We start from the raw sequence: 126471 nt of genomic DNA, 5'->3' as shown, positions 1-126471 counted from the left end.
TGCCTGCGCCCAGCCCTTCCTTCTTTTGTAATGTGGCCTGGAGAGAGTCCTCCCCGACCCCACTCATCTTTTTATTGATGGCATCTCTTATCACAGTAGTTTTTAAATCCTGATAAAAAAAACCAAATCAAGGTTTTTTTTTTAAAAAAAAAAAACAGACCCCCAAAAACTGCTTTCAGAAGAATGTATATCATCAGAAAAAATTCAGGGGAAATATCAGGCTTTATTTAAAAGAAAGGGTTGAAAACATGTACTTTTTCTACCCAATGCCCATTTCGCTACTTCTCTCTGAAGTAAACTGAGGTACGGGGCAGTTCTTGAAAGTTTTTTGTTTTTTAAAACTTGCCCCCCTCCCTGCTTTTCCCCACCTTGGGCCACTTATTAGTGAAACCTCATTTTAAATCCAGCATCGGTAGGTGGATGGATTTAGGCAAACACGATGCATTCGTGGTGAGTCCAGTGTTACAGCCGTCCTGTAGAACGTTGCCTTTTATCCAAATTAATTGGAAACTCTGAGCTTCCGTAAGTCAGCCAAGCTGTAAAGGTAAACGTTATGATTGAAGAAGTTAAGGCGCCTGACCACAAAACCTCTTGTAAAACCAGCCCTGAAGTAGGAATTCCAGGGCTCCACAAAGATGCCTGTGGGAATCCTGAGCTGCTTTTCAGCATCTCAAGACCTCATCTATTTAGCCAGGTAGACAAATTCAAAACATGGGTGGGTGGGAAACGGTTGAAAGAGGTCATGCATTTGTGGATTGTGGATACTGACGGGGTCGGGCCCCCTCAGAGGGACCTTAGGTACTGGGTTCCACTCCCTGCCCTATCACCGATGCTGGGTGACTTTGGCAAGTCACTTCCTCTCCCTAAACCTCTGTTGGCTAGTCACAGACATGGGGCACAACGGTCTCCAAGGGTCCTTCCAGCTCTGAGAGTCCAAGGCACGTAAACAACCCAGGACCCGTCTCTGTCCTGGATCAGTTTCTCAGAACCCGCCTTGGGCATCTCTAAAGCAAAGGCCTCACTTCAAGGACAGTTCAGGAGAAAGCACCTTCCGATTGAGTCATTGCTGAAAAAGTGAATAAGCTGAGTTTCCTGGGAAGTGGTGCTTTACTTAGCCCTGCGGACACTTTCTGTATGCATCTGTGTGAGCAGGTGATCATTCTATTACCTTTTATTGGTAGTAAGCTTGGAAAAATAATTTAAGTATACAATGGAGAAATGTAAATAAGTTTCTATGTAAATTTGTTTAAGATGAAATGAATGTATTTAAAGGCCCATTTATATGTTCTTTTATGTAACATGTAGTTTAATAAAGTTCCTGTTTAAGGGAGTTGTATTTTACATCGGCTTCTTCGATGGTTGTGTCTGTGTGGTCCTGCTGGGGGAGTGTTTAATTTCCTGTCCAGAGAGAAGCTGGGAAACAGGAAGGGAAGGAGTGTTGAGACACAGCAGTCTTGTCCTTGAGAGCCAAAAAGAGACAGCTGCCTGTGTGTCGTCTTGGTAGAACGGAACCTGCTCGTAATCGAGGGCTCAGGGAGTGGCCTTGCCCCAGACCTGCGGGGCTGCAGCACGCGTCTGGCACGCCGGCCGTTGATGGAGCGTTCGGCTCGCGTTATTCCGTGTTGGGCTGGGCTTTGTGTAATCTCCGTGGGGCCTGCGAGTCTGGATCTGCCCCTGTGTGTCCTGCGTGTTGGCTCAGGACACCATCAGGAAATCGCAGCTCACCTGTGACTGGCTCAGGAGCGAGCAGAGAGGGAGGGAGGCGTCGCTCTGTGTGATATGCAGCGTAGGTGCATATTTGAAAAGAAAAGGGGATTGAGCGTCAGATGCACCTTATACCTAGGGTTTTATATGACGTTTTAGTCCTAGCTACTCTCCTATTTTATGTGAAGTGGGTTAGAGGGATATCCCTGGGCCAGACGTCAACACGAGTCACTGATGTACTTGTTGTGAGCTGCTGCTTATATCCTGGACATTTAAAACCTGGTTTTGCCTGTGTGCCTGTGTTATAAATGATTTGGGACACCAGACAAGGGGTTATTAACATAATCCCTCCTCAAATGGTTTCATTTTCCTAGTGGGTCTCAAGTAATTTTCTTTTTATCCTTTTATTTTATGGCTTCCACAAGGAACCTATGTTCCAGTCCTCCTCCCAAAGATACTCATTGAACCAAAGGGGCCACCATTTCCTAATTGTTCATTCAAGATTCTGCATATTTAGGTGGCATGGTGAGAGGCCCCAGAATACTCTGGTAGAACTATTAATTCACCAGGTGTACAAACTCATGAACTTCTGCCTTTAAGGGTGCAGTATCCTTCTCCTACTTCCTCCCATCTGACAGTGATGATTTTTGCAATTTCTCAGAATTTTCCATTGAAATTTAAATTTTGTTCTTAGTTCTTCACTATACTTTTGCTTCATGCTGCAGCCCTGCCAAAAAAAATAGAAGAGGCTTTTTCTTTTGTATGTGTCCCCAAACATATAGAAGCATCAAATATATAAACCAAATGTGAATAAGGAAAATTGCATCTGGTCACTCAATAAGTTCTTCTTAAAATTATTTGGGCTATGAGCACAAACCAAACAAAATGGGGTGCAATGGATCTGTAGAATCACCCTATTCAGCACCTATGGCGTCAACAATGCACAGCTCAGTCTGAATCTGTGGCAGGGTTGAAAACATAGCCTAGGGCAACCTCTCCCTGGGAGCTTTTTCATCCACTAATATCATCCATTTAAAGTGTCCTGTGGTCACTGGGTCACCTAAGTGAAGATGATGAGGGTAACATTCCTGTAGTTGAAAAATATGCTTTTTCTGTCTTCTGGGCCACAGCTCTGTCCAGAAGGGGCCCCGATGGGGCTTTTGGCTTCCTGGTTGGTCAGTAGGACAACTGGACTCCACTGCAAGAGGGGTCACGGCCCCAAGCAGCATTGACAGTCTGCTCATTCATGGTCCCTTTGCCCAGGGCCCGCCAGAGCCTGGCATCCCTGACCGTTACCCTGTGGATTGGAGGCGCCTGAGTCTCTCGATGAGGGTGCCTGCTTGAAGTCCCCATTGATAGATTCATGCCAGGCTCTTGGAACCATTCAAGGGCAGTCAAGGGCTAAGTCATACAGGGAATCCCTAACTTGCAAGCAGCTGCTCCCCAAGTTTGCTTGCAATTAGACTTGAGGAGTTCGGAATGTACTTTCCCAAACAATGAACCTGTCAGTGCCCTGATCTTAAACTTAAGCTTCTAGACTGTGAGAAGTAAATGTCTGATGTTTGTAAGCCCCTATGCCTGGCATTCTGTTACAGCAGCCTGAATGGCTTAAGAGCCGTGTACAGAAGGACTGTGGCACTGATATGTCTGCAAAAGAGAACTTACTTATAGCAGAGTCTCTGGGAGAAAAGGGCAGGGTGCCAGGAACTTTTCTCTCTTAGCTTGTGGCATCAAGTCAAGGGTAAGACACTGCCACTTCAGGGCACTGGTAGCCAGTGAACTAATGGTCCCTCTCCACTGCAGGATAAGAAAAGACCTCTCCACTCTTGAGGTCAGTCCCTCAGGCTGCATGCAGAGGCAGACACAGGGGTTCCCTAGCTCCTAGGCCAACTCCAGGAAACATGAGCCATTTCTATGTCTGCAACTACCTTTTGCATATTCTTAATAGCACGCTGGCCCAATCAAAGTGAGCACACCTTCGGCTTTCAATTTTCCGATAGGAAGGCTGGGCTCAGCCCCTAGCCTCCTGGAGAATGAATGACAAGGCGGCAGAGGCTGTGAGGAGGCCACCTGTGTGGCCAGCGTCATGGCCCCATGAGCCAAGGCTAGCCGGGAGCAGGCAAACAGGCCACCTCAGTGAGAGCTGGGATTCTCACTGTGGGTGCTGAGCTCTCCTCGGTCCTCCTGACCTGGAGCACCTAGCGGCTCCCACGGTGTGGAGTGCTCCTGTGTGCAGCGGGAGCACCTGGGGCTGGTGATTCCCGGTCCCACCCTAGACTTACCAAGGCAGAATCTTTCCAATGGGCCCCAAAATTTGCACTTTAAACGACTTCCCAGTGATTCATTTTTCATCCTGCTGTGGAGAACCAGTGGGTTGGAGAGAGGCCAGAAGGCTGACTGGTAAGAATTCCAGGACTCGGATGCCAGCTAATGAGCTGTTCTCCGGGCTAGGTCCCTCTTGGAGCCAATACTGGGTCAATGTAGGTGTGTCTCGCCCTGAGCCAGGGATGGAGAGGCATTTACTCTGAGCTCAGCACCGAGGAGGAGGAGAGCTGCCTCGTAGGCGCCTGGGGAGTCGGTCTAACTAGGTCTGCTTTAAAGCAAATGCCCCCCAGGTCGTGTGCTGGCCCACCCCTGTGAGTCTGCACTATCAGACTGCAGTATGACAGCTTCCCTAACAGTGGCTCCAGGGGAACATCAGAGGTGACACTTCACTTGAATCTTGCAATGGCTGTCCTTTAGAAAGATTATAGCTTATTGTATGTGAAGCAATTTGCGTATTGAACAATGTCCCCCCACCCGCCCCCCTCCTGCCCCCTCAAATCTGGGTGACCACAGTAAGATTTTGTCAGCGAATCTGCTCTTTGGAATCCTGTTCCACGAGGATCACTTCAACCCCATTCTTGGGGGCTTTGGCTGGTGGCTGCAGCTCCTTCCCTCTCGCTGTGTTCTGGGGCCAGCAGGCCGGCATCTGTGCTGACCTCACCGCTTAGGAAGGGGGTGGGGCGCAGCTCTCCAGGGTGCTGACTCAGTGCAGACTGGGAGGCTCACAGGCAAGAAGGGACACGGGAAAACAGCTCCCCCCACCCCATTTTAGGATGTGGAAGCCCTCCCTGGAAGGACTGAGCCTGTTTCTTTCCAAAGCTGTCAGCGTAGAATAATTTACCTCTTCACCACTTCCGTGTTGGAAATGGCTCCCCACCAGTCTACGAATGTTGCTGAGACAGTCTGGACAGCCTTGCTACTTGCAGGAACAACCATTTTGCCAGTTTGGGCAAATGCAGAAAAAGGGTTTGAACTACATTTGGATGAAAATGATGGTTCAGCTTTGGAAGTTGCCCCCGCAGAAAGAACAGTACCTCCATTCAGCTATGGCTTCGCCAGTCAACTGTTGTCTCCTTTCCCAAGACACCAGCAGTTCCCACCAGCTGATTCATCCCCCGGGAGGAGAGGGAAGAGGTGAGCTGCCTGCAGGGCAGGCTTCTTCACCACTGCTGAGAGACTGGAGGCAGCAGAACAGCCTCCCCTCCCCCTTGGGACCTCCTACTCCCAAGTTCATGGTGGACTCCAATACAATAGAAGTGAGAGTCATGAGATAAGCAGCTGGATAAGATGCCTAATTGTTCGCAGCGCTTTCTCCAGCCCCTGCTTTTCTCAACCAGCTCATAGTGGGTTGAACTCTGGTTGGAGCTTGTCTCCCAAGAAGCGCATGGCTTTGCAGACAGTTACTCACCACACTCTCGCTATCCCAGCCACCAAGCAGGAGGTGAAATGTCATTCCCACCTGCCAGTGGAGAAATTCCTTCCGGAAGAGGCGAGGGGAGAACCTGTGACCCAATGGCTTCATGTGGCTTCCAAAAGCACCATCCTTGGTCATGTTCATGGAGTGACAGTACCGGAATGAGGCCGGCTGGTCAGTCCCCATCTGCACACTGTCCTGGGCCCTGGGACCTACCTTTCAGGAGGAACCTTGACGAGCTGAAGCAAGACAGAGAAGAATGACCAGGACAGCCAAGGGTCTGGGCCTCATGCTTGAGGATGAGCAACTGGGGCCACCAAGACCATTTAAACTGGAAAAAGGTAATGAGAACGTGGTGGTGGAATTCACCTCATTCTGTGTTGTTCCGGAGCACAATGGAGATAAATCCTCAGGGACAGGGTGAGCTTGCACCGAAGCTGCACGTCCAGCTCGCTGGGCTGGAGGCCTGCAAGTCCCTTTCACTGGACCACTTCAAACCTGTGAAATGACTGCCCCAGACTCTGTTGCTGAGTTGGTCAAGTAGCCCCTGCAGGCCACTTTTCCCTTGCAGGGATCGGTCACCTCCTGGGAGGGCCAGCTGTACTCTAATATGTCGTGGGAAGAAGCCTCAGGGCCACCATCAGCAGCAGCACACCAGAAAGCACTTCTTGAGCGGCCCCTGGGCCTAGAGCCCACTGTCGCCTTGGACAACATCCGTTTACTCCTCTTGGATTCTCCATATGGCAGACTCTGGAGCACAAGGACTGTCACCTTATGACAGATTATCAGTGGGAGTTCAGAAAAGTTTGTGATTCTGGTAAACTCTGGGTCTTGCAGGGAGTGTAGAATGTGCTGTTTAAAGGCTCCTCAGAATCTGGGCCTGCAAGTCCCGGATTGCAACCATCCTGCAAGTCCAGCTCCAAGACTTCGCCCCCTCTATCAACTCTCCTCTGACCCCTCAGCTTGGCATTAACCTGTCCCTCCCCTGAGCTCTCAGGGCACATGGGTCATCACACTTGGCCCCACCTGCCTTGTCCAGCATGGCTCCTGTTTGCTGGACTCCTGATGGGGGCTGGGACCTCCTCAGGGTGTGTGTGTTGGGAGGGGTGGGCATGTTTTTAATCTGTGGAGCTCTCCAGGACCCAGCCAGGGCCAGCACTAAGGGGGTACTCAGCCGTGTGGGCTGATGGAATTGAATTAAAGAGACAGGATTCACGGATCTCCCTTGCTTAGTGCATGATCAAGACCCCCTCCCCAGGGCCCTCCCACACTGTCAGGTCCCTGCCTCTGCCTGGGCTTCGCCCATGTGGGTAAAGGCAGCAGCACCCAGGGCTGCTGGCCAGAGGTCCTACAGAGGGAGCAAAGGGCTTGTGGGAGAGGAGGGCCCTGAGAGGCCAGAAAAGGAATGAGGGCAAAGATAGAGTAAGCGTGAGGGCTCCAGGCACCTGACCTGTACTTTGCGTGGAGGAATGGCAACCTTACGGAGGCCCCACAAACCCTCAGGCTTGTTGTGGCCACATCCCCATTGCAGGCTGCTGCCTTCACCTGTCCTGGACACCCCTAAGGCACACCCTCAGGCCCTGCGAGCAGGGAGAAGCAACCAGCAGGCATTTCAAGCATGATCCCCACAGCCCTGATTTGCAAAGGGCCTGACACATTCCAGGGGATGCTGGGAGATGGACAGGCTGGGTGCCTGCCCTCTACCAGCAGCTAGGGACTGCCCGCCTGGCCACTTATTAGCTGAGCGACCTCAGGCAAATTGCTGAACATCTCAGGTTGGGAATCATTGCTGTATGTAACTTCAGAGCAGTTGAGAGGGTTAAATGACTAAGTATGTCGAAACAGTGTGTTTGCCATCATCGCTTTTCTAGGTCGGAGCCCAGACACGCCAACTACTCAGCGGGAACATCGTCTCTGCAGGGGCGAGTGATGCGGGCTGGCTCCTGGGGTTCTGCCTGCGGAGGGAGGAGGCTCTAGAGACCCGTGTGCATCGGGCAGGGCATTCAGCAGGCCCCACAGCGGCCTGATCACCCAGGACAGTGGGCCCTCACCTTGGCGCTGCCCCTATCTGCTTCGTGATTTTGCGCAGGTCACTGAACCCAGCTAAGCCTTTATTTCTGCTTCCTCCTCCGATGGAGAAAGCCGTCACGGTTCCATGACACTGACAGTACATACATAGCTAGATCATGTCTAATGTATTGGATCTATAAAATACATTTGCTTCCAAAGCCCATGATCTCATCCTGGAGGCCAAAGTCTTCAGAGGAATCCCTCCCGCCCAGGACTCCTGGCGTCTCTCTCCGGGTGACGCTTGCCTGACACTTGCAAGGGGAGAAGGTGCCTTCTGCACAGCGACAGGCACCGTGTTCATTCAGGGAAAGGCCTGAGCTCTCCCTCAAGCTCAACAAAGCCCGGCAGAAGCATGAGCCTCGGGGAGGCTCTGGGGCTCAGCGCGTTCCTTCCTGCCCCCACCTCGGCATCCCCTGCTTCCCTGTGGCCACCTGCACTGGTGTGTCCTCCACCCGCATCACAGCTGCCACCCCAGCTTCAAGGAAGGCAAGACATAAAAAAAGGAAGACACATCCAGTGCCCCAGAGTCTGCAGGACGCTGGCAAAGGGGAGGCCGAAAGGTGTTGGGGAAAGATCAGAGGCCTGGAATTCGTGAGATCCCCTGGTCTCTTCCTGGGCGGACCTGGGCCAGTGACACAAATGGCTGTTGCCTCGTTCCTCAAAGGAAGGTGGGCTCGATGCCCTCCAGGTTCCCTTCAGGCTGACGTTCTTTCATTGTACTGGAACAGTTCTTGGTAAGAGTGTTAGGGATGCCGGCCACACCACGCCCACCCTCGTGCTCACATCTAAGCCGACACCTCCACCCCAAGCCCTCCCAGAAGGGGCTCAGAGAGCCCTCCCTTCACTGGTCTTCGTGTTGCCCCCTTGAGATCTCTGAGGACCTGTGAACACTGATGGGCGAGAGCCTGGACTTTGGGGCTTGACGGACCTGGTTCAAATCCCAACTCTGCATTTCCTAACTGGGTTACCTTGGGGAGTCTCAGTTTCTCATCTGTAAAATGGGAAGAGCCAAGCCCATCTTTTGGGGTGGCTGTTTAAATGGTGTATGGGAGGTGCTCAACCAATGGTAGACTGGATTGTTAGGGAATTCTGTTCCGTGAATATTTCCTGTACGCTACGTGACAATTGGCCAGGGCTCTCGTCTCTGACGGGGACACACGTGAGCAAACCAGAGGGCCGTCGAAACAGGCTTCATCACAAAGAGCGGAGGCTTATCACCTGGCTCTGAAAGAATTTCCAAAAGAGGAGTTCTAAGGGCAATTTGAACACACCAGACAATTGCTTCTCTCGTGAGGCCACAATGTTTGGCAGCTTCCAACAATCCAAACCATCTTTCAGGTGTGTCACCCCTGGGGCCTGTGGGGGAGACTGCAGGAGTCGCCCCAGGCACCTGCATCACATCTGTAGCCTGCGGGCCCCGCCGGCACGGCCCAGGGGTCAGCACCAAGCCGCAGCCTGTCGCATGAAGCCTTTGGATGTCAGACGGGGCAGGGCGTACTGGGCACCAGCCTTGGCCCCTGGCGGATCGGCCAGGGCCCTGCCAACTCCCTGGGACTTGGTGCTAAGCAAGCCACATCGTTCTCTTTGTGCCTCTGCAGCCCCAGGAAGGGAGCATGGCTCACCTGCCTATCTCACTGGGTACAGTAGAGTCAAGGGAGCTCATTTTAAAGGGGCTTTAATCTTGATTGGCAGGTAGTTTGTTGGAACTGAGTAGAAACTGAGTTTTTAACCGTATACTATTCTCTCCAGGAGCTAACTCTGAATGGTATTTTGCTGTAGATTCAACTGGAATGGAAACACAGCCTCCAGAAAAAAAACGTTGCATGCTTTGATTGATATATTGGCCTCCCTGAGAGATCGTCCAGACCCTCAACCGCATCTCAGTCTAGCAACAGATAGAACTGGTGGCATGGCCCACCCATGTGAAAAGGAGATTTCCAAGAGCTTCACACTCCAAGTCAGCTGGAACCCCAAACATCTGGAGCTCAGTAAACTAGCACAGGTTTTCTTGTCTGCTGACATCCACTGGCCCTGACGCTGGGGGAGTTCACGTGGGGGTGCAGAACTCATCTGTGCTGCCAGAAGGCAGGAGGCTGGGGAGGGAGCAGCCGGAAGGGACACAGAGTCGGAGACACAGGGCCCGGGGGGAGGAAGGAGGGATTCTGTGGTCTGGGAATGTTCTGTGTCATGATCAGGGTGCTGAGCACGTGGACATGTGCAATCTGTGAAAATTCATCCTTATGTGCCGTTTTCCCTGTGTGTATTTACTGTGCTTTAATAATTAAAAACAACTGGGCCATGCGGGATTTGGAGGTGTGAGTTGAAGGCTGCTACCCATTTTGAAGGCTGCTTCTTTGAGAGGCTCTCAGACACTTGTTGTTCTTACCCCCTCCCAGGAAAATTCCTGTTGTAAATGCTGAGCAGCCACCCACATTCATACCCTGTTCAATTTTTCTTGCCAGCAGTTTTATGGGTCTGTGGGTTCCAGCAAAACTGTTGACATCAAGACATCAACACATTATGCCCACACTGTGCAGGGACTTCTGGCCATGCCATGCTGAACAGGCTGTGGGAAAGATGGGTCCTTTAACGACTGGCTCCTCCTGCCCTCCGCACGATGACATCATTTCCTCCAACCAAGAGTCATTCCCATTACAGCCCCGTCCAGGTTCTGCGCTTACCTGCCCAGGTGAGTCAATGAGCTCATCTGAGGTTTGAGGCGGTTGTCCTGGAAAGAGAAGAAACACTAAACAACAAAGATAAAGCAGTATCTGAGCCTCTCTCCTATGAGTTCTTCACCTTGAACTCCACATAGGAAAGGCCAGTTAATGCCAGGGCATTACTTCACACTAGGCGCCCATGTGCTAAGATAAACATGGCCACGCCTTTTAAACAAACACTGTGGAATCTCGGGTTGAGCAGATGGAAAATGGAACCAGGCAGAGAGTGGAACACAGCCAGTGCCAGCTGGAGGCTAGAACCTTCCAGAATCGTCTCCTCTTGCCACCAAGGAGCTGTGCAACTGGGACAACTCATATGCCCTCTCTGGGCCTTGGGTTCCTTAACCCTTAAGTGGGAAATCGGGTTGGAACAATTCCGAAGGCCCCTGAAAACAATGGAATTAAATCGCCCTGCCCATGTAAGCCAGGATTTTTACAGGCCGGTTGGTTCTGCATCGCCTTGCTTTGTGTCAGACCACAGGAGCAGTGGAGGGCACTGACTGTGCTCTTCAGTGCTTGGTGCTCGATTATCATCCATCTGTGCAAAGCCCTTTCATTCCGGATATTATTTTATTCTCCCCCCTTTATCTCTAATCTCCACTCCCATTCTCATCTCCCCAGGAGGCACGGAGATGCGTGTGTGCGTGTGTGTGTATGTGGGGTGTGTGTATATCTGTATGTCTATATATAGATAGATCCTTGTAAAATACGTACTGCAGTTTTGGGTGTGTGTTTTTAACTTACATAAATGACACAAAATGACATCATGCCATGAATATCATTCTGTCTCTTCCCTCCGCACTCTGTTTTATGACCCCTCTACATTTCTGTGTGCGCATCTAGCTTGTTGATTCCCACTGATGCATAGAATTCCTTTGTATGTGGCCACCGCATTGTTCTTACCCCTCCCCTACTGCTGAGCACCTGCATTACTCACACACCACGTCACTGTGCCCGGCACCCCTATGGACATTGCCACAGTCAACCCTTAACAGTGTCTTGGGAACTGCTGCCTCATAAAGTGGACGTGTGTTCAGCGTCACTGGGTATTGCCAGATTGTTCTGGGGGTGGGGCAGCGGGAACAGCTGCACATGTCACGGAGGCAGAGGCCAGAGAAGGGCTTGCCGAGCAAGAGCTGTTGAATTTGGGCTGAGTTCTAGATTCTCTTCTCTGGCGCTGGTTCTAGACCCTCCCCTCTCTCTGGGGAAGGCACGTTTTTTCATTGATCGGCTCCTATGTTAAGAGCCGCATATGCCCTTCCTTTATAGCCCACATGATGGTCTGTAATTAAATGGGAATTGATTTACAATTGGCTTGTCTGTCTCTCCTAGACCACGAGTTCTCTAAGGGCAGACACAGTGTTTCTCTCATCCACATCCACAGTTGTATTGTGCCCAGTGCCTAAGACAGAACTAACAAAGCAGATGCTCAGCTAACAGACACCAAATTTACAAATCGGTGGGGTGAGCCTGGGCCTTGAGGAAGGCAAGGGACTAGGATGAGGGAAGGGGGTGCGTCGAGCACAAAGTTTAAGGAGGCCTTGCTCTCGGGTGCTTATCTGCACATGCAGGGCCTGAGAATGGGGGTCTCCCTGGCCTTATCCCAGACACAGTTCTGAGCCTCAGATACAAGTTTCACCTAAGAAAAGCTTCCGACTTCAAGTTCAGCAGCTAGCCCAGGACCTTCCTCTCCCTTCTCCCCCTTCCCTCTCATTTCTTTCCTTTTCAATGAACATCAGCTAGGTGCCAACCCTGTGCTAGCACCCGGCCTAGGTAAACTCTCAATAGCTCACTGTCCAGTAGGGGGGTGGGAGATGTAAAAAGATAAATCATTACAATGCATAGAGAAAAATTAAAAAAAAAAAAAAAGCTGTCATCCAAGACATTGGAGGCAGAGAAGGGGGCTGGCCACCTCTGGCAGCACTGGGGAGGGACGTGTGGGCTGAATTCTGTCCGGGGGTCAGTGGCGAGGGCCACCCTGAGCAGGGCCACGTGCTGAGGCCTGCGGAGGACATCGAGGCGAGCTTGGGGCTCTGTGGTCCTGGGTGTCTGGACTGGGAGGCTCAGGCCACAGGGAGCAGGGAGGTGAGGCTGTAGAGGGGATCGGTGTGGGCAGGAGGAAGGCCTAAGAGGGGCCTGTGGACTGCATCCCGGGGGCAGAGATTGATTCACCAGAGAGTATGAGTGCCCAACCAGGTTCATTGCTGGCTGCTCAAGAGGAAGCCAACACGCTGAGACAGCAGGGGTGACAGAGGAGAAAGGGTTTACTATTGCAGGCGCCATTCGGGGAGAGGAATTTCTAAAATCCATCTCCCTGAGATTTCGTGGGTCAGGGTTTTTAAAGGCAGTTTGGCAGGCAAAGGGCTGGGGAATTGCGCCTGCTGATTGGCTGGGGATGAACTCACAGGGTCGGGAAGCAGAAATTGTCTTCTTGCACTGAGTCAGTTCTAGGTGGCAAGACCAGTTGAGTTGGTTCCCTGGTATGGGACACTGGCCTGGGTGAGTTGGTTGGTCCACCGGAATACAGGGTCTGGAAGATATCTTGGACCAGCCTTAAGTTTCACAAGGGTGATGTTATCTGAGGGAGCAATGACGAAAGCTAAGAATCTTTATGACCATCAGCTATGTGATTCCTGAGCAGTAGGCAATTACAGGACAGCAAGCTGGGGAGCAATGGCTGGCTATGCCTATACCTCGGCAGAGTTCAGGCCCTACCACCGTTCCCACCTTATGGCCTTTTATTAACTTTACAAATGGCTGTTTCAAGAGCAGGAGCAAATTGGCACTTTCATAGGCCTTCTGGGGCTGTTTGGGGAGGGAAGAGACCGAGGGCAGGCAGGGGATGGGAGGCTGAGCCTTGGTGTCGGGGGCAGGCAGCCAGGGTGAGAAGGGAGATGGGCCTTGCAGGAGGGGCAGAGGCGGGAAGTGTGGCCCTGGTGTGGGTGATGGGTGTCTGGGGGCCCTCTGAGTGGACGTGGTGGCGGACATTGGCTCCGCGGGGCCAGCACATCACCCCCACACACCTGTGGAAAGGTGCAGACACGCCATGGCCCTGGGTGTCTGGAGAAGAGCCGAGGCATCCGAGGTGCTGGTGGGTGGCGCTCACAGAGGCAGAGAACCCCTTTGTGCCAGGGAGTCACCTCTGCTGTGGAATGGGGGTCCCCAGCGGCACAAAGCAAACGACCGTGAGCAGAATTGTTTTTCTGAAACGAGAGAAGGTTACTGGGCCGATGGTCAGCCTTGCCTGGAAGATGGCGGACACGTCTCCTCCCCACCTGAGCCCTGGGAGAGGTGATCCGGGCACCCTGGCTGTCTTCATCCTCAGGACAGAGGGACGAGGCGCAGCCCCAGGGTAGGGGAGGGACCCCACAGCCTTCTCCTTGTGCTCATGTTCACCGGCCATAGGTGGGAGTGTTCTTTTCCCTGCCCTGAAATGGAAACCTAAAAGGCAGCCTTTGAAATGAGTAGGGCCATCTTGACTGTGGCCTCATTACCCGAGGGAGAAATAATTAGCTTTCTGCTTACTCCAACGTGTGCTTTGCTGGAGAGAAATTCTCTTTTCCTCTCCACCCATTCTCCAAACTGGACTTTCAGGCTCTGCTGCTCTCAGGGAAAGTGTTTGGGGGTTACCAGCACCTCAGGTCTTTCTTCTCCTCCCACTGCCCCCACCCAACAGCTTGGTCTATTTGTTTGTTTCTTTTGAATCTCTCCTTTGTCCCCTGACCTCAGAGCCATTGCCAGGTGGCCAAGTTGAAAACCGGGGCGGCCTCAGCTGTCCTTCCCCACAGAGGGCCACGGCGTGAATCCCGCTCTTGGCACAGCCCCGTAGAGCAGGAAAACCCCAGGCTGCAGCCAGCTTCCTGCTCCCTACGTGAGACGCCTCTGATGCCGTTTCCACGCCGGTGACACTCGCTTCCCGCCTGCAGCGCCCCCAGAACCCCATGCCCTTCCTGAGAGGGGGCCAACAGGAGCTGGGGAGTCTTTTCAGCCCAGCTTGGTCAGGGGGACACATAGCTGCGGGGCTCTGCTTTAGGGAGATGTCAAAATCACCGGGAGCTCATGTTTCTGAATAAAAATAGAATAAATCCAGTTTGTGTTTTCAGAAAGCAGCCCAGCCTGCAGCACTCTGCCATTATCCATCTGGTAATGGGGCTCCCTCACTTCCTACACTACCTGGGAGGCGGGTAGACCTCTTGGAGTCTCAGTGGGGTGCAAGTCACTGCAGAACTTTCCAGGATGTGCAGATGCAGCCCCAAGTTTGGGAAGCTGCCTCCTTATCACATGCCATTAGTGCACTGTTTGCTGCTAAGAGAGGTCGTGTCATTTAGACGCTAAATCTAGGCATGTGTCCCTGAAGAGAAAAGGCCTGAGAAAGTGGATAGAAAAAAAGAGGGGTGGGTGTCTGGGATTGGAGGGACAATTTGTGTCCGTGGAACCCAGCGAGCCTGTTGGTCAGTGAAATCTTTGACCTGATTCCTCGGCTCTAAACATTTGGAGCCTAGACCTTCTGCTATATTCCACCATTTTACTTTGGTTTAAGCCAGAGTTTTGAGTTCTTGGGCCTAATGGCAGCCAGGTAAAATAGAAAGAAAGAAGAAGGAGGTGGAGAAAGTAAAAAAGGAGGTGGGCACAGCACCGCTATTTTGGATTCTCTGGGAGAATTTCTTTTGTTGTTTTTGGGAGGTTGTTTGTTTTTTGAAACGACATCTTGCTCTGTCACTCAGGTTGGAGTGCAGTGGCGTCATCACAGCTCACCGCAACCTCAAACTCCTGGGTTTAAGAGATCCCCCTGCCTCAGCCTTCTGAGGAGCTGGGACTACAGGTGTGCACCACCACTCCTGGCTAATTTTTCTATTTTTTGTAGAGATGGGATCTCTCTGTGTTGCTCAGGCTGGTCTCAAACTGCTGGCCTCAAGCAATCCTCCTACCTTAGCCTTCCAAAGTGCTGGTACAGGTGGGAGCCATCTCACCTTCCTGAGAATTTATTTTTAAAAACTATTCACAGTAACTGTAATTCAAGTACTTATGCATGAAAATGTACACTGTACAAAGTAAGAGTTGCCCTCCCTAAATATTATACCCCCAAACCAATTCCCCCCCTTGGGGCACCCACTGTTAATGGCATTCATTGGAATATAGGCATCGCCCAGGTCCTTCCCTGTGTGTCTACACAGACTACATGTGTGCTCCATGTTCCACGGTGGGATCACGCTCCACAGGTCATTCGGCCACTGCCCTTGGTTTCTCAACACCGCCTCATGGACACGCAGGGAGAACTTGCAGCTGGCAACGAGCTCCCGGGCAGGTGAGTAACCGGCAGTTCTTCCTGCCTCGAGGTGGGTGAGGTAACCTCCCTGGGTGTCAGAGGCAGGAGCAAAGAGTGATTCACGGCACTGTTCTCCTTACTTGTCTAATCGTGACTAGCCTGGTTCATTTAAGTAGGAGTCTAGTAAAGATAAGCCACTTTATCCGCCTGAGTGAGCCTCTGGTTTAGGGCTCCTTCTTAAACACCTGCTTCCTAGGGCCACCAAAGGCGGGCCAGAGTCAGGCACCGGGCACTGGGCAGGGGCCATCGGGAAGTCAACGATACACACTGAGCGGCGTGCTAGACTCCGCGCAGGCACAGGGACACCGGGGAGGTGAGAGAGACAAAGGCCCAAGGAGCTGACATGCTGGTGGGTGTGTGGGTGGAGCAAAGACAGAGAATAATCGTGTACGGATAACATATAAGCACTTCAGACCCTGGGCAATGCTGTACGGAAAATACAATGGGGTGAGTTGATGGTGCCTAGAAGGGGAGACTGAAGACCAGCAGACTTGGGTCGGGTTCTGGTCCCAGAAGAGCTAACCATGTGACACAGAACAGGACATTCTCCTCATCTGGCCTTCACTCTCCTCCACTGCAGGATGCAGATGTTGGGCCCAGTCCCCTCGTGCCTCCTTCTGTCCATAGGGAAAGCACAAAGGAGGTTCAGACATGATGTTCCGTGACGATTTCTTCCCAGCAGCCCTTTCCTGTGGTTGCAGCCTCTAGGAAGGGACAGCTTGGCTAAAAATCCTTCACCCAACAATGGCAAAACCTCTAGAGAACACAAAGCACCAGGAAGAGGAACCCAGCCTGGAAACCAATATATTCTGTACGAGCTCAACGTGGCTTCGTGCCTTCTGGGCCTTTGCTGGGAGCCCGGATGGGAAGAAGGGCAGGTGGTTCTCTGGATGCTGGTGGTTCTCCAGCACCTGCTGGTGTGGCCAGAGACAGCGAGGCAGAGCCCAGAGGCCTGGGCAGGGTGGTGGAGGAAGGCGGCTCTGCAGCAGAGGACGGCACGAGCTTCACCAGCCCTCGGGACCCAGTCTGCGGCGGTGCTCTGCAGCTGACGAGGCTCCCATCCACTTGTCACACCGCGGCTCCACCAGGCTAATCCCCCTTGGCATGGCTCTGCCGCAAGCAGGGCGAGCAGATCTGGTTTGCTGAATGCTCTCAGGACCAGCCCCAAAGGGAACCTGAGTCAGGCACCACCAAGAAAATCCTGCTTTGCAGAGACGACCAGTTTAGCCCTTGAGAACCAGGGGTGGGAGGGAGGAGTGGAGAGATCTCCGCCTGCCCCTCCCTCACAGCGCGGTGACTCATACTATCTCTTCTTTCTTCATTTTCAGGTTCGCATGTCACTTAGAAAGTGAGCACAGCGCCCAGGGGTCTGGGCTTAGTAGACCCCAACAGGTGCGGTATTTTAAAGTTCAATCAGTGACGAGGTTCTCGCACCTCAGCCTGCCGGGAATGACACACACCCGAGGAGATGGCGACCGTGGTGCTTTTTCCTTTAGGGGAGGAAGGGAGGCCTCCTCAGAACCTTCTCTCCTGTGTGATTCATGCTCATTCATAATGCAGCAGGCTTAGGCGCCGTGGATAACGCAGCAGTGCGAGGAAGCCAGCCAGCCAGCCAGGCTCATATGTCACCGCTGCCCGGATCTCGGAGGCACAGGGATTTGCGCTCTTGGGGCCTGTGGCTCTTCACAGGGAGCCGGGACGGCAAGAGACAGAGGCGTCTTGGGGGAGACACCATTTCAGGGTTCTGATGAAACTTAAGTGAAATAATGTTAAGTACAATAATGAGACTCGCACACTATGACCAGGTGCTGACCATGGGGACGGGCCCTGTGACCAGCCTGAGGAATCAAATATCAAATCACGTTAGAGGCTGGTGTGGATGGCCCTCAAGAACACGTTCACCTGGGATGGCCCCTGGCAGGGCTCGGGGCAGACTGTGCAATACATGCAAGGCAAAGGCCCGGGGTGCGGAGGCCAAGCTGCCCCAGGAGGTCCACGGGAATTAGGAGCCAGGGAGGGTTCTTGGCCAAAAGTCCGAACGTCTTGGTGGCAAACCAGCAGGGGACTGCCTCCTTTTTCTCCTCTCAGCGGCCCCAGGAAACTCTGTCTTGGAATTACAGAAAGGACTAGAGATGTCTCCATCTTACAGCTAACAGAAATTAAGCAATATTGAAGAAATACTTCCATGAACTTACAGAAAGGACTGGAGATGTGCTCATTTTGCAGCTAAACGAGATTAAGAGAGATTCTTGGGGCGTTTTGGCTTGAGGTCCTGAACCATCTGGCGATGCCCTAAGCCTCTGCTGGTGGCCAATGTGTTCCGAGTTCCCCTAAAAATTTCTAAGTCAGTGAAACACTGATGCAGTCACAAGGAGAGTGAGAAAAAAAAATTATTTAGTTTGGGGAACTGAGGCCTTTCCTCTGACATTTCAAGGCCCACCAGGATTTCTTATGGGCCTTGGGCCTTGGTTTATTTTCAAGGACGGCCACTGGAAGCTGCACAGCATCACATTTCTGAGAAGGTTACAAACGGCTGTCTTTGAAATGCGCCATGGAAGAGGTCTCTGAAGTGAGGAGTTGTGGCCCTGATTGTGCTAGAGACCCTCCCTGAGAGATTTACAGATCTAGAGGTTTATGTGCACCTGCAGGAGCTCCTTCCTGTCTGTGTCGGAAGCCCGACTCCTCCCCGTGGTCCTGGGGTGGAGGTGAGGGGATGGGAGGTGGAGGAGGGGTGGGGGGTGGAGGGTGGAGGGGAAGGCAGGCGATGTGCCAAAACAACCTGGAGCTTTTTCAGAGTAGATCTGCCACCTGCACCACCCCTGCTGGCTCTCTGGGTGGGGGGACAATGGGCAGCCAGGCATTTTGAAAAGCGCTCCTGTGGGGCCTTGTTGACTGGCCTCACCTTCCAACTCTCTGATGCATTCTGGGCCACCAACCCAGCCCCCACAAACCCTTCGTTATTTCTTATTTTTCAGAGAATGGGCTCTGGAGTTTGCCAGACCTGGAGTTTAACCACTTCGGGACCAGCGTCGACCGTACTCGACAGCCACGGAGGAACGCGCACAGCGACTTTAGCCGACAGCCGTGATATGACTTTTCTAATTTTTCAGTTATCAAAATAAAATTGTAAACATTTAAAAATAACATAATGAAAACATATATGTATATATTACCTATTCTGATATTTACATTACAAGTAAAGCTGCCTGTAAAGTAAAACAAGCTTTCAGTGCTTTCGAGCTTTCCTCATCACACAAGAGCAAAACGGATTCGTCGTCAATGCACAGCACAGACTACCGTGCAGACTGTGAGTGCCGCAGTGGGCAAGGTTTCGAGGCCGGGGAGCAAGGTCCTGAAGTGGTTAATCCCAGGGCCACCACCTGCCTGTCCTTTTCCTCATCTGCTCACTTTCCCAGGAGAGTTGGGAGGATCATATGAGATAATGCCATGTGCCCAGTATGTCACAGCCCTCCCCAGGCACGGAGCCAGACTTGTCTGGTGGGAGAGGGAGCCCGGCAGAATCAGTTAGGGTGGCCTCCCCCGGGGAGCTCTCTGCAGTGGCTGCGGAGCACTGGGGCAAAGTCCTCGAAGGTGAACCCAGTGTGAGAGGCTAGGACCCCATGGCTGCCTAAAGGAGCCCTCAGAAAAAAACCCCAAAGCTGGGTGGCCCTGAGGAGGCTTTGAGGTGACCTGGGACTGAATGGGTTCCAGGGACATGGAACTTCCAGCGCTTAAAATGGGGCAGTCCAAAGCAAACCTGACAAGTCAATCACCCTAGCACCTCCCATCTTGCAAGGGATGTGGGGGTGTTTGAGAGGGAGTGTGGCTTAAGGACATTACCCTCCTAGGATGGATAAACACAGTTGATGGCAGCATTTGCACTGGCAAGCCTGAAGACTGACCTGCTGCCCCCAGGCCTGGGGAGCCCCACTAGGTGGTTGGGGCTTTGGGGGGGGGCAGATGCTCTGGAGGACTTATTTTCTTTCCTTTCCCCCTTTGTCATTCAAATCTCCACCTTGCAGGGAGGGTGCATTGGACAAGTCTCCCTGAAAGGGAAGAATAGAACTTCCTGGACCCCCACCAGGCAGCAGAGGGTTAGGGGACCACACACCGCTTCCCTTGGGGGCTGGTGGGAACAGGACGCTCCTCTTGGGACTAGCTCAGCTTGTCCTCCTGTTCCCCCACGCAGCCTGCAGACTTGGGCTGAGCAGGTGAGGGGGTGCCCGTGTGGCCTAACCCAGGCTCCTGCCCGTCTCTGTGTCTGCTGTCTTGCCTGACTTCTCTCTTGTCCTGGCTCCTTTGCTTCCCCAACCCCCTGGTAAATAAACCCCTTTCTCCTCCACTCTGACCCCACTTTCGTTTTCCCTTTCCCTCTGGGGACCCCCTCTCCCCTGCTGCCCCACACCATGGCTGGGTCCAGGTCAGTGAAGGAGGGTCCCTTGCCCAGGCCTCCTCCCTGCCCCAGGTGCTCTAAAATGTGTAAGGGGAAGACGACTTTTTCCACAGGAAATATTAACTTGTATTCCTTCTCCCTGGGCTCTGAGTCCCATGAGGTCAGGGACTGGTCTTCCCTGTCCCCCACTGTCTCCCGGCGCTGGGCATGTAAATATGTGCGCAGAGAACCTACAAATAAGAAGGAAGGCGGCTTCTAGCAAAAGGAGCGTGTGATGATGCCAAGTGGGGTAGAGCCAGGAGAAGGAGACGCTCGCAGTTTTTATTTATTTGCAGTTTCCTTCTCTTAAAGTTGTTGAATTTGGTCAGGCCTTTTGGCCATGAGGAACGTAGCCTGAGGTCATTGTCAAGGTCTTCTCAAGAGAGGAAGGTGCCAGGAGGGGCTGCTTCACCCCCAGCTCCTGTCGAAAGTCCCCTGACCGCTGGGAGAGAACTCAGCGCTATGAGAAACCAGACAGCGGGATGGAGGCATAGATTTAGACGAACTTTCTCCGTCTATCCAGCGCCTGCTGTGTCTGTCCCAGCTCAGAAAAGCTCATTTCTACTCTAGAATCCTGCAGACGGGGGAAGGGGAGAGGACAAATTTTACTGAGCATCTACTGTGTGCCAAGCGTTTTACATAATTTATCCCACTGATTCCTAAGACTCTGGTTGGATTATTATCCTGATTGAACAGATGAAGTTCAATAATTCACCTAAAGTCATGCCCATGAGAGGCAAAACCAGGATTTAAACCGATCTTCCTGTGCTTACCGCTGTGACTTTTCTCCATGATATGCTACCTGCGGGTACTAGTATAAAGAAGGAGAAAAAAGTCATCCGAGTGGCAGAGAGGAAGGGGAAGCATCCTTTTAAAGGTTAGAATCATGTTTGTAAGTATTATAGATTTTCATCAGGCAATGGGCTCACAGCCAGTCTGTGACACTTTAGAGCGGTTCCCACTGTACGTTTGCAACCCCAGCTGTCCCTCACCTGGCTAGATTTACAGTCCATGATTGCGTCATCAGTTGTCTATTGATTTAAACTCTTTAACTTATTTCTAAGGTCATCAGCCTGCACTATATCCTGGGCTAATGACTTCTGTATCACCTGCTTGAAAAGGAGTACTTGCTCTTATTCACCCCACGACTGCTTTTTCCAAGTCTCAAAGAAACACTTGCTAGTGTTCCAGATGTATTCCGCATTGTTCCCCTTGCCTGTGATGCGTGTGGTCTCTTAAACTTCAAGCATATTCTCTCTTTGACCTTCATCTTCCAGCCCCGCAGTTCCCTCCTTCTTGTCTGGCCTCACTGATTCTCCCTGCTTATCTAAATGCCACCCCTGGTCCCCTTCAATGTGGCTCTTTGTGCCAATAATATCTCAGGACAGCCTCCCTACTGTGGTGTTTAAGGGAGCCGCTGGTCAGTAAGAAGCTCATGTCAAGTTCAGTGATTGGTTTTGGTTGAGGGCCAGCTGCGCATATAGTTTTAATAAAAAGCCTTCTATTCCCCCTCTGTTCCTTGATACACTCAGAAGACGGAAGTCTGACAGGGCCATTCTATCCTAGGACAACGTCCATCACTCCCCGGAGCGTGTGGGCAGGAGGGAGGAAGGCCACACCCAGAAGCTTACGCGAGGCCTTTCATGCCAGGGACTTCCATACACCAGCCCCAGCAGACGGTGACAAATTTGTGCCCCACCTGTCCCAGAGCTCCAGTTCCCCGTAAGTACTGGAAACTATGAGGGCTCAGGGGGTGCTGAACACCAAGAGAGAATCGATCTTTCTTCTGCTCAGTCTGGTGGCGGGTCCTGAGACAGAGCCTTCTTCTACGCCCGGCGCTGGGAGGAACAAGCAAGCGTGGGCTGATTCTGTTTCTCCTCTGGGCAGGGGCTTGGGCTGTCCCCTCAGGGAGCCTGTGGAGTCCCCTCTCATCTCAGCCAACCCCCGGTCTGCCCCTAGCAGGGGCTGGGCCTGATGCTCAGACTGGGCACCCTCAAGGGGGTGGCAGACTCTCCAGTGACACCTGAGTTTGGGGAAGGTGCACAGATAGGGGCTGGGCCTTCCGGCCTGGGAGTGTGTGCTCTGGCTCCCCTGAGCTGCATCATCAACCTCTTTCCAACCCCAGCAAGTCTAAATTAAAGGTGGGAATCCTGGCGTAGTTAGTCGAATTGTGTCCTCCCCAAATTCTCATGTTGAAGTCCTAACCCCAGAACCTCAGAATGTGACCTTATTTGGAAATAGGGTCATTGCAAATGCAATTAGTTAAGGTCATACTGGAGTAGAGTGGGCCCCTAATCAATATGACTGGTGTCTTTGTAAAAGGGGGAATTTGGACAAGGACGCACGTGGAGAGAATGCCGCGTGAAGCTGGAGCAGAGATGTGGATGATGTTTCTACAAGCCAAGGATCTCCAAAGACGGCAGCAAACCTCCAGGGCCAGGACAAAGGCCCAGGACAGATCCTTCCGCACAGCCCTTAGAGGGAACCAACCCTGCCAACACCTTGATCTTGGACTTCCAGCTTCCAGAACTAGAAGACAATTTCCATTGTGGGAGCCACCCAATGCACAAATTTGTCACTTTGTTACTGCAGCCCCAGCAAACATTAGCTTAAACCATTTTCTCAACTTCAGAACTTCTCAGAGCCTCTACTATGCATTAAATTTGTGTGCAGTGATTTCCAAATTTGGCCTTAGAACACTTTTTTTCATTTAGCATCTTGCAGAGATTGTATATATATGAATACACTGTTCTAGGTTCATCAAACCTATTAGAAAGAGAAGATGCTATTCCAAAACCACAGCCTGAGGCTTGTATCATGGGTCCTCACACCCAAGTCACTTGACTTCTCTGTGCCTCAGTTTCCATATCCGGGTAGCCAGAGTAGGTGGTTTTCTCAGAGCCTGGCCCAGGCCACGGTGCAGGGTGCTCTGCAGGTGTCTGGGGAACGCCTTAGAGTGTTGTTTTCAGGGATGGCACCAGAGATGACACTGGGTGGGGGTTGTGGTGGAGCAGGGGTCACCTGTCACTTCTGCCGTGAGGCCGGGAACACACAGGGGCCGTGGAGTGGGGGGAAGCAGACCCCACCAGTCTGCTTGAATCCAATGACAGCAGTGTGAGCCGGGCCCCTTTCTGAGAGGCCTCAGGGACAGCCCGAGACAGGGGTTCCCAGCAAGTGGATCCACATAGCAGGGAGGGCTGGCCGGGGCAAGTCAGCCCCCAGCACGGCCCCTCCTCGCTCCAGCAGCCAAGCAGCTGCCCGTCCACTGCCCGTGGTCGCGCCGCCCGAGGCTTCCAGACAGGAACCACGCTGCTGGCAACTCTAGGAAGGGGCCGGGGCAGGCCGCATGGAAAACGGTGGCTGTGAGCTGAAAATAAAACACACAGAGCCAGGGAGTGTCACTTCCTAATTCCTACCTCAGGATGGATCTGGCAGATAAGTGGGAGGAGTAGGAGATGAGGGCAAAGGGGTGAGGGACACTAATTGTTCTGCTGCGAAGACCGCGCCTCCAAAAGCACCCAACTGCACCCGGGCCCTGGGTCCACCTCGCCCGGCTGTGAAAGATTTACAGCAGCTCACGCCCAGGGGAGGAGGAGAGGCCGGGCCTGGCGGCTCCTGTCCCCAGGAGCTGAGTGCAGTGGCCTCAGGCCAGTAACCAGCCCCCAACCCCAAAGCCCTCTGAAGGGACTCAGGGAGAGCCAGTGCCACCTCTGCTAGGGCAGAGGTGGCACTTCTGGGGGCCACTGGGCCGGTGTGGGGACACCGAGGAAAATGAGGCCAGGAAGGCAGGCGTGGGCCGGGCTGGGAGGTCTTGGGAGTCCAGTGCAGGATCTCCAGTCTTGTTCTGAGGGTTCTGGGGAAGTGACATTTTCAGGGACCCAGAAAGTGATCAGGACAGGATGCTCTGAGGTGCCTGCCTGAAAAGCAGCCGGGGTAGCACAGACATCACCCCAAAAGACGGGAGGCAGAAGGGCTGGCAGGTGGAGATGTGGCCCTGTCCCTCCTCATGCCTGCCAGGACAGCCAGGTCTAAAAGGACTGACAGTAGCACGTGCTGTGGGGAATTCCGGGCACCCGGAACTGTCACACACGCTGGTAGGTGGCTCCCTTCACTGAAAGCGGATAAAGGGAAGGGGAGAGCCAGGCCCCGCTCTCGCTTCTCAAAGATGCAGACTCACAGCTCTGATCAACGTCTTGCCGAGAAGCTGCCAGACAGTGTGTCAACGTGGTTGGGAAGCCACTGTGGAAAGCCGGTTGACAGTTTCTTATGAAGTTTAACATCCACCTACTGTCCCATGCAGCAATCGCACTTCCGGGTATTTACCAGGAAAAATAAATGCACATGTCCTCAAAAAGATTCTGTGAAATGTTTACGGTAGCTTTATTCACAATGCCCCAAAACTGGACACAAGCCCAAATCTCCAGCAACGAGAGAATGGACAAACAAAATGGGCATATCCTTCGATGGAAACACTATGCAGCGATAAGAGGAACCAGCTACTGACGTGCACAAATGCCACGCTGACAGTCACACACACAGGCACAAAGCTGGACCCAAGTGAGCTTTGACCATATGATCCTATTGATGTGAAGTTCAAGAACAGGTCAAACTAATCTGGCGAGATAGACATCGGACAGTGATTATCTCTAAGGGTGGGAGTTGATTGGAAAAGGGCAGGAGAGACTTCACTGAGATAAGGGAATTCTTCCGTATGTTATTTGAGTGATGGCAGGAATAGCGTTGGCAGGAGCATTCATCACACCTACCGTACCTATCAGACAGAGGAGAGGAAGCTGTTTCCAACCCACCACCTTGGCCTTATGTTTTGGGTCCTGGCACCCAAATCACTTCTCCATGCCTCAGTTTCCACATCTGTACAGACAGAACAGATAGTCCACTCAGGGTCTAGCACAGGGTGTGATACATTACAATAAGAATTTTTCTCAGTAAAGAAAAGTTAGCTAAAAAATCAAGCCAGAGTAGCTTAGAGCCATTAGCTTTGTTCAGCATCATCCTCCATGGGACCTTCATAGGAGCTTTGAGTTTGCACCTTTTAGAGGGGAGTGGGAGATGGGTTGCCTTTCCCTGTCTCCTCTTCCAGTGGAGTGTCTGACTGCCTCCCACTTGCTTCCAAAATAGCCAAATGAGCCGAGAGAGAGAGAGAGAGAGAGAGAGAGACAGACAGACAGACAGACAGACAGAGACAGAGGATGTGAAAGACAAACAACACAAAGGCTCTATGTTTACCGGAGTTTTTAACCTGTTTCATCTCACTTAATCCTCAAAACAGACCCGTGTGGGTGCGGGATAAGCATTAACCCTGTCCTACAGATGGGTGACTTGCCCAGCTGGCCTCAGAACCCAGACCTCCTGGCTCCTCCCGAGTCCCTTCCACCTAGGAGGGCTACAACAGCAGTGGGAGTGATTGGCCTCGGGCCCTGAAAACAGTGAGGTGCTGGGACATCCATCAGCAGAAAGGGGATGTCGGCATGCAGACAAACAGGAAGTCCCCAAGGGAGGCAACTGCGAGGTCACCGTCCCTGGGCTGGTTTGAATTGCAGAAGGAAGGCTGCTGGCCGTATCCAGTTCGCCTTGGCGGAAGGTGGTGATCTGGGCAGGGACGTGCCCGGCCTGGCAGCGGCAGCTGGCCGTGATCCACATGGGTGAGGACCCCTTTTCTCTCTTTCTCCCTTGTCCCCAGGGCAATCATTGCGGTGGAGGCCCGCACATTCTAGAAGATGCAGTAACTTGGAGGAACAAGCTGAGAGGATTCTGGGGCGAGGGCTTGGCCAGAATCAACCCTGTTTCCAGACAGCCGATCAGTCAGCCCGGCGCCCTGCGTGGCACGAGATTCAGTGGGCCTGGAGTCCACGAATATTCACCCTCCTGCCTTCCTTCCCAGAACTCAATTTATTTTGTTTGTTGAGGTTTTTTGTTTTTGTTTTCTTCCTTTTAATTGCTCACATTGGGACTGAGGTCTGACAAAACATCAGAACCTTATGATTATGACTAGTTTAGAAGACAGATGAAGCCCAAGGGTTGAAAGTGTGTTTTGGAGGAAAATGGATGCAACCTGCTGATAGAATACTGTGTGGGGCTCGGGAAAGGAGTGACATGGGAAATACTTTACAACCCACGGGGCACAGGTCCTACCAGCCCTCACCGGGCACAGGAGGTTGGACAGCTCAGCAGCACTGGATGTTAACCCTTTAGCTGCAGATGGGGGGAACGTGGCGGGTAGGGCTAGGCTGCTGGGATCCCAACTGGGGCTCAAGGCATCAGTTATTCACAAGCTAGCACAGGACTATTTCATTTTAGCAGCCAGTTTGCCTTCACCCTTGCAGATGGCTGAATACTAGCCCTGCAGCTAGTGTTCCGTTTTAAGATGGAGAAACTAAAGCTAAAGAAGGTTGAAAGATCCAGCCAAGGTCACACACAATGTCGCAGCTCAGGCTATACCCTGGTCTTTAGATCCTCGGCCTAGCACTAGGAAAAGCATCTCTCCTACATGCTGGTATTTTGTATTTAGCCTGTCTACCCACGGGCTTTGTCAATACCGTAATCTTTTGAGTTATTTAAGATTACATAGAAAACAGGCTAAGATCCCATCAATATATGAAGTGTTAACTAGACCAGGGGTTACCTAGTAAATATTTTTGGGTTTGCAGGCCATGCCTTCTCTGTCACTCTGTCATTGTAGCACCCATACGAATAAGTGAATGGGTGTGGATGCATTCCAATAAAATTTTATCTATATGAAATTTATATTTCATATAATTTTCACATGTCAAAAAATAGTATTTAAAAAAATTTCTTTTCAGACATTAAAAATGTGAAAAACATTCTTACCCACAGGTCGTACAAACACAGGTGGCAGGCAGGATTCGGCTCCCAGGGCCATGACTTGCCAAACTCTGGGCCTGTCAAGATTCACCATTTCTCCAATATAGTGTTTATATCAAGTGGAAGCCCATGTGGGGCGTGGACCATTTCACTCAGTGGTCCCCAGCGTTTTTGGCACCAAGGACTGGTTTCATGGAAGATAATTTTTCCATAGACCCAAGTGTGAGGGAATGGTTTTAGGATGATTCAAGCACATTACATTTATTTGCACTTTATTTCTATTATTATTACACTGTAATATACAGTATAATGAACTAATTATACAACTCACCATAGTGCAGAATCAGTGGGAGCCCTGAGCTTGTTTTCCTGCAACTAGACGGTCTCAACAGGGGGTGATGGAAAACAGCGATTTATGATGGTCTCTGTGTAGTCAAACCTCTCTGCTAATGACCTCTCTGCATCACCACCTCAGCTCCACCTCAGATCATCAGGCATTGGAGTCTCCTAAGGAGCGTGCAACCTGGATCCCTCGCATGCGCGGTCTACGGTAGGGTTTGTGCTCCTGTGAGAATCTAATGCTACCGTGGATCTGACAGGAGGCGGAGCTCAGGCGGTGGTGCCCCCGATGGGGAGCAGCTGTAAACACAGGTGAAGCTTTGCTTGCCCACCCACCACTCACCTCCTGCTGTGCAGCCCGGTTCCTAACAGGCCACAGACAGGTCTGCAGCCTGGGGTTTGGGAACCGCAGATAACTTATCCATCTGTATAGGTAAGCCCCGGGGAAACCCTGAATTCCAGAAATGTGGAGGCTGCAGGCACACAGAAGAGCCTGCCCTGCTCTGGGGCTGTGTGTGTGGAATTGCCCTGTGGAACCAGGCACCACGGGCTCCCCATGCCAAGAACATCCTTTACGAAGCTCAGCCCCAGGCCCTTGCCTGCTAATTATCCTGTCCTGGTTCTCTCTGTACTTACTCAGGAAGCCAGCATTTAGGCTCCTTCTAAATCTTCGTCATGTTATTTAACACAACAATATAGTCGTGTGCATGGGCTGCAGACTGCCTGGGTTTGAATCCCAGCTCTGTCGCTGTGCCTGACTTGGATGAGTGGGTTATCTGCTCTGTGCCACGTTTCTTCCACTGTGCTGTGGCAAGAATTCATTGAGTCAATACATGGAGTTATAATGTGCTCAGTCAAATTTAGCCATTATTATGTGTATTCTACAGCTCTTCTCTCTCTCCCCCGAATCCATTCATCCAACATTTATAAAGTACCAGGCTCTGTGTTGGGGAGGGGATGCTAAGCCATGGGAAACTCAGCCCTGGTCCTAGAGTCCATCAGCCTATTTGAGATTGGAGGTGTTTAAGTTAGCTATTGCTACATAACAAAGCACCCCCAAACTTAGTGACTTACTGCAGCAACAAGCATTTATTTGTTTACGACTCTGCAATTAGAGCAGGATTTGGTGTAGACGGTTCATCTTTGTCTACATATTCTTGGCTGGGGTGGCTTTACTGGAGGTGGCCTTTCGGCTGGTCGGCTAGAGCAGGCAGGGGCTGGCTGGCTCGAACCCTACCCCCTGTGCACCTCTCTCCAAGTGGTTTCTCTGTAGCGGGACAGCTGGGTTTGTTTACAAGGCAGCTGACTTCCATGAGGGCAAAAAGAGAAGCAGGAGGCTCATAAGCCTAGGTCCAGAGTCGCACAGTGTCACCTCCACCACGTTTGATGGCCAAAGCAAGTTACGGGGCCAGCCCAGAGGTAAAGGGAAGCAAAATCGTCCCCATGTCCTGATGGGAGGGGCACGCACAAGAAGGGAAGAACTGTGGGCGCCGTCTTTGCAAACAATCTACCAGGGGCTGGGGACAGAGGAAAGCAGGAGGGCGGGCACCAGGAGGGCAGGTACCACATCAGCCTTCTTCACCTTTGTCACCAGATCCTAGAACAATGTTTTTTGAAGACACTCAAGAAATATTGATTTCACTGCTGGCTTTGAAAAGTTCTCTTAATTTTGACATGTATTATCTTTTCAAAGCTTTGTCAGTCTTACTGAAAAGAAAAAACTACTCTAATAATGCTAATTAAAAATTAAAATTTTAATCACTTATCCCATTGTAACTCAAAAACTTTTGCATATCACTTTCTATTTGTATACATTCAATTTTTATAATGGCAAAAAGTCATATGACATTATAGAAGATTGGGGAAGTAGAGAGACCTTTTCTAGTCTGTTTCCATGTAATTCTGTATTCAGCTATTTTTACTTATCACAATACCCAATATTTTTTCCATGTCCCTCCATAGTCTTCATAATCACTTCTTTTAAAATAGCTACCATAATATTCCATTGCATTGATCTACCACACTCCATTAAACCTTTCCCCTTATGAGCATCTAGGCTGTTTCTGCTGTGAAACATTTTTCCATGTTTTGACACAGCCTTCCTGACTATCTTTTTAAATGACTGAATGGTATTTCATCGTGTTTATCTACCGTAATCTATTAAAACATGTTCCTCTCCTGTTGGCCACCTTAGCTGTGTGTGCAGACGGGGCCAGCAACAAAGCTGGTCACGGAGGCACACGTTGGGACCAGGACAGGCTAAGTCTGTGACTCAGGCAGAGAACAGGGCAAATCCGGGGGAACCAGGGCTTCCGGGGATCGGTTCATGGAATAGCTTGGTCAGCACTGCTGAGCTTTTATCTTCGGTCCTGTTTATCAATCAGTCACACGCACCTGAGCTTTTGTCCCCAGATGTCTCAGAATACCTCTTGCCTTCTTTCAGTTTCCTATTGTTATTCTTTTTTTGTTTTTTAAAAGACAGGGCCTTGCTCTGTCCCCCAGGCTGGAGTGCAGTGGCATGATCACAGCTCACTTGCAGCTTCAAACTCCTGGGTTCAAGCGATCCTCCTGCCTCAGCCTCCTGAGTAGCTGGGCCTACAGGCGAGTGCCACTACTCAAGACTTTATTGTTATTCTTTGGAGGTTGCAATAAACATATAGTGGCACAGTTCCTTGTACTTCTTTTGAATTATTTTATTAAGATAAATTCCCAGGGATGAATTACTAGGTCAAACGGCATGAATATCTTTTTGGTTCCTGCTATGAGTTGCAAAATTGCTTTCCAAAACGGCACTACGACCTGATGCAAGTGTTGGATGTTGGCATTGGAAGTAAACCTGCCTGCAAATGGACATCTTCTACAAGTGCTGCTTTGGTCCTCTTGTGCTCTGATTCCAGCACTCACCACTGTTGCCTCTGACAGCTCCCTCGTCTACCTACTCCCTTAGTTTCCAAGGAAAAGAGAGGCATCTTGTCCCTCCTTGTATCCTCAGTCCTAGCACTATGCCCATTTCTATACAGTGGAAGTGAAATGATTACTAATTTAATAAATGAATGAATGATTGCCTGAAATGATAATTATTTTCCCAGACTTAGGTTCAAATTCCATCTCCTTTAGCCTTGTCCATACTCCTGGGCCTTAGTTTATTCATCTATAAAATGGGTATAATAACACCTGCCTTGTAGGAGTTGTGTAGGGATTTGAGATGATGTTTCTGAAGACTCTGACACGGAGTCTAACGCAACAACAGCAAAGCAACAATTTTTATTATGTTGTCACGTGTTCATTCACTGACTTTCCCATTGTGAGCACTCTTTACATATTTCCTCTGTTTATATGTGAGGGTCTAGCTGTTTTGTTCATAAATTTTAAAGAATCCTTCATATATTTTAGTTTTATAGTCTTACCACAAGATACAAGTTTTAAATATTTTAGTTTCATATTTTTGTTATAGAAGTTTTATAATTTTATAAGTCTAGATCTGTAGATTTTTTTGTTGAGAATTTTATTTCTTCAACCAAAAACATCATTATATTCTCACAACTCTGATATATATTCCATTTGCTGCCGGTTTTCCATGATTTAATTTTAAAAAATTTAATTCTTCAATCCACAGGTATATAGTATAAGATGTGCCCCTAGCCCGCCATCCCCCCAGGCTGGGACACTGCTGTGTTAGTCTACTGGAGCTGTTGTGACCAAGCACCACAGACTGGGTGGCCTAGAACAACAGGAACGTACTCTCTCTCAGTTCTGGAAGTCAGAAGTCTGAACCAAGGCGTTGGCAGGCCCATCCCCCGTGAAGGCTCTAGGGTAAAATTCACCCCCTGCCTCTTCCAGCTGCTGGTGGCTTCGGGTGTTAGTTGGCTTGTGGCTGTATCTGTCCAATCTCTGTCTCCGTGGTCACATTACCTCTGCTTCTTTTCTGGGTGTCTCTCAAAACTCCTCTGGCTTCTTTCTTATTAAGGACACTTGTGAGGGCATTTAGGGTCTGTCTGAATAATCCGGGGTAATCGCATCTCCAAATCCTTAATTTAATCACATCTGCCAAGACCCTTTTTTCAAATAAGGTGACATTTACAAGTTCTAGGGGTTGGGACTTGATATCTTTGGGTAGCCACTATTAAACCTATTGCAACTACTTTAAAAAATACACATTCCTTATTCTTCAGAGAACAGCACGTGTCCAGATGGCATTAATGCGGGGAGGTGAAGTCAAGGGAGAGCTGAGGGTGGGTTCGGTAGGGGTGGAGGAGCAGCCAGCCTCCGAGTCCTGATTTACATTCTCAGTGCCACCAGTGGGGCAATGGCCCCACTTTAAATTCGGTCCCATCAGTGTTGTCAGCAGAAGCTCGTGCTCTTAGAGTCTGGAGTGGAGGCATCTCTGGTCTCTGGTAGTACAGACGACTAGTTAGACACCCAATACCTTAGCAGCAGTCTTCAGCTAGAAGATTCCATCTCTCTGCCTCCCATGCATCTTGCTGTGGCCATGAGACTAAGTTCTGGTTAAAGATTTGTAAATGAGAATTCACTGACAGAATTTCCATAAAAGTTCCTTCAAAGGGAGACAGATAACTGGACAGTTGCCCCACTGCCCCTTTCTCTTTCTCTTCTTTCTGCCTGGAATACAGATGTGACGGCTGCAGCTCCAGCAGACATTGTGAGCCATGATGTGACCATAAATCTGGAAATCAGATACTAGAAGTGGTGGAACAGAAGGACAGAAACAGCTAGGCCCCTGATGAGCTACTGTGCTAGCCCAGGACTGCCCACCTCCATACTTATTTTAGGTGAGAGAAATAAGCCTCTAATTTAGGTAAGCCACTCTGGTTAGTTCTTGTTAATAACAGATAAGCTCAGTTTCTAATTAATATAATTTCAAAACTTTATTCTCTACTCTTTATTGACTTTCGGCATGAGTTTACGTATAGCCTTCAGCTCAAATGTTTCTTCTTCAGAGCTACCTTCTCTGATCTAAAGTTGCCGCCCCCCACCTTGTCACACTCTGTCATGTGGCCCTGGTTGATGTTCCTTATTGTGCCTTTCACACCAGCAATTATCTTTTTTCTTTCCTTGTTTGCTGTCTTTCTTGCTGGAGAATTTAAGCTCTATGAACGCAGCGCCTTGTGCTGCCCGGAGAGAGCTTGGCACACGGTGGGTGCGCGGTGAGCCTGTGTGGGGCGGACGAGCCTGGGGGGGAATCAGGACAGGGCACTGGGAGCAGGTGCTGCTGCTGAAACGCTGCCTTTGGGGAAATCCAAGAAGCCTGAGTGCAAAACCCGTCGGTGCAGATGGTTAGAGTCCGGGGTACTAAGCGGCAGGGAGATACTGACTTTCCCTACTCCTTCTCCTTCAGCACATGCAACACTCCCACCCAGGGCCCCACTGCCCGCGCCTACCTGTCCTGTCCTGTAGGATCTCAAAGTCCTAACGCCTCCACGCCAGGATCTAGCCTGCTCCCCTGGGGCAGTGACCACCTCGAGCCTCCAGGATGACAGTTGACTGAGCCCCCCACGTCCCTAGCAGCACAGGCCTTTCTATCCCTAGAAGGTGGTTGACAGGAGTGGCTCTGGTTTCCCCTCATTACTCGGGTGAACCCCACTCAGCCTCAGTCACCCGGTGCAGGTCTCAGGCCGTGGAGCCTGGCCTGATGGCCTTGGTTCGCCTGGGTCCCCTCTGTTCAGATAACCATGCCTCTCACTTTGATGTGTCATTTATTTATTTGCTCACTTGTTCATGCAACTGAAAACTCCCATTAGGGCCTCCTCTGTGCTGGGCACCATGCTAGTCACTGGGCTACACGTGAGAGCAAAAATAGACCCTGTCCCTGCTGATCTCGTATGAATTATTTAATGGATGTGTCCAGTCTGCGGTGGTTTGGTGACCACCAAGTAGGACAAATCCAAGTCCCAAAGATAGGTGACATACACCAAGCAGACTTCAGTCACCACACTGCAAGCACTCATCTCGTGACCAGCTGCAAAAACGGGGCACAACCTGTTTAACCCTTTGAGGGCAGCAGACATGTGCACGCGCGTCTGTGACCTGCTGGTTTGTGGGTCCTCCTGGGGACTGGAGCTGGGAGCAGCACTGTCAGGACGCTACTGTGAGCGGTGGGCTCTGGAGGGCAGCGCTGCTTTCTGACAGACGCTGCTGAGCGCGAGCGCAGGAGAACCGTCACCCCACACGGAGGCGAGACTGGAGGTCGGGTGACAGAGGGGCAGAAGGAGCAGAGGATTTGATTCTGTGAGTGAAAGCCCATGAGGCCACAGCAGGGTGGTACAAAGACAGGTCAGAGTCACATGAGGGCCTGAAGTGGCCCCAACTGAGGGCAGAGGGGCTACCCTTCTTCTCCTGCATGTGGGTGGGGTGGGGGTGGGGTAGGGCTGGGTCACCCAGAACCTGCCTTTCCCTGCTCAGCAAGCGCAAACCTGCTCCTAACACAACTGGTCAACCAGGAAGCTGTGTTTTGTAGCCTAAAAAGCAAATGCAATCAGATGTCCATTTCGATGTTGCTTCTCAACCTAGAAGCCAAACAACCGCCAAGCTCATTGTTCCTGTCCTTGACTTGTGTGACTAGGAGGCGGCTTCGAAATTATATCAGGGGACCAGAAAGATGTAGCTAGTTCCCCAAACGGCTCACAAGCGCAACGCTGTATCTGTGTATAATCCGCACGCAGAGTGACATCCTGGGCCACTGCTGGATTCCACGATGTTGACGGAACCAGCACGGATGGGACACACTGCGTAGCCCTTGAACATTGCATGTATTTCACCGGAACTTGATTCATTGAAAACGGCACGGTGGGCCGGGCGCGGTGGCTCACGCCTGTAATCCTAGCTCTCTGGGAGGCCGAGCGGGCGGATTGCTCAAGGTCAGGAGTTCAAAACCAGCCTGAGCAAGAGCGAGACCCCGTCTCTACTATAAATAGAAAGAAATTAATTGGCCAACTGATATGTATATAAAAAATTAGCCGGGCATGGTGGCGCATGCCTGTAGTCCCAGCTACTCGGGAGGCTGAGGCAGTAGGATCGCTCGAGCCCAGGAGTTTGAGGTTGCTGTGAGCTAGGCTGACGCCACGGCACTCACTCTAGCCTGGACAACAAAGTGAGACTCTGTCTCAAAAAAAAACCAAAAAAACGGCACGGTGGCTCTGGCATCCAGCTAGTTAGAATGCTGAAGCAGCCAGACCAGCCGGTGGCTGACCTAGCCGGGCAGGCCCGGGTGTACTAAATGCATGTGGCGCTCCCATTTTGCAATGATCTGTGTGTTTTTAATCCCATCTGCCTTCTCCCTGTCACTCAGAAGCTCCAGGCTGCTCCCACCCCGTGTGTTGCAGGGTGCTCAGGGAACATAAATTCATTTTGGAGACAAAGCAAAACAGAATTAAGAGGGCAATCTCTAAGAGGGAAGACGACCATAAACAGTGATGCAGTTCAGCCAAAGTTACCCTCAGCTCTGGCCACCTGTGCATCCGCCCTTTCAGTTGGCTCGGCGAGCATTCGGGAGTTGACCTTCGTGATCCCGTGGCTCCGGACGGGTGGTTACGTTGTTTAGTGGGCAGATCTTCACCCATCATGCTTCCCCAGGCTGTGAACTCTCAGGCACTGGGGCCGGGGCTTCTCAGCACGGGGTTGCGTGGGCCTCGCTCCAGCGCGCTGCACCCATGCTCACGGGAACACACCCGTGGGGACGGCATAGGGCTTCCAGGTGGAGGCCACCAAGACTGGGCCCGGCAGGGTGATGCTGCTAAAGTCTGTGGGCTTAAAGCCCCCAACAGTGAAGATGAAGCAGAGGACCTTCGGGCCAGCAGGGTGTCTGTGGCGGTTGTTTTCTCCAAGGGGCCTGAGGAGGGGGTGGGATGTCTTCTCACCCGGAGAGCCCAGCAGGGCAGCAAATGGGGACCGCCCCAGGCTAAGGTTCCAGAAGGGCTCCTGCTGTTTCTGCCACTGTCATCACTGCCCCTCTCTGTTATGGGTTGCATTCTGTCCCCTCCATGCAAAAAAGATACGTTGAAGCCCTTATCCCAGTGCCTCAGAATGTGACCTTATTTGGAAGCAAGGATTGCCACAGATGAAATTAGTTAAGATGAAGTCATACTCGAGGAGAGTGAGCCCCTAATCCGATATGTCTGGTGTCCTTATAGGAAGGCCACCCGAAGACACAGACACAGGGGAGAGTGCCACGTGACAGCAGAGACACAGACTGGAGAGACGGAGCTGCAGGCCAAGGGACACTCGTGAGGCCAGCAAGCCTGCAGAGGCCAGGAAGAGGCGAGGGAGGACTCCCCTCCAGGTTTCAGAGGCAGCACGGCCCTGCCGACACCTCGATCCCAGACTTCCAGTCACCGGAACTGTGAGAGAATGAATTTCTGTCGTTTTAGTGCACGTGGTTCGCAGTGCTTTGGCACAGCCGCTAACACACAGGAAATGAATACCCTCCCCTCCTGCTCCTTATCGGGTTGCACCGGAGGCTAGTTTATTGTGAAGTTCATGAATATTCAGACCCCATCCTTGTGCGTGCTCCTTCTAAGGCCCTGAACTTCATTTTGTGTCTGCAGTTTTGTGTTCTTTCTCTTCATCAGTGTGCTCCCAAATCGTGTAAGATTCAGACCCGCTGCTGGTCTGCCACCATCTTGCTGTCTGTGCTCCGCCCTGGGCCCCCCTGCCAGCGCAGAGCTGCAGGCGGCCTCAGCGGGGCAGCTACGAGTCCCTCCTGAGTGAGTCTTCAGCATTCCTGGTCCCATGGGCAGTGTCACCTGTCTGGGGGCTTTGGAAAGAGAGGACCGTGGGTGCCAGGGCGTCTCGTCCACTTGTTGGGGCAGAGGCCGAGTCAGAAGCCTTCTTGGGGCATCTTCAGGCCAAGCGCCTCATGGACCCTGCACAGACTCACTCTCCTCCAGCGTCTCCGTGAGCAGAGCTAAAATTTCCAACAGGCAGCCTGGGATTGCACAGAGCCGAAGAGCGTGAGGTGATGACAGTCAGAGCCTGGAGAGGCCCGTCGTGGTTCCAGTCTGGCCGCTCTGATCCTAAGCTGTCCTGTTTGGTGGCTTCCCCACCTCCACCCAAACCTGTCTCCATCTCTACATTCAGGTCAGCAGAAATGGCAGAAACGCCCGCTCGCCACTGCCACACGCACGTGCACACACGCCGTGCACTCAGGGACACGCCCCTTGTCGCAGCGGGACTTCTTTCTCACCCCGACTCCCAACCTCCAGGCCAGCATCGCGCACGCTCCTGTGGCATCTCGTCTGTGCTGGGAGCTGGGGACCCCGTGATGGAGGGTGCGTGGGCCCCGGGAAGGGCTCATTGTGCAAAGGGGGGCACGCCTGCGTGTAAACAACCGCGATACACAGGAATGCGCCATGTGGTTCGTGCCCGAAGTGGAAGTAATGTACTGCCTGACTTAAAAGGGACAGTTAATTCCAATTTAGTCAGTGGGTGGGGAGGTTTCCTGAAGGAGGCGCAACTAACAGTATGTGCTAGTCGAGCTGGAAGCCCTGAGCCACCCGGCAAGAGCAAGTCCCTGGAGGGCCCTGATGTGAATCCCGGTGGCTGGGCTGTGGCGAGGCCCAGGGAGCTTGCAAGGAAGGCTTGGGACAGGGGAGGGCTGTGGACGGCCACTGCTTGCCACGAGGAGCGGTTCTGCGGGGCTGAGTATCCGCGCTGGCGCTGAGCCCCGCGTGCGGGCTGGGCACATCACCGCACTTGGTCGGCTCCTTCCCTCTGGAAACACATTTCCTTCCACTCCAGGGCAGCCTCGCACAGGCCGGCCTGCCTCTTCTCGCTCTGTGTTGCAACGCAACCACCTGCCTCCCGTGAAAGCCGGTATTGTTTCCCACCTGAGCCGCCCACGCCTGGGCGTGGAGGACAGCGGGTCCCCAGCGCGGGGAGCTCGCCCACGCGGGCCTGTCGTGCCCGCCCGGAGCAGCTGAGGCGCTGGGCCCGTGCAGGGGAGGCAGGGTGCCTCCTGGGCACCCCCATCGCGCGCTGGGTAATGAAACAGCAGGGACGGCTCTCGGGAATAAACAACTCCCTGGGCGTTGCAAATTCAGACACAGCGCTGCAGTTTGCTCAAAGATGTAATTATCTTGGGGAAAACGGCTCTCCTTAGAGCTCACCAACCTTTGGGGGAGAAAATGTTTACAGCTGGAAGAAATGTCAGGGATTTTGTTTTGTTCTGTTTTTCATTAGACACTTGAGTCACCCGCAATCACTGTTATGTAAAACTGAGCTCTGCTGACCGAGTCCTCACGAAAGGGGCTCAGGTGAGAATCCCGGACAGGGGAGGGCAGGAGGCCCAGCCGGAGTCCACCACAGGCTGCTCCAGGGGCTGGCGGTGCTGGGGGTGTGGCCCTCTCTTAAAAAGACCTGTTAAGACACAGATGGCTCCTGGGCGGAGCCATTGAGGTGAGTTTCTAAATTTAGCTGAGTGTCTAACCTGAGACTTTTGCACAGGAGCAGAGCACAGAGGGAAGGGGGTACAGAGAAGGCACCCTGCGTATGTGTCTCTGTGTGTGTGAGAGAGAGAGAGAGGAGGGAGAGAGAGAGAGAGAGAAAGCGCTGGCCACTAGGCTTGCTTGATGGCAGGTGGTCCCTAGAGGCTCCTGAAGGCCCCAGCCCCTCAGGGCTGGCCCCAGCCTCTCCGGCAGTCTCAGCCCTGCCACAGAACACCCCACATTCTTCAACCACCTACAACTCCTCCACCCTGACAGCAGCAAAGAGCAGCAAGTTTGATGCTTCAGGTTGTCATCTTGCCTCCAGTCCCAGAATAGCAAACACTGGGTTCTGGGGCCCCCAGAGCACCCGCCAAGCCCTGCACGTCCCTGCCGGGGGCTCCTCTGTGCCCAGCGCTGGCTGGCGCCTGGGATCCTCTTGCTCACTTCCTTTTCTCGCAGACTTCTCCTCCCCCCTTCTCCTTCCTGGTCATTTTTAATCCTCTTACTTTCCTCTCCACCTTCTCACAGCGTCTCTCTCAGGAGAGAAGCAAACCGCAGGCCAGCCTGCACCAGTGGCCTGACGAGTAGTTTCTGAATCTCGAGTATGGCAGCAATGTTCCCCCCCTTTCCCACCCCCCAAACAGTCAAAAAGCAGCCCCCGGCACAGCGTAGAAAGAGGCTCCAGGGAAGCAGTGAGCTGGCGGGAGCTCCCTGAGCACCCCAGCCTGGTGCTCAGCTACTGCAGCCCGAGATGAACCCTTTTCTGTAGAGCTATGTCCTCGAAGGGCTCCCAACCCTTCCCCGTGGAGCTATGTCCCCCCAGGGCTCCCAACCCTTCCTGGTGGAGCTATGTCCCCGCAGGGCTCCCAACCCTTCCCCATGGAGCTATGTCCCCGCAGGGCTCCCAACCCTTCCCGGTGGAGCTATGTCCCCCCAGGGCTCCCAACCCTTCCCCATGGAGCTATGTCCCCCCAGGGCTCCCAACCCTTCCCCGTGGAGCTATGTCCCCGCAGGGCTCCCAACCCTTCCTCGTGGAGCTATGTCCCCCCAGGGCTCCCAACCCTTCCCCGTGGAGCTATGTCCCCGCAGGGCTCCCAACCCTTCCCCGTGGAGCTATGTCCCCACAGGGCTCCCAACCCTTCCCCGTGGAGTTATGTCCCCGCAGGGCTCCCAACCCTTCCCCGTGGAGCTATGTCCCCCCAGGGCTCCCAACCCTTCCCCGTGGAGCTATGTCCCCCCAGGGCTCCCAACCCTTCCCGGTGGAGCTATGTCCCCCCAGGGCTCCCAACCCTTCCCGGTGGAGCTATGTCCCCATAGGGCTCCCCAGCCACTGCTGTGGTCAGTGACAGCTCAGACTGTCAAGCCCCATAATTAGAGGCCCGTCTCATCTCACCAGGGTCACCCACACCAAGTCTGCTACCATAGATGGAGAGGATTTCATGCGATGTTTTCTGAAAATGATTGTTGTCCCAGGGGGGACCTTGAGGGACACAGGGCAACGCCAGTCAGAGCCTCAGCACTGCAGCAACTCGCCAACCCAGACATCCTCGGTCAGAGGGAAGGGTTCCACTTAGAACCTCCCTTTCCCCATTAACTCATCTGAGTTTATGTCATCCTTTTTTATTTCTTAAAATATTTATATCCGAAGAAATTGTACAGGGAGTGTGAGCACACACTGATCACATAACTGTCAAATGAAAACCTTTCCTTAAATGTTCAAGGGCACTGGAGTAATAAATCTGGAGCCATGCAGATCTTGTTTCATGGGTGTGTACGTGTGTATGAAACTTTACGTGGGTGGAGAATCAGCAAGAGAAAAGAGAGCAGAAACTGTTGTGTGATTGCATCTTGCTATCCACAACGTCTTATGCTGTGCATCTGATGAACCGCCACCGGTCAATGTGTTTTATGGGTTTTAAAGATCTCATTATGTGCATCACGTTGCCAGGTGATTTGGGATTTTAAGACATGGTCCTTCTCCTCAAGGAGAAGGAATTTTTCTTTGGACAAAAATATAAAACGTACATGTATGATTCAGTATTGAACCCTTTCCCCCCCACACCCCACCCCCAAATAAGCTGGTGTGTGCAGTGCTCAGTGTTTGGAAGGGAGGTTTAGAGGGGGAGAGTGGCATGCAGGGACTGGGGCCCCGGGAGGAGCCTCCATGGGCCGGTGCTGTAGGTCATCTGGGCGACCCGACCAGCAGGTGGCCAGGCACAGAGGCAGGAGAAATGAATGGGAAGGGGGGACTTGGCGGAGCTGCGGCCCTGCTGCCTATACTGTCTGCTCCACCTCAGGAAATATCAGAGCCTTTGGTTCCTGAAAATTCTGGTCAGAGACCATGAGCAGGTCACTTACTCTTGAAGCCTCAGTGTCTCATGAGCAGAAGACTAAGAGGTGAGGGTCAAAACACGTGACCCTCGGTAGCGGGAGGGCACCGCCCAATCAGACCTGTTACTGAGGTCCCTGTGTGGGCCTTGCATTCACCTTTCTGCTGCAGTCATTAGGAGGTGGGGGAAAGAGTGGTGGGGGCACTTGCAGGCTCAGGGCAGTGGCTTTTACAGAAGTCTTTTGTTATTCTAGCAGCCAGTACAACCACGCTGGTGTGTGCGAGCCGAGTGTCATCCCTGGTAATGCTGATGCTAGTTCTGCTGACCTTATATGACTGTTGTGAAGATCGAATGTCATAATGCTTGGGAACACTTTGTAAGCTGTCGCGGGTTATGCAAACACCAATTGTTGCTCTCCCTGTCATTACGGTGCGGTGTGGTGCAGTGTGGTGTGCCGGGTGGGGAGCAGAAAAGCAGGCCTCTAAAATAATAATATAACCGGAAAGGGATTTTCAGTGACCATTTATAATTGGAGATAGCTTATTTTTATTGAAAGGCATATAATCCAACATAAAGAGCTAAATGTTAAAAACTCCAATGTCATATTCACAGCAAGATTATAAACCCCAAAACAATGATCTGTAACTTAATGCATTTTGTGTTTCTGAGAAACTCTCTAGAGCAGAGTTTCTCAAACTCAGGACTCTTCATACTCTTAAATTATTGAGGGCCAGGCGCTGTGGCTCACGCCTGTAATCCCTGCACTTTGGGAGGCAAGAGGATTGCTTAAGGCCAGAAGTTCCAGACCAGTCTGGGCAACACAGTGAGACCCCATCTCTACAAAAAATAAAAGAGTTAACCAGGTGTGGTGGTGCATGCCTATAATCCCAGCTACTTGGGAGGCTAAGGCAGGAGGATCGCTTGAGCCCAGGAGTTCAAGACTGCAGTAGGCTATGATTGTGCCGCTGCACCTGAGCCTGGGTGACAGAGCAAGACCCCATCACCAAAATCAACAACAACAAATTATCGAGGAGTCTTCTGGTTTTGGAAGATGGATTAGACTAACATCTGTATTCCTTCCACAAAGCACAACTAACGACTCTAGACATTATGTGTAAAGCAAACACAAGAAAGCTCTGAAAGGGGGAGAGAGGACAGCAGGCTGACTAGGAACCTCAGGGCCCAAGGACTGGCAGGATGATAGATTCCTGGGTTGATTTTTTGCCTCAGGTATCTTGGACGTGACGCTAAAGAAGCCGGCAACCTGGAAACGTCAGTGGGCACAGATGTGAACAGCCCCAATAAAAGCTTCCTCTTTCTGGACACAGGACCAGGAAATGGGTCCCATCGCAAGGCAGAAAACTTTTAGACAATATCCACTCTACTGTGGCCAAAAGCCATGACCCCACCCAAGCCCGTGCCAGCAGAGGCCGAGCGGGCAACCCAGATGTCTGCCCTCATGAGGCGGCATTGAGGCACCTTGACGCCCTCACCAGGGAGTGGTCAGAGAAGCCCAGCAGGGAACCAGAACTTTCCTCTCTGCCAGCCTATGATGAGTCACACACGTGCACACAGTGCCGGCGGACACCTGGCAGTAACGAGGCAGGAACCCCTCCTCCTCCCTGGTGGGGTGGTGTCAGAGAAAGCTGACGGAGTGTCATGACATTCACCTTTGCCCAGGGGTAATGAAGTCACCCTCAGTGCAGAGTCAGTGGACACCCTACCCCGCAGGCATGAAGACCCCCACGCCTTGGCTGTCACGGAGCTGAGTGGGGAACCTTGGCTTCCACCTCCACCTGTCAGTGAGGAGCTGGCGCTTTCCCTGATTCCGTGGTGTCAGAGAAAGCCAGTGAAAACGATGATTCAAATAAGATGCAGAGACTCATAACATGATGCAAAAATGTCCAGGTTCAATCAAAGATCACTGTCACACTAAGAACCAGGAAGATCTCAAACTGATGGAGAAAAGGCCATCGATAGATGCCAACGCCAAGATGACAGACAAGGTAGACTTATTAATATCTGACAAAAATTTTAAGGCAAACATGATACAAATGCTTCAACAAGCAATTATGAATATGCCTTAAACAAATGAAAAAAAAAATAAAAAAAAAAGCTTTGGCACAGAAATAGAAGGTATAAAGAAGCACCAAACAGAAATCTTAGAACTGGCAGATAGGATAACAGAAATGAAAAGCTCAGTGGATGGCTCACAGCAGAATAGAAGGGACAGAAGAGAGAATCAGTGAACCAGAGGATAAACCAATAGGAATCGCCCGATCTGAATAGCAGAGGGAAAATAGTCTGGGAGAAAAAAAATGGGTGGAACCTCAGAGACCTATGAAGACTGTAACAAAAGCTTTAACAGTCAAATAACTGACGTCATGGAAGGAGAGGAGACAAAATGAGGCTAACAGAAAATTGAATAAATAATGGCTGAAAACTTCCCAATTTGGCAAGATGTATAAACCTATAGATTCAAGAAGTTGAGCAAACTCCAAACTTCAAATAAATCCATGATGCCAAGATGCATCATAATTAAACTTCTGGGAACCAAAAAAATCTTGAAACCAGGCAGAGGAAAATAATACCCTACTACAATGTACTTCAGTGAGTAAATGGCTAAACAAACTATGGTGTAGCCATACCATGGAACACTACTCACCAGTAAAAAACAATAAACTATCAATATATGCAAAAACCTGGATGAAACTCCAGAGAATTATGGTGAGTGGGAAGAAAGCCAATTCCAAAAGGTTATATATTGTATATTTGTATTATGTGACATTCTTGAAATAATAAAATTATAGAAATGGAGAATAGACTAGTGGTTGCCATGTGTTAGGGAAGGGCTGAGGGTGGGAGGAAAGTGGATGTGACTAAAAAAGGGCAACATGAGGGGTCCTTGCAGTGATGGGAACATTCTGGATCTTCACTGTATTGATATCAATATTCTCCTTGTGCTATTGTACTATCTTACTTTGCAAGATATTATTATACCCTCGTTACTTGGGAAACTGAGTAAAAGGGACCCAATATCTCTTCACACTATTTATGAACCTATAATTATCTCAAAATAAAAAATTTAATTAAAAATATTGAAAACAATAAATGGCTCACTTATATTTATTATTATCTATTGATATTTAGCATATTAAAAATAAAAACAGAGACATTAAAAATATCTACATAATTCATTTGAAAATAACACTGTACCCAGTACATATTAATACTAATAGCATATTTTATGAAAACTATATTTTGTAAAACCAAGGAAAATTAATGAGAAAAATGGCATTGTTTTTCATATTTCAGATCTCTGTAATGTCTGGCTTAATAGAATATGGCTGGATTCTCATATCTGCTTGTACATTCTATCTCTTGCAATATGTTGTTTTAGTTCAAGCATAATAAGACAATTCAATCCCGCTTGGATGTGTAGTTGGAAAAGAGAATAGTATATTATTAGCCTTTCAAGTGCTTGCAGATATTTTTTTAAATTCCTTCCTAGCCAATGGATTCCAAAGATTCAAGATTTTTTAAAATTTTTATTATTATTTTAAGAAACGGGTTCTCTGTCGCCCAGGCTGGAATGCAGTGGTGTGATCACAGCTCACCGCAGCCTCAAAGTCCTGGGCTCAAGTGAACCTCCCACCTCAGCCTCATGAGTAGCTGGGACTGTAGACACGTGCCACTATACCTGGCTAATTTTTTTATTTTTTGTAGAGATGGTGTCTTGCTATGTTGCCCAGGCTGGTCTCAAACTCCTGGCCTCAAACTATCCTCCCATTCAGCTTCACGAGTAGTTGGGATTACAGGCATGAGCCATTACACCTGGTGATACTCTTTTTCGATACTACACAAAAACTTGACAGGTAATAGTTTTTTTAAAAAAAAGATTGGTTTCAAGTGGCAATCTGAAACTGTATCAAACTTTTCATACTCTGTTATATTTAAATGCATATACCTATTGACTTTTGGCCTTGTAGAGCCCCCGGAAGAGTACGGGCCCACCAAATGTTCCGTGGCCACTCTTTGAGAACCACTGCCCTAGATAGAACTCTTCATCTGCAACCTGTTGTAGGCACCCGGCAAATGCATTGATTTGCTGATGGACGTCAAAACCCTCTGTTTAAAAGGCTAACCAAAGACTGGACAAGTGCAGTGACCAGAGTCTGAAAGAGAGGCTTCCTTAGGAGAAGCAGGGCAGCAAACGTACGCGGCAGAAGGCACGGCCGCTGCGCTCTGGCGGCCCGCAGGCTTGCCCGTGTCAGTCTGTGCGCCATGACGCTGCGGTGGCTCCTCCAGGAGGAAGGGACTAATCTGCCAGCATACAGGCCTGAAAGGTGATGTTTCAAGCACTCTTAAAAGCCATTTTGGTGAGGCCCGCAGGCGTGGCCCGCGCCCGCGCTGAGAACCTGCAACCTGACCGCGCAGCCTCCTCCAGGCTGGGGATTTGCTTGAAGATTTTCTTCTTGGCAGCTATGTCTCCTCCGAAGGAGACTCTGGGGACATGGCCGGGGCACTTCTCCTCCCTGACAGGAGTGTCTCCGGCCGCGGGAGGCACCCGCACCAAGAAGATGAGGCCGTCGAGCGGGCCCCGGTGCATCCTGAGTGAACCTCAGTTCTTCCTATCTAGAGTTTGACTTCTTCTCGGAAAAGACCCCGCAGCCTCCCACCCGGCCTCCATTCTCCACGGAATCGGCAGCCCGGCCCCTCCGCGGGCGGGAAGCCCAGGCTGGCGTGGGGGACGCCTTTCCCTGGCCCATCCGCGTGCGCAGTCCTCAGTTCCCCCAGGTGGCCGGGGGCACGCCTGCCCCGTGGCGGGGTCAGCTCCGAAGTCGTCGCTCAGGAAGAGAATGAAAGCGTTAGTAGAAAGGAGGAGGAGTGCTCCGTCTCTTATCCTGGATAAAGCCCTGCAAAAACCGCCCAGTACCAGCAGGACAAGTCCTTCTGCTAGCACGACACATGTGCATTTCTGTCATCATTTGCATGCTCCAATGGACTCTGCCGCTTGATGGCCGGGTAGAACTCAAAAGAGGCCTACAGAGGCCAGAGCGGCAGCTTTTCCTATTCAATGATCTGTTTGTTGTGGCCAAAATCAAGTACGACAAAAACTTTAATATGAAAAACAAAATTAAATTAGCCGATGTTAGGACGGCAAGCTGTGTGGATGAAATGGGAGGCGGCAAGACCTTTGTCTCGGGCTGGGCCACTGTGAGCTTTGTGGCCACTTTCCGTTCTCCAGAACAAAAAGACAAATGTCTCTCTCTCCTTCAGAGATACGTCAATCTAGAGTAAGACTACCTGAAGAGCATTTCCCTCAAAATCTTCACCAACGACACTGGGAACTGTGTCCATTATAAAACTATAACAGTAAAGAATTCAGATACAGCAAATGAAGTTATCAGCATGCGGCCATCAATACTAGGGATAACTGGCTCTGAGAGAGGTTACCAGTTATAAGTCAATTCGGGCAAAAATAAGTGCCGTACCCACTCATTGGGCATGAACATCCTTGTGGAATTAGAATGAGCCATCTTCGAGACACTGCACTCTTGACACCGGGATCAAAGGACTCTGCCACTCCCTTCAACTTCCAAGAACCCTTCCTCATGGAAGAGCTGCCGGGAGAGATGCAGTCCAGTGCACCCTGAAGCATGATTCAGGCCAGAAGACATTTAAAAGGAGAAGATCCATCTCCTTTGGTGAGTGCTAGAACCCAAAGGACAACTTACCCATGTCACCGCCAACATCTCCTCCTGTGGCAGGACAGCTCTTTGGAGTTTCTCTGCCAAATATTTGCGAGAACGACAGTCTGCCCAGACCTATCTTGGATGTACTTTTCTTTCTTAATCAAAAGGGAACTCCACTCCCACCTGCCACCCAAAAGGCATCTTCAGGCAACCAGCCAATATGAAATCGTGCGGAGAACTAAAAGAGAAACTGAATCCTGGAGTCGAAGTACAACTGGACTGTGAAACCGCTTTTTGTTAGCATGTGTCTTAAAGGATTTTCTGCGAAATATTTCCGTTAGTGTTTCTTCATCAGATCTCTATGATCACTGGGTCTGTGTAATGGATTGAGGAAATGATGAAGAGAATTTAAATCCAACTCAAAGGCTACTAGACCAGCTTCCAAGAGCCAATGTTGTTCTCCTAAGGTATCTTTTTGGGTATTACACAACATTGAGCAACATTCCTCATCCAATCAGATGAATGCATTTAGTTTAGTGCTGTGTACCACTCCAGTGTTCTTTGGCCTCCTACTTCCTGCAGCCCAGAACTAGAAAATGAGTTTACAAAAAAAAAAAAAAAAAAGGTTACCCTGCTTTTACAATTTCTGATGGAAAATTGCCATAGGATATTTGGAGAAGAAATCACTTCCCTCTTCGGAGAGGTTTCAGTGAGACGTGACACTAGAGGAAATGCCTCAGATATTTCTTGCTTCCAGCTGAATGACTCCTTGTACGACAGCTTGGAAAATGAACTAAATGAGGATGTCGATGCCCCGTGCACTGACATGGTAAAGGAACTTGGCCAGGGGAGCAGAAGCGTGGACTCTATTTTAACCTTCAGTGACTATGACCTTGACCGACCTGAAGTGGAAGACCTTCTAACCCTGAACGACTTTGACTTAGACCATTCTAAAGAAGAGGTGCTTCAATGGAACAGCCTCTTGAATCCAAGCCGGTGAATGTCAGTGTGCACAAGTATCCGGCTGCAGGATCCTGTCACAGCCCCGCCTGGCGTACCCAGCCACCTGTCCACAGCTGCAGCAGATGCTGCTAAAAGTGTGAGGACAAACCGGCACTGCTCGGAGCCCAGCACCCACTATCTGGATTCAAAGCTTTTCTATCTCAGGGAGTTTTATCAGAACAAGCTATGCAAGTCCATCTGTGATGCAGTTCTCTGCCAAAACGCCGAGGACTGAGGCAGAATCAGCCTCTCCAGGAAGGGGGGTAAGACAGGTTTTAAACAGAGTCTATTCACAAGCACTGATACCAGCAAGAAAAAGTCCACTAATCAAAACATTAAGAAGAAAAGCTTATCTAGTAATGAAGGGAATTGTATGAAACTCTTCCGTAAGTCCAAGCCATGGGCCATTTCTGTGTCCTCACAGGATCATTCCAAGAACCAACTGTTTGCTGTGGACACATCTGGATGCTCCCCGCCACACACAGCAGATGCCCTCAAGAGTTCAAGGAAACAGCGTCACTCAGAGCCCAACACAGATGACCGGAGAGGCACACTGTCCTTTCTCAGGGGGATTTGTTTAAAGAAGCAGCAAAAAAGCAGCTGGGAATCTGTTCTCTTGCATGAAGAGGAGGATTATCTCAAACAGCATAGGTCTTTGCAAATAGAGGGACGAAAGCTTATTAATCAGAGTCTGGTCCTGTGGACTGAGGTGGGCAAGAACAGTGTCACGAACCAAAACACTGAGGTTTTACTCCCAAAATGGAAACTTTGCCCAAGGCCTGGCTATTCCAGCTCCTCCCCTCCGGGCACTTCCCCATCAGACACACCAGGGAGCTCCCAGGACAGTGCTTTTTCTCAGATTTCTGAACACTCCATGTTTACACCCACTGAAACTTCCTTTCCAATAGATTGCACTTTTTATGCTCAAAGAAAACAGGAAAAGCTTTCTTCTTACTGTAGCAGTTCTGGCCTTGTTTCTAGAATGCCTGGTCCCTCATCAGGGCAGGCCAGCAGCCACCTGGCTTGTACAAAAAAGGACACCAAAGAGTGGCATTCACGAATGCATTCTGTAACTCTCCATCCCACCACCTGGTTGAGAAATGGTGTAGCCAGTTTGCAAACTGGTCCTTCAAAAAGAAAGCAAAGGCTGCCAGACCAGAGGGAAAGAAAATAGGTTCTCTAGAAGGACGCTTGGAGCCACCTCCAAATGCTTCTGGTGTCCTAGAAGACAACTCACTGCAAGAGGAAGCAGAACGACATTCCCTTAAGGGCAGCTGGGGGACTGGGAACTGTGCAGTCAGCCCAGTGTGTAGTTCTTGTCCCCGCCAGAACTCAACAGACACGGTAGCTCTCGATTCAGCCTCGTGGAGCGCAAACTCAAGCTGTGTATGGAGTCACACAAGGAAGTAGAGCACGGTGGCCAGGGGTCTTCTGATTCTCTGCCTTGCGAAAGAGCCAGCTCTTGGACTGCGGAGGCTGTGGCCAGTCCAGACTCAGGACCTGCAGTTATCTGCAATGTTGGGGACAAAGACATTTAACCACAATAAGCAACTGATGTCCACAAGAACAGGAGCTGGGACAACAATATTATAAAGACAATAATTGTTATGACCCCTACGTATAAGATACCTGGGAGAGGAAGCATAAGGATAATCATTGCTAATACTTAGGACAGCAAAATAATTCTCTAATTATTGAGACTATTTTGCAAAAACTTTACGCTAAAGAGTTTTGTCACTTATGTGTTTGGGGGCTTCTCCTTGTTAAGGCGTGGGACTGGCCCTGTCGTGCGGTGTTAGGGCTGTGGTGGAGGGCTGGGGAGGGCGTCGCTGTGGAGGAAGCGTGACTTAGGTGGGCCATTTGTGCGGCTGGTGCTCTGGGAGGACCAGGGTATCACAAGTGAGGAATGAGGGACTGGGGAGGGAGGGGAGGTTGTGTGGAGGAACCACGCCCATTTTAATGGGCAGGCAAGAAAAATGCTGCTAATCAAAGCATTAAGAAGAAAAGCATATCCGGTAATGAAGAAAATCATGTCAAACTTTTCCCTAGATCTAAGCCAGTGGCCATTTCTGTGGCATTTTACAGTCACATGTCCTGACAGAATCACTCTGGGAACCAGCCCATTCATGCTGCCAGAGTGGAGAAAACAGTGATTCAAGAACTGGGTAGCGTGACGCCAGGTTTTTTGTTGGCTGTGTTCATTTGTTTTTCATTAGTGATGACGTGCTTTGCAAAGGCTTCAGGAAAAAGGGCTGCGAGGGAAAAGGAAATGGTTGCTCACGATATCATAATCTTCTTAGGACTGGTGGCATTTTTCTTGCCTACTCATTAAAAAGCATTCCATAAAATGTGCATGGTTTGTCCATATGGCTTCCCTCCTCCCCGGTCCCTTGTTACTCGTTTGGGATATTCTGGCCTTCCCAGACACTGGTCTGGCAGGCGTTCACGCGGGGCAAGCTTCCTCCGCAGAGAGTGCTTTCTCTGCCGCTCTGCTCGTGCCTCTGAAGCCACACGGCAGCACGGGGCCTGAGCTTTGGTGGGGAAAAGCCTCCCAAACACTTGGGGGACGTCATTTTTTGGCATTCCATTTTTGCCAAATAGTCTGCCCTTTCAAAGGTGTGTGTTCTAGGAATATTATTCAGAAATGCAACTTTTCCTATTTAGAAGGTGACCTCCTGACAGCATTCACTATCTTAGTGTCAAGGAAAAGACCACCAGAACAACTGTGCTTTCTCCGTTACACAAATGCTGTTACCAGCTTGTGCTCAGAGCATGGCACCACTGTGCTGAAAGGCCGCCCTGCAGCCCTGCCTCTGAGACTACAGTCAACTTATAAATCATTCTTTTCCTGATGTTTGTGTAACTGTTTGGCAACTGAGAGAGTGATTTAGAGGTTGGCAGGTTATAAAGAATCACAGAATAGAATATTCAACCAAATGGCCACCAGGCTCTCAGATAGTCATTGCCTTTGGGTTTTTTTTTTGTTTTTTTTTTGAGACAGAGTCTCGCTTTGTTGTCCAGGCTAGAGTGAGTGCCATGGCGTCAGCCTAGCTCACAGCAACCTCAATCTCCTGGGCTCAAACAATCCTGTTGCCTCAGCCTCCCGAGTAGCTGGGACTACAGGCACGCGCCACCATGCCCGGCTAATTAATTATACATATATATGTATATATATATTTATATATTAGTTGGCCAATTAATTTCTATTTTTTATAGTAGAGACGGGGTCTCGCTCAGGCTGGTTTTGAACTCCTGACCTTGAGCAATCCGCCCGCCTCGGCCTCCCAGAGTGCTAGGATTACAAGCTTGAGCCACCGCGCCCGGCCTGGGTTTTCTTACTTCCAGGAGTTTTTCCATATTTTTGTCCCATGGTTCATGGTTAAGAGATGGTTTATACCCCATCAGTGTATTTCATATCCACGCACCTTTCTCCTGCCTCTTGGCTTACAGGCTGCAACAACACAGCTCCCCACCTAGGGATAGATTCTCAGGCCTTGCCAACCAACATGAAGGGATGGCACTAAAATGGATGTGTACATTCCTTCACACTAACCACTGACCTGTAAGAAGTTGCTTAGAGCCCATTTGATCTCTTTATTCCACCATCAAATGGACCTTTCTCCCACAAAATAGATTATTCCAAATTATTTTTCTTGTCCATCACCAGGAAACTGTCATATCAAATGTTCTTTCCCTGTTGTCCTAAAGTAGTAGGGAGAAAAAAAAAAGAGTTTTCTTTAAGACAGAAGGAGTTATTTCATTATTAGCTATATAGGTGCTACCTACCTCTCGGGGACATGGCCCTGTCTGCCCTAATCATTATAATTAACTTTTAGAACTCTGTGTCCAAAGAGCTCCTTCACGATCCTGGCCATCTCAGTTATGAAAGTGAAGTCAGTTTCACCTTCTAACTAACCACTCCCTTATATCAAGACTCGGTAAGTATCCGTAGGCCTCTTTTGTGGTAGAATATATCTCAGCAGGACCTTTCTTACCCTTAGGGCATACCACAGTCAGAACTGCAAGGTGTGTATCCTTCCTAGGGGCCAGAAAGAAGAAAAAAATAAAGAAAAAAAAAACAAAAAAACTGCAAGATGTGAATGAACCTCTTAGAGCCTGGGATGACTTTCTGGAAGAAATTGCTTCTCTATTTACCAAAATAATAGTTCTAGCATTTTTCTTTAATATTGGCAGGTAGGAAATCATCCACCCAATTTGAAGCATAGAAGAAAACAGTTGCTGAGTTTTTTTAAATAACCATTGCTACTCTCTATGTTCCCTTAGATACTCCTGTAATACTTAATGTTAACTTTGTTAATATTGTTCTAAAGTGTTATATATTGTATCATTTAAAGACAGATTATATGTCATTTTAATATGCCCGGCAATCTATAATATATTAGACTGATAGTTTATCTAAAATGCTTTGAGTTTGTATATCATGACAAATTTTACTATCATGTTATGTAATAAATATGTATTTTTGTACTTGAAGAAACTGCTGCTAATTTTTAAAGTTTTTGGTTTTCAGGCACTGATAATGGGTATGTAGGGAGTCCATGTTGTCTATTAACTAAAATGCCTCTATGCAGAGGTAACAATTGCACCAGAGCAATATTGCCCATTATAGAATTGTTCTAGTTAATGAACCAGATCTCTGCCTAATCTTGGAAATTTTATAGAATACAATTAATGCTGAATTGGAACTTGAAGCTTGTAGTCAGAAGCCACATTCAGTCTTTTTAGAAAAAAATATTTTTTCTTTTATGTGTTCTCTAATCTTATTTACCAAACAAGTCATGTTTTAGACACAAAACCTTCATTTTCCTTTTTCCAATTTTTAAAAAATTTAATAACCAAGATCCAGATTAAGAAAAAATTACTACAGACGTGATTAAAAGAGAATTTAAATCTACATAAAAATAATTCACCTAAATAGATAAAAATGGGCATTATGTTTTCATTGTGCTCCTAGAATGAGATGTAGCCAATATTCTTATACCAAAAGAACCATCAGCTCACTTTAATTAATTGTATGACATTCTCTTCTCTAACTTTGGACCATTTGGACCAGAATGCCCAGTTGACCCCAGACACGTACCAAGACATCAGTGCTTTTCGGGTCACCTAAATTTATTAATTATGACTGGACTCCCATCACTGCTGCATCTTTGCCTTACATATGGGGTACCTTGAGGTTCCCCATATATAAATTTAATCACCATTTCAAAGGGATTCAGAAAAATGTACTACCTTAGTCCAGAAAAAAATTAATTTTTTGCTCTAACTGGACAGTGAAGATTATAACTCCTATGTCAGAAATGACAGTGGATATAGTTGGGCAATGTATACATACACCGATATTAATTTCTCTCTAAATTTTACAGAAATAAAGATAATTTTGCTTTTTGAAAAAAAAGCATCTTATTCTCTTTTTGTAGACGAAGATGTCGAATGATGGAAATGGCTTGCACAGGGAGGCAGAGCGGGGACCAGGTGCCAGAACGCCTGACCCTCGCCCCGGCCACATCCCCAGCTGAGTGATGAATGGCCCCTTTTAGCTGCCGCTAACCAGCTTAGACTCAGCTTTTCTCTCAACAGGAGCATAAAGGTTTCCCCGTGAATCTAAACCAACCAAACAAAGAGCTCTTTCCCTTTCAGGGTGAATAGTAACCCAGGAGAGCTCACTGCCACAAGTTGTTATTATTATAGCAAATAACTAAGCTAGGATAAAAACAAGATCAGACACTGTCCGAACAGGGGAAAACCATAGCAAACTTTCAAACCCATTTGCTTTGAAGGAGTAAATGGCCACTAACTCAAATCTGGGACGACATCTCAGTAAGAGATGATTAGGTGTGGTATTTTGTTTTGTTTTAGTTATATTTTTTTAAGGGAAAGTTTTACATCTTATTCTGAAACACTCTGGGCAAATCTGAGCAGGGATTTGTGCAAACTCTTATGAAGGCCCTGGTGGGTCTGAATAGGTGCAACTTTGTACTCTAACTTTTCCCCAAGGAAGTATGGATACAGGGCTTCAGAATGCTCTGTGCACCTGCTGGTTTCTCTCTCAGAGAAGTCCTCATAGGCAGAGGCTGTGGCTTGGTCACTGTGCCATCCTACTGCTAGCACAGTGTGTCCCACAGACCTGGTGCTTAGTTACTTGTTGAATTATTGAATCACAGTTAGCCAGTTAGGCATTGAGGCATCGTTAAGTAGTTACATAGGAGCTTGCCATTCCAGGCTACTCTAGAATTCTATAGACAATATCCTGGGATTGTACAGAGGAGAAAATTCAGTTATATATAATGTTGCATTTGCTAAATTTCCTAAATTATTTTTAGTGAGCTTAATTTGTCAAGCAAAAGGATTCTGGGATGGATCAAAATCATGTTTTGAAATGCCTCTCCTCTCTCTTCCCTTATGACCCTACATCAGGCACAAGGCTAGGATGCCATCAAATCAGAAATAATTTGGAAGGACAGGTTTTAGAAACAGAAATTGTCATCTTGGCATTATGCCAGGTCAGAAGCCAAAGGTTCCAGTCCCTTGAGGCATCTTGGAAATTGCTGCCTGGATTGTAGTTCTATCAGTGGAAAAATATGGACAGGAGATTATTGTCCTATACATTTTCTTTTCATTCTCATGGGTTTTGTGAGTGTCCACATGCTTTAAAAGAGCTCTTAGTTAAATCCATTTACAACACGTACAACAACAACTACAATAAAACTCTAGATAATAAAACATTTCCAAGCCCCAGCTGGTGGCCTACTTACAACAGCAATTATACAACCCCCAGGTTTGTTATAATGAGATTTGATTTGTGTTTGGGAATCCCTGAGGAATATAAGCATAAAGGGTTTCCTTTGGTTTGTGCCTGTTACCAAGAGGTGTACTTGTATATCATTGCAACTAGATTTTTTGCTCTAGCTGACTTCATTTTTTTCACTCATTTAATCATTATGACTACTATAAAATAGACACTATGCTAGGCTACAAAAAATAATTTTTAAGCATGTACTTGTGTATTCCTTACTATAGGTCAGGCATGGTTCTAGATACTTTACCATATTATTTAATCTCCTAACAACCCTGTGGGTACTTTATTAAATAGTTCCTGCCAAGAGTCTATAGTCTTTTGAAGGAGGCAAGCACTTACACAGATGAATCTAGAACAATGTGTGGATATGGTGGTGGAGATATTACAAGGGAATTACGGGGTGCAAAGAAGCAACATGTGACTCAATTTCCCATAACACCAAGGTTGAGGGGATACTTGAGCTAAGCCATTATTTCTTCTTTCATGTATAATTACTTAAACTTTCATGGTTTACAAACATGCTTTAAATTTTATAATAGAGAATCCAATATATACCACTATTTCAGTATATTTCTAAACATATAAGCCTAGTAATAGGCTTCAAAATGTATCTGTTCTTTGAAACATGTGGAATAAATCTGGCTTCTGCTGTTTTAAGCAATCCATTGGTTAAATCTGTATGGAGAGACATGACCTTTACTCTTGGGGAAATAAAAACATGATAATTAGTTGAATTATTAAAAAGCCAATCTGGACAAGTGAGGGTGGACCACCTTCACCAAAATCTGCAACATGGTGACTCACAATCTGAATTCAGGCTCCAGATATATTTTGTGGACTCTCCACAGTGCTTGCAAAAACCTTGAGGCAATGGTGAAACACTGGGAAATTTCACCTAAACACTAGTAGGTAGATTTCTCATTAAAATTAAGAATTCGTATTTCTCTTAGGAAAAAATAGAATATTTGGTGACCCTGGGGCCAATATTTTGATTTGGCAACAATCAGCTGGCCCTAAGAAGTGGCTGTTCCTCAGGATATGGGGAGGTGGCCTTGAAAGGACGAGCAGCTGGGATTGAGGTCAGGGGCACTAGGGACAGAGTGGAGAGTATAAGAAAAGAGAGGATGCGTGTGTGTGTGTGTGTGTGTGTATGTGTGTGTGTGTGTGTGTGTGTGTGTGTGTAGACCTACAAGGGATTCCATGCAGTAGGAGTGTAAAATTTTAGTTAAAAGGAGTAAAGATGAGATTGGAAAGGTCAAAATGGGCCAGATTTTAGCAGGCTTTGTACATGATGGGAAGGAGCTTGAACGAGCTTGAACTTGATCCTACAGGTGGAGAGCATCCACTCCGGTTCTTCTATTCCTTCCTTGTCTTCCATGCTATTTTGTTTTGTTTTGTTTTATTTTATTTTACCTCTTTGAGACAGGGTCTCACTCTGTCACTCAGGCTAGAGTGCAGTGCTGTCATCGTAGCTCCTTGCAACCTCAAACTCCTGGGTTTAAGCGATCCTCCTGCTCCAGCCTCCTGAGTAGCTGGGACTACAGGCGTGCTCAACCACACACAGCTATTTTTTTCTCTATCTTTTGTGAAGACAGGGTCTCTCTATGTTGCTCAAGCTAGTCTTGAACTCCTGGCCTCAAGTGATCCTCCTGCCTCAGCCTCCCAAAATGCTAGGATTACAGATGTGAGCCACCACACCCAGCCTCCTCGCTATTTTATGTTCTTCTCCCCTTAGGCTTTTTTTTTTTTACATTATTATAAAATGCATTATATTAAAAAAGGGCATGTATTGCGCGTGCATGATTTTAAAAAGAATAACAAAATAAACATACTGTACCCAGTTTAAGAAATAGAACATCCAAAGCTCTGGCAGAGAGCGGGGTGCGACGCGCCCCGGGCCCTCTGCGCCTCCCAGGCCCTGCGGCTCCATCGGGGTGAGCTGGGGGACCCGGACCGGCCGCGCCTGGCTGTGGCCGCCTCCGGCCCGGCCCGGGCTGTCCGCCAACCCCCCTCGGTGACGGCGACGCGAGGACGGCGGCGGCCTCTCCGAGGCTGGACTCCGCCGGCCGCCGGCCTCCTGGCCCAGCCCTGCCCGGCCCAGGCCGAGCCCCCTCGGAGCCTGCAGGGCGCGGGGCGAGCAGAAGGGCGCCCGGTGCCCAAGGCCGCGGAGGCCCGGGGGGCCGGCCCGGGGACGCGAGCTCCGTCCCCTCCTGGGTCCTGGCGCGGCCGCTCTGCGCCAACCCGGCCAGCCCCACCGGTCCTGCCAACGGCTGGCCAGCGCCGTAACGGTTCTGGAAGGGGAGCCGGCCCGCGACCACCACGGGTGGGGCCGTTGGCCGCCGGCGGCGGTTGGCCCCGTTCTGCCACCAGACAGAAGAAAAGAAAAAAAAAAACACCACATCTGGAAACCCCCACCCCCCTTTAGGGAGACGTACTGGCCGGTTATAGAAGAAGGCCTGTGTATACCAATATGAAAAAGCTGCTCTCAGCTTTTCCCCCAACCTTTTAAAAGAAAACGTTGACCACATCTGATCCTTCTAGATGAAAAGAGGTTGCCCATGTATGATAGAGTTAGAAAATAACACATCTTGTAAATGCCCATGTGTTAAAAAAAAAAAAAATCATAAGAAAAGAAAATGTCTCCTGGAAATGACTTTTTGAAATGCAATTGTTAGGCCACCTCTGAGCAGTGTGCATCAGGACTTGCTCGTTAGGTTGGCAGCAGAGGGGCAGAAGCAAGTGTGAAAGGAGAGAAGTCTGCAGATGTGTTCACGTTTTGGTGATAGCCATTGGTGTAGGTGCATCCCTTTTGGCTACACTATATGAATATATTAAGCGATTCAATAGAAACACACCTTATGTATGGTAAGGTAGCAACATACCTTGCTAATACTTTAATGGTACAGATCTGATAATGAATTCTCTTAGAAACATTACACTTAGTGTACTCTGCTGCTTTATATTTGATTTTAAATTGAGCATTAAGGGAATGCAGTATTTTATTTGGAACTCTGCCAGTACTTTTATCTAGATGCCTGTTGCCATTTTTGTCTTCTATGAAATTTTCGTCCCAAGAAAGGCAGGATTACATTTTTTCCTAACAGATTGAGTTGGTGTAGTGTATTCTTGATCATCAAAATACTCACATAGCTTTGGGATTTTCGATTGGTAAATATTCATGATGTGCAAAACAGCATGATGCATACTGCACGATCTCGATCCCATAAAACTGGATGCTGTGTAGGTGTCAGGATCTAGGACACGTCCAACTGTCAACTGCTTGTGATTGTGGATGGCTTTGTTCTTTGCTTCTTGTGTTTTTCAGTTTCCTATATTGCATATGTTAACTTTAAAAAAAATAAAGGTTATTTAAAAAAAAGAAAAAGAAAAGAAATAGAACATCCAGATTGTAATCTCCCCCATCCCAATTACTCCTCTCTTTCTCCTTCCTCTGAGAGCTAATAACCACTATTTTTAATCTCGGGGTTTTTTTAGAATAGCTTTTTAAAATCACATACGATATCACTAAACAATATTCTGCCTTCTTGGAGGTCTTTATATAAATCGTATAAAATCAAATGCATTCTTTTGTGACAGCCTTTTGTTGTGAATGTTGTTTTTCAATGTTGTGCTCATGAGATTTATTTTGGCTGATACTCTCAACTATAGTTCATTCTTTTGCTGTTATTTGGTCCTTTGTGTAACACAATATGTCAACTCCCCTGACAATGGACATTTGGTGTGTTTCTGGGTTTGGGCTCTAATGAACATTCTTGTCCATGTGTTTGGGGCATATCTGTGCCTAGGGATATACTGCAGTCATACTGTTTTCCAAAGTGGTCAAACCAATTTATAATCTTACCTGGAGACATCCTCTATAAATTAAAAATGTTTTTGTTTTATTTTATTTTATTTTTTTTAGACAGAGTCTCACTTTGTTGCCCAGGCTAGAGTGGGTGCCGTGGCGTCAGCCTAGCTCACAGCAACCTCAAACTCCTGGGCTCAAGCGAGCCTCCTGCCTCAGCCTCCCGAGTAGCTGGGACCACAGGCATGTGCCACCATGCCCGGCTAATTTTTTCTATATATATTTTTAGTTGGTCAATCAATTTCTTTCTATTTTTAGTAGAGATGGGAGTCTTGCTCAGGCTCAGGCTGGTTTAGAACTCCTGACATTGAGCGATCCTCCTGCCTCAGCCTCCCAGAGTGCTAGGATTACAGGCGCCACCACGCCCAGCCAAAAATGTTTTTGTTTTAAAGAAGTCTATATTCATTAAAAAATGTTTAAGTGGAAAAAAATTAGCCATTGTTCTATTACTCTATTACCAAAAAATGATCATTTTCATCATCCTTCGTTTATACTTTAACTTTTCCATTCCACTTTATTTCTCCCTTTTAATTATTTTTTTTTTCTGTTTTTCCCCTCGAAGATTCGTTCTAAAAGCCAAAGTGCTCTCTTTATGCTTTTTAGGCTCTGTTCTCTTTTTTCTACTCTTCTTACTCACTTTTTCTCCCACCCTGTTATCTGCCACAGGCACTTGAGACAGTGTCACTCAAACTCCAGAAACTCCCCGTGGATTCCTGGGCTGGAGCAAAATTCCCAGCGTTAGGAACGCAGGAGAGGGCAGGATGCCAGTGTCCTCCGGAAAATCCCACCCCTGGGCTCCCTGTTGAACTGAGCGCAGTCTGGCTTTTTTTTTCTTTTTAATATGTGTCATCTGTATAATTAGCCTTTGGGGACCAGCGGATATTGAGTTTGTTGAACTCCTTGCCTGTTTCCTGAGAGGAAAGGTAAATAGCGCTGGGACCTCTCAGCATTTCCCAGAGGTTATTTATGAGTGCCGCACGATGGTCTGAAAATAGAAACATCGGCAAAGTGAGGTGTCCCGAGGTGACAGGGAGCAGGGCCTGTGCATTGCTAGAAACAAACAGCTGTGGCCTTAACAGAAAGCGCAGACTGAGCCGGGGACAGGGGGGCACTGAGCGCTTCCACTCATCCAGAGAGAGCACAGGACTGCATTGCTGGAAACGCTCCACCCCTAGCCGCTGGGCGTTTGGGCATCTTGACTCTGGGCTGTACGTGGTTGTCTCCTGCTGGCCGCTGTAATTAGCCTCCGGGGCATTTCTGGAGGTCAAGTGGGGAGGGAGACTTTGCTCTGAGCATCTGTCGGGCAGCAAACAGAAAAGGTGCCATGGGTGGGTTTATCCCTTAGCTGCTTTCCTTTGCCCACACGCTGGGATCACCTTGGGAGCTTTGGAACAGACGGATGCCTGAGTCCCACCCCACAGATTGGAAGTTAACGTGGCAGGGGCAGGCCTGGGCGTCAGATCAGTCAGAGCTCTCCAGGTGATTGATTCTGATGTGCCCAGAAACACTGCCTAAGCTGCAAGCTGAACAGTTCAGGGATCCAAAAGGACCATTCATTGTTTTGTATTTTGCTTTAATAACTGTCATTCTTGGAAGCACATTCTGTGCCAGACACGGTGCTAAGCTCTGAGCACATTAGTTCGCAGTGATTAGCCCTGGGTTAATGGTAAGGAAACAAAGGCTCGGAGAGGTTAAGGGACTCACTTAAGTTTCCATAGCAAAGTTCAGATTCAAATGCTGAGATTTCTGACTCCCCTCTCTGTGTTCTAACCACTTCACCGCGCTGTCCAAGGTAACCTCCTGTTTGGAGGAATATCAAGGAGGGTTTGGAGAATGAGAGAGCCCTTTCATGCAATGTAGCGGGGTTAGCATGATTTAAAACATGAATGAGGGAGAGACAGAAGAATGCAAGGGGGTGAGGAAAGAGGAGGGAGTTGGCCAATTTGAATCGAGGATCAAAATCCCTTCTACAATGAGGTCTTTCTTTATGGAGTTCAGAGAAGCCACAGTCATCTGCACAATCTGGGGCCCATCTTGCTGTGGTGAGAGGCAGGCCCGTGCAGGACTCTGACTCAGCCTTGAAGTTGGAGATGAGAAGCTCCCAAGCTGCACCCACACCGTCCACAGACCCCTCAGTTTGGGGCCCTGGGGTCTGCACATCCCAATCAACAGAGGCGGGGGCGCTGGCACAATTCTGCAGGGCACGGCCAGGTTGGCCAGGGAGGAGCTGGTGATGAGAAAGCTAAAGATCTGGTGATGTGAGTTTTAATTTTTCTTATCATCCACTCTCGTGTGTATTCGTTTTATAAGAAAAACAAATATTGAAATCAACTATTATGTGAGTACTTATTCCACAATCTTTTGCTTTTGAATTTATTATTTCTCCAAAGGCACTCACTATAGACTTACTCTATTTTTTTTTTTTTTTTGAGACAGTCTCACTTTGTTGCCCAGGCTAGAGTGAGTGCCGTGGCGTCAGCCTAGCTCACAGCAACCTCAAACTCCTGGGCTCAAGCGATCCTCCTGCCTCAGCCTCCCAAGTAGCTGGGACTACAGGCATGCACCACCATGCCTGGCTAATTTTTTCTATATATATTAGTTGGCCAATTAATTTCTTTCTATTTATAGTAGAGACGGGGTCTCGCTCCTGCTCAAGTTGGTCTCGAACTCCTGAACTCTACCGATCCTCCCACCTCGGCCTCCCAGAGTGCTAGGATTACAGGCGTGAGCCACTGTGCCCGGCCGACTTACTCTATTTTAAAAATCAAAACTCTAAAGGCTAAAGCTGTTTATTAGCATGTGAGTCATTTGATCACCTAATTCACGTTCAGTGTTTTAATGTAATATGGGGCATATAAACAGTAGAGATACTGATTTTGTTCTTTTTGAGCCCAGATTCCCTACTCCTTTAACCACTTCCAAAATTGTAGCATGTTTGTTTTCATTTCCCATAACCAGAATTTACAATAATGATGGAAGCAAGTGAAGCAGGCATTCTTCACAATGGTTGCACTGTATCCAAGCTGTCCTCCCACACTGCCAGTTCCTTCCCGTGGCTTCTGTCTTGGTCTTTTTGCTACTACTATAAGAGAATACCACAGACTAAGTAATTTATAAAGAAAGAAGTTTATCCGGCTCACAATTCTGGAGCTGGGAAGCCCAGGAGTATATAGCACTAGCATCCAGTGAGGACCTTCTTGCTGAATCATCTCATGGCAGAGGCACATAAGCAAACCAGCAAATGAGGCAGAGAAAAGATGGGGGCCAAACTTATCCTTTTATCAGGAGCCCACTCCTGAGATAACTAATCCACTCTCACAATGCCAGTATTAATCCATTCATGAGGGCAGAGCCTTCACAGCCTGATCACCTTTTAAAGGCCCCACCTCCTAATACTATTGCATTGGCAATTAACTTACAACATGAGTTTTGGAGGGGACAGTCAAGCTATAGTAACTTCTATCCTGCCGCCATTTTAGCTGGAGCCAGAGATCCCCACTTCCTTGTCTCTCAAGACAGAGATTATCTGGTTTGCTCTTTCCCTAAGATGGACTTGGAACATTACATGAAGGCACCTGCATGGAAATTCTGGGTTTCTTGTCATGTTCTCATTTCCTTGGCTCAGAGATTGTTACCTCTGATATTAGGGTCAGACTTTCTCTACACTCATCATCCTGGTATGTCTGTACTTTAATGTTGGAGAACCAGAAAATCACAAGGAGTTGACTTACTGTTTCTCATTGAGTATCTTGAGTGCACACAACACCTTTTATGGAGAGCCTGCCCAAATCTTTCTAGCTACAACACAGGGGATCAAAGACTTATTTAATAGCACCCAAAACACTATTTAATTCTACTGTGTAATGATTCTCTCAAGTGCCTCAATCATCTAGGTCATTGAAAAAAGATTTAGAAAGAGTGTTTGTGTTTTATCTCATCTTATAAAGCCTGAATTTGAAAGTCTGACATGCATGTGTGTAAGACCTCATATACGTGTGCATACATAGTTGCACAGAAGAGTGACAACTGTTGTATTTGACACTGATATAGTAGGTAGCCAGGGTCACACTATGGCTGTTGTGGTGTCGCCATTTTGCTGACTAGCAAACACATTTCTCAAGATGGCACTTTTCTTCCCTCTCCAACAATGGAATGTACTGACTCGTGCGTTCCTGGAAGTGCTCACTCTCAGCCGTGTGGGGTGAGGGAGGGTTCTCTCTGGTTTCTTCCAGCAATTGTGCTTCTTGATATTTACCCAAAGGAGTTGAAAACTTATGTCCACACAAAAACCTGCACATGGATGTTTATAGCAGCTTTATTCACAGCTGCCCAAACTTGGAAGCAACCAAGATGTTCTTCAGTAGCCCAGTGGATACACAAACCATGGTATATCCAGAATGTTATTCGGCAGCAAAAAGAAATGAGCAATGATGCCATGAAAACACATGGAGAAACCATAAATGCAGATTACTAAGTGAAAGTAGCCAATCTGAGAAGGCTACATACTCTATGATTCTAACTATATGACATTCTGGAAAAGGCATATCTATAGACAATAAAAAGATCAGTGGTCGCCAGGGGTTGAGGAGTCTGTGTGTGTGTGGGGGTGTGAATAAACAGATCAGAGAGGATTGGGAGGACGGGGAACTACTCTCTATGACACTACAGTGGTGGATACAGGTTATAAGTTTGTCCAAACCTATAGAATGCTCAACACTAAGAGTTAACTCCCATGTGAACTGTGCACTCCTGCTGATACTGACGTGCCAGTGTAGTTCATCAATTGCAGTGAATGCACCACTCTGGTGGAGATGTTTGTTAGTGACATGGTAGACTGGGGACAGGTGTGGGTAGGTACAGAGTATATGGAAAATCTCTATACCTTCCTGTCAATTTTGCTGTGAACTCAAAAACTGATCTAAACAATAAAGTCTGTTTAAAAAAAAGTTAAACTAGTTTTGTATTGGAATCCACTTTCCATTCCCAACATGGAGGACAAATGTCGTTCTGTTTTGGATTCATCTAGCAGCTGAGTGATTGACAGCAGGCAAAGAAAACAGGTTTGGTTGACTCGGTAACCACCCTAAATCCATATTTTGGTTTTCTTCATGTAACTTCACTGGGCTGAGTTCCACACTGGCATGTCCAGAGTTTGGAGGGTGGGTTTGGGGAATGCTCCAAAAAGCCACAAGGTGGGGGCTCTATGGCTTCCCAGGCTAAAGGCAGTGATCTGGGAGGCTGGGAATGCACAATTGTCCACCTACTTTGAGGAAGTGCTTGTCCTGTGTGCTCTCCCCAGCCTTTCCCTCAAATAACAATGCATTTTCTTCTGTATCTGTGGTATTTGATTCTGAGCCATCTCTTCCTTTTAACCCTCATAGTAGGCTCACTTGCTCACTCTCGGTACCTTCTCCCCTCACGCCTCCAGCACCCTTGGCCTAGGCCTTCTCTCTTGTACTCACCTCAGAGGCAGTCAATTTGAAATCCAGCCTTACGATGCTAAATTTCCACTTGTTTTTATTCTTTTGCCAAAGCCCAGGATGCAGCAATGGAGCAGTTCTAGTCCAGCTTGGCCGCTGACCTTGAATAGCCAGGATTGTAGATGCCTGAAGTACAGGACCTGAACTTGCCCTCACCCTTGGCCTTAGTTAGTCTCAGCATCATGACCCGGCCACAGTCCCAATGTCCACACCTCCACTGGGCTGGACCAACTCCTGCAAGTGGATTGCAACAACAGATCAGACACGTGGAGGTAGGAGGTTGTTTCAGTATTAACTAGCTATGTTAGCCTTGAGCAAGTTACTCTATTTCTCCAAGCCTCAGTGTTCTCATATGTAAAATAGGGATAATAATAGTACTACTTCGTGTGTGTAGGATTATTGCAGATGAAATGAGAAATGTATGCTAAACATTTAGCACAGTTAGCCATTGATGATGATGACAATGGTGAGGATGGTAATGATGATGGTGATGATGATGGTGATGATGATGGTGGTGATGATGATGATGGTGGTAATCCCAATCCCATCCTGCTAGGATATTTTGAGGGCTCCAGCCAATGGTGGCCAGGGGAGATCCCTGTCTTGTCTCTAGACTGAATCTCCTTCTTTCCTCTCTTGAGATCTTTGTCCACACTGGTATAAACTCCACGGTCGTGTCTTGGCATCCCTGCTGACAAGCCTATTGCAGAGAGCATTAGGGCTTTTCAACCGACTCACAGAATTCAACGCGTTTACTTTTATCCTCTTGCCATTTGTTTTCCTTATTTGTATAGTTCAAATGTATCTATGACTGCAAGACGAGGGGCTCTTCCACCTGCCTCCCTCAGAATGCCTGCCCACGCTTCCGGCCATGGTCTTAGCTGTGGCAGTGGGGGAGGGGAGCTCAGCTATTAGAAAGGATGGGGGGGGTGCCTGGAAGACTTCCTCCTCGCCCACCATGTACCCCCACCACGATTAAACACTGCTGGAATCTGACCATTTCCTTTCTTTCCCTACAAATTTCTCCCTGCAGAGGCTCATTTTCCTTTGGAGCTAAGTTTACTGTCACTGAGCTGGAGCTTCACCACTGAAACTTCACTATTTGCACCCAGTATCCGAGCTTGCTTTTGGGGGAAAGCTCAGTTCTCTAGGCTGTGGGTAGCTTGCAAGAGTTCTCTGCAAATTCTGGAGCTGTGCTTGTGTGAAAGTCTGCCAGAGACATGTTACATGAATGAAGTTAAAAATAAACTTTTTGCAGCTCCTGGGACCACTACATTTTCTTCCAGAAAATATTTCCATTTTTTCCTTCCCATTTATCCAAATCTAGAATAGAATTGCATTTTCCTTCTGTGTTAACTAGGGTGAGACAGATTCCTATCTCAAAGAGGTTTTTAAACACATTTTTTCCCAGACATAGCACATATACAATAGGAGTGCAGATTTCAAGAATATAACTTACTTGAATTTTTGTACAACACACACACATGCACACACAGATAGGTATTTATCTGACCTTCCAGATCAAGATATGAAATATTTCCAGCATCTCAAAGTTCTCTAGCATTCCCTAATACTCCTTCCCTATAAGTATCAACTGTTGCCTCAGATATAATGACTTTTTTAATGAAAAGATATTTTATCATTATTGTACTATATAACATAGAAAATACAGCAGATTGAATTTTCTCAAATGACAAATTGAAAAATGAGGCACATTTTCTTTGGTTCCCCTGGGAACCTCAGTATCATCTGTCTTTTGGACGATCCAGCTTCTTACCACTTCTGTGATACTGTCTGGGAGGATACCAATGGTGCTTAGTAGTAAAGAACATTTTGCTAAGTTGTTTATCATGAGTCCTTGCTCAAAGTTTTCATCTTTTTCTTCTAATCTGGTTTCAGCACTTGATCATGTGTTTCTTCATTATTTTGCCCAGGATCTAGTGGAGGGATAGGTTCTGTGTATTCATATGTAATGTCCACAGATGGGTGGTAGCATGTTATTAATAACATGCCACCAGATGCCCAAGCAAGCTCTACCGTGCAATTCTAGTCATCTGGTAGAGAGGAATGCATGGGTTTATGACAAACACAATATAAATCTCTGTTTTAGGTTGGAAATAAATGATTCCAGATAGTTCTCTTTGATAGCAGCCATTTTACTGCTGCTATGGCCATTATGTATCAAGATGCTTATCAGGTAGTATGAAGAAAAGACGTTTTGAAGAGACACTGCTTTAAAATCTGCTTCTGGGCCCATCAATTTTCATCACTTGCCAGCTCCTCACCACGAGCATCTCATTTCCAAAATGACTTTAATGACTTCTTTTGCCATGGGTTAGTATTGTCTGTTCTTGAAAGTCATATGGCTGGAATTATACACTATGTACTCTTAGTATTGGGCTTCTTTCACTTACCTCACGTTTCTGTGAGATTCTTTCATGTTATATGTAGCGGAAGTTTTTTAAAAATTGCTATGTGTTTTTCTACTGTAAAAATATCCCATTTTTAATTCATTCTACTATTTTTTAAAACTTTTTGTAGAGACAGGGTCTTGCTATGTTGCCAAGCTGGTCTTGAACTCCTGGCTTCATGCGATCCTCCCACTTTGGCATCCCAAAGCGCTGAGATTATAGGCATGAGCCACCGTGCCTGACCTCATTCCACTATTGGTAGACATTTGGGTTCTTTCCAGTTTTGTACTATTTTGAAGTAAGCTGTTATAGACATTCTTATACATGTCTTTTGGGGGCAAGCTGATTTCTCTAGGCTGTGTATCTAGTGGGGTTGTTAGGTCCCAGGGTGAACATGGTTTAGCTATAGTAGATATTGCTAGTTTTCCAAATAGTTGTACTAACTTACACTCCCACCAGTGAAGTATGAGTATACTAGTTACTCACATCCTTGTCAACACTTTGCCTAATTGCCCTTTTCATTTTAGTCATTCAGGTGGGTGTATAATAGCATTTCATTGTGATTTGAATTTGTATCTCCTGATGCATACTGATGTGAAGTAACTTTTGTATGCTTATTCGCCATTTAGGTATCTTCTTTTGTAAGGTACCTGTTATGGTTTGGATATGGTATGTTTGTCCCACCAAAGCTCATGTTGACATTTGATTCCCAGTGTGGCAGTGTTGGGAGGCGGGGCTTAGTAGGAGGCGACTGGGCTATGGGGCAGATCCTTCATAAATGCGTTGGTGCCATTCTGGAGATAGTGAGTGAGTTCTTGAACTCATGATCTCATGAGACTGGACTAGTTCTCAAGGGAATGGATTAGTTTTCATGGGAGTGGATTGTTATAAAGCTAGGACACCCCTCGGGTTTTGCCTTTCTTTGCATGTGTCATTTGCCCTTTGACCTTCTCTGCCATGTTGTGGTGCAGCGTGAAAGCCCTTGCCAGGAGCCAGGGCCATGTCCTTGAACTTCCCAGCCTGTAGAACCATGAGCAAAATAAACCTCTTTTCTTTATAAATTAACCAGCCTCAGGTATTGTTTTATAACAACACAAAATAGATTAAGATAGTACCTGTTTAAGTCTTTTGCTCATTTAAAACATTGGATGGCCAGGTGTGGTGGCTCAAACCTGTAATCCTAGCACTCTGGGAGGCCGAGGCGGGATATCACTTGAGGTCAAGAGTTCAAGACCAGCCTGAGCAAGAGCGAGACCTTGTCTCTACTAAAAATAGAAAAAAATAGCCAGTCAACTAAAAACAGAAAAAAAAAAAAAAAAAAACTAGCCGGGCGTGGTGGCTTTTGCCTGTAGTCCCAGCTACTTTGGAGGCCGAGGAAGGACGATCGTCTGAGCCCAGGAGTTTGAGGTTGTTGTGAGCTAGGCTGACGCCATGGCATTCACTCTAGCCCAAGCAACAAAGTGAGACTGTCTCGGAAAAAAAAAAAAAGAAAAGTAAAAGAAAAGAAAAATTGGAGGATTATCTTTTTTTGTTTGTAGGCGTTCACTGTACATCCTAGACACTAATACTTTGTCAGACATGAGTATTAATGACATCTCTCAGTCTGTGGTTTGCCTCTTCACTCTCTTAAGGGTAGCTTTTGGTGAATAGAAGTTTATTAATTTTAGTGTAGTCCAACTGATCAATCTTATTTTTAATGGTCAGTGCCTTTTGTGTCCTACTTAAGAAATCTTTGACTACCCCTATGGTCATGAAAACATTCTTCTGTTTACTCCTGGAAGCTTTATTATTTTACCTTTCACAGTAAGATCTATAACCCATTTTCAATTAATTTTTTTGTGTAGTGTTAAGTGGGAAAGTACATTTTCCCCATATACATATACAATTGATCTAGAACCATTCACTGAATTGCAGGGTGCCTTTGTCATAAATCTAGTAATTGAATATGTATATTTCCCTATTAATACCAACTGTTGCCCCAGACAAAAATGCCTTTTTTTATGAAAAGACATTTTATTATTTTATGGTATGACATAATGAATATACCAGATTGCATTTTCTCAAATGGAAAATGGCAAAATGAGGCACGTTTTTCTTTAATTTCCCTGAGAACCTCAATATCATTTGTTTCTGGAATCTCAATTCTGTTCTACAGATCTACTCAAATATTTTTGTGCCAAGACCATGTAGTCTTGATTACAGCCTGTTTCTTGAAAGCAAGCCCTCTTTGTATCTATTCTTTTTTTCCTGGAAAAAAGCATAATATTTATCATAATTAATGTCTTCAGCCACCTCTACAATATATTTTCCTTAAATTTTTAGGTTGGATACTCTTAAATCAGTTTTTAAAATAATAGCAAAAAGCTAAAGTAATATGCACTTTATCTTTTTTAAATTTATTTCAGCATATTATGGGGGTACAAATGTTAAGGTTATGTATATTGCCCATGCCCCACCCACCTGCCCAACATGCACTTTATCTTTTAAGTGAACATTTTATTTAAGTATAGTAGAGAGAAGTACATACATCATATAAGTATAGCTTGATGGATTTTCACAAAAATGAATGCACTCACGTATCCAGCACCTCACTATTGGCCCCCTCCTACCCCCTCCCAATCACTACTCCCTTTCTTATTTATTTATTTATTTATTTTTTTAATTTTAGCGTCTTATGGGGGTACAAGTGTTAAGGTTACTTATATTGCCCATGCACCCCTCAAGTAAGAGACTACTCCCTTTCAAGGTAACCACTACCCTGACTTCTGACACCATTGACTGATTTTGCTGGGTTTGGAACTCTATGTCAATGAGATTGTGCAGTACTTATTCTTTTGTGTCTGCCATATTTTATTCAATATTATATCTGTAAGCTTTATCCACACTGTTATATGTAGTTGTAGCTTCTTCATTATCATTGGCATGGAGGATTACACTGTATGAATTTACCATGATTTTTTATCCACTCTATTGTTGAATATTAGATTCTTCCCCTGAGTTTTTGGCTGCTAGGAATAGTGCTACTATCAGTGTTGTTATTTATGTTTTGATGAACATATGCATGCTTTCCTGTTGGGTATGTACCGATGTGCTGAATTGCTCCTCCATAGGGTGTACACATAGCTAGCTATAATAGATACTGTTAAGCAGTTTTCCAAAGCAGCTGTACCAATTTGCACTTGATCCAGTGGTGCAGGAGAGTTCTAGGTGCTCCACTTCCTCCCCAACACTTCACATTATCCTTTCCATTTTAACCATTCTAGTGGGTGGGTAGTAGTCTCTCATTGTAGTTTAAATTTGAATTTAGCTGATGACTAATAAAGTTGAGGGATTTTTTTCATACATTTATTGACCATTATCCTCTTTTGTGAAGTATTTATCTTACACTTTTTTCTGAGTTGTTTGCTCAGTATATCTATTAGATTATGGTTGATAATTGCGCTATTCAGATAGGTCTTCTCTGTGATTACTTATTTTCTGTATGCTTAATTTATCAGGATTTTCAAAAATATCAGAATCACTTGGGAGCTTTAAATAAATGCTATTGCTGAGATTTCATCTCTGACTGTTAAATCAGGACTTCTGACTAATGAAATCAATGTAGCGCCAGCGTTGGCATTTTTTAAATCTTTAAAAGTTTTTATTTCAAACTTACAAAAGAGTTGCAAAAATACTATAAAAACTCTTATATCCCTTTACCCAGTTTCCAAAAATGTTAACATTTTATCATTCTTACTTTATTATTTATTATATCTACATCTTGGCTTAGATCAAGATATAATTTATTATCTGAAAATTTTGAGAATAAATTACAAATGATGCCATTTTACCTCAGTCTAGCAGTTTTGAGAGAGTTTTTTCCCTTGTAATTTGGTTGATAAATTTCAAAGTTATATTATTAGGTGCAAATAGACATATAATTATTATATCTTCCTGGTGTATTATTTTTTACTTTCTTTTTTCTTAACCAACATGTAGTGCTCTTCTTCAATTTTATTAATATTTGTTCCCCTAAATTCTATAATATCTAATATTACAATTACCACATCATCTTTCTTTTTATTAGTAGTTGCCTGCTATATATTTTCCCCTGCCATTATTTTTTACCTTATTACATCAACTTACTTTAGGTGTGACTCTTGTGAGCATGGATTTTCCTTTTTTCTTTCTTTCTTTCTTTCTTTCTTTCTTTCTTTCTTTCTTTCTTTCTTTCTTTCTTTCTTTCTTCCTTCCTTCCTTCCTTCCTTCCTTCCTTCCTTCCTTCCTTTCCTTCTTTCTTTCTTTCTTTCTTTCTTTCTTTTTCTTTTCTTTCTTTCTCTTTTCATTCTTCCACTGAGTGTCTTTATGGTTTAACTGGCAAGGTCACCACTATTGATATTATAATTAGTGATATATTTAGACTTATGTCTTCAACGTTATTTGGTGGTTTTATTTATTATTTTTTCTTTCCTGTCTTCTTCTAGATGGACTGAATTTTCTTTAGTCCTTTATCCTTCTCTCAAAATGGAGATTTCCTTTTTTTACATTTTAAAGTCTTAATTAAATATCCTAACAAATTTGTTAATAATTTATTTACTCCTCATTATTCTTTGCATCCTGTACCTTCTTTTGGCTTTAATGTTTTTCTTGCTGATGTGGGTCATTTAGTATTTCTTTGACTGATAATCTATAATTAGTAAGCTCTCTAAATCTCTGAATGTCTGAAAATGCCTTTATTTTCTTTCGGCTTTGAATGATACTTTAACTGGCATAGAATTCTAGTTGGAAAAATAATTTACCCCTCTTTTTTCAAGATAAAATTTCATATTTTCTAGAGTCTTTTACCACTGATGAAAAGTCGATTGTCATCCTAATTATCTTTTTTTAAAACCCTCTTAACTCTTCAGTAGCTTTTATAATTTCTTCGTATGTTTGTTCTGAAGTTTCAATAATACATGTCTAGATGAGGGATTTGTTGTTACTTATGCAGCACAGATATTCTTTCATTTTAAGAATATTTTTCATTCTTTAATTCTGGAATATTCTCAGCTATTTGAACATTATTTCTCTTCTTTTCTCTCCTTTGGAACATGTTAGAGATTTCCATAATAGACTCTTGGTCTCTTAAATTTTCTTTCATATTTTTCATCTCTCCATCTCTGTGCTACATTCTGGTGATTTCCTCAGAAGGAATGGTGGTGGGGAAATGGAAGCAGGGAGTCTATACCTCGTGACTCAAGAATTTGATAGTGACATGAAGGAAAGAATTACAGTGATCACTTAAGGGAGCATGGGCTTGTGTGAAGATTTGTTTTTCTGAATAGAAGAGACCTCAAACTAGAGCCAATAATTCACCTCTCCACCTGGTTATCTTATCCTTCTAGTCCTAGCACTCCTATTCTTCTAGTCACCAAAATTTCGTTTGCTTCCTCTATACAAAAAGTAATATTTTTTTTAAATTCAGTACGTTCTTCCAGCCCTGGGTGGCTTTCACAAAACCCTCCTTTCTAGGATCTCCTTGAGCCACGAGGTTTGAATTTGACCTCCTTAACCTGCCAGTTCTGATTTTGAGTCTGGATCTTAACTTCTTGGTGAAGTAGGATGTGATCGATATAGTAAAGGCAAATTCAATCAAATCCAAAGACCCATAGAGCTTAGGAGTAGGGTGGGGAGAGGGGAGCTATGGTAGAGTAACAGGGGGAAATAAAGAAAGAGCTAGAGGGAGAGGGAAAATGCAGAAGACAAGAGACGGAAGTGAGGTGAGGGAGAGTATATGGAGATATTGATTGATCAATTGAAGAAGTACTCTTCAATTTGGGAAAATTGAACCTCTGAAGGGCTACTGCCACTGTAATGTCCCCACCTCAACAGATACACTCAGTCTAAAGATATGCCCAGCCCACGCCAAGCTGCAATAGTCATTCTCCTTAACCTTTGATGTACCTAGTTTTTGTATCCTTCAAGAAAATCTTCCAACACTAAATGTATCTGGTGTTTTGGGGCATTGCAGGGTCCTCTGATCCAGAAGAGATCTTCGGTTCCAAATGTAGGAACTGTCCCTAATTTTCTCTTCCTTGGACTGAGAGCCCCTGGGTTTATATTTCCTCTCTGACATTGATCCTTGGTGACTTCACTCGTGAGATTTTTATTGTGTAAACCTCCCCTAAGAATCCTATAATTGACTCAACTTGAGACATTTTGGTTGGGTTGTAATGCCCTCCAAGTGCAAAATGAGTTGGGTGAGCAAAATGAAAGCTGACATGGCTGTTGGGGAAATGGCTATAGGAATGGGGGTGGGACAAGGTCTCTTTGAGGCAAAAACAGGCTTTATGACCAGGTCCTTGAGCAGCAGTAGTGTTGAAAGCCCAGCTGGTGGTCAAAATCCCTAGTTACAGCTGAGCTGCTGAAAATGGAAACCAGCAAACAACTGAGCAGCCCTCCTAAGCTGCTGGCCTCAAATGACAGCCTATTCAGTGTTAAAACAAGAAAGAATGAATCTGAATGATCTGGAGAACAACCTCAGTAAGGCTTTTCATTAATTGAAGTTTGGATGGAAGTGCTAGAATCACTCTGAGAATCTCCCAAAATCAATTAACTGCTTGGCTGAAATGAATGAATAGAAAGCTTGAGAAAGGGGAGTCCACCTCTCTGTGCACTCATGCTGGTAGACTCTTCGAGGGAGATGCAAAAGAAACTGTGGGGCCAGAAGGGTGGGGTCAACAGAACTGAGCCAGTGTCCCTACTGCCCTGACATTGGCCTCTGTTCGGGTTGGGCTCCTGTTGTAGAGTGCTCTCTGCCAATGAAAGGACGCCTTTGTTTAAATTGCCACTTGCTCTTTCAGACCTTGCCAGGGATCACCTCCTTCAGGAAACTTTCACTGTCCCCAAAGTGCCTCCCCAGTCCCACCATGCACTGGTTGGGTCAGAGCCGTGCTCTGTGTTCCCACGCATCCTGGGCACACCTCTCTCGGGGCACAAACCACTCTGTGCTGTGATCAGTGGTCCTGTTGTCAATCTTTGTCAATTAACCATAAGCATCTCCACGACGAGGCGTGTTTTTATTGTCCTCATACTCCAGTTTCTATCATGTGGGCCAGCAGGTGGTAGTGCTCAATATGTTTTGAACTGAATTAACGTTAGGAACCTATTGAGATGTTTACATGGTTTATTTTGGTAGTACTATAATTGGTTGCTAGAAAAGTCCCTAAAAGTAGGAACTGGTTACACATGCATGGGTCACATGTGTATTTTAATGGTGCCTAAAACAGTGTCCGTCACCACCTTGATGGGCATCTGAGTGCCCTGGAACCCCTCAAGCTAGCAGGTATTTCCAGAGCTAACCAGAGCTCCTGGCACAGCAATGAGGCGAAAACTCTCCACGCCTCTGCCTCCGTGCACCTGAGCTGCACGTGGTTTGAACTAAGTCAGACTGGAGCTCTTCCCTCTGTAAAGGTTTCTCATTCGGGGTTTTCTTTTCCTGAATAGCTCCACTCTGGGAGTCTAAGCACTATAAAAAGAGAACACCAGGAGGATTTGAATTTATCATTAAACAAGGAGCTCTTGGGGAGGTTTTTGCCAAAAAGTTCTTTCCCTTGGGAGATCTGCAGGGTGAAGGTCTTGGCAGAGATGAGCAGTCACGGGCATTGCCGGCTCGATGGCCCTCGGTGCTGGGCAGGCACACCCCACACAAGTAACAGCTGCCACCTGTCTGATCACAAGCCTTCTTTTCTGATCATTCCAGTCCATGGGGGGGGGGGGGCGATGAGCATGTCTAGGAGGAGGTCGCATTTTAAGCTTATGAATAACTAACACCTTGCACTTACTGGTTAGTGCTCAGCTAGGATGATCTAATGATCAGCAAGGGGTGGGTGACAGTGGACACTTCAGAGAGGTGGGAAAATCCCAAAGATACACTGTCCCTGCTTTATGGTTTGTTCAGTATCTTGACTGCTCAAAATCACCTCCTCAGCTTCTTGTATACGTGGCCCAGGCTGCCCGTCTTCTGCCTGGAAGGTCGGGAAGCAGGGCCGCCTCAGTCCCCTGAGGATCCTTTCTCCTTGCCAAGACAAGGAACTGACAACACAAACAGACAAATACATGAATGAAATACGCCAGGGCAGATGGGGTGGGGGCGCCAGATCAAACAGGACACCAGTTATATATGAATCTTAGATAAACAATGAGTGATTTTTATTAGTATTCACATAATATGTCTCAGCTATTGACGAGGGCATACTTACATTAAAAACTATTTGTTATATGGGTGTACTTAAAGCAACTGAATCATACAGTTAAAACTGGCTAAGACGGTAACAAAAAAACATTATTTGTGGTTCACTGAGCATCTAATTTAACTGGCCATCCTGCATTTTTACTTGCTAAATGTGGCCACTCTAAAATGGGGCCAAGAACTTCCCCTTCTTCCCCCTTCACTCCAAGCCAGGGTCCCAGATGCAGCCATAGGGTTCTTCTGGACTGAGAAGTTCACTGCCGAGCTCGGCTCTCCGTTGCAGGCGGCGGCTCGGACGGTCTGGGTGGGGCTGGGGCTCCACCTGCAGGGCCCCACTGCCTGCGGACAGGGCCGGCCGGGCTCCCGGGCCCACTGCGGCTGCCCTCCAGCGAAGGAAGAGACTGAATCCCAGGTACTGCAAGATCCCGCACGGCAGGCCCCGACAGAAGTCAGACATCCTGGCCTGGACACGCCTGTCATCGCCCGAGGCCCCAGGCGAAGCCGTGCCGCAGCGCACTCCGCTGTAAGCGAAGCCAGCGCCGCTGCAAAGATCTGCATGTACCCCAAATCCCACAGTGAGTGAGGACTTCATTCTGTTGACAACAGAATAGACTTTCTTTAGTTAGTAAACTCCCCTCATGCATTTAAAATAGGATTCCACATGGAATAGAAAAAAAAAACAAAAGGGGAGCTGGGCCGGGGACTGCAGAAGCAAGCTGTCCCCGAGTGAGGGCCGTGCACTGGCGGCCGGGGTGCGTGGGGCAGTTTGCGGGGTGGAGCGTGGCCGCTCGGCGCCAAGACACCTGCCCGGGGGTTCGCAGAGCCGGCGTCACCACGCCACGGGCACGCTACACGCGAGCGCGGTCGGTCGGGCTGCCTCCTGCAGGAGTGGCTGGGCAGGAGTGGGGGGATGGTGGAGACGCGGCCGAGAGCAGGAAGGGTGAGCGGAGCTCCTGTGGTGGAAGTGGGTGGGGGGACACGGATAATTCGCTCTGGCCAAGGGGACACTGGACAGATGGACCGGGGCAGCAGGGAACTGCGCAGGAAACTGCCGTGTAGCCGGAATTTGGTGATGGTCTGCCTCAGGCATAGTGCTAAGTGGGTTGGTAGTAGAAAAACAACAAAAAAGTAATAATAATAACAACAACAGACAAAATCCTATCTTCCATGTTATGGGTTGAATTGTGTCCCCCTAAAAAAGATTGGCTGAAGTCCTAAGCCCCAGCAACCCAGAATGTGACGTTATTTGGAAAGAAGTAGTTGAGGTCACACCAGAGTGGGGCAGGGGCAGCCCTGATCCAGGTGACTGCTGTCCTTACAGGAAGGCGACTGCTGTCCTTACAGGAAGGCGACTGCTGTCCTTATAAGAAGGCGACTGCTGTCCTTATAGGAAGGTAGGTGACTGCTGTCCTTATAGGAAGGCGACTGCTGTCCTTATAGGAAGGCGACTGCTGTCCTTATAGGAAGGCGACTGCTGTCCTTATAGGAAGGTGACTGCTGTCCTTATAGGACGACGGCAGCCTGAAGGCAGCGACACGGGGAGAGCACCTGTGATGACACAGGCCGAGGCTGGAGTGACGCAGCTGCAAACCAAGGGCCACCAAAGATTGGTGGCAAATGACCAGGAACCAGTAGAGAGGCCGGGAGCATCCAGGCCTCAGAGGGAACCAACCCTGCCGACACCTTGATTTTGAACTTCAAGCTTCAGCTGTGAGACAACATATTGCTGTAGTTTAAACTATCAGGTTTGTGGTACTTTGTTAGGGCCGCCCTAGCCAACTAATACAGACCATCATGACAGTCATCACCCACTGAATTATTACTCTGGGGCCCGTACCGTGCTAAGTGGCTTACTCGAATTATGTCACCCGTTCCTTGTGACATAGCCCTACAAGAAGGGAGCTATTATTATCCCCACGTCATAGTTGAGGAAAGGGGGGCCTGGAGAGGCCTGAGGGTGCATAGCCAGGGCTCAACCCCGGATGTCTAAGACCGAAGCCCGGCTCCCAGTCACCTGGCCACGTGGCACACACCAGCACCGAGCAAGACACCGAGACAGCAGTACCAGGCCGAGGTATCAACAAGTGCCACAGGGAAGGCTTTGAAGTCTTAGGAGGTTTTAACTCTTAAAAGAGGACTAAAGGGAGAAGGCAATATATTTATTAAAAATATTTTTTAAAAGGCTGAATCATTTTAGGTAGAAACTTAGACAACAAAGAGAAATATTTTGGGACAATAACCTACTTCATCCAAGTGTCAGGCGTACTCAGCACTCAAAGGGAAAAAAGTTTGAACTGGCAAAGTCATCGCATGAGTCAGGGTAGGCTAGGTTATGGCGCAGGAGCAAATGAGCCCTGAAATCCAGTCTCTGGAACTCTCCATTTCATTCATTTACTAGATAACGTAAGTGGAGTGGCAGATCTAGAAGAGCATCTGAAAGGAAGGGCAATGAGACCCTCTGTGGTCACCCCAAATTAATCTGGGGAGATTTAGATTCATAACTTTTTATCATAATGTTGCTAAGAGAAAAAAAAACATGTCAGTGGCTAGACTATGGTTATCTACCACAGATTGGATGTGTTAGGGGTACATACGATACCCACTTAATACTTTTGTTTCATTTACTTCCAAAATATTCAAAAATCTTTTCTCCCCTGTAGGTAAACATTATATCTTGAGAAAGTCTTTATCGTACACGTAGTGGATTGGTTACTTAGTGTGTGTTGAATGACTAAACAAATGAATGTTAGGAATTCATAGTATGAAATAAGATACAGGTAGAATAATCACAGAAGAAACAGGACAAAAGAACATTCCCTGGGATGCTTTTGTCATCTGAAATTTGAGTTTTTACGGGCCAGTAAAATTGAAAGAAAACAAATGAACAAGTTGGTCAGTAACGACATTAAAAACAACTGTGACGCACTTATCACCTGCTAGCATTATCAATCAAGTGAATCAAAACATTCATCTGGACCTGGAATTAGGATAAGAGGAGTTTTAAAATTGACTACATTTAACTTTTTGAAAATCTCGCTACATTGTCCTATTCTCATTTTGTCAAAGCAAAATGCACTAATCAGCACTGAGCGAAACAACCAGAACTCGACAAACAGAACCCCAGGGTAGGAGGGACTGAGGAGAGTTGCTGCCCAGTTTTGGGGGTGGTTGCTTTCAGGGACAGTGCCCCTCCTGGTTCCTGGCTGTCTCCCGACCCCCCCACGACCCTCAAGCCTCTCCTGCTGAGCCGGACGGTGGCATTAGCTCTCTCACGGGGCAGCACCCGGCCCTGGCTCTTCCCAAGAGAACATTTCTCACAGGGATTAGCTTGAAGCTGTGGATGGAAAAATCCAAACTCTGAAATATTTGAAAGAAGTTTATTCTGAGCCAAATTTGGGGACCATGGCCCAGAGCCACTCCTAAGAAGCCTTGAACAAGTGGACTCACTGTGGCTGGGTTACAGTTTGATTTTATACGTTTCAGAGAGACAGGGGTTACAGGTAAAGTTATCAATCAATACGTGGTAGGCATACAATGGTTTGGTCCAAAAAGGTGGGACATCTTGAAGCAGGGGGTGGGGCTTACAGGTTATAGGTGGGTTTTTGGCTGACAATTGGCTGAGAGAGTTAGGCTTTATCTAAAAGACCAGAAAGGAAATGCTTAATTTAAGATAAAGGTGTGAGCATTTTGGGAGGTCCAGATAGGAGAATCTTTCAAGTTATGATAAGGATCTGCTAGGATGCTTGAGTTAAGATGAGGGCTTTCTATCTTTTAGGTGATGTTAACTTTTACCATTTGTAAGTGTCACTCATCTGGCCCCCTTAGGAAGGAATTTTGAGCAAAAGTAAAAGATCAGAGTTCAGTCCTCAGTTCCCCCTGTTGGCCAAAGATCATTCCATGGAATGCATGTGTAGGCCAATTACCAGCATGAGGTCCCAGGATGCTAGGAAGGCTCATTCCTAGAGTTGTCTATCTGGTCACCCAGTGTTGTGAAATAGGTGGTGTTATATCTTAGGAGAGGGACATGACTCCACTTGATTTAATAGCCAATTGTTAAAGGGGCCAGATAGAGTCAGGCCTAGGATTTAGTCTGAAAAAACATCTTGGACCAGATCTATTCTGCGAGCTATCATGATCCAGGCCTTTGATTGGGTTTTTCTCCTTTTCCTGTATCTGATATAGCATTTACAGGAAACATATAATGATAATACAGTAATGAGTGTCATAAAAGTACTAAACAGTAGGTGCCTAAGAGAGTTATAGGTAGACTCAAAAGGTAGTAAGCAGCCTAACCAGCTGAAAAGTCCTCTGCACGTATCATCATATTCTTTAATCAGACCTACAATATCTTTACCCTCCTTATCAGCAGTCAATTGAACCTTATGGTAAATTTTATTTGAGGATTGCAAAACTGATACCAATTCAGAATCTAATAAATTTAATTTTTCTTCTGGCCAATTTGTCTCCATAGGTATAACATCCTGAGAAGGATATAAATTGAATTCAAGAAACATCTAGTCTTCAATATTTAAATTATCATAGGACTTGTTTACAGTTAGCAAATCTAACTTCCCCACCACCTTTGTGTTACACCATAGACTAGTGCTTGGGAGGGAAAAGGAGGTTTTGTTACAGGAGAAATCATATAATTGTATAATGTCATTTTATTGTCCCTCACAACAAAAGCGGCCCTTTCCCATATACCTGATGTTATATTCTATAGGGGTGGATGCTAGGGGCCAAATCTGGGAGAAATCAGGGTTCCAAGTGTTTTGAGTGCATAGCCATTCTCCTTTTCTATTCTCACAATCTGAGAGGGAAATAGGATGCCATGTATTTTCTTTTTTTTTTTTTTTTTTTTTTTTTTTGAGACAGAGTCTCACTTGTTACCCAGGCTAGAGTGAGTGCCGTGGCGTCAGCCTAGCTCACAGCAACCTCAAACTCCTGGGCTCAAGCGATCCTCCTGCCTCAGCCTCCCGAAGAGCTGGGACTACAGGCATGGGCCACCATGCCCGGCTAATTTTTTCCATATATATGTTAGTTGGCCAATTAATTTCTTTCTATTTATAGTAGAGACGAGGTCTCACTCTTGCTCAGGCTGGTTTCGAACTCCTGACCTTGAGCAATCCGCCCGTCTCGGCCTCCCAGAGAGCTAGGATTACAGGCGTGAGCCACCACGCCCGGCCTTATTTTCATCAGCTAAAACAGCCCATCGGCTTCCCACGGAGAGTATTCTTGTATTATTGACAATGGTTCCAATGTCGGCTAATGGAACTGCAGAATACTGCTGTGCCTCACTCAACTTGAGTGCCTCAACTTTTGTAACAACATAGACCTGAGTCCTTGCTGGGTTAGAGTACACGCCCGCTCCCACCTTTGGGTTGGGTGTATGTCTTTATGGTTTGTGTGGTCTCTTCTGTCCACTCGATGAGAGCTGCATTATATTTTAAGGCAGCTTCCCATCCCCCCCTTCCCTTCTTCTTGGAACAGCATTCCTTCTATGTGGCCTATGTTTGAGAGAGAATCCTTCTCCAGGGAATCTCTCCTCATTAGCCGTGAATTCAGCTTGCCCCAATATACCTAGCCCTGCTCCAATTCCTCCCATGAGATCGCGTTTTAGTCTCTTGGATGGCCAATTTCGGAGTATCCACCAGGAATGCTGTTGCCAGTGTACACTAACGGCCTCAGTGCAATTCAGATAAATAGAGTCAACCCAGAACTGCTGGGTATCCCAGACAATTGTCGGGTGGGTGGAGGTTACACCTAAGTATGCCTTTGTCTGGGTGTGACATATGGCTTCCCAGAGGCGCCCTTGTCTTAGGGTGGAATTTGTACTGTCTGGGACTTCTGTCCACCAACTGACTCTTACAGTTCTTTATAGGCAGTGTCGGTGTGGTTGGTGCTGGACAAGGGCATCCAGCCACAAGCACAGGGCTGGGTGTTGATCTGGCAGCTTATGCTATGGTGGTTTACACAGGAAGCTGCTAGGTTTCTCCCATCATACCCAGCCCATTGTCTGAGTTTGTCATCACCAATGTCCACTGTGATGCAATATTCTACCTGATTAGATCCCCTCAATAATCGTGCTGAGGCATTATTTGGTAAATATTCCTGCAGGGCATCATACTTGCTGAAGGCCTTATAATAGAGGTACCTTGCAAAGGGGGGCCCCCCTAGGGATGTTCACAGTGGAACTGTTCCACTCAGTGGCCTTCATTTCATCCAAATCTATGTCACACCAAACGATGTGAATCCTACCAGCAGGGAAGATAGTGAAGTTTGCAGGGAGCCAGGAGAAATTTTTGGGTTTGAAGAGAGAAGAAGTGTGGGGTAAGCAGATAGAGGAAATTATGGGAAGGAGGGTGATCAAGTGAAATATTTTTCTAATTTTAATAAAGAAATTCATTTAGAAAACCATTTAGAAACTTATACCAAGGGAGATTCCACAGATCCCACACAACCTCTTGGGGGACTTGGTTAAGGCATTCAGGATTTGCAGCAATATATTCTATAGCAAGTAAAGTAAGAATGAAAGTTATTTTAGGGTTCATGAGGACTGTCCTGGTCCGATGTCTCAGGAAGACTGTCCGCTTTGGTTGTTACTTTGGATGTTGCTTTGGAGGCCAGTTTGGCCAGATGTTTTCTGAAATCATAAGCAGGTGTCAGAGACCAATTTGAAGGTCCAGGTGTGGTCGGGAGCATGGTTGGGCACTTGTTTTAGATGTGAGACATGAATCCAAGAGGTGACTTCCTTTAATTTTGCAGCAGAAGAGTTAGTTAAGAGTGCCTGGTAAGGTCCTTTCCAGCGAGGTTGCAAGGAGTCTTTTAGGTGGTGCCTTTTCCAATAAACAAAGTCACCTGGCTGTAATCCGTGATCCCTGGAGTCTTCAGCCCCCAGGAGCTCGCTGTGGAAAGGCTGTTACCAGCTTTGTATTATTTGTCAGAGTTTTAAGTAGTCCCTGACAATAATAAGTAGTCCCTGACAATAATATAGCATTTCTCCTTTAAGGAAGGCTGCTCATATAAGCCCTCATCCAGCCTCATAGGTCTCCCTGTTATTATTTCATAAGGTGATAGACAGTATTTTCCAAAGGGAGAGGATCCTAAGGTTAAGCAAAACCAGTTGGAGGGCTTTTGGCCAGGGGAGGTTAAAGGCTTCAGTTAATTTAGCTAATTGAGTTTTTATTGTGCCATTTGTCTGTTCTACCAACCCAGAGGATTGGGGCTGATAGGCACAATGGAAATGTTGTATGATGGGCCAAATTTTGCAAATGGATTGAATAATTTGTCCAGTAAAGTGAGTCCCACAATCACTGTGTAACTCAGAAGGGATTCCCCAAACTGGAATGATTCTTTCCAGCAGTATTTTGCCTACTGTTAAGGCTGTAATCCTCTGACAAGGAAATGCTTCTACCCAGTGAGAGAACATGCAAACCAAGACCAACACATATTTATACTGCTGGGATGGCAGCATCTGGGTAAAGTCCAGTTGCCAAATTCCAAATGGTCCTGTAGGCAAGGGAAAATGGCCTTGAAACGGTTTATGTTTTGGACATATAGTACAACGAAAATATACCTTTTGGGCTGTTGTGGGGGATGGTTTCCAGAAATATTGTTTTCCCCATGACATCATTTTCTCAGGGGCCCAGAGAGTCATTTCATGAATGAATTGAAGGAGAGGAAATTGTGCACCTAAAGGAATTATAGGTTTTTTTGTTAGGACCCAGCCACAACTCTCTATCTGGGTCAAATACAGCTCCCTTTTGCTGCCAGATTTGTTTCTCTCAAGGGGTTGATGCCTGTTGGTATTGTAAAAGAATGTTAGTGAGGGTATTGGTGGGTCACAAGGTGCATTCTCATGTAGGGTAGGTTATCTTTCCCAAGGCAGCGTTCTTTGCTACATCATCGGCTACATTGTTTCCCTTAGCTTCTTCAGTGTTACCTTTGCAATGTCCAGGAACTTTTATGATTGTCAGTTGTTTTGGCATTTGGATTGCTTCTAATAGCTCTGAGACTTGATGCCCATTTCTTATAGGTTGTGCAGATGAGGTAAGAAACCCTCTCTGTTTCCACAGCATGCCAAAATCATGGGCTGCTTCAAAGGCATGGTGGCTATCACTATATATACTAGCTATCTTCCCTTCAGCCAAAATGCAAGCTCTAGTTAACACTATTAATTCAGCCTTCTGAGCTGATTTTACTCCTTGGAGTTGTCCACTTTCTATTATGTCTACTACAGAAGAGACAGCATATCCTGCCTGATAATGCCCCTGATCATCCTTCAAATAAGAACCGTCTGCAAACCAAATTAATTCAGCATTGATAGGAGCTTCCTGTAAATGTGCTCTAGGAGAGAGTAAGGTATCAGTTAGTAGACTGCAGTCATGTTCTTCCTCTTATTCACCTGGAAGAGGGAGGGCAGTAGCAGGGTTAAGAGTATTGCAGTGCTTCAAAGCGATGTTAGGGGCAGAAAGCAAAAGCACTGCATAGGAGGCAAGGCGACTTACAGAATAGTGCTGAGTGTGGTGAGAATTTAGGAGAGATTCTACAGAATTGGAACCATAAATTGTTAGTGGGGACCACAGGACAAATTCCTCAATTTTCTTACATAAAATGGCTGCAGCTGATATGGCTCTCAGACAACAGGGGTGTCCTTTTGCTACTGGGTCTAACGGTTAGCTGAAATAACCAATTGGTCTGTGATTGCCACCATGTTTCTGAGTTAATACTCCAAGAACATTCCCATTTATTTCATGTACAAAAAGGCAAAAAAGGCAGGCTATAGTTGGGGTGTCCTAAAGCAGGTGCCTGGGTAAGAGCCTGCTTTAGATCCTTTATGTGTTGCTTTTCCCTTTCCCCTCAGCAGATTGGGTCTGGTTGGTGATGCTTTAGTCTTTTGTATAAGGGCTGAGTCATGAATGAGTAATTTGGAATCCAGCTTCTGCAGTAGCCTGTTTACCCTAAGAACCCTCTTAATTGTTTTTTTGTTTTGGGCAAGAGAAAGGTCATGATGGCAGAGATTCTCTCAGGGTTTATTAGAAGTCCCTTTGGGGAAATCGTGTGTCCTAGGTATTGAACTTGGGGGAGACAAAATTGTAATTTATCTCTGGACACTTTGTGTCCCTTCTGAGCAAGTCGCTGTGGCAGGTAGATAGTGCTCTCCTCCGCATCCACTCAGGGAGGGTGAACACAACAGCAGATCATCCGCCTTCTGAATTAGGGTAGATTTATTTGGGAATACAATATCATCTACATCTTCCTTTAATATCTGAGAAAAATATGTAGGACTTTCAGAGTATCCCTGGGGCAAGACTGTCCATGTATACTGGCGATGTTCCCAAGCGAAGGCAAAAAGATATTGACTATTCTGATCTACAGGTAAGCTGAAGAAAGCACTGCGTAAGTCAATGACAGAGAAGTGGCTGGCAGTGATAGGAATATTGGACAGTAAGGTGTGGGGGTTAGGGACAACAGGGTGCCTAGGAATCACTGATTTATTTATGGCTCTTAGGCCCTAAAAAAACCTCCAGTCTTTCCCATTTGGTTTTCTGACTGGGAGGATTGATGTGTTGCAAGGGCTGGTGCAGGGTATTATGAGCCCTTTATCTAAGTCATCCTGGATGATTGGTTTGATTCCTAGTAAGGCTTCAGGCGTAAGGGGCTATTGCTTAATGTTTGGCAGGGGTTTAGACACATCTATGGTTATCTCTATGGGAACTGCTGACCTTATTCGTCCAATATCCTTGGAAGAGTTTGCCCATACAGAATCTGGTATTTTGAATAAGAAAGGCTCTAAATCCCCCTGTTCAAAATCTCCATCAACCTTAGCAGGCATGATACTACATGTGGGTTTTTGTAAGTCTTCTGTGTCTCCCAAAGTGAGAATCATCTCTCCCTTCTGTGAAAGCCAGATGTGGGCATTATGGGTCTCTAAGAAATCCCGTCCCAGCAGATGTATAGGGGCACTATCTACTAAAAGAAAAACATGCTGCCCTGTAAGTTCCCCTAATGGAAATTGGAGGGGATCAGGTTTAAGAGCAATAATTGGCGAGTTTGAGATCCCTGCCATTTGAATTTTTACTCCCAGGGAGAGGGTTTTTAATTAAGGCAGGGTTGAGGACTGAGAGTGTGGCACCTGTGTCCACAAGGGCTCTGGTGTCTTCCTCATTTATGGATTTTTCTATTTCCCCTAGAGTGTTTGTTAGAAGTAAGGGAAAACCCTCTCTACTCTTTCAGAGCATCCCTATTCTGGTTTTAAAGTTCCTTGGTGCCTCCTTCTGGGGCCTTCAGCTCCTTTTGTGCGAGCACCCATTTAAGTTTCTTGCAATCCTTTTTAAGATGTCCCTTCTTTTTACAATAATAACAAGTCACTTCCTCTGTGGCCTGTTGCAGCGATCTAGGCAGGGGATGGAACCCCTGTGACCTTCCAATTTGGTTACTAAGTTGCTTTAGCTCTAAACACATAATCTTAGAGGCTGTTCCCTTTTGCTTCTTAACTATTGTTTGTGACAACTAGTCAGCTGGGGTGACTAGGTTGCTAGTGGGCAGAGAAGCCCAGGCCACATTATTTCTCTTTACGAAGGTCACTAATTCATCATCTAAGCCTTGCACAAATCCAAAATTTAGTAAAGTCTCATTTTTACCACGCTCAAAATGTTTAGAAGGTATCCCTTAATATTGTTTGAATGTTTTTTCAAACCTGATGTAAAAGTCAGGTATGGTTTCATTTGGACCTATTTTTTACATTGTTGCACCCTTGCCCAATCTATAACTTTGGGGAAAATCTGTTGTAAATTTTCAGAGGCGGCAAAGAGCTCCCTGCATTTTTCTCTCCTATTTGCATCTACTTTGTCAAAATCTTCTAAAGGTTGTTTCCAACCTGCTACCCTAAGCCATTCTTTAGCTTTGTTTTGGGGGACTGGTAGCTCAATTAGCTGATACAGGTCAGAGAACCCTGGATCATGGTCTTAAGTGTTAATTGGAATTCCCTGGCAAACCCAAGGGGGTCTTAGGTTGGGTTAGGAATCTGGACATCAGGGTTTCAACTCTGTTTTGGTCCAGGGTGTGTACACTATATTAGGATGCCCTGTCTTGGTGGGTTTTATTTTAAAGGGAGAAACTACTACTTTATCTTCTTTTCTAGCTTTTTCTGATCCTTTTACAGTTGGAGGTGAGGGAATAGGGGAAGGAGGGGGGGGGAATGAAATCGCCAGGACAAGGAAATTCAAAGAACATAGGGTTAGGGGGAGCGGAAGGAGAGACAGTTTTTGGAGCCTTCCTGATTTCAGAAGTGGCTTCTGTTAGTTTCTTTAATTCCAAGACAGTCTCAAGTATTTTCTTATTAACTTCCTGGAGGGAGGCAAGTTTATCATTCCCTCTTTTGGATGATTCCAAATGCCAGCTATAGTATGATCCCCATTCATTTTTCTTAAATCGAGAGCCTAATTTCTCTAGTTTAGTGTGCAAGAAAACCAATTTGGGAATATCGAAAGTTCCCCATTTTGGAAACCTCAGAGCTAGGTCGTCCTTAGAAAGATCTTCCCATTTATACAAATACTTGCAAGTAGAGGCACCATAATTATCAAACATAAAACCAGCTGGGGTACCTAAAGGAGGTAGTTCTTCTTGCCTTTCCTCATTCTTAGAAAATTTGTCCCCCCCCCCCTTTTTTTTTCTGAAGGAACCGAACTGTGGTCTAGAGTTTAATGTTGTGGATCAGAGTGTGCTGGTTGTGGGTGGGGCTCCTGAGTGTTTCACCACTGAGTCGGTCCCACCCTCGTACGTGTCTCAGTTTCTCTCTTTGGGGGTCTAGTACCTCTGAGATGGCTCAGAACACCAAGTGATCAGCTCTTACATGCGTTTCCTAGACAAGCCTTCCTTTAATTAATTTGTTGGGGGTTCCCTATGGCCCTACTTGTGCCTGGGGAATCGCCCCAGGCAACTCCCAATCAGGGCCCTGGTCCCCCAGGGCTGCCTTAGGTATGGGAGGAGTCAGCCACCCCTTATCTTTGGAGCTGAGAAACCCAGTCTAGTCTCTCATTTATCTACAAACAAGACAGTTGGGTTCCTTGTGCAAATGCTCAGACAAGACAACTGAGATTAGTTTAGAGAGGAAAAAGGCAATGGAGAAAACCCTTTAGAGTGCACTTCCAGATCAAATTAGGATCCCAAACAACAACATCCTAGGAAGAGAACTGACAGCTCAGAATAAACTGATACCATCAACCAAGAGCGGGAGGTCTGGGTCTCAGGAGGACTTACCAGGTTCCCGCTGGAGCTCAAAGTTGTAGGGCTCGTGCTGGTACCTTAGCTCCAGGTTCAGGCGTCTCCTTCGGGGAGTCCTGAGTCTTCTCTGAGCCCCATGCTGGGTGCCAGAGTTGTGGACAGAAAAATCCAAACTCTGAAATATTTGAAAGAAGTTTATTCTGAGCCAAATTTGGGGACCATGGCCTGGAGCCACTCCCAAGAAGCCTTGAGCAAGTGGACTCACTGTGGCTAGGTTACAGTTTGGTTTTGTACATTTCAGAGAGACAGGGGTTACAAATAAAGTCATCAATCAATATGGGAGGCATACAATGGTTTGGTCCAAAAAGGTGGGACGTCTCAAAGAGGTTATAGGTGGGTTTAAAGATTCTTTGGCTGACAATTGGCTGAGAGAGTTAGGCTTTAGCTAAAAGACCAGAAAGGAAATGCTTAATTTAAGATAAAGTGACAGGAGAATCTTTCAAGTTAAGATAAGGATCTGCTAGGATGCTTGAGTTAAAATGAGGGCTTTCTATCTTTTAGGTGATGTTACCGTTTACCATTTGTGAGTGTCACTCATCTGGCCCCCTTGGGAAGGAATTTTGAGCAAAAGTAAAAGATCAGAGTTCAGTCCTCAAAGCCCAGGCTCCCTGTCTCCCACGCGGAGAGTGCATTTCCTTCCTCTGCTCTCCGCACCCACCTGGAAAGGCTGCTGCCTGCCGTGTCCTGGCCCACCTGGCCCTGGCAGTCTCCCTGCAGCATTCTGGAGCCATGAGGCTGGGGAAAACGTAGCACAGGACCCAAAGCTGGCTTCTGGGGGCCGGGATGTGTGGCTTGGACCTTGGTCCTTCTCTCTCAGTTTGTCCCTGCTGCTGCAGCTGCTTTCAGGCTCCCGTGGAGCCTTGGGAAGGTGGTGCTTCCTGCTGACAGCAAGATCTCAGAGCTCCAGGGAGGGAACTTCCTTGAGCCAGGAGATTTGCCCCTCCGTGCTGGTCATAAGAAAGAGATACAAAGACAAACAATGGAAATTTTTAAGAATTCTCAGTTTTATCTGCACACAGGAAATAACATTTGAAAGGCCTTGGGAGGCAGCAGGCACTTTTTGATTAGTTTGATGACATAGCCATTTGGACTGCCAGGAAGACAAGTAGATGTAATAATTAATACATCTTACTGCTTTACAGGGCAATAAAATAGGGAAACAGGATCCAGGCTGTGGTTTTCTCCTTTTAACGGGACTCTTGTTTGTATATGTGTGTGTGTTTTCCCAAGTTTAAACTTTCAGGGTTACATAACCGTTCCCCTTGGCTTATAATCAAACTTCCAGATTAACTAGAGGTGCCCTGCACAGACTGGGAGTTGGCATGGAGGTGAGCCACGTGACAATGTCCAGCTTCCCGGTTGGGGCTGCTCTCTAAGCAATGGCATTTATTTGCAGGTCAGGGAAGAGAGTTGTTTGCAGATAGATCATGGTACCCATATTAGAGGCTTTCAGGCCAATGCTCTGAGCATCTTCAGTTCGAAAAACTGTAACCATTTAAAGTTAGGAATCCTATCAAACCCTGTTTGTTGTAAAGAACGTTCAGTGCATTTGAGATGTCTATACTGGCAAGAAGCATTCAAAAGAAAGTCAAAATTTCTGGTTATTGGAGTTCTGATTTAAGTGGTGTATTCAATCCTCCATGGATTAGAACAATGTAATTCTTAGAAACAATATCTTGTGGGGCTGGGATCCTAAAGGTTTCTTCTCTTCTCCTGCTTGCCACCTTCTTTTAACTGAATTACCATCTCCTAGATGCTGATTAAAATGAAAATTATGGCTATCTCTGTAGGATTTGCAAATGTAGTGGGGGAGAGATTATGGGTAGGACTGAACATTTCAAACTTCTTTTTGTAGAACATGTATCTGTGTGATGCATAATTTTGTATGTCAACGTCGCTAGGCCACTGTGCCCGGATTATTCTGGATATTTCTAGAAAGGTGATTTTTGAGTAATACTAGCACTTAAATTGGTGGACTTTGAGTAAAGTAGATTACTCTTCATGACATGGGTGGGCCTCATCCAATCAGTTGAAGGCCTTAGGAGAACAAAGACTGACCTCCCAGTGTGAGAAGGAATTCTGACAGCAGACTGCCTTTGCATTCCAGCTGCAACTCTTCTCTGGGTCTCCAGCCTGCCAGCCCACCCTGCAGATCTGGGACTTGCTCTCCACAGTTATGTGAGCCAATTCCTTAAAATCTCTCTCTCTCTCTCTATATATATATATATATATGTATGTACACACACATATGTATGTATACACACATACACATATGTATGTATGTATGTACACACACACAAACACACACAGTCATTTGTATCTGTGGGGGATTGGTTTTAGGACCCCCATGGCCACCAACCGCTGATGCTCCAGTCCCTGCAGAAAAGGGCATAGTTTTTGCATATATAACCTACACGCATCCTCCTGTATGTTTTAAATCATCTCTAGATTACTTATAATACCTAACAAAACATGAATGCTATGTAAACAGTTGTTACACTTTATTGTCTCGGGAACAATGACAAGGAGAAATGGTCTGAGCATGTTCAGTACAGGTGCTTCCCCACCCGCCACGCCCCTGCCAATATATTCCTTCCCTGTTGGTCGAATCCCCAGGTCAGAGCCCTCGGATGCGAAGGGCCGAGCGTGTCTATGGGCACATCCTGTTGGCGCTGTTTCTCTGGAAAAGCCTCATACAAACACTGTATTGGTGGTTGGTAGAACCTCAAGTCTCCCCTAAAACCCAGATCAACTAGTCTCTTCCTGCTGCCCCTGGTCCTCCAGAGTTTACAGTGAGGATTAATAGTCTGGGCTCTGGGCTCCCTAGGGAAAGGCATATAGAAATGCAAAGCACCAGCCCAGCCAGAATCCTCCCTGCCCGGAAACAACAGGTGGGAAACTGAGGCCCCCCAGGCATGGTTTCCTGCTCCTCTGTTCTCCAGAGCTGGCCAAGGGGGAGCCCAGCCCCCAGTGGCTGGGGGAAGGCAAACATTTCAGTCCTAAGAAAGCACCTCACACCTTTGCCTGGCGCAGAGATGGCCTCCCAGTCGCTGTGGTCCTCCTTTTGAGTGAGCCACTCAGTGTAAATTCAGCAGACACGTATGGCAGTTTGAACCCCAAATCCCCCAACACGCCCCATGCCCTCATCTTTTAGTTCTTAGTCTGGTTTGCTGTTTTAGTGAGAGGTTTGGAGGATAAGCTAGAAAGACGGCTGAGTAGGCAGAGGGTTGTGAAAGTGTGACCTGCAAATGAAATGGACCAGATTATCGTCCTTTAACCTTGCGTTTTTCCAAAAGAAACTGATTTTTTTATTATTTTCTTTTCTCTCTCTCTCTTTCTTTCTTTCTTTCTTTCTTTCTTTCTTTCTTTCTTTCTTTCTTTCTTTCTTTCTTTCTTTCTTTCTTTCTCTTTTTCTCTCTTTCTCTCTCTCTCTCCCTCTCTCTCTCTTTTTTTTTTGATATAGGATCTTGCTCTGTCACCCAGGCTGGAGTGCAGTGGCATCAATACAACTCACTGTAGCCTCAAACTCCTGGACTCAGCCTCCGGAGTAACTGGGACTATGGGCACACACCACCATGCTGGGCTAATTTTTCTATATTTTTTTTTTTTGTAGAGATGAGTCTTGCTCAGGCTAATCTTGAACTTCTGGCCTCAAGCAATCAATCCTCGCACCTCGGTGGTCCAGCATGCTAGGATTACAGGCATGAGCCACACCGCCCAGCCCCCCCTTGTTTTTTCTTCCCATAAAAATGATATATTACTTATTGAAAATATTCAAACCCTAGGGAAAGTATTAAAAAGAAAGCTGAACTTTACCAGCCTGAGAAAATCGCTGTTAAAATTTAGTGAATATTTTTCCAGATATCTATGTATGTGAGTGTGTTGGTTTACTAGGGCTGCCATAACGAAAGACTGCAGAGTGGTTTAAACAACAGAAACTTGCTTTCTCACCGTTCTGGAGGGTAAAAGTCTGCTCCAAGTGTCAGCAGGGTTGGTTTCTTCTGAGGCCTGTCTCCTTGGCTTGCAGATGTCCGTCTTCTCCCTGTGTCCTCACATGGTCTTCCCTCTGCTGCACGTCTGTGTCCAAGTTTCCTCTTCTCATCAAGACACCAGTCCTATTGGATTAGGTCCCAGCTGAAGACCTCATTTTAGCTTGATTACTTCTTTAAAGACCCCATTTCCAAATACAGTAACATTCTGAGGTTCCAGGTGTCAGAACTTTAACATGAATTTTGGATGGACATAGTGCGTATGTGTGTACTTCCGAATAGATTTACACCAAGGAGATGATAGTACCCTTGTTTTTCTATAACTGCTATTTCACTCGTCACCGTGTCTTTCTAAAACAATAAACATAACCATTTCTCATCACTACTTAGGATTCCATTGTACGTGACTATCATAATTTATTAGCCAACTCTGGTTTGATATAAATTAAATTTTTTCCTAATATTTCACTATTATAAACTACATTGCAATGGACATCTTTTGGACATTTGGTAAATTTCTAGAAATTAAATTCTGGATCAAAGGAAAAGCTTATTTTAAATTTGATACAGATTATTATTCTGTCCTGCAGTGTATAAGCTCAACATCAGAGCATGATACATCCATTTCCTCTTATGCTTGCCAACACTGGGCACTGAGATTCTTTTTAAATCTAGGCCAATCTGATGAACCCATGTACATAATAGTTATTACCTGCCTTGTTTTGATTACCTGTGATATTGAACACATTTTTAGTGTTTGTTGGCCATTTGCTTTTTTTATGAATTAGCTCTTCATGTCTTTTGTCTATTTTTCTGACAGGCTGTTACTACTTTTATTTTTCACTTGTAAAGGCTCTTTTTTTTTTTTTTTTTTGAGACAGAGTCTCGCTTTGTTGCCCAGGCTAGAGTGAGTGCCATGGCATCAGCCTAGCTCATAGCAACCTCAAACTCCTGGGCTCAAGCAATCCTACTGCCTCAGCCTCCCGAGTAGCTGGGACTACAAGCATGCGCCACCATGCCCGGCTAATTTTTTCTATATATATTGGTTGGCCAATTAATTAATTAATTAATTAATTATAGTAGAGACAGGGTCTTGCTCTTGCTCAGGCTGGTTTTGAACTCCTGACCCTGAGCAATCCGCCCGCCTCAGCCTCCCAGAGTGCTAGGATTACAGGCGTGAGCCACCGCGCCCGGCCTATTCTTTCTTTCTTAGTACTTTCTTTGGGTTTAATTTGACAATTAAACTTGTCAATTTAATTCTTGAACTAGATGGGTAGTTAATTTTCAACCTTTCCGGTTTTCTAAACTATTCATTTTAAGCTATACGTTTCCTTCTAAGTGTGGCTTCCTCTAAGTATAGATGCATTCTGCGTGTTTTGTTATGTATTGTTTTTGTTATCATTCAGTTAAAACATTTTACAATTCTATTAAGAATGCATTTTTGATCCATGGGTTATTTAGCAATGTATTGCTTAATATCCTAATATTAGGGAATTATCTACTTATCTTTTCTTACTGATTTCTTGCTTAATTCCATTGTGGTCATAGACATAACCCGAATGATGTCAGCATGACATCAGTACTTTGAGTTTTTGTTCTTTGTGGTGTTGTTGTTGTTATTCTGGGTTTTTTTTTTCTTTTTTCTTTTTAAATTATCAGGTTAGTGAAAAAATCTTTGAAGTTTTTAAATTTGTTTTATGTCCCAGTATAATGTTGGTTTTGATAAAAGACCCACATGGACATAAAAATTGTACAGTTAGTTGTCTGCCACATTTAGAAAATTTCAGTTAGGATAAGTTTGTGAATTTTGTGGTTCAAATCTCGCATCTCCGTAATGGGTATTTTGGGGTTTTGTTTGCTTCTGTCTACTTTTTCCATTCATTTGTGAAAGAAGTGTGTTAAAATCTCCCACTCAGATGATGGATTTGTCTGTTTATTCTTTTGCACATGCCAATTGTTGCATTATATTTTTTGGATCTTCGTTATTAGAAACATAGAAATGGGAATTGTAATATCTTCCTGGTGAATTGACCCAATTATCATCATAAAATTTTTTCTTCTTGGGATGTTTCTCTTTATCTCCAGCGCTACTTCCTACATGAAATCCTACTTTGCTTGATATTAGTATTATTTCTCCAACTATTTAAGTGTCTGCATAGTATATCTTTTCCACCCCTCTACTAGTGTATGTCTTGTAAACTCAGATAGTTATTAGATCTTTGTTTTATCCAGTCTGTTAATCTTTGTCTTTTAACTGAAATATATAATTAATTTATAGTTAATGTGATTCTAGATATATTTTGGTTAAAATCTATTATATTGCAAATTTTTTATTCTTACCTAGTCTATGTTTCTTTTTCTTCCCTTGTCTTGCTTTGGATTAGTCATATATTTTAGTTTTTATGATTCCACGCACCTCGTCCTTTCAGCTTGTTAGTAACATATTATCTTACTAATCAATTAATGATTACCCTAGGAATTACAATGCAATCTTGTTTTCTTAAAGTCTTATTTAATAAAGTGGTAAAGTAGTACTTTTCCACTTCCTGGACAATGTGAAGACCTTATAGTACCTCAACTTCATTTCTCCCTTCTAGTCCATTATGCTATCATATATTTTTATTTCTATATATTTTCAACTCACAAGACTATATTGTTGTTTTAAACATTCAATAGTCAATATTTAATCTTACCAACATATTTACCTTTTTCATTGCTCTCCATTCATTCCTGGGTTACCATGCTTCCTTCTGACATCATTTTCCTTCTGTCTTAAACACTCCATCAAGTACTTTCCTTAGTGCAGTTCTGCTGGCAATACAGTCTCTCATTTTCTGTTTCCAAAATATGTCTTTGTTTTTCCTTAAATTTTGAAGGATATTTTTGCTGGATATAGAATTCTAGAATGGCACTTATTTATTTTTTCATCATATTGAAGATTTTATTGGCTTGTATCCTGGCTTCTATTATATCATTATTTTCTGGCTTTTTAAGGATAATTTGTACCTTTTAAGATTTTTTTTTCTTTGTGCTTTGTTTTCAGCAGTTTTACTATATTGTGCCTAGGTGTGGTATTCTTTGAATTTTTTCTTCTTGGGATTTGCAGAGTTTGAAGGTATAGATTGATGTTCCTTGCCAATTTGGGGAAAGTTTTTAGATGTCATCTTCAAATATTGCCTCTGTTCCATGCTCTCTCATCTCCACTTCTGGGATGCCAGTAATATACTCTAAAGATCTTTTCACCCTGTGTTCCATATGTCTCTTACCTTCTTTCTTATATTGGCTAATTTTTTTGATCTCATTCCTTTAGTTTGGTATTTTCTTCTGAACTCTCTTCTAGACCACTAATCCTCTCCTCAGCTGTATCTAATTTGCTGTTAAACCCATCAGCAAGTACTTTTTTTTTGAGACAGAGTCTCACTCTGTTGCCCAGGCTAGCGTCCTGTGGTGTCAGCCTAGCTCACAGCAACCTCAATCTCCTGGGCTCAAGCAATCCTCCTGCCTCAGCATCCCAAGTAGCTGGGATTACAGGCATGTGCCACCATGCCCAGCTAATTTTTTTTGTATATATATTTTTAGTTAGTCAATTAATTTATTTCTTTTTTTAGTAGAGACAGGGTCTTGCTCTTGCTCAGGCTGGTTTCTAACTCCTGATCTTGAGCGATCCGCCTGCCTAGGCCTCCCAGAGTGCTAGGATTACAGGCGTGAGCCACCGCGTGCGGCCCCATCAGCAAAGTTCTTAATTTCAGTTATAGTATTTTTCAGTTTTATCATTTCCATTGGTTTTTTTTTATATAGATTCCAATTCTATAGTAAAATTCTCCATTTTGTTATCTACTTTCTTGATCATATTGACTAAAGTTATTTTAAAGTCCCTGTCTGATAAGGCTTATGTTTGGATCACTTGTGAATTTGTTTTTAATGTCCTTTTTTTTTTATTAGTTCTGTCTTTTTTGTGTGCTTGTTAATGTTTGGCTGAATGTATGACATTATATGTAAAAAATGGTATATCCTCTGGATGGTGTTATCTTCCTCTAGAGATGATTTATCTAGCTTCTTTTAGTTAGAGTAAACGAAAATCATCTTAATCCAACTGGATATTCATTTTATTCAAAGCTGGATTTCTTTCTTTACCTGATCTAGTCTATTTCTGATTTGGTCTAACTCCAAAATATACTCTTTTAGGAGTCCCATTCAAAAGCTCAGGGTGAAAATAATAAAGAAAGAAAGAAGCCAGGTGTGGTTATTTGGGAGTCTAAAGTGGGAGGTTTGGTTGAGCCCAGGAATTCAAGGCTTCAGTGAGCTCTGATGGTGCCACTCCACTCCAGCCTGAGCAACAAAGCAAGACCCTGTCGTTATAAAAAGAAAAGAAAACAAACAAGCAACAACAACAACAACAACAAATCAATTTACAGTCTTTCCCTGGGCCACTCCTCCTTACCAGACCCTGACCTCTGATTTTGATCTTTTCAAGCTCATTGAAACTGTCAGTAGTTCTACTTATCTTTTCAAATTTAGCAGCCACTTTCTGCTTGGTTTCTTTTTTTTTTTTTTTTTTTTTTTTGAGACAGAGTCTCGCTTTCTTGCCTAGGCTAGAGTGAGTGCCGTGGCATCAGCCTAGCTCGCAGCAACCTCAAACACCTGGGCTCAAGCAATCCTCCTGCCTCAGCCTCCCGAGTAGCTGGGACTACAGGCATGCGCCACCTTGCCCGGCTGATTTTTATATTATATATATTAGTTGGCCAATTAATTTCTTTCTATTTTTATGGTAGAGACGGGGTCTCGCTCAGGCTGGTTTTGAACTCCTGACCTTGAGCAATCCGCCCGCCTCAGCCTCCCAGAGTGCTAGGATTACAGGCGTGAGCCACCGCACCCGGCCTGCTTGGTTTCTTCACTTTTAACGTCTGTGCTGTTTAAGAATTGACAAATAGCTTTAGGAGAAAAGCTGCTCAGACTATTAGGCTAAATTTTCTTGCTTCCTGTCTATTCTGATATGGCCTCAAGTTCTAGGTGCTTTGGAAGCCTTGAATTCCAATTTCAATCTCCCCAGGCCCATGAAATTGCTGAAAGCTCTGTTCAGCTTGTTTGCCTTTTTGTTTGTGCTATTTACGCTGGACCAATGCCTTGAGGGGGGAAATTAGGAGAATGTTGAGTTCATTGCATCTCTTGATCTCTTGATCTTAAGAAAGCCAGAACATAAAGCCAGTTCTTTATGTTCTGGCTTTCTTTATAGCTCTCTGATGCCTTCAAATGGAGTGTGTGTGTGTGTGTGTGTGTGTGTGTGTGTGTGTGTGTGTGTGTGTGTTGCAGTTGTTTTAATTGTGCTCAGTGGAAGAATTGATTGGCTACTGGCAGCTTTGTCATACCCATGAGTGAAAATTCATCTTTAATTTTTAAACTTTGTTTTTGTTCCCCCATGGCCCCACTTACCTCTCACCTGAGTACCCCACTATGTCAATGATGCCATTAAGTACACAATATCTGGTTGCCAGTTCCTAACCTGAGCAATTCCAAATTCTCTCTCTCCTCATAGTCACTATCTTTGCTTGTGAGTGCTCCTAAAGGAGGTCACCAAATTATACTCTTTGGGTCAGCTACAAGTCTGAGTCGCAGATTTGAGGCATCATTCTAGCCACGTCAGCCATTTCTCTTTAACTCTTCTGTGTCCTTCACAACCACTACTTCCCATGCTCTCAAATGTTCAACCCCACTCTTGACTCTGTCACTGTCAGTTGACAACCTGAATCTCTGAGTTTATTAGGGTCTGAATTTATTGCAGTTTCTACCTCAAGAGTTCTCTATTTTCTTGTCTATCTTCTCCTCCTTCACTCTTGACTTAGAGGAAGACATATCTCTCCTCTGTTATGAAGAATCTCTGTCCTTGATTTCATCTCATTTGACTCCTAAGTCTCTCTTGAACCTTTTAGCATTCTCTATTTTCTCATCGTTTGTCAATAAACATGCTCAAATCTCCCCATCCCCAAACAAACAAAAATTCTTAATTCAATTCTGTTATCCTCTCTTGCTACTATCTTCTAAGAAGTGACGACCAACTTTAAAAAAAGAAGTAACCTGGCTGGGCGTGGTGGCTCACACCTGTAATCCTGGCACTCTGGGAGGCCAAGGTGAAAGGATTGCCTAAGCTCAGGAGTTCAAGACCAGCCTGAGCAACAGTGAGACTCTGTCGCTGCTAAAAATAAAAAAATTAGGTAGGCATGGTGGTGGGATGATAGCTTGAGCCTAGGAGTTTGAGGTTGCAGGGAGCTATGATGATGCCACTGCACTCTAGCCAGGGCGACAGAGTGAGACTCTGTCTAAAAAAAAAAAAAGAAGAAGTAATCTATATTTATTATCTCAACTTCCTCACCACCCATTCACTCCTTGCAACTTAGTTTCTATCCTCATCACTCTACAGAAACTCTTCAATAGCCTCTTTTGACCTAAATCCAAAGTCCAGTGGCCTCTTCCCAGTTTAAATCTCCTTTGATGTCTCTGTAACATAGGGCCAATTTCTTGTCATTCCTTCCATCTTTGGCTTTTCTGACATGATTTGTCTTTGGATCTTCCACTTCTTTAACAAGTTTTTCTGTCTCCCTTACTACATCATCTTCCTTCTTTTACTCTCTCAGTGCACATGTTCTCCAAGTCTCTGTTCTGAGCCTTCTCCTTTTCTTCTCTTCCCACTCCTCCCCTCTCTGACTACCACATTCACACCCACAACTTTCATTATTAATATTATCTTAAGGAAGGTAACACCCCAAATTTATTTTCAGTTGCATTTTCATTTCTATTTAATAACTTGTAATTCCAGCTACTTCCTGGACATCTGTCCTGGGATGTTCTACCAAGATCACAAACTCAACATGTCCAAAATGAGTTCATTTCTCCCCAAATCGGCTACTTTTCCTGATTATTCTTTCTCTGTTGAAGGTACCAAGAAGCTTACAGTAACTTGAGCCTTAAAAGTTACAGTCATCATTGACTCCTTTTCTTGTTCTATCCTCCAACAGCTCTGATGTTATGTTTAATTAATCTCTAAACAACGTTTTACATGTCCCCTTCCTTCCGTCATTCCACTCTTAAGTTACTGCTTTTGCAATAACAAGGTGATTTGCTTCCTGTTTCTACATCTTCTAATCTACTTGTATTGCTGCCACTAGACTAATGTTGCTTAATATATGTTGAATGAATAACCAAAGCACAGTTTTAATCATGTTACCTGCTGGTTGCCTCCCTCACATTGACTAAATGAAATCCAGGCTTCTTAGCTTAGTTCCAAGCCCTTTGAATCTGGTTCTAGAATGGATCTCTACTTTTGCAGCTTTAAATCTTTTGTATACCCTGTGTTTCAGTCAAATACACCACCACTTCCCAAGCTTTGTCCTGCAATACAATAGTGCCCTTCAGGGGGTTGATACTGTTTCTCGATAAAAATTCTCTGCGGTAATTAAATTTAACCAAAGTCAGACAGCTTTCTTGCACAATCTCTCAAAGCCTTTACTATTCTGATATACATTGTGAACCGCCAATTGAGAGGAAAAGCATGTGGTATTTCTCAATGCTATTTAACCATGAATCCTGTTTAAGAGACTATAACTTATCTCACAAGACACCAATGTTCCAAGAAACACATTTTTAAACAGGCTGATACAGATGCCTCTTTATTCCCCAAACATACTCCCTTTCTCACATCATTCTCTTAGATTAGAACAGTGGTTCTTAACCAAGCTTGCCCTCCGAGGGAAATTTAGCAATGTCTGGAGATGTTTTGGTTGTCACAACTGAGAGCAGTTTTGACTGATGGGTAGAAGCCAGAGATGCACTAAACATCCTACAATGCACAGGACAGCCCCCCCCCCAGCAAAGAATGAGCCACCTGCAAAGTCCACAGTGCCAAGGCTGAGAAACCCTGGTCTATAACACTCTTCTCACTTCCTCCCTCTGCCATTGAAAGCTGTATCCATTTATTTTTTTTTATTTATTTTTTTTTTTTGAGACAGAGTCTTGCTCTGTTGCCGAGGCTAGAGTGAGTGCCATGGCGTCAGCCTAGCTCACAGCAACATCAAACTCCTGGGCTCAAGCAATCCTTCTGCCTCAGCCTCCCATGTAGCTGGGACTACAGGCATGCGCCACCATGCCCGGCTAATTTTTTCTACATATATTAGTTGGCCAGTTAATTTCTTTCTATTTATAGTAGAGACAGGGTCTCGATCTTGCTCAGGCTGGTTTCGAATTCCTGACCTCGAGCAATCCACCCGCCTCGGCCTCCCAGAGAGCCAGGATTACAGACGTGAGCCACCGCGCCTGGCCTGTATCCATTTCTTAAAGTCCAGATCAAACATTCCCTCTTCAGTGAATGCTTCATTTTACCACTTAAATCTTCTTCTTCTCTATAATCCTGTATATGTTGCTTTTATAGTATGTATCTAATTCTTTCCTATATTATACATATTTATGTACATTTATAGCATCTCGTACTAGACCATAAATGTTATCGAGAATAGGGACGATAAATATCGTGATCATTTTTTTCTCTCTCGAAAGAGCTAGCACTGTAGTAAGTTCTTGCTTCAAAAACAAAATGGAGCTTTATTTAACTCTTCTTTTTCAGTTACCTCCCAAACCTAATTGTTCACCCAGTCTTGTCAGTTTTTTTTTCCTTCATGTTTTCCCTACATCTTTCTTTTTCTTTCCTTATGCACAGCCACTGCCCCTGAGTGGGCACTATGACTCTGTGTCCCTGCTATGGCAGGGAGGGGAAGTGGCATGCTGGAGAGAGCCCACCCTGATGGCCCACAGCTTCAATTTGACCGCTGGCTCTGCCCCTTCCTGACTGCCTGCCCTCGGGAAAAGGGTTTGCCTTCCCTGGGCACTATAGTTCCTCATGCCACCGGTGGAGGTGATTATATCTGCCTTGCAGGGTTTTTGTAAGGATTAGAGTGAGCAGATGAAGTGCCTGAATCACAGTGGGTGCCCAGCAATGGGCTCTACCAGTCAACAGCCTGAAGGGCTCTTCCTGCCCCAGACTCAGCCCCAAAGCCTTCTCTGATACTCCATCACCCGCACAGCCAAGCTGCTGGGATTCAAGGCTCAGAGCCGCTGTTACCAACAGACTCAAAGGATTACTTCTAATTCTCCTTTCCAAACACTCAAGTCTTGACAAACTAGTCCCTTAACTGGAGTACTTCATACAGGCCTGAGCACGCTCATGTCCCTATTCTGGTTCATGGGGTTCTTCCCCCTTGGAAGTTCCCCTCTTCTATCTACAAACCTTACCCCAATCCTGCCCCAACCTTACTTCTTGGTTCAGTTAAGTCTTCTCAGATTGCTCTGGCTACAAGGATCCTTCCCCTTTCTGAACGTTTGGAGTCCTTATAGTCTGTTCCACTGATGGGCGGCCAGTTTGCATCACCTGATGATGTTTCTTATGTGGGGAACTAGGAAAATGCGTCTGCTGTGACTATCTAGCCTTTCATGTGCTTTTTTATTTTTCTCATTTTAGATGGGAAGCTGCTTGAGGACAACGACTGTGTCTTATTCCTCTTTACCAAAATTACCTTGCACATGGGCTCCAGAAATGTTCAGTCCCAAATATTCAGTCTTCTTTTAACTTGGAGTGTGTCTTAAAATGCCCCCCCCTTTTTTTAGGCCTCCTGCCCACCTTTGAAGTGTTCCTCAGGTGCAGGCAGAAATGGAGGTGCTATCAAGGCCCAGGGTTTTACTTGGGTTAGATGTGAGGGGTTGGGGAGGGGGGTGCCACACACCGGGCTCTGAGAGAATTCCCATAAACAGGGAATAACACCAATCAGACACTAACATTTTAATTAACAATTTTAATGGCTTATCCAAAATAATCCTCCTGATTTGGAAGGATTAAATTCCACTTGACAAAACTACCAGTCCATGTGGAAAGAAGTCTCACGTGCTGCTCTTGTAGTTACCGCAGGGCCTGGTGGGGCAGGAGGGCTACTCAGCAAAGTGCACAGCTGGTGGGAGCCACTGTCCCCAGGCAAGTGAAAACAGCCTGTGCCAGGGCCAGTGTCATAAAACCAACACAATTTGGAAATAATTTCAAGCCTGCAGAGGAGCTGTAAGAATAGGAATAGTACACATTAATAGCCCCCACTGTACATACTTTTACTGATTTACATTTTTGTCCCATTTTATTATTTGTGTCATTGTCTCCCTCTTTCTCCCTGTCTCTGTCCCTCTCCCTCTCTCTTGCTCTAGTCCTCTATTTTTTCTTTGGAACCATTTGAGAGTGACATATATCAAAGCCCTTATCAAACTCCTAAATATTTAAATGTATATTTCCTAAGAATAGTGCTATTCTCTCACACAACCACAGTAAAGTTTTCAACTTCAGTAAATTAAATAGTGATACTATTCTTTTACCTAACCTACCATCTGTTCTCCACTTTTGTTAATTGTTCCAGTAATGTTCTTTAGAACATTTCCCTGCTCCAATAGAGGATGCACTCTAGGATCAGGTATTGGATTTAATTGTCACGTTCCTTAGTCTCCTTTATACTAAAATACTTTCATAATTTTTCTCTTTTTTGTAACTTTAACATTTCCTGTTTAAAAAATAAAGTGTTTATATGTAGAAAACCCTAGAGATCACACACACCCCCACACACACACTGTTATAAGTAATAAATGAATTCAGTAAAGTTGCTATAGACAAAATCAACACACAAAAATTAGTTGCATTTTTATACACTAACAATGAACAATCCAAAAAGGAAATTAAGAAAACAGTCCATTTATAATAGCACCAAAAAGACTAATATGCTTAGGAATAAACTTAACTAAGGAGATTAAAAAAAAGTGTACACTGAAAACTACAAAACATCATTAAAGTAGATTTAAGAAGACACAAATAAATGGAAAGACATCCCATGTTCATGGAATGTAAGAATTAAGATTGTTAAAATGTTTGTACTATCCCAATCTACATATTCCATGTAATTGCTATTAAAATCTTTACTGCAATAACTTAAAAATGATTTTTTAACATAAAAAAAATTTCAAACATTTTCAACAGTGATTTCCTTCACATTTACTGGCTGATGCTTAACATTCTGCTATAGTTAAAAGTCCTTTTCACTCTCCCATTTATTTACAGATAGTCCCAGACTATCTGTATGATGGTCTGACTTAAGACTTTTTGATTTATGAAGCTTCGAAAGCTATAAGTATTTAGTGGAAACCATACTTCAAGTACCCATACAACCATTCTGTTTTTCACTTTCAGTACAGTACTTAATAAAGTACATGAGCTATTCAACACTTTGTTATAAAATAGGCCTTATGTTAGATGATTTTGCCCAACTGTAGGCTAATGTAAGTGTTCTGAACCCTGTTTAAGGTAGGCTATGCTAAGCTATATGTTCAGTAGGTTAGGTGTGTTCAATGCATTTTCAACTTATGATATTTTCAACTTACAATGGGTTTATTGGAATGTAGCCCCATTATAAGTGAGGGGCTCCTGTATTTGTTTGTTGCTTTGTTCATTCATTCATCTATTTATATGTTTATTATTGGTATGGATTCATAGATTCCTATTTTTAATGGTCTTTAATTATTGCTTCCTATTACTTTGTGCTGAAATTGTTCCAGAGTTGCCCAGTAGGAGCCCCTTCCAGCTGCTCCTTGTCCTGTATACCATCATTTTTTGAACATTTGCTTACTTTCTGGCAAAACAAAATGTTTAGCATCTTTTAAAATCCTAGGTAACATTAAGAGACAGAAAGAGGAAGGGAAAAGAAAGAAAGAAGAAAGAGAGAGAAAGGAAAGAAAGGAAGAAAGGAAGAAAACCAGGGAGGAAAGGAAGGGAGAAAGAAAAACGAGGAGGGGCACTGTGGGCACATTGCCAGCACAGATTCGGATCCACTGGTCCCTCTCTGAGAAGGGGCCCATCCCTTCTTGTCATGGAGACTGTAGCAGAGTCTGTATGCCGAGCCTGTGCAGAGCTGATGGGCTTTATGTATTGGTCATAATTCTGTCCGTTGCAAATGACGGAAACCCAACCAAAAATAGAAGACAGAGAATTTGTTGGCTTATATGCCTGAAAAATACTGAGTCAATTTCAAACAAAGCTGAGTCTAGACTCTTGATGCCAGAAATACTACTCTCTCTCTCATTTCTGCTTGGCTTTATCCTGTGTTTGCTTTATTCTTGGTCACCCTCTTCTTCCACGTGGGCAGCCTCTTCTCCCTGGCCGTTCAAGATCAATCCTACTGGTTTAGTAACTCCGGTGGAAATAAAGCACCTCTTTCCCAGGACCGAGACAAAGATCCCAGAGCATCCCTGATTGGCCCATGCCTGAAGCAATCACTGTGCCTGGGAGGGGCAGTACTCTGATTGGCCAGACCTGCTAGGCGCGCCCCTTGAGAGCCGGAAGTGTGGGTGAAGTTCCTCAAAACACTTGGGCTGGGGCTGGAGGGAGGGGTGGTTCCCCAAAGAGAACTTGGAAGTGCTCCTACCGAAGAGGGGAAAGAGATATTGGGAGAGATAATACTTCGGGGAGTATGGAACCCAGGGCACTGGATGGCATCAGAATTTTTACTTCGAGATGCACAAATAAACCACAGCCCTGCCATTTGGTCAGGACAGCCTCCCTCGCCTTCCCCCTAGGCCCCTTACCAGAAAGAAAACTTTGAACCCTCCCGCCTCTCAACCCGGGCCTCTGTCCATCTGACCTTGCTGTGGCTGGGAGGTGCTGGGGGGCGTCTGGTGCTCACCAACGGTGGGAGAGGAGGTGATCCCCGGGGCGGCGAGGAGGGAGCGAGCAAGCCCTGAGCGCCTCGTGGGGCAGCGCCCCTCGGTCTACACAGGCGCCCGTCCCATCATTCCTCTCGCGGCCCGGTAGGCCCAACAGGGACCTGTCCGTCACGTCACGGCTGTGCATTACGACATGTTAGATGGCAATCGACGCGCTGTTAACAGAAGCTGACGGGAAAGCGCTAGCAGTCTGCTTATCTGGATGCCACCCTTGCTGAGTAAAGGGTCATTATCAGAATTATTCACACAGAATTATAGCAGTTGGAAGTCTGCAGATTATTCATTACCTCACCCTCATTTTAGTCACTCAGCACACATGGAACCACCTCAAAGGAGCCTGCCCCCACCCCTTCCCCCTCCCCACCCCTCCCTTTTCCTGCCACATTAGAGGCTTGTCCCCTGCACCACCACCCCCCCTACCTCACCCAGCCAGGAGTGAAAGTTACATTAGGTCACCTGCAGGTACGGCCTTTTCTGCACCAGGATCTCTTTTCTGAGTTCATTGCACTCCAGGAGGGCTCTGGACGAGGAGGGCTGGGGACACTTCCCAATTACCCATTCCTGGAATGGTCCTGCCAATCTCAGTCTCAGAATGTCCAAACAGGGTATTTAATTGACCTGTTAAATTTCAGGTCTGCTTTCCACAGCTGCTGCCTGCTTAAGAGGCGTCTTGCAAAGGAAACGATACAAGTATTCACAGGAGAAGTCACCTTCGAGAATCCATGGACCCTCCACAGTGTTCCCCAGCTTGCTCCTGGATGCCAGCCTTAGTCTGCACCCTCGCCACCCCTCCCCTGTGCCTCCTCCCCCAACAAGCCTACACCTGCCACCCACACACACTCAGAGCTCACCCAACACATGCAAACTCCCAGGTAAGACCCAGCAAAATTGACAGCAGGGTTGTGGGAACGAAGTGGGAATAGAGAATGTGGTTAACATGGTGGGTTCAAAGGCTTGGGCTTCCTCATTACCACCGTCCAATAGCAGCGCACGAGATCAACCTGCCCTGAACTTGAAGGCAGGCATGGCTGGAGGAGGACCCAAGCTTGTAAGGAAAGAGAGGTGCTCTTTAACCCATTCACCGAGTTGTCTTTAAATGTGTTTCAATACACATTGTATTGTATTCTATTGTATTCTAGCAATACACTATTTTAAACAGTGCTTCAGAACCAGGCAGCAATTGTCACCCTATCACTGGGCGTGGCTGTAGCAGAAAGTGGTGCATTTGCAATGCGGTGATGTGTGATGTGTTGCACAGAAACAGAGCCTCGGTCCACCAACTTTGTAGGTTCTGAGTGGGCCAGATGTTCCGTTTGTTTTTATAGGTGCAGAGGCCAGAAAGTCAGAGGGTGTTCGGTTAGAAGGGATTCCGGAGTGTTTCCAGCTGAAATTCTGATCACACAGAGCCATGGGGGTACCCACGCAAAGGCACGGGTGTGACTTTCTCAGGGCTCTGGTAACAACATGCCACAAACTGGGTGGCTTAAACAACAGAAAGGTATTGCCTCCCAGTTCTGGAAGCTACAAGTCCAAATTCAAGGTGGCAGGGCTGCTTCCTTCTGAGGGCCATGTGGGAAGGATCTGTTCCAGGCCTGTCTCCGTGGCTTGCAGATGAACATCTTCCTATCCACATGGCGTTCTCTCTGTCCAAGTTTCCCCTTTTTACAAGGACATCAGTCATATCTTAACGACTCATCTCAACTTGTTACCTCTGTAAAAACTCCGTGTCCAAATAAAGTCACATTCTGAGGTACTGAGGTACCAGGAAGCCAATATGTATTTTTGGTGGGACTCCATTCAACCCCTAACACTCTGGTTCTTCTTACCTTACGTCCAGTTGTGTTTCTGCTTTCAAGGTGGTGCCTTGATAATAACACCTTGGAAGTTTTCTGTCAAATATTTTCAGTGGCTGAGTAAGTCTGACAAACTTTCACAACCATGGCTTAGGGGGAGCTCTTGACATTTGAGATTAGAGACCCAGGCTCTCTATCCCCAAAGATCTCAGGTGGGAAGGAGTCTCACCCTGCTGCAAGGTAGTGGGGGACTCCAGGCCATGGGGTCTTTCTCTCCTGGTTCCCCTGGGCCCAACTCAGAGTCCCCAGCGGCCTCAGTATTCCAGGAGGGGGCTACAGAACAGCAGGTGGCCAGGAGGATGGCTCTATGGGTGCTCAGGGGTTATTCCAGTTAAAAAGAGCAAAATAGAATTGTGGAACCCTGTGTGGTGCTCTCCCTCTCCCCCCCCCCAATTAGCTGGAGTCCAGGTGCAATCCGCATCCTGAAACAGTAAACTGACAGGTTGTCCCAGCCTTTGGCCTTGCAAACGAGGATTCCTTGGGGACCCCTGGAACTTTAAGTATAGTGTCCAGGCAAGTGAGCCATAAGGAGTTGCCCTCCTTTCTCCCTTTTCTAGTCCCAAACAAGGAAAAACAAACCAATTTGTGCTGGGAACACTTTTACCTGCTCAGTTGCACCCCTCCCTTCCTCCACACCCTGGTCTCCTGCCCCTCCCCAGCCTGCTGCTCCTCATCTGTGAGGGGAACGGCTCCTTCTGAGCTAAGTTCCTGTTTCATCTCCTTCCTGTTAATTAACATGAAGTACCCGTTTCTGAGAAGTGCCCAGCTATTTACTTCAGAGCAAGCAAGTCTAAACACAACTCTGCCAGCCACAGCAGGAGAGAGACGTGGTGAAGGCACTTGCTCACATGACAAGAGCCACGGGCCCTGTGCTCCAGCATGGTAGGACAAAGCACAGGGTCTTCGAGCTTCTCTCAGCAGGGCCGACCTCACCACACTCAAAGCACTGGCTCCCTACAGGTGAGGGGGCTTCCAGCAGGGTCTATTGCCCAGAACTACTTGTCATGACTTGTCACCCCCTCCCCAACTGGCACTAATGGAAGTTCTGTCCTTTGGTTCATGCAGGTTCTACAGGGCCCCTAGTAACATGAAAATACTCCCAGACAGTATTTTATCGTAACAAGCAAGATTTTTCAGAATTGGGATACACACCTCAGTCAGGATGGGCCATTGCGGAGCTATGAAGTGGGCAGAGGGGACAAATTCTGCAGGCTAGGTTGGGGGGGTCCAGGGACACCAGGGAAGAACTTCATGCACTTGGGAATTTTGCTCGTGGGACAGCCTTGCTCTGAGGCTGCTGATTAAACGATGTCAAGTTGGGGTCATTTAGTCACTGCCATCTGCCAAAGAGGACAAAAGCCAGTTTGTGGTCAGGGAGCCCAAGGCTAGTCTTGTAAAAATGGTCTTTATCAGGGAAGCAAGTTTTACATGAGAAGGGGAACCTGAAAGACAGGCTCTTTATATTTTTCCATTTTACTGCAGAATATTCATGGAGAAAAAAAAAAATCAGAGTTTCTTGGGCATTTTTTTTCCTTTCAAGAACTCTCACAACCAGAGAGTAAAATGTTACAGCCTGAATGCCTCTTCTCATGCTGTGAGAGACCTCAGAGGGGCGCTCCCTCCTCTCTGGGCTTTCTGGCTAGTGTGTCATAAAACTTGGGGCTGAGAACTTTAAATTGCAACAAGAATGAACAAGAGGCCTGCCATGCTGTGGAAGCCTGGGTATTCTCAGGCCTTCCCAGGTCATAAGAAGGGTTCCTACAAATCAAAAGGCCGGGCTCCTTTGTGTGGGGAATTTGCATGGGAGGCGAAGATTTATAGTAAACGGCCACCAGATGGTGTCTTAGTCCTCCTTAAGCCAATATTCCGCCTTGCTTTGTTCTCCTTGCTGATTGGAGTTGACATTTCATGTGAAGAACAGTCAATCCCAGGCAAGATGGTGGGACCAAAGGAGCCACGAGTATTATTTTATTTGTTCAGCCTGACAAGTCTCCAAGCTCATAAACGTGGGAGAGCCACAGCCGTTGACCTAGAGCTAATATAAGTGCTTATTTCTTCACACAGTGGGCTGCAACGATTAAAGTCGTATCAGCTCCCAACATGTACGCGGACCTGACTCAGTGCTAATTGCTCCCACCGAGCGTGTTGATGCTGGATTCATAGCTGCTGTCTAGCTCTCGGAGGCTTTGTGCGACCTCGCTGTAGGGGGAGATAAACTCTTCACTCTTGTGGAACCATCTTTGCAAACCACGGTAGTTTTCTAAATAAATCACTTTAGCTTAGTTTTAAAAAAAAATTATCTTTCAGAGACCAATATTTTTCTCTTTCACTATGAAAATAGGAATTTAAGCTGGAAAACTCAGTTGTAAATGAGCATGCTGACCTTCCCAACTGTTTTCTCTGTAGCAAACATTTCTACTGCTCCCAAAGACTGCCGTTAGCCAGGATTGCAGATCTAACTTCTCATGGGGGTTTAATGAAGTGATTGAGTGACTAGATGTCCCCACAGACGTTTCTGGAATCTGGAGAGTGGGTGTGAGATTACAGTGCAGTGGGGTGGAATTTGGGATCCTTGTACACTGGTGGAGTAGTCCTGTTCACCTCCTCACACTGCACTTTCTCTCCTTGGAAATGTTTGGTGTCTGGCTGTCATTGCCACTTTCATTATTTAGTGTGGGCATGCACACACACTCCCCCTTGAGCAGAACATTAACATGGCAGAATATTTGTCTCCCTCTCTCCGTTTCACATTCCAAGTCCCCAGACATCACTGCCCCATTTCCACTCCTGGAGCATGGGGACAAGGCAGGCCCTGGGTGGGATGGTTGGCACATCCCTGACTGTACCGGCAGGGAAGGTCAGCACACTGAGGACAGTCCCTGCACCTTCTTACCCCCTGAGGTTGTCAGGGCATGCATATGGTCAGACCATCCCTGCTGCCATGACCTATTCTCCCTGAAGATGCTACCTGTGGTCTCAAAAGCTGTATCCATGGGAAGCCAGCCCCTGGCTGTGCTCCTATCACAACCTGTGTCTTCATCTCTGCATGCTAAGTTCATTCAGTGCATTTTTATTTTCACACGCACGCACATCAGGGGCTGCCTGTCAGAGGTCTCAGGGGTTTCAGAGCAGATTTGGGTGTTCTATTGGCAGCAGTTCTTTTCTCCACTAAGAACACCCACCTGGGGGTGACATGCATATTAATTCTTTAGCTTATTTATCTGCAATATTGGTTCTGACACACCATGTGCAGGAAAAGAACAGGAAATGGTGCTGTGAGACCCCCAAGGTCTCCCGTCCAACCTGTCAGCTAAGTGGAGCCGCGGTGGCTGATGGAAACACGTGCCCACAGGAGTCAGCTCAGCTGGTTAAACTCTTGGCTCTGCCCCGTGGAAGCTATGTGACTCTGCACCAATTACTACTGGGAACACGGTTCCCCTCCATTCCCACGCCACAGTTAGCGGGCTGGGAGGGCGGGGGACAGGGGTCTGCGCGCCACCTGGCGGTAGGCGGAGGTCCAGCAGCCTCCTGGGGAGAACTGTGTAGGTTTAGGGTGAACGGGACTTTCGAATGATTTAATCTTGCCCCTTCATTTTCAGTGGAGGAAATTCAGGCTTAGAGAGGATGGCAGGCTTGTCTGAGTTCTCACAGTGACGGAGTCTGGTGGTTAAGCGCAAGCGTCCTGGCGTCTTTGTGTCTGAATCCTGCCTTGGCAGTCGGGAGCTAGTGTAACCTTGGGCAAATTTCGACACTTCGCAGTAATCAGTTTTCTTACCTACAAAATGAGGGAAATAATGCTCACTACCTCAAGGGGTTTTAAGAAGATTAAATTAGGTGAAGCATGTGGAAGTGCTTAGCACCGCGTCTGACCCCAGCGAGAGGTTCATCTCCAGAGCAGAGCACTCTTTCTTTATCCTGTATCTGCATTTGCAATGTTCCCTGTGATGGATAACGTTCTTCACACTGCTCGTTTAGATCTGGAAGCAGGAGAATGAGAAGTTCCAAAGACCTGAAGAGAGCAGCAATGGATATTTGGCTTTTGGATAGAACGTTTGACTTTGGTTATTGAGCGAAAGAAGAGTGGAAATGACCTTTTGGTGCCAGCGTGGCTCAGATTCGCTGTCACAGATTCAATGCCTTGGGTACTCTATAAATATTGGTTAGATGAAGGACGAGAAAGAGGCCTGAGCACAGGGCTTGTGGCCCCATCTCAGGAGAGAGGGGCTGGAAGGGGAACTCCAGAAAAGTCTCATTCCGCACTGTCCACTTGTGGTACAAACGACCAGCCCAGGACCACTGCACTTCCTGTTTCTGTAACAGTGACATTTAGAAAGAGCACTTACTTAATTCTATAGATGCCATATTCTTTTTTTTTTTTTTTGAGCTGGGTCTCACTCGGTCTCCCAGGCTGGAATGCCGTGGCATGATCATAGCTCACTACAGCCTTGAATTTCTGGGTATGACCTTCCTGCCTCGTTCTCCCAAAGGGCTGGGATTACAGGTGTGAGCCATGGAGACCGGCCAATACCATATTCTTTAAGTAAGTGTGGTTACCAACATGTTTGAGTCTAGTCTGGCAGTCCTGTTGAAAATAGGGCAGGTGAACCTTGCCAGGAGCCACGAGAACAAGGAGGGAGAAAAAGAAACAAATACCTCAACTTTCTTCTCTTTCTCTCTCATCGACTCTTGGTGCTCCTGTGGTCCTGACCCAAGTTAGAGCTGGGGGCCCAGGAGCCCGAGGGGCCCAGCCCGCAGGTGTCTTCCTCCCAGGGCACAGAACACGGCAGAGAATGGATCTGAGGGAGAAAGTCAAGAGAAATACTCACAGCCTACAGCTTATGTGTATGTAGAGGAAGTTAAAAAATATTTGGATTATTTTAATTTAACTGCACTTCTATCAATTTGAAAAGGTTCTTTATAATCTCATTTGTGATACTGTATTTCCACTGGTACTATAAAAAAAAGTGTGTTTTCCTCTCCTTTCCCACCGCCCTTCTCTGCTCTTCTTCCATCCTTGTAGTGGTCGGTTCTCACCCATATCCGATACGATGGGGGTTATTAGAGATGTAAACGGAAATGGCTAGGGAAACATACAAAAGCACCTTTCTAGAACAATCCCTCCTCCCCTCCCCACTCCACTCCCCAGCCTCGGTATGTTCTCAGGGGCCTGCCAGAGATGCTAGAGGAGGAAACGCTGGGTAAGTGGGAGACTCACAGAGAGGGACAGAAGACGACTTGATGGTGTCTGGACCTGCAGGGGGCATCATAAGTGTGACTGCTTCTCTCCAATTCTGCCTGGCCATGGATCCACTCATCCGATCAATTATGTTTATTGAACACATAATTTGTGCCCAGCACCGTGCCAAGTGCTAGTGAATAATGCACGGCCCTCCCTGCAGGGACCCGCAGTCTGTATCATACTGGTGCCCACAGTGACCATGCCGTGGGGTCAGCTCATGACAGAGGCACGCCTGAGCACAGAGAGCCCAGAAGAGGGTCCCGCAAAGTTAGGAAAGGCTTCCTGGGTCACTGAATCTCCCGAATAGAGTTAGAGACCAAGAAGTTAACAGATGAAGGGAGGGGGAGGGGAGGGCACACTTGGCAAAGGCTAATTCCGAATGACCCGTGCAAAGAGTGTCGAGGAAGCCCCTTAGAGGAGCTCAGAGAAGTGGGCAAGTCCCAGAGCTGGGAAGACGTGAGGGCCAAGGGAAGGCCTTCAAGTTTATTCTGAAGACAGTGGGAAGGTATCAAAGAGTCTCCAGGAGGGAGTGACCTGGCAGACACCATTTGTGGAGCAGCCGAAGCCACAGCAGTGGAGGCCGACAGGGCTGAGAAATGGGAGGAGGCTGTCACAGCACACTGAGCACTCCACGACCGAAACCCGGCCTTGGCAGGAAGAGCCAAGGAAGAAAGGGATGTCGTAATCTGCAAAGAGAGGCGAAGGGGAGACGGTGTCTGGAAACATCAGCTTCAGTTTCTGCATCCAGTAATTTGCTGTTATGCCTGCAAAAACAGAAAATTCACTAGTCTGTGAATTTTGCTACCTGTTTCAGATTAATTCAACATGGAGAGGGAGAGACCTCTTTCTAGATGAGTATCTGTTCTCTTCAGAACACAGAGCCTCGATTGCCTGCTTCGTACACACATTTCCACTTGGAATCAGGGAGCTATGACGACAGCCTTTGAGGGCGATGCCAGGTCCCACGGACGCTCGCTGGAACGAAAGGTAGAAGCAGCACTGAGAAGGGCGGGTGCTCCGCAGTCTCAGGTCTGGGGCAGCACAAGTGCCCTGCAGATGGCTGCACAAGCCCTGCGCATGGCCCACCTGTGCCCAGAAGCTTTTTAATGTGGGTGCCTGACTGGGCGTGGTGGCTCATGCCTGTAATCCTAGCTCTCTGGAAGGCCAAGGTGGGCGGATTGCTCAAGGTCAGGAGTTCGAAAGCAGCCTGAGCAAGAGCGAGACCCCATCTCTACTATAAATAGAAAGAAATTAACTGGCCAACTAATATATATAGAAAATATATATATAGAAAAAATTAGCCGGGCATGGTGGCCCATGCCTGTAGTCCCAGCTACTCGGGAGGCTGAGGCAGAAGGATTGCTTGAGCCCAGGAGTTTGAGGTTGCTGTGAGCTAGGCTGACGCCACGGCACTCACTGGGCAACAAAGTGAGACTCTGTCTCAAAAACAAAACAAAAAAAATAATAATGTGGGCGCCAAGGCAGAGCATTGTGTTAAGTGAGGCAGCCCTGGCTCCGTTTTGTTTTTACTGCCTCCCACCTTTAAGTGGAAGACTCTTCTTTTTAGTTCTTGCTGTGATGTGGAACAGCTAAAATTAAAACATGTTCCACAAACTGACCCAACAAGCTCACCTGGTTTATTATTGCCTGGCTGTGTGTCAAACTCCTGCGCTTGTACCCCAGAGATTGGATGCGGCCTCTATTTATAGAAAAGAACCATTTGGGGATGAGAGAGCTTCTTCCCGAATATCGTGAGGTGTCTCAGGGAGACGGTTTTGGAGCTACCTACAGCCTGTGTTCAGGAGGGCTTCCTACACCTGTTACTTGTGAAACCAAGTTAAGGCTGGCTGATCTTTGAAACTGAAAAGTTTGTTTTGGAAGTACTGACTTCATTTCTGTTCCAGTTATAAATGGTAAGATTAGGCCGGGCAGGGTGGCTCAGGCCTGTAATCCTAGCACTCTTGGGAGGCCGAGGCAGGAGGATCATTTGAGCTCAGAAGTTCAAGACCAGCCTGAGCAAGAGAGAGACCCTGTCTCTACAAAAAAAAAAAAAAAATAGAAAGAAATTAGCTGGACAACTAAAAGTGTGTGTATATATATATATATATATATATATATATATATATATATATATATATATAAATTGGCCGGGCATAGTGGTGCATGCCTGTGGCCCCAGCAACTCAGGAGGCTGAGGCAAGAGGATGGCTTGAGCCCAGGAGTTTGAGGTTGCTGTGAGCTAGGCTGACACCATGACACTCTAGCCTGGGCAACAGAGCGAAATTGTGTCTCAAAAAAATAAAAATAAAAACAATAAATGGTAAGATTAAAGCACATAGCTGAGGATTCTGACAGTGCATGTTTTTAAAAACCTAACTGACAATGAAATAGCTTAATGCAACAGTAAATTTCTCTGTAGGAAGTATAAAACATGTAAAATCGTTGAAGAAAAATTATCAGATAGTATATAAATCCGGTATGCATTTGTTAGAGTGTGTTTAACTATGATAGTAGATTGTTATTTTAAAGCAATTGCAATGACAATTGTGTAGTATAATCATAATAAAAGCAATTACAATACTGGTGCTTTTGAAATGAGAATTTTTGTGCCTTTAAAGAATGCAGTTGTTTCTGAATGAGTCTATGTAGAGAAAGGCAATGGAACATAGTAACCTATGCTAAGAGCAGTGAGCTGCTGAGTTAGAATTTGCAAGTCAAAACCTAATTGCATGTAATTCTCAGAACAGAAATAAAAAAGCCATGAAATATTACTTTAAAGAGAAATTTTAAAGATTACTAGAAATTTCTTTAAGCTAACCAGAAGGAAAAAAAGCAGGGAAATGAAATGAGACTTGAAATTTTGTCTACCGTGTATAAAGGTGCAGATGGTTGAAGTATCTAAAGCAATTCTGGAAAAGGTTCCAGTAAGCGCGTTTATAACAGGTAGCCCGTGTACCCAGCGCAGTGCAGGATGCAAAACAAAGTAGACCTGGACCCTGGCTTCAGGCTAATGCACCGGGCAGTTGGGAATGTGAGATGCTGCGACACAAGTGTGCACACAAGTGCAGACAAACAGTTAATGCCATAGAGCAGCCATTGCATGTGATCTGAATACACCCCTTTCCTCTTTTGGAACTGGAAGCACCTAATGAGGCATTTCAGGCAACACAATAAAAGGGCAACAGAGGCATAACAGGTGTGGCTTTAAAGATACTTTAAAACAACTTCTGTATTTCTGCTTCATTTTCATTTAAGGCAGAACCAAAACATTTCTCTCGACATATATCTTCTATTTGCTTTCTCTAACTGGGGGCAATGAGGCTAGTTGAATGTATGTGGGTTTGGAAGCAAAGAATCTCTGGTCAAGCAAGGTCACTGATGACTCAGCTACAAATAAGAGTGATTACAATTGAGGAAAGAAGGGTGTATCCATTCAGGCTAAAACCCAAAATAGCAGTGGTCGCATGTAAAAGAAGACCAAAGGCAGGCAGTCTATGCCTGGTGGGCTGCTGTTTCCACCTCATTGCTTCAGGATGGCTGCATGGGCTCCAGCCATTATGTCTGGATTTCAGGCAGCAGGAAAGATGGCTGGGAGAAGAAAGGCATGCCCCATCCTATAAGGTTGCTTCTTAAAAGTCTCACGCAGCTTTTCCACCTGCATCCCTTCAACCAGAACTTAATTGCATGGCCCCACCTAGTTTCAAGGAAGGCTAGAGAATGCTGTCTCTATTCTGGGCACTCACATGCCCACCTACACACCAGTGGCTCTATTGTAAAGCAACAAGGGGAGAACAGACATTGGGGGTCTCTGCCATAAGAAGTTAGCCACAGGTACAAACGCATGAAGGAGCCTGGCTTAGTTCTTCTTTAAGTGGCACGATTTCCCCTACTTGTCTAGAAAAGGAAGTTGAGCCCTTGTCATCGGGTCTAGGTGAAATGACTTACCCACCCAAGGTCATACAGTTTCAAATTGACCCCCAAATTTCAATGGTTTATTACAACAATTTTTTTTCTCATTCAGGTCACTCCCAACATGGGTCACGTGTATGGTAGCCTCTGCTCCGTGTGGTCACTCAGGAGTCCAGGCTGAGGAAGCATCGCTGGTCCCTACGGCAGAGCAACGATGTACTTTGCTCGGAAGTCACACATGGCGCTGTGCTCATCGTCCACGCCTGACTGTAAGGAAATGGGGGCGAGAACATGGCCATTCCATGAGCAATAAATGTCTCTCTGGCAGTTGCGCAGAGAACTGAAATGTGCTCCCTTTCTGTTCTAGAACCGCTTCTCTGGGTTCCCTGGGCCACAGGAATTCAGAACTGTAGAAACACAACTGATCCACTCGCATTCATATTTGACTAAGTATAGTGGATATTATCAGACTTGCACTGCCTTTTACATTTCTACCTTAAGTACTTCCTTCTATATCCTGACAGATTTTTTTAAAAATCAAGAAAACACGGTTTTTTCCTTAACTTTTCCTAAAACAGCAGGCAGTGTGACCTGTGCTATAGACTTCATCCTGATCAGGGCAAGCAACACACGACAGTTAAAAAGTGTCCCCTCTCTGCCACTCTGGGCGCGTCTGCCCCCACCCCGCCCTGCTCCCGCCAGCCCGCCCTCCCTCCCCTGGGAGCCCTTAGCGTGTATCCAGTCCCGGCAGCAATCTGATAAGTGGGCTTGCAGTTCTTTCTTTGAAAGGAAAGGTACAAAAAGCACTAAACCTGAAACTCAGAAGTGAAAGACTTAAGACCTCAAACCACTTGAAACCACGTCCCCAGATCCTCCTTTGCCATCGATCTACAAAGCCCCAGTTAAAGCAGCGCTCATCTGAGCACGGAGGGCTCGGTAAGGTGATCTCCGGGCAGTGGAGAGAGGGCTGCTCTGCACCTAATTTGGGCCAAAGGGGAAACGTGTTGGTGACCCTGCCCGGGTGGGGGCGGGGCGTGGAGCTGCCTCCCAGGGGGCCTGCTTCCACCCGAACCCCAGACACAGCCTTAAACTGAACGAAGAATAGCGCAACCCTCACGTAGGGGCTCTGCATGATCGTTTGGTTTTTGTTTTGTTTTTTTTTTTTGAGACGTACTCTCACTGTGTTGCCAGGCTAGAGTGAGTGCCGTGGCGTCAGCCTAGCTCACAGCAACCTCAAACTCCTGGGCTCAAGTGATCTTCCTGCCTCAGCCTCTGGAGTAGCTGGGACCACAGACACGTGCCACCATGCCTGGCTAGTTTTTTTTCTATTTTTAGTTGTTTGGCTAATTTCTTTCTATTCATAGTAGAGACGGGGTCTCACTCTTTCTCGGGCTGGTCTTGAATCCCTGAGCTCATGTGATCCTCCCGCCTCGGCCTCCCAGAGTGCTGGGATTACAGGCGTGAGCCACTGCGCCAGGCTGGCACGATGTTTTGACATTTGGGCTAATTTCGGGCTTTGGAATGGCAGGTTTCAAGATCTGCTATTCTAAAAAGGAAAACTGCCATGGAAAAAGGGAGATTCTCAGAAATAAAATCCCAAGCAGAGGGATATACATTGGCCTGTTGTTGGAGAAAAAGATGGCACTTCCAGCAGCCTGTGTGTGCATCCTGCTGGTCTGCCCGGCGGCCCCTCGGACCCTTCTCGGACCAGGCCTGCTTCCTCCTGGTGGGTGGGAGGCCTGGATTAGGCAATCTTCCCTTCCTCGTCAGCCCCACACCCGCCGTCCTTCAGTTTTCTCTCTCCTCCAAATCACTGGCTGACTTAGACAGTCCAGAACTTTAATTTTTTTTTTCTTGCCACTCCCACAAATCTGCATTTAACCCCTTCGGATTAAGGCTTTATATTGGCAATTCACTGAGAAAAACAGGATCAGACACATGCAATAATGGAGAAATCCTGGAGGCTCCAAACATCCCAGGGGCCTTAGAGCAGCCGTCCTGTCCAGGGGCATTGAGGTCGGCTGCCCCCACCCCCACCCCTCGGCCCCACCACAGCCTCACCCTGCGCCTGGCACCTGCTTGGGAGTGGCCGTCCAGGTGCGGAAGCAGGAATGCCAGCCTGCCCTCGTCACAGGCGAAGGTGCCATCCCAGGGAATTCAGGTAAGGGATTTAACTTCAGTGAGATACTTGCTTTGCAAAGGAAAGTCACCTTCAGGGGCTTCCTCACAGGACCTTCAAGTGTAGATGCACTTCACAAGGGGCTCAAACTTTAAAGATAGGAGGAGGGACACAGCAGAATAGGACATGGGATGGCTTCCCAGTCTAACTGGCCCCTTGCTAACTCAGATGCCCAGAGCAGGCCAGGTGCCAGAACGAGGCTGCCTCGAGTCCATATGGCATCTATGGGTCACTGAGGCAATGGGACCCCTCTGGGAGACGCACCCCCACGTCAGGGCCACTGCTCGAGAAGCAAAGCCTGGGCTCGCTGCAGAGCCCCTCGTGCACATGGCAGGCCGCTCTCTGTGCGCGGTGACCGGGACAGCAGCAGGAAGGGCTGCGGGGCTCACTTTCCCTGGGGCTGTCACTCAGCCACATGGCGATATGGACCCGACGCTGCCAGATCTTTCCATTTTTCAAGAGACACTAAGAGTCTAGACTATAATGTAAACTCTCCTGATTTATAATCGTAGGTCACTGTTTCAAATATTTAAAATGCTGTGTGGACCCAACAAAAAATGACTAATGGGCTCTGAAGCAGAAGGGAGGGAAGCCAGGCCCAGCCTGTGCTGGGGCTTGAGAAAAGCGCGGATGGCGACAACAGTGGGGTTTGAGCATATCCGGCAGATAAACAAGAGAAGGAGGAGTGGGCCTTCCACTGGGGAGGGACCATGAAAAAAAAGGTCAGAATGTGGGAAAGCTCTGCTTTGATCTTGTTTCTGTGCCTCCTGTGAAGAAGGCTGGAGAGGGTGGACAGGCTAAGAGAGAAAGGAAGGGTAATGTAGAAAAATATTTAGCTTCTTCAATAGTCCAGACTTCTGGCCTAGCAAGTTCATCATGAGAGCTAACTCCTGTGGTGTATGCAATAAGCCAGGCACTGTTCTTGGCATTTGAACTCATTTGATCCTATCAACAACCCTATTTGGGCCAGGCGCATGGCTCACGCCTGTAATCCTAGCTCGTTGGGAGGCCAAGGCAGGAGGATCCTTTGAACTCAGGAGTTCGAGAACAGCCTGAGCAAGAGGGAGACCCCCATCTCTACTAAAAACAGAAAGAAATTAGCTGGACAACTAAAAATGTATACCAAACATTAGCCGGCCATGGTGGCACATGCCTGTAGTCCCAGCTACTTGGGAGGCTGAGGCAGGAGGATCACTCAAGCCCAGGAGTTTGAGGTTGCTGTGAGCTAGGATGACGCCACGGCACTCTAGCTCGGGCAACAGAGTGAGACTCCGTCTCAAAAACAAAACACCCGGTATCGGCGGCGGTGTCGGTAGCGGCTGCAGCGAAGAGAATTTGGCGCTGTGTCTCACACCATTTTGCTGGTACAGCCTACCAAGAGGCCAGAAGGCAGAACTTATGCCTACTACGAATCTGTGAATGAGTGCATGGAAGGTGTTTGTAAAGTGTATGAAGAACATCTGAAGAGAATGAATCCCAACAGTCCCTCCATCACATACGATATCGGTCAGTTGTTTGAGTTTATCGATGATCTGGCAGATCTCAGCTGCCTGGTTTACAGAGCTGATACCCAGACATACCAGCCTTATAACAAAGACTGGATTAAAGAGAAGATCTACGTGCTCCTCTGCCGGCAGGCCCAATAGGCCAGGAAATAATTGAGTTGGAAGTACCAGGGGGGTGGGGGTGGGCTTGGAACACAGGTGTGTACAGCGTGCTGTAGTGAAAGTTTTGTATTATAGTAATCCTGTTTCCATTTTGTTACACTGTAGCCAAGATTGAATATATTCGATAAAATGTGAGGATCTTGTTCAATCTGAAACCCCCATTGCCCCCCACCTTTTTCCTTTATTCCTTTTTTTTTAACTTAAACATTTTTATGATGGTTTAGATGGAAGTTGTTCTTTGTCAGTTCATGTTGGTTCCAATCTTTCAAACTGTTGATATCTGCTTTATAACATTCACTATACTAACCCTTCTTCAGGATGGGGTGGGGGGTGGTAACACAGTTTGGTTATGGCCTCAAGATAAAGTCTTAGTGAAAAATAAATAAATGTTCTTTAGTTAAAAAAAAACAAAACAGGGGCCGGGCGCGGTGGCTCACGCCTGTAATCCTAGCTCTCTGGGAGGCCGAGGCGGGCGGATTGCTCGAGGTCAGGAGTTCGAAACCAGCCTGAGCAAGAGCGAGACCCCGTCTCTACTATAAATAGAAAGAAACTAATTGGCCAACTAATATATATATAGAAAAAATTAGCCGGGCATGGTGGTGCATGCCTGTAGTCCCAGCTACTTGGGAGGCTGAGACAGAAGGATCGCTTGAGCCCAGGAGTTTGAGGTTGCTGTGAGCTAGGCTGACGCCACGGCACTCACTCTAGCCTGGGCAACAAAGTGAGACTCTGTCTCAAAAAAAAAAAAAAACAAAAAAAAAAAAAACACCCTATTTGATGGGTCTTGCTATAATCCTCATGTTAAGGATGAGTAAATTGAGGCACAGAGTAGTTAAATCACTTCCTCAAGGTCACATAGCTAGCAAGTGGCAGAGCTGGGATTTGAACCCAGGCAGTCTGGCTCCAAACCATGTGTTCCTAACCACTACGTCCTAGACAGGACTCCCAGCTTCGAGGCCATCTGTGACAATCCTGGGAGAAGGGAAGGAGGGAAACAGAAGACTGAAGAGACACATAATGTGCCCTAATTTCTTTATAAAAATTTTAAATAAAATATATTCACACCAAAACTATAGACATGATACAATGATATCCCTGCATACCCACCACCTAGTTTAAGAAGTAAAAGTTTCAGGTGCTTATTGTCTGTGGCCCTTCTAAACCCATTCCCTTTGCTCCCTTCTCACCCCTGCGCCTGTCTGTCTGTATTTGCCACATCTGTGTGTGCTCATAAACAACGGAGCAAAGAGTTGGGTGAGTTTTTAAACTTTATGTAACTGGTATGTTGGCCAGGCAAGGTGGCTCACACCTATAATCCTAACACTATGGGAGGCCAAAGCAGGAGGATCACTTGAGGCCAGGAGTTTGAGATCAGCCCAAGCAAGAGCGAGACCCCATCTCTATAAAATAGAAAAAATTAGCCAGACGTGATGGCACACACCTGTAGTCCCAGCTACTGGGACTGGGGAGGTTGAGGCAGGAGGATGGCTTGGGCCCAGGAGCCGGAGGTTACAGTGAGCTACGATAACACCACACTGCACTCTAACCCAGGCAACAGTACAAAGACCCTGTCTCAGAAAAAAGAAAAAAAAATGGTACTGTTTTTTATGTAGCTTTCAGCAACTTCTATTTTTTCAACCCTGGTTTTTGAGATTTAGCTATGCTGATACACGGAGTTCACATCCATTCACTTTTTTGTACACTTTTTTATTGGAGCATAATTTCCATTAATGAAATTCACAAATCTTCTAGGTATAGCTCAAGGAAATTTTCACAAGGTGGTTACATCTGTAGAACCATCATTTGGCTTAAAAAAATATGCACCATATTACCAGGACTTCCTCATACCCCTTCTCGTGTTCATTCATTTTAATTGCTAAGTAGTGTCCCGTTGTAGAAATGTATTATGATTTTTTAATCCATTTTCTTGTTGATGAACATGTAAGTTGTTTGTACCTTCTCTCTTAATAACCAAGACTGATGAGAACATCTGGGCTTATCTCAGGCATATTCCTGGGCGCTGTCTCGCTGAGGGGTGGGGTCCACACGTCGTCTCCAGCTTAACTCCGTGTCACCCAGGGCGTCCCAGTTCTGCTCCACAGCAGAGTGCAAGGGTTCCCTTCCTCCACATCCTCACAGCACTTGGGACTGTCAGACGTTTATAGCTCCTAACCTGAAGGGGGCGAAATGGTTTCTCAGCACGATCTTAATTTTCGTTTCCCTGATTGCAAATGAAGTCAAGTATCTTTTCCTATTTATATGGGCTATTTAGGTTTCCTCTTCTGTGAATCGCTTATTCATGTCCTTTGCCAGTTTTCCTATTGGGTTGTTTATCTTTTTCTTACTGATTTATGGGAGTTCTATATATAATCTGAATGCTGTTCTCATGTCAGTGATATATTTATATATATCTGATATATTTATATATATAAATATATTACTGATATATTTATATATATAGTGCTGTTCTCATGTCAGTGATATATTTATATCACTGACATGAGAAGGTATGATGCTTTCCTTCAATTTTCAAAAGAGGAGAGAGGATTAGTTTTATGAATGATAAGCCATTGAGTTGGTTATAAATTTCCAGCAGGATTCTAGAACACATTATTAAGTGGATGATTTGTGAGCATTGAGGACAGAAAGTCGTGATCACTGGGCGGGACGCAGATTACAAAGAAACAAGTCATGCCAGACTCTCAGCTTTGTCACGGTAGGGTTTCAACTGCCACCCATTACCGTTTGGGCGACACTCTTAAATTATGAGCCACAAAGTGCTCTACAGACGTTATCTCACAGCAGCCGGCGAGATTTATATCGTTTTTATCCCTGTCGTACAGACAAGAAGAGCGGGGCTCTAAGTCGCTCAGCAGCTCAGAGATTGGGGAAGAGCCCTGGCCTGGCAGACCAGGGCAGCACTGAGGTACTTGTGCTGGCATTTCGGCAAGGCCTTTGACCTTGGCCTTGTAAACATGCGGAGAAATGTGGGCTGAATCGTAGGCACTAGATGGGTACAGTTACGGTGTCCTGTGAGTTTCAACCACAGGAATTTTCTGGAGACCTGCACCTGGACTCTATCTTGGCCCATTCAATAAGCTCAACAGTGTCTTTTTTAAAAGCAGAGACAATATGCAAATCCTAATTGTAAATCGCTTGAAACTAAATTAAGATATTTTTAAAAATTTAAAGTTTGAATTAATGCAAATTCCTGGAGATGCATGAAAAGAGGTTTGTCCAAACCTCCTTCCCTCCTCCTGTCCCCAATTCCAAAGACCCAAGCACAGAGGAAGCCAGAGGGACATTTCCAAGGGGCTCAAGGGAGGCTGGGGCATCCCGTCAGGGTAGGACGGAGCAGAAGGAGCCAGAGGCTGCGTCTGAACCCAAGGGAGCAAGGAGAGTCAACGCAGGCTGAGTCCCAAGGGCAGGGCAGTGCCAGAAAGGGCACCTGGGCCAAGGGCCAGGAGACAAGGGGGTGCAGGAGAGCAGTGGGGCCAGCTGGGAGGTGGGGAGGGCACGTGGATCCTGAGAAGGAGACAGAGGAGTGGTGACTGAGTGCCCCAGACCCCCTTAAAGGTATAAGGGGAGAGCTGGCAGGTCTTAGAAGAAAGAAAAAGCTGCATGCATGGTGGGTGTCACACCCAGACAGGAACAAGCCTTGTCCAGGAGGCCACCCATCCAGGACGTCGTAGGGAGGTCCACAGACCCGGGTTAGGCCAGACGATCACCCTGGTTATTCCAACCCCAGATTCTTCAACTCAGTGTGAGAGGGACAAGTGAAGACCACGTTCAACAAGCACCTTCCTTGGGTAGGGGTGGAGTGTAGCTGTAGGAAGGGGACATAGTCTCCCACTTCCTGTGAGCCCCAGGGGACCCTGGACACCTCCTTAAATACCCCTATCAGAGAGAGGGGGAAAGTATTTGAGCAGTGTGTCAGGACTAATTTCCTTTCTTTTTTTCCTTCAGATCATAAAAGTGATAGACATTCATCATCACTTTGGGGACAAGACAGTAAAGTAGGAAGAAAATAAAAATTTCCCATCCTCTTATCTATAGAGGACTGATACTGTTTTAGCACATGGTCTATTTCCAGGCCTAAGTATACCTGGAGATAAACTTGCGTTTGTTTGTTTTTCCAGAGTGGGATCATTTTGTATGTTTTTTGCACTTAACTCTCTGCTATAGTCCGAATGTTTGTGTCCTCCCCAAATTCATACATTAAATCCTAATCCCAAAGGTGGTGGTGTTAGAAGGGGCAGGTGATTAGGTCTCGAGGGCTCTGCTCTCATGAGTGGAATTAGTGCCCTTAGAGAAGAGATCTGGAGTGTTTCCTGGCCCATTCCGTCACGCTTGGACACAGCCAGAAGGCGCCATCTATGGACCAGGAAGCCGGCCTTCTGCAGACACGGAATCCGCCGGCACCTTGATCTTGGACTTCCCAGCCTCCAAAACTGCGAGAAATAAATTTCTGTTGCTCATAAGCTTCCCAGTTTATGGGGCGTTGTCATAGCAGCCTGAATGGACTAAGACACTACTTGTTGCGTCATATGAGCATTTTCCCATATTTTCCAACCACATAATTTGTAATGGTCCCATAACGTTCCATCATACGAATGTATCATAATTTATTTAGCATATTGCTTATTGTTAGGCAAACATTAATACAAATCTTGAGATATAATCTGGGTATTAATCCAGACAAACAAGCTCAAATGCTTTAGCACTGCCCTTAGGAAACTGCCAGAAGTCGTAAAAGCAGCTGCATGCTGGGGCAGTCCTGGAGGCCACGGCATGCAGGTGTGCTGAGAGACAGCGCCCCCCCCCCCACAGCATCCTCAGCTGTCAGAGGGAGGGTACCCTAAGGCCCACAGACAGTCCAGCTGTGTGTGGAGAAGCATAGCCCCTGAGCCCAGCCCACCACCCTCCCAAGCAGGCCTCACAGGGCTATGGCCTGGATCCTCCCAGAGCTCCCAGCCTCCGGCAGCCATCCCCACACCCTCACCCCGTCCTGCTCTCTCCCTCCCCTCACAGAGGTTACCCCTTCTCACCACACCCAGCTCTGCTGTGGTCGGCAGACTCCCCTGTCTTCAGCCCTTCGCTGCACGTCCCTCATGTCTGTGGGCTGAACCCAGGCACTGCGTTCCTTGAGCCTCCCCACCGCCAGCTCCAAGTTACGTCTCTCTTTTCTCTTTAAAACCCACTGCTTACTTGAAGCTGTGCCATCCAGCTCCATCACATCCTACCTTTCCTCCTCACTGTCTGCTCCAACCCCTGGCCATTTCCCCTTTCATTAAAAACCCTGGTGCCGGCTCACTGGTTTCCTCTCAACATTTCCAGTGATATTTAGCATCAGAGCTTCTAAGTTCCTATATTGGTTTCCTAGGGCTGCCAATAACAAATTACTTCTAGCTGGGTGAAGTATATTCTCTCACAGTTCTAGAGGCTACAAATCCAAACTCAAGGCATGGCCAGGGCCACGGTACCTCTGGGGGCTCCAGGGGAGAACCCTCTTTTGCCTCTTCCAGCTCCAGGTGGCTCCAGGTATTCCTTGACTTGTGGCTATGTGACACCAATCTCTTCACATGGCCTTCTCTTATGTGTCTGTGTCTTCTCTTCTTTTTATTATAAGGAAATTTATTGGATTTAGGACGCCCCCTGCATAATCCAGGATGATCTCATCTCTGGATCTTTATAACTTAATTATTATATCTGCAAAAACTCTTTTTCCAAATAAGGTCATAGTCCCAGGGTCACAGTTTCCAGGGCATAGACTATCTTTTTAGAGGCCCCCACTCAACCCACTTCAGGGCCTTATCCTGTTTCCCACCCCAGCCACTCCAGTCCATGGCCACACCATAGACTCTGTCAATTCTTCACAGAAATAGAAAGAATAGCCCTAACATGTATATGGAACCACAGAAGACCCAGAATAGCCAAAGCCATCCTGAACAAAAAGAGCCAAACCATATTACCTGACCTCAAATTATACCAGAGCTGTAGTAACCCAAATGGCATGGTACTGGCATAAAAACAGACACACAGGCCAATGGAACAGAAAAGAGAACCCAGAAATGAATCCACACATCTATAGTGAACTCATCTTCCACAAAGGTGCCAAGAACATACAGTGGGGAAAGGGCGGTCTCTTCAATAAATGGTTCTGGGAAAACTGGATATCTATATGCAGAAGAATGAAACTAGACCCTTACCTATTGCCATATACAAAAATCAAATTAAAATAGATTAAAGACTTAAATCTAAGGCCTGAAACTATGAAACTACTAAAAGAAAACACTGGGGAAATGCTTTAGGATATTGGTCTGGCAAAGATTTCTTAAGTAATACCCCCAAAGCACAGGCAACCAAAGCAAAATTGGACAAATGGGACCACATCAAGGTAAAAAAAGCTTCTGCACAGCAAAGGAAACAGTCAACAAAGTGAAGAGACAACCCACAGAATGGGAGAAAATATTTGCAAATGACTTGTCTGACAAGGGATTAATGACTAGCATAAATAAGGAGCTCCAACAACTCGATAGGAAAAAATCAAATAATCCAATTAAAAATGGGCAAAGGAACTGAATAGACATTTCTCAAAAGAAGACATACAAGTGGCCAACAAGTATATGAAAAAATGCTCAACATCATTGTCATCAGAGAAATGCAAATCAAAAGTACAATAAGATATCATCTCACTCCACTTAAAATGCCTTTTATCAAAATGACAGGCAATAACAAATGCTGGCGAGTATGTGGAGGAAGGAAAACCCTCATACACTGTTGGTAGGTATGTAAATTAGTGCAACCACTATGGAAAACAGTATGGAAGTTCCTCAAAAAACTGAAAATAGAACTACCATATGACCCAGCAATCCCACTGCTGGGTATGTATCCAAAGAAGAATTCATTATATTGAAAAGATATCTGCACTCTCATGTTTATTGCAGCACTAGTCACAATAGCCAAGATATGAAATTAACCTAAGTGTCCATCAATGGATGAATGGATAAAGAAATTGTGGTACATATGCGTGATGGAATATTATATAGCCACAAAAAAGAATGAAATCCTGCCATTTGCAACAACATGGATGGAACTGGAGAACATTGTGTTAAGCGAAATAAGCCAAGCACAGAAAGATAAATCTCACATGTTCTCACTCATCTATAGTAGCTAAATATTTAAAACAATTGATCACATGGAGACAGAGAGTAGAATGATGGTTACCAGAGTATGGGAAGGCTATCAGGGAGGGATAAAGTGGGGATGGTTAATGGGTACAAAAATACAGTTAGATAGATAGAATGAACAATATTTGATAGCACAATAAAGTGACTATTATCAACAATAAGGTAGGGCACATTTTAAATAACTAAAACAGTGGAATTAGAATGTTCCTAACACAAAGAAGTGTTAAATGCCTGAGGTAATGGATACCCCAATTACCCTGATTTGATTAATTCACATCCTATGCCTGTACATGTACCCTATTAAGATATACAACAATTATGTAGCCATAACAATTAAAAATTAAAAAAAATTTTTTTTAAAAGCATCTCCATCACCTCTAAAATGTTGATCTTGGCCAGGCACAGTGGCTCATGCCTGTAATCCCAGCACTTTGGGAGGCTGAGGCAGAAGAATTGCTCGAGGCCAAGAGTTCAAGACCAGCCTGAGGAACATAATAAGATCCCATCTCTACAAAAAGTACAAAAATTATCTGGGCATGGTGGTACACACCTGTAGTCCTTGCTACTGGGGAGACTGAGGCAGGAGGGTGGCTTGAGCCCAGGAGTTCAAGGGTACAGTGAGCTATAATTGTGCCACTGCACTCTAGCCCAGGTGACAGAGCAAGACCCTGTCTCTCAAAAATAAAATAAAACACAGCAAAATAAAATAGTAAGATAAAATGTCCATCTCAAACATCCTCCCAGCTCTCCTGTGCCCCATGACTCCATTCCAAGAGCTATCCTCCATTGATGCCCCTTCCGGTGCCTTCCCCACCATCCCTCCCTCATCACTGCCCCTCTCAACCAGCCTGGATCGTAGGATCCATTCCCGTATCCTCTCCCTGGAAGACTTCCTCAACTCCCTTGCTCCTCTCCTATCTAAGTCATTCTCATCTAGCAAACCCCCAACCTTTACTGATTCAAATATTGACCTGGCTTCCCTTGAGTCACTGTCCATGACAGGAAAAAAAAAGTCACACAATCGGCCAGGCGCAGTGGCTCACACCTGTAATCCTAGCACTCTGGGAGGCCAAGGCGGGAGGATCGCTTGAGCTCAGGAGTCCAAGACCAGCCTGAGCAAGAGTGAAGCCCCATCTCTACAAAAAATAGAAAAATTATCCTTGCATGATGGCGCGTGCCTGTAGTCCCAGCTACTTGGGGGGCTGAGGCAGGAGGATTTCTTGAGCCAGGAGTCTGAGGTTGCTGTGAGCTACAATGACACCACTGCACTCCACTTGGGGAGACAGGGTGAGACTCTGTCTCAAAAAATAAAAAAAGAAGCACACAATCAGGCTGACTGGTTTCGCTTTAAATGTATGACCACAAACCTCCAACAGGCATTCCTTGCCTCCCCTGTCCGTTTCCATTTCGAGTTTACTTTCCTCCCCAGCAGCGATTTCGTACTTTTTCTCTTCACCTGTCCCATAGTTAGCTGACGACCTTCCTCACTGAGTGAATAGACCTCCTCAGAGGGGATCGCCATTCTCTTCCCATCTCCAAACCTACAAACGGCCACAGCTCCGCCTGTCTTGTCGCACTACCAGCACCCTGCTCCTACCAAAAGCCGCCCTTCACAGGAGCTCGCTCCAGAACGGGCTCATGAGAGCGGGCAGCCCCGTTCGGGCTACTCAGTGATGTCCTGCGACTCACACGCCCAGCAATGCCTGACACACGGGAAATTCTAACTGTTGGCTGAAGGAAGGACTCCCTCCCTCCACGTATCTCTCTCTCCTGCACTCTCTATCTCCTCTCCACGGGCCACTCCCGCTGGCATGCAAACATGTGCTGGAATCTCCCGTCAGTAAATCAGAATTCTCCCTGGGACTCCACAGGCCCTCAGCTTCTCCCTTTCTCCTGTCTGCTTCACAGCAAAACCTCTCCAACCAGTGGTCTGCACCACATTTATATCT

At 46.6% G+C, this 126471-nt stretch overlaps 1 long non-coding RNA gene and 3 pseudogenes across 1 annotated transcript; 3 read left to right on the top strand and 1 right to left on the bottom strand.

The window, feature by feature from the left end:
• The first annotated feature begins 44423 nt into the window (after positions 1-44423).
• On the top strand, positions 44424-48178 carry LOC105881803 (rho GTPase-activating protein 20-like; annotated as a pseudogene).
• Positions 48179-64550: 16372 nt separating this feature from the next.
• On the bottom strand, positions 64551-64980 carry LOC105881746 (large ribosomal subunit protein mL42 pseudogene; annotated as a pseudogene).
• Positions 64981-75369: 10389 nt separating this feature from the next.
• On the top strand, positions 75370-113868 carry LOC142876406 (uncharacterized). The gene is made up of 3 exons (XR_012923304.1): positions 75370-75499; positions 87818-87888; positions 113599-113868. It is a non-coding gene; the product is annotated as an uncharacterized LOC142876406 (long non-coding RNA).
• A 2427-nt stretch (positions 113869-116295) lies between these two features.
• LOC105881732 (enhancer of rudimentary homolog pseudogene) lies at positions 116296-117745 on the top strand (annotated as a pseudogene).
• Positions 117746-126471: the final 8726 nt, after the last annotated feature.

The sequence above is a fragment of the Microcebus murinus genome, chromosome 15, assembly GCF_040939455.1.
Source record: "Microcebus murinus isolate Inina chromosome 15, M.murinus_Inina_mat1.0, whole genome shotgun sequence".
Lineage (NCBI taxonomy): Eukaryota > Metazoa > Chordata > Mammalia > Primates > Cheirogaleidae > Microcebus > Microcebus murinus.
The sequence above is the reverse complement of the archived record's forward strand: the minus strand, read 5'-3'. Positions and strand labels throughout refer to the sequence as shown.